Here is a 144,179-nt window from a genome sequence, read left to right on the forward strand (position 1 = left end):
ACTGTGTTTCTCCTCATGACAACCTGTCTGAATTATATAAAGTCATGAACCCACAATGAAAAATAGATTCTAGAAAGGTCTGTAAGAAATGTTAAGCTATACCTGGGAGACGACAAAAAACCTAATATAATGATTCTGTTACCCTTTTCATGAAATAAGATTGAGAAGATTGTGAAGCATGTTGAAAACTGCTTTGGTTATTGCTTAGATGCTTCTTTTACAAACTTTTTTCCCCAGCAAAGTAGGCAAAGCTCAAAACAGGAGTTCTTCAGTTGACATTATTGGCAACAAAGTAGTCTCAACACAGTTAAAAATAAGGTAGAAAAGATAGGATGAAGAAAAGAAGAAGAAGAAAGACAAACAAAACAAATTTTCGAGAAAAGCAAGGCTTGAGTAAAAAAGACAAACACAACAAATTTCCGATAAATGTGAGGCCTTTTAAAATATATTTTCCTATCCCTTGTTCAGGCTCTTTTAATTTCCTTTTTCTAGTTCTATACGAAGGAGTTTGCCAATCCAATTTTCTAACACTCCCATTGGGTTTCTCTGACATCTCTCTACTGCCCCCTGTAAATTCAGTTTTAAAAAACTTTTCACAAGTATTCCATAACAAAAATGTCTTTCTGTTTTGATTGTGTCTTTCTGATAAAGTAACAAAACAAAATTCCATGCTGTGGTGGGGTTTTTTTTCAAAGCAATTTTATGAAACACAACACAGAGCAATATTCCTACAAACATAGCAATAAGGAGAAAATACTGAAAGAATCCAACATTCTGGAAATGAACCCAGTAGATCAGACCTCTATGTTTCTTGCTTTCCACTTCCAAGCACTGATATGAAACTAATTTTACCCATGTAGAGCCTAAGAGCTTCTCCCCAGATCTCAGTCCAAATCCTTGCACTGCAAGAACAACAGCAGCAGACATATAAATTATATTTTATTTGTTTGAATAATACTCCTACCATTATATGTAATCACCTGAATAAAGATCTGTGTGCTAGGAGGTGCTTCCATCTCCTCCAATGAAGCTAACTGACTGAAGGTAATCCACTGCCTAAGAGTTAATCCCTCTGAATATGATTCCCTGAATTTCTAGTTAATCCACTATAGTCTACAAATGGCTTCTCCATTGCATGTATAACATCAAAGTATGCCAATGTAAATGTTCCCTAGTTAATAAATAACCCAAACAAACATTTAGCAGAAAAGCCATTTAACATCAGCCGTAATGAGTGACAAAGAAAATTATGATAGAGAACATCTCTTGAAGAAGATGAGAGAGGGCAGAGAAAGGGAATCCGATCTGTAATGAATGCAGTTCTACTGCTTGTTTACCATGACTGCTACACTGTAGCTAAAGGGGGTGCATGACAACCATGCAGTTGTTGCCGTGACAGCTTCCATTTCCCATTTAATAACATTGCACCCTTCCAAGTATTAGTCTAACCAATGTAGCACTTATAAAGTAGTGCATATAATTCTCAATAATATGATATTATCACCTGGGCCTTTACGGATGAACAGATTGTATGAGCAGGACACTAATTTTCCAGCTAAAAATAGAGCAGGACAAGAAATACAAAGATACATCCAACACTGTTTTTACCTACTTCTTAATGATTATAGACCTTCAGTCTGGCAAAACGTTACTTTGAAAGGAACTATTTTTGTTTTTTGCTGCCGTTATCTTAGTGTAAACACAGACACTGATATACCCATTATGCAAGCAAATGGAAACAACTGAAGCTGATAAAAACAAGTTTATAATCTAAGGGTCCATTATCATCATACAGGGCCTGCTTTTCTCCTTTGAAGTCAGTGGGACTTTGTCATTGCCACCAATGGAAATATAGTCAGATATTTAGTCCATATGGTGAATTTCCTATGCATTACTTCCTTAATCACAGAAACAGCTACTTCAGAACCCCTTGAGTTGATCAGGCATTATTTTTAAAAACACCACTGTAAATCATATGTTGTATATGTTGCCTACTTCCTATTTCAGATAAAAGCAGATTACTCTGAGAATATACAAATATTACTGAAGAAAGGAAAAAAAAATGGAAAAAAAGAGAGTGGGACAATTTGGAGGAACATGGTGACCATGCTTAGATTTTGGCAGCTATTATCAATGCAAGCAATAGAGGAATTAGGCCATGGAGAGACCTGATGAGCTTATTGTCAAATTGAAAATGGGAGTATAATGATATGTGAGATAATTTGCCTTTGACACAAATGGAAACACTGGACTTTTGATGATCAGATAATCAGCTAATGAAGCCTTGGGCAGTGTTAATTTTTTGGAGAGGAATGTGTTTAGACAGGATGATGGACATTGATAAGGCATTTATGACATGGCACAGTTGTGTTTCCAAAGAGTTTGGTAAGATATTTGTAAAGTCAATCTGACCCAAACAATGTAGTCAGTGTGGAGAGATGATGTAAAAACAAATGAATCTGATCTCTAACCAATGGAGTCTAGGATATGAGTGTATATTGCAACACGTGGCCATACATAAATTTAAATAGTATATAAATCTGATGGCACAGTTTATGAAAATAAATGTATTTGCACTAGTTCTTTGGAGAAAGGTAAGATGCACAGTAAAAGAAGAAGGATCATTTAGATGTATGTGGATCTGTGTGGAAAAGAGGTGTAACATGAGAGGACAGGGTAAAAAAGCATTGGGTGTGAGAGACTGAGTAGGAGGATAAAAGATGTAGGAGATAAAAGGGTTGAGAGAGGAGAGATATAGACAAGGTAAAATGTATGTCTGATCTTACAGATACGGGTAAATAGCTTGGTTCAGTACAGTAAGCAACAGGAAGCCAAGTAGTGATTCATATGGCCAAAACAACAGAAGATGACACAGAAGCCTAGTTTTGGAGAGATTATTGGGGAAGATAAGTTGAAAGAAAAAAAGGAAAACATTAGAGAAAAGGATATAAATGAGCACCAGACTGTATATGAAGATATTAGTAGACACTAGTCATAAAGCATATATATTTATATTCTGCACTAAATACTCATAGGAAGTCTCCACTTTCAGGCTTTTACTATTACGGATGAGTTTAATTTGTTGTGTTTCTTTTTCAAAATAATACCAAATAAAGGTGTCTCCAGCCATTGATTAATCATTTGCCAAACTTAGTTTTTAATTAAATGTGCTATGTGAGTACATAAAGGAGTAAACATCAAAGTTGCTCTGGTCTGCTATTGTTAAAATGGGAAAAATGTTTTTTCCTTTGGAATTTTAAGTTTTATATTACATGATTTAGCCCACGGCAAATATTTTTTTATGGCTGAATTATAAACTTCTTGAGAAACAGGTTTATAACAGAAGCACAGACAATCTTCAAAAAAGCATTATAAACACCAAGTCAAATTATGAAGCAAAGATGGGCCTGAACCCAAACCCCAAAGCTAGCCACTCCATTAACTTTTACATACACTAGATTCAGATTCAGTCTTTGTAACACTAACTCATCCTTGCCATAAAATCCCATTACTGATGTGAAAATGGAGAGCTGAACAAATGTGTAAGCAGTTGCAGGATCAGGACCTAAAATACCGTGACTAAAATGTGAGAAGTGGATTATAAAAAGAGGTTTCTGAATGTTTCATTTGATGCCAGTTTATATTCAAGATTATTAAAGATTAAATATTTTCAGGTAAATATATGTAAACCAAGGATTGAATGTCTTCACTCATCATTTCAGGGCAATTCATACATAGAAGAAACCTGTGCTTTTATCCATGAACTAGAGAGAAACAGATGGGTGGAAAAATTAGACTAGTGCCATTCATGTTGTGATAGGAAAGGATATTAATGTACCATACTCTGCTATATTTGCTAGGCCTTGAGATTTCAAAGGGAAAAAAATAAAAATAAATAAAGTCCCATTGTGGAATCCAAAATACCCACACAGTGCCAAGGAGGGGCAGAAATCCTCTTGCATGGGCCATGTTAACCCCAATAGAGGCCATTCCTGTTCAGCTGTCTTTGCAGCCTGTTGCACATGTCTCTCTGCAAGAAGAGGAAGCACTGATATTTGAGACATAAGCATGTTGAAATAAACCTTGGTACATGGATTAGTGATTACAGGGTAGGCTCAGGTGATAAAAGCAACCTTCATCATTATCTTACAATTTATCACATTGTACCATCTTCCCTAAAGTACTTGTTATGTCTGCATTTAAGTGTTTAAATTTTCTTTCAGAGAAAGGAATTTCTTTAAAATACACTAGCTACTAACAAAATGTATTGCCATCTGCAAAAAGCAACTTGTTAATCAGACAGGAAAAAAATGGATGAAACACAATGGCTGGGTGGTGGGTTGGTTGGTTGGTTGGTTTGTTGGTTTGGAGCATCTTTACAGTGTACAGCTGGGAATGATTATATCCCTTCTGCAGATTCCTAGAAATCACCTGACAGACAATGCTAATCCCAAAGCAAGAGAGCCATCACTGTCATGAACTAAGTATATTTTTTGATGTACGTGCTTTCTGGGTATCTGTCACTTAGGGAATTACTCTTGGTTTCTGAAACAGGTTTTAAAACTAACGTATGTGTATATTTCTGCAAACCCTTAGTAAGCAACCATCAGCAGGTAATTTCTGTCTTCAAAAATAGATTTACTTTATTTTAAAAGCTATATTGTTGCTCAAACAGACAAACTATGATCAGGTCAGAACCCATTTAACTCAAGGACTGTCCAGCAGCATGAGAGTTTTAATAATCAGAAAGCACTGTTAACTCTCCCCTTCCCCTGTGTTCTGGGAATGTCTCTAAAAGAAAAAAATAAAGGGGGCTTAATGTGCTACCCATAAAATATACATCCCAATCAATCAAGAAAATGCATAAGTATTGCAAATGATGATCCAGAGACTGCCTAAAGACAGGGAAATGAGACTGAACCCAATAACTCAATCTGACTAGTTCCAGCCTGCCTGGTTTCTAGCCTGCCTGCAGACACAGGGCAGGAGCAGGGGCACGGGCAGAAGCAGAAGCTGACAAAGGAAAGAATGAAGTGTACAGAGAGTATAACAGGATCAAACTGCAGTTTAGTGCACAATATTAGAGAACTGCAATCACAGAAGAGAAGGGGAATGTCTGGAAAAAACTCAGAAAGTAGTGGTGAGAGAGTGCAGTATGAAGCCAGCAGACAGATTTCCTTTGGACTTCATCTCCAGGCTTCAGCCAACCTTAAATTCAGGGCTTCAAAAGGGCAGCAAGGGAGAGTCCGAGTGCAAGTCTCAGACTCAGTGCTAGAGACAAAGGGATGGAGGAGACTGGATTTGTATATGGTTTCTGTAGTTTCTGTGTTTGTAGTTAATCTGTGTGGCTGTAGACTTACAACTATGTTTGAAAACTATTTCAAACATGGTTACATCTTCAGAGTAGACAGGGATTTACTGTCGTGGCTACACTTGGAGGATGACCCTATCCTCAGCAAAGCCCAGCTCTTTTCCCACTGCATCCTTCAGAAAGACTCCTTATGGAGTAGGTCTTCTATCAGGCCTTTTCCCTGATGAAGCATTAACAGAGTTTGCCTTGACTGTGCACCAGCAACAAATTATTTCCAAACTGCTCTGGGAGATGAGAGTGGCTGACATCCACCACTGGCCGCAGGTCATTTTCCTGGCACAGACCAATCTTTGGGGATTATTTAACAGTGTTTCAGCTTTCAGCCTTGGAGCTCTTCTTCTAACCCCTACCCCAGCGACTGGATTGCCTTCACATAGAGGGACTGCAAAATACTCCCCATTAAAGAAGCAGTCGGGTTCAGCTAGGTGATCACTCCCCAGGTGCAGGGACAGCCTGTAAGGCAAGGCAATAGGGCAAGGAGGAGACAGGGCCCATAGCTGGTGAGCACCAGACCGTGCAGCCAAAGCAGCAGGATTCAGAGCCCAATATGTCCCCGCTTTGTTTCAGTCCTCTGATGCCAGCAGTAGCGGTGGGGAGAATGCTCAGGAGTAGACACACACTCCCCAGTGGGAATTTCATGCCATATAGCCTCCTTCAGCAGCACAGCCGGCCCTGGGGAACCCCAGCAGCTCCTCAGCCCCTCAAGAGGCTTCATGAGAGACAGACAGACTGAGGGGGTCAAAGCTGCAACAGAAGCTGAGAGAAACGGGAATGACAGCAAGAGTGGGTGAGAAGGGAGATGGGAAGAGGGTCGGAAGGGAGGGGATGCAGGGAGGCCTCCCCCCGAGATGCAGGTATGCAAAGGGGACGAGAGGGCAGTGGCCAGATGAGCCTGACACCTGGGGATACTCTGATGGGGGGTCGTCGCAGCTCACCCCATATCAGCACAGCCAGCCTCCCCCAGGACCAGAGGGGACGGTGGTGTCCCACTGGGGAACCGCAGGGACTCCGAGGGACGCACATGGGGACTGCCGCACTCTCGCACGAAACAAAAAGAGAGTCTTGGGAGGGGGGAAAGGTGGCGGAGGAGGAAAAGGTGGCAGAGGGGGGACGGAGCAGAGTTCCCGCGGGGCACCCGAGGCGAGCGAGCCGGGAGGTGGGCAGGGATGCGTGTGTGTGTGCGTGTCTGCGTGGGGGGCCGGGGCGACGGGGGCGGCCGGGCAGGGCACGGCAGGACACGGCAGGGCAGGGCGGGCAGGGCTGCGCGGGGCCGCGCAGGAGCCCACGGGGCGGCGGGCGCAGGTGGTGCCGCCGCCTGCATCGGCTCTACCTGCAGTGGCGGGGGCCGCCGCCTCTCGCCCCCCTCTGCCCCTCGCGAGTCCCCGCCTCGGCTGACTGCCAGAACTGGGGCTTGCCGTGTTTGTTTGTTCGTTCTTCCGCGCTGACGATGTCTTGGGGGGCTGAAGAGGAGGAGGAGAAGAAGGAGGAGGGCGGGGAGGGGGAGGGGACTGGGGCTTGGGAGACGGCGGTTCCTCGGCCTCTCTTATTGCCGCTGAGTTGCGCTCCTCTTCCTCAGGCTGCGAGCAGGAGCCGCCCGGGCGCTTCCCACTTCCCCGGCCGGCCGGGAGTCCCTGCGGCGGCAGCGCGCTCGCTCGCCTCCCGCCGGGGCAGGTGAGTGCGGGGCACCGCCGGGCACCGCCGGGCACCGCCGGGCACCGCCGCCCCGGGGCTCCAGGGCTCCGGCCCCGCGGGAGCCGCGGCCGCTGGAGAGCGGGGCAGGCGGGCGGGACGCAGTTTGCTAAACTCCGGCGCCCGGCTGGTCTCCGCTCACGGCCGCTTTCCCTTCCTTATCTCCCCTCCGCAGAGCAACCCGCCCAGCAGAGCGCTCCCGAGGTGCCGGCAGCCGCCAGGATTTTTTGTCTGTCTTGTTTGTGTGTTTGTTGGGTTTTGGTTTTGTTTTTGTTTTTGTTTTTTTTTTTTCCCTCGTTTTCATTTGGCTTTCTAGTCTCGCTGGGAATGGCAGGGGCAGCGGCGCCTGGAGAAGGAACAAGTGTGGGGAAAGGGAGAGGGAGCCGGAGCTAAATGACAGGATGCGGGCGGCTTGAGGCACAGAGAGAAGCCAGCCTCCTTCTGCCCCCGGGACTGCCCCTGCGGACCGTGCTTTCTGCTCCTCGCTCCGGCTGGAGATTTAAGGAAGAGTTGTCCGTGGAGGGCATTTTTATTTTTTTCCTCCTTTCGCTGCTGTCGGAAGGGAAAATGGATTGGGGACTTCTCCTGCACTGTGCAGCCCTCACCTTCACCCTCGCCAGGGCTCTGCGGAGCGGTGAGTGACACGGGGGACGTCGGGTCTCGGCTAGGGCAGCTGCGGGGCCGGGTTCCGGGGCTGCCGGCACGGGAGGCGGGCGGTGGGGCCCGGCGGGCCGTGGGACCGGCACCGATATAAAGCCGGCTGGGGGGAACTTTCTGGCGGAGGAGGGATGCGGCGCAGTCCCCGCCTGAGGACCGCCCGCCCTGACATTGCCTTCCGACTTTATTTTCTGCTCTTTCGGGTTATTGTATAAAGCAGGCTGCTCATTCTCACTTGATCAGGACAGCCAATTATCTTAATAATGTCCCGTCCCATAGGCAATTAAATGTCCCTCCTCCGATATCTGAAAGATAATGAACACTTTAAAGGGAAGGCTCTCTTCCCCGCCCGCCCTTTCTCTTTCCCAAAGCGTAAAATTTTTGATCGTGCCTCCTACTAGCTGTGTGTGTACCTGCGAATAGTCTTCACACAGAGAACTGTCTAGAGTACCCGTTTCCCAAGTCTGCAGTTTACGTGCAACTTACACTGTGCCAAGAGGGGAGCTGAGCTTCCCTGTGAAGGCTCAAGACTCCCTTCCAAGAGGAGAAATCCCATAAGAAAGGAGTGGTGTGGCTAGTTTACTGTCAGGCAGACCTTGAAAACACAACTAATTAAAAGCAGCGTGCTCCTCCTTCCCCGAACAATGCCAGGGCACTGTGAATATTGCAGTGAGCATGATGCATTTTTAAAAGATGGTCTAATTGTGGGACTGCTTGACATTTAGCTCTTGCACATGAAACAGCTCATGTGAGTCTTCCTTTCCTGACAAATCCTGAGCAATTATTATTAACTAATTATCAAATATTTACTTTTGCCTGACTGGGTTTTCAATCAAAGTAATTAAAAGAGGAGGGCACACTCCACTTACACTGGTATATTGTTTTAATAAGGGACCGCAACTGGAGTGTCAAGCAAGAGTATTAAAATCGCGTGTTTTATGATGGAAGTTAATCTCTTTCCCAATATGTTTTGAGGAGGCTGCTTAGTTTATTCAGGATGAGCTTCCTCCTCCAATGCTGTGGCACAGGAGCAAAGGTGCTAGAGAGGTGCACCAAGCCTGGTGTGGAGATGCTCTGAGAGATGCACTTTGCTCATCCCCCTAGCCCAGCTCAGGGTGTGGGCAGCTGCCTCCCACACAGACCCACAGTGCCACTGTGTACCTCTGAGGGACAGAATGGGGCCACCCCCAAGCTCTTGTTGATCTTTTCTCCCTGTTAAAAGAAGGGGAGAAGAGCGAGTTGCTGGGCAGAAGCCTCCACCACCAATGTTTAATGTGGTGGTCCTGCTGGAGTCACCAAGGCCATTAACCTCCTCTATAACCTACCAGACCTACTAATGCCACCTTCACCTACATGCAGTATTAGTGTCCACTAAATTAATTCATTAACCTTATTTGGAACTAATGGTCCAAAGTCATTAGAAACTGCTCTTCTTAATCAAGTGTGAGAGAGATTGCACAGAGCCAAGGAGTCTAGCAGACCGCATTATCTTATTACACTGTCATTTTCCCAGAAGTCGCAGATTAAGGAGCGCTGGTGGTAGTGAGTCCACCTCAACGTCCTCTGAAGTGACTCTGTCAAGTGACTAGAAGCAGCACTGCTTTATTTCAGGCATTTAACAGATGCCAGACTCTGCCATGTTGTTTGCAGGGCTGGAGTGGGCTTAATGAGACAAGATCACTTTCTGAGTATGCTTACACAGAGAGGAAAAGGCAAGATTCCCTGAGAGCCCCAGACAGCGGATTAGCAAGATCACCACTGACAGCTTTTGAGCTTTGAGCAGCAATGCCTTTTGTTCTGGTCAGAGGAAAACAGCCTGTTTTGTAAAGGCACAGCGGAAATATAATAAGATAGCCTTTCCCAGCTATGTGCTTAGCAGTATCTGGGTTTTGACCATACATCTGAGTACCTATCAACCCCTTCCCTCCTAATTTATGGCAAATAATTTCTATAAAGAGTGTTGCTTTATGCATTTTTGATGTGCGCTTCCTCATTCATTTCCATTTGACCTGTTTTTCCTACAATAAAATCCTGTATATTTATAAATTCATGCTGTGAGCAAGGATTGCCATTTTGCTTTCACAGGGAATGTATTAGATAGAGCACTGCAGCCTGTATATACCATTATTGAGATGTAGTGATATATAGTCTTGCTTTAGAGGGGACATTCTTCCTGTCCATAGTTTACTGTCATGTTTTATTGCTCAAAATTAAACAACCAATGCGTGGAGAAAGTTTTTTCCTCCCTGAAGGCCCACAGAAGGGAATCCATAGTAGTCAAAAAAGTGATAGCACTGCACTGGACGGTGAAGTGAGTGGCCGTGTAGGTTGGACTTTTTGTCCCTTTTTACTTTTCCTATAAACCTTAAAATGCAACCCTGACAATGCTGACCAAAGGAGCAAGATGCAGCCTTTCCACATTTCACAGTCACACTTTGTGATTCTAGAAACTTTTGCAACTATTTTGCTGTTAGAATAAATCTTTGTTGTTGTTCAGGGGAGGAAGGAATGAAGGGAAGAGGAAGGGATGTTGTTCTGCTCCATTACTTTGATGCAGTCTCCAAGCATGAACAAACTTCCTTGAAAGAGTAAATAGTGGATGATTTCTGCTTCACTAGAGCTGCTTTGTTCTCTGCTGCCCTGAGTTTGAGGAGCACAGATAGTTTCAACCTGCCTAGATTTATGGACTGATAAAACAAAGGGAGGGTCTCCTGCGAATGAGCTTGGATCCACCAAGATAATCCCAGTGGCTGGTGACACAGACCAGGCTTATCCCATAGCTGGGCAGGGTGTCAAAAGGCATTCCTTAACATCTCCTCCCAGCTTTTCTTAAAACTTCATACTTATGAAGATTATAGTTTTTGGAGTTTATTGTGTCGCAGGTACCCTTCTTAGCCGACATTAACGCTGTTATGAAGGTGCAAGGTTTTAACACTGTAAGGGGCACTGTTGGAGCGGAGGGCTTTTAAAAGGGGGACGGCTTAGGAATGGGGTGCTTCTGCTACCTGCTGCCTGTCCAGCCACCGGATTTAAAGATGGGGGACGGAGAGGGAGTCCTCTTCCCTTCGGTAGGAAGTAGCAGAGATGTCTTTAAAAGCAGAAGTATGCAGCATAAGTTTGCCTGAAGAAGGCTGCGGTCTCGCAGCATTCCCACGGCAGTCGGCGGGGTCCGCTGCTGCGGGCTGCGCCCGGATGCTTGCCGGGGGCACTGAGACCTGCCCATGTGCTTGCTTCCCCCGCAGATAAGTGTGGAGACACGATCAAAATTTTAAGCCCCGGGTACCTCACCTCTCCCGGCTACCCGCAGTCCTACCACCCCAGCCAGAAGTGCGAGTGGCTGATCCAGGCGCCGGAGCCCTACCAGCGCATCATGATCAACTTCAACCCGCACTTCGACCTGGAGGACCGCGACTGCAAGTGAGTGAGTCCGGCGCTGCGGAGCGCCACGGCGACACCTGCCGGCCACCGCGGGCGCTCGGCGGGGCGCGCCCCGGGCCGGGGGCGAGCGGGGAGGGACGCGGGGGTGTGCGGGTTAAAAATATCTTTACGGCTCTCTGAGGTTTGTAAGCTGCGTCCGCCCGGTGCGCTGCGAGCGGGTGGCGGTGGTGATGCGCGGAGTGCGGGTGCGGTTGTGGTGAGGCACCGTTTGTTGGCCCGCTTGCTTTTTTAAGTCTCTTGTTTGAGTTTGAGAAAGGAGCTCCTTTTCCGTTTATACCCCCACGACTACAAACAGCCCATGGAAGAGACAGGCCATTTATAAATTGCCAAATCTTCTTAACGCAGAGTTAGTCTGGCATTTACTGTCACCCTTCAAGGGGCAGTGGAGTGGAGGACTGATAGTCATATTTCCTTCTTTCTCCCTTTGCTGCTGATTTATAGCCAGTAGCTTTTCTTTCCCCTCCTCCTGCTCTCCTGTAGTGCTGTGAGAGGAGGAAGGAGGGAGCTGAGGCTCCCTTTGTCCCCTGTCCTCGCATTCCCTTTGACCGCTCGTTCCAGAAGTGAGAAGGGGAATCAGAACCTCCCAGAAGCTGTTCTCCACTTTTCCCCAAATCTGTAAATCTCACAGCTTGCACAAGGCAACACGTGGAAGATCATTCCCCTCTTCAACATGTACTCTGAATTCAGCCTGCTTGTTTCACGAAGAAAATATTTTCGTGATTCATTATTTAAGTATTTCTGGAGTATCATAGTTATTGAAATATTTCTTGTGTATCATAATTTTTTATCCCCTTCTGATAACTGCAAGAGAGTTGCTGTTCATTAATGTTACCAGTCAAGATTTTCTCTGCATGTCAGAAAGATTAAACTCAATAGCTGGTGGTGTTTGGTATTTCATGGGAGTATACAGGATTTGGTGCCATAAAATGATGCTCAGTTTATCATAAGTCATTGTGATAGACCATGAGATTAGAGTGTTGGACTTAGGGAAAGAGAGCCTGTACTCAAGCACTTAATTTTTGCCATTCACATCTTTGTCCTATTATTTAATAAATTGATTACTTAGACCACAATTATTGTTTTCTCTTGAAATGAAGTTTTTTAATGATGCACTGTGGTGCTTAGTTGCCTTTTTGTGGTATTTTATAAGCACTTATAGATCAGCATTTCAGTGCCATAGTTGAGTGATAATGCAGAAAAACCCTGTGCTCATAAAACTAAACTGACTCTTTGCAAAAATGAGTTTTTACTGTGGTGTTGGAGCTGCAGCTCGTATTCACACCATATGTTCACACACTGACTTCCCATTCTTTAATTTTTAATGTCTTGTACTCAGGCAATGAGTCACTTCCCTGTGTCTTCTTAATACAGGTTTTGCTTTCATTCTGTGGAACGCTGCTAATGCTTTAAAATATTTGTCACTCTTTGTCTCTTAGATATAAATTAGGAAATTAAATCAAACATATTTCAGTGTCAAATCTTCTTCCTCCCTTGCTAGAATGCATGTTTTTCCAACTCTGTAAAACCAACATGGTCTTTGGCAGCAGTAAAATGGTGTACAGCATACAATTATTTGAAGAACAAGTAATCTTTGTGGCACAGTGTTGTGTTAAACAGTGCTAGACTGAGCTGAACTGGGTCCAGGGAAAGGATTGACTCCCTCCCTGTGCTGCTTCCTTCTCAGTGTTCATTGTCCACTCTCCCCACTGCATTATTTCTTCCCCTGAAACGGAGCCCAAAGCAGTAATGAGATGGTAGTGGGTGGAAGGAAGTCTCTCAACAGGGTTGTTTGCATTGTCTTTGCAGTGTGTGGTGGTGATGACTTTACCATTATTTGTCTGTGCTGAAATGCTAATTTTCTAGGCTTTGCTAAATTACTCAGCTGCTACTTCATTTATACTGAAAATTGCTCTTTTTAACTTGAGAGGGATTGTATTAGTGGAAAAAAAACCCACAAAAAACAACTAAGGACCAGAACAACAGAAAAATTATTTCAGCGACAGGAATTTGTCAACAATCTCCGTTGTCTGAAATTTCAGCATCTGCTTGCAAAATTCACATTCCTTGTACTGAATATTGAATACAACAGGCGATTAATGCAATAAACCTATCACAAGATTATTTTGTTTTCCAGCTAAGTATATTTTGTTTTTCTAATATGCTTAGTGTATTAGAAACTCAGTCTGCAATCTAGAAATGTGTAATTTAGGTTACACTCTAGTTTATTGAAAGGTTTAGCACTGGAAATTAATAACCACTTAAATATGAAATGCAGATAGAAAATGAGAGATAAGGGAATTCATGTCTGGGAACAAAAAATGTCCCATACAATTAGAGTAGACTAGAGAAGATTAGCTTGCTGGCCTAGCTCCCAAAATCCTCTTTATAATGCTGTTCATTGCATCTTGGACCTTAGTTAGCATTGAAAACAACTTTAATAACAAGGACCCCTGAGCCCAGGAAGGGAAACACTGTGGCTTTGGAAAGGTTACCTTCTTGTTTCATAGTGCCAACAAGAAAATCGAGAGGCTTTACCTAACTTTAAAAAATATTTCTCTATACAGAGGTCTAGATGTATTGAAATGTAAAACTGGTGAAAGGTTGATTCTCTGAGGAGAATCAAAAGCAGCACATTTAAGCATTAGCTGTTACTGAAGTTGTTCCCAGTTAGTCTCTTTGTATGTTAGGGTTTGGAATTAATTTAAGAATATGCCCTTGATTTACCTACTTATTATGCTGTGCTTTAATGAATAAGTATTTCTCAAATGACTGCTAATAAAATTCATATATGTATATTTTTCTGACAATCAGGACCATTTGAGTTGTTCTAAATTTCAAGTAAACATGGTGAAAATTCCTTTTTCTCTGGAGGCATTCTGAAGGACTCAGCTTTTACAGTTTTGGAGAATAAAGATACACAAATAATTAAAAATATGTTCACACAAGCTAGGTTCACCTAATAAAAAGTCTTCTAGACGGAACTACTGTACCAGCATTATGGAAATACTGGGTTTCGACAAGAAGTGTACAAACATGTCGACCACAGATTGTTATCAAGGACATATATAATGAAAAAATACATAGTCTCTTTTAACATTTAACTTTAATGAGTGTTATGCCTCCTCTTCAGGAAGCCAAGAAACAGAAATTATGGTTGTGCTTTAAGAGAAAAGTAGTTTTTGTTTGCTGTTTTGCCTTTTCTCAAGCAAGTCCCAATAATAAGCATGCATTTTTGGAGTCAGGAGCATGGTTAAAATGAATAGAAGAGACAAAACATATGGCCACATATTAGTTAAAACGCTCCAGTGTTTGTTGCATGTGGTAAATGCTTTTCAGCACTTGGTGCAAGCTGTACAAGTCTCGTGTTGCTGAAGTATCCTACTGTGTAAATGTAGCCATCTTGAATCTAGTAAAACTTTATACCTAGATAATAAACAAGAATGTCACTGATACAGTACTTTGAATTTATGGAACTTTTCCGGTTTCCCAGCAATGTACACTATCAGCATGATAATTTATAATGGTTTGTGACAAATGTTGCTGAGCAAAGAGGTGTGTGGTTACATTCAGATCAGATGTCATTATCTAGGGAGCAATAAAAATTTCACAGACACTAGGTTAAAAACATTAAGAAAATGAATGTGAAGCTTCAGAAGAAAAGGGCTTAAGAAAGGTGGAGGGTTGGCTAGAGAAAGCCCAATAGTGGTTTCCTTACTGACAAATTATTAACTTTGTTGTCAGACTTGACTGTATTGTTTTACAAGGTTTTCATAGATATGCCACACAGCACTATTGTTTTAATGGCTATCATTTATAGATGTAGAAAATAAGTATCATCCTTGCTTAACACTTGTGGATTGTGTACAACAATGCTGTCAAATCACTCAGAATGGAAAAATTGCCCATTTTGGAAACATTCAAGTTACAGGCGAGATGTCACAGATAATTACTCTTCATATTGCATTTACTAGGGATTAGTTACATGGATGAGAGTAGAGCTTTATAGAAATTGTGGTCAGCTATAGAATACAGAGCAAAACATATCTATGGTTGTTTATATAGAAGAAAATGGCTCCTCCAGGTCCTTGAGTAAGGAAGAAAGCAAAGGTATTCAGACCTACAGAGTCTTCACATAACTTCACATAGCTTCACATAACTCCCATAGACCTTAATGATGTTAGAAATTCATCCATACATTTTATTTCTAAATAATGTCAGTGGATTTATGCTACAAATCTGTAGGTATAACAAACTCAGGCTGGTAAAATAAACAGGAGCAAGTGAAGTCATGGCTCAGCCTTCCTTTCGTTTCTGCATAGTTTAAGCTTTCATTTGCTTTTGTCTAAATCCTGGTTCCTGTTCTTCCATGCAGCAAGGTCTGCTTTGTGCAGACCTTGTGCCTCATGTTTGTCCCTTTTGTGCAGGGGCCGTTCAAGCCCTTTGGGCTGAGCCGATGGGAGTAAGAGTGCCTATGTCCTTGCTGCCCACCTGCAGCACCACCCATGAAGGATCCTGCTGAGCTGCCCACTGAGCCTGTCAGAAGGGTCCTGCCATCAGCTGCACAAAACAGCTGCTCCGACTGCCCCAGCTGCACCTGAAGCCTAGACAGTTCTGAGCTGCTTCCCACAAACTGCCCCAAGGACATCTCAGGGGAAGGGGCAGTCTGGGCCCAGTGCAGCTCTACTGCCTATGGAAGCAGTGAGAACTTTGCCCTCCACTCCCACAGAGCTGTCTCCCATCATTCTTGATGACTGCGGGGAAGGGTTCAGCACAGGCCCTGTAGGATGGTTAATGACTGTATCAGTTGTTCGGATAGCAAATGTCAGTCAGAGCTTCCTAATTCCCTCTGCCCGGCCACTGTGGGGCTCAGCAGGCAGAGAGTGCCTGCAGCTGACAAGGCAGGGTGAGCAGCAGAGCAGCACAGGAACAGTCACTCAGGTTTGTGGAAGGGGAGCCAAGGCCTCTGAGCTTTCCAACAGAAATACCGCTTTATTGTCTCGGCTCCATCAGCAAAGCATCAGCACTGGCTCTTTAGTGGGTTTCAGCAGGACAAGGTATCCAGGAGAGGTGGAAATGCCCCCTCCTCACTGCTGAGGGCAGCTGGAAGGATTTCCACCCTCCCCTGCTTGCTCTGAGCTTCATTAACTAACCCATCCAGCCCATGCATGTGCAGTCACTCCACCGTGGGCTGCACTGCCTGGGCAGAGGTGGGCAATGGGCTGGACATGTCTCTGTCAAAGCCAGAGAGGGATGTGGGCACCAACGTGCAGGGAAGGCCATACCTGGGCTGAAGAGGCAGCATCGTACCCCTTTTGTCTCCCTCAAGAGCTGTTTGGGGTTACCAAGAGATTAATTGGAAGTACTAAATGGGTGAAGGGGGCTATCCTTCATTCTGTTCCTAAAACAAGAAACAAGCGGTTTTGGCTTAGTTTGAGATGAGTTGTTGCAGTGGGTTTGGGGGCCATGTGGTATCTCATGTTTCTGCATGCACTTTGAGGGAATTTCTCTGCTTTATATAAAGCACGTGAAAGGCTTTCTCAGGGAGCACTTAGCTAGACCCAGACAGCTCTTCCGATGACCACTGCTGTTTGGTACCCTCCATAAGGCTGCAGGAAAGGTTTCTGTCAAGGAAAGGAATCAGTCCAGAGCCTGTGCAGGATCATGGAAGCAGAAAACACTTGTTGTAACCCAAAAGCTCTTCCTTAACTTAAAGGTTCTGCATTATGAAAGTATATATAATGTTCTCTTTGCCACAAGATTCCACAAGTATTTGCACACACAGATGCAACTATCTAAAGATACTGTTATTTTATTGTGCTTTTGGGACTAAATGAGAGTTGAAAGAAGTTGGAAATTATATTGTTTTTCTGATTAGAGTGTAATGAAAGAATTCCTTTGGTTTTTATCCAAGAAGTTAACTCTTGTGAAAGTCTCTATTGTCAAACTCTTTAACAATTTGTTCTTTTAGAGTAGTGGTTTGAGTTTGAGTTTTCTCAGAAAAGGTATTAGGAAATCCATGACCAAACTGCCTGGTCATAGCTAGGGAGACTGTGCTAGCCCATGTTCAGGGCTGAGGGGCTGGAAGCAGAGCCCAGTGTTGCACTCTGTGTATGGGAGCATTCCCTGTCTTGACTAGGGTCTCCATACAGTAGCATTATAGAGCTATAAAACCAGTCATATATGGATGTTTCTATTAACCTGAACAGTTAACTGTGAGTAGAATTCTGTCTAGATGTGCTACAACCAGATGCCCTTCAGACAGGAAAAATTTGAGGGTCAAATATGGATTCCCTTAAGCCTAATCCTTCATCCTTTCTGTGGACAGAGATAAACAAATTCAGAACAAAGGTCTAAGTCCTTTCTAAATTGAAACCCAGAGTTGTTGGAATTAGCCACATGAAACTCTCAATATGTTTTCAGCCAATCCCATAGTGCTCTTCTCTCCACCCTCCTCTCCCGTGCTAATCTAATTGAAAAAAAACCCTATGTGTTTCTGTTAGTTTCTTAGTTTCTTAGTTATAGTTTATTGCAAGCTTTAACATTGGATCATAATTTGATAATTGATATAGAGATTTTTATGCAGCTGATGAGAAACCAAATTAAATTATTTTCTTTTGTAGTATTTCCAAAGAATGAAATTATGTTGAAAACTGGATATACATGCACTCACATGTATATGTCTAGATTTATATATCACACCAAACTGCTTGGATATAGGCACATGTTACGTGCACCTCTTTAGGACTCTGCATATCTACACGTATTTATATCTGTGTTATCGATTTCTTAGTTTATGTAGAAGTTCCTAAAATAAATCTACTAATTAAAGCGCTAATACCCATCTTAAGGTTGATAATTAGGTATAAAGAGAAAAAGAGACAGGATTAGTGTTCAGATCATGTTCCAAATGCCTCTTAATTGGGTGTTTGTAATCAATCCTGATTGCAAGAGGCAGTGGTTTGGCAGAATAAAGAATGAAAAAGGCTTAGCCCTGCTATTTTCCTGTTAGTTGACTTGGCCGTAGTATTTTAGGACAGAATCCAGTGTCAAACAAGGTAATTTTGTCAGCCTTAGCAATCCTACAAAAAATTTTAGAAATCTTTTCTTATGACATTTTTTTCAAGCTAAAAACTCTGTCAAGCTAGAGGGTTATTTTTATCCAGAATCTTAAAAATTGTTTTCAAGTGAACCACAGGAAAGACTTTGTTCTCCTGTCCTCTATCCACCACTGACTTCGGAAATCATGTCTGAGTTCACTGTGGGTTTTTCATTGCATTGACCTTGGTACTTTTCTCACCAAGCCACAGTTTTCCATCATAAAACCACACAGCTTGGTATAATGATTATTTCTTTATCCCGAGTAACCAAACAATTTTTTAAACAGGGTGACAGATTTCCCTCTTGCACTGTGGGAAGCAAGCACCTGGCCATTTTCAAATAGACTTTTAATGAACTTCCTGAAGGAGATTTGAGAGAAGTTTAATAAGTCACCTGCCAACTTTTTGGGAGCATAGGTCATTTGCTTTTCTGCAGGAATTCACAAAAATATGAGAATAACCCCCTTCCCAAGTCCTAAACTTCCATGGAGGAAATTGATTTTCATGGGCAATATCAAAGGTTTTTAAAAATGTAACCTCAGAAATCAAATTTCTGATTGTTTCTCACACATAAGGTACTGTGAAACTCTGTGATCCACAGAGCTGGTTATGATCTATGTGAACTTTATAATAATTTATTTAAACAGGAACAGATTGTGCATATTTAGACTCATCTTGCAGGTTAATATCATTACAAGTATTTTACGTAATGCTATAAAATGAAGAATTTAGATGGCTCAAAAGGACCATTGAGAAAATATCTCCATATGTGGAAGAGACACCCATTTAATGTGATGATTTCTTCCAGAAGAAACTATGTACATCCCAGAAGCACTATAACCAGCTGTTGTTCAGGAGAAACTGGGCAGTTGTCTGCTGCGTTCCACCCTGATGTGGAGTTGCAGTGGCCACATGTCCCATGCCTCCCCTAAATACAGATGGGCTGTGCCTCACGCTGAGTGAGTGCCTGGGTTAATCCCTTCCCTACCCTCCCAGCACTTGGGCCCCGTTGCACATTTGTGCTCTGGGCTGCTCTGTGCCCCCACATGAAGACACAGCCCATCAGAACTGTGGTGTGGGAATGGGATTGGAGCACCCCACTGCAGACAGGGCAGGACTGACCTCACAGCTCAGCCCTGTGCTGAGGCCATGCCATTCTTTGAAAAAAAGATACTGGTAGTCCTTTTTCTTTTTTTTTCCTTCTTACAACACTCCTTATTAATTCAAAGTTGGTAACCTAGAGAAAACTAGAGGTCTGTTCTCACCGGAGTGATTATTCTGCCTCGAGCTTTGAGAAATGCTCCCTCAAAGCCAAAGTTTTGCTCATTCACATAAACAGTCACACTGAAGTCAACTAAAACAACAGACTCACTTGAGCAGGGCTGATGAGTAGGACATATATTTCTGGCACTACACAAATTAATAATTGCTTTTTATAACAGTGGTTTTCAGATGTTTGGAGAGTAATTTACAGTACAGTACAAGATTCAGCCTCATACTTCATAGGTCACCATAAATAGGTTATCAGTTCTTCTCCAGCCCTTAGCTCTTAGTCGTGAATGTTTGGGACAAGTTGCTAAGTGCATGAGTAAGAATCAAAGTTTGCCTTCTTTTGCCAATCTGTCATTAAGCCAGACAACTTCTACTGACTTTCTTCTAATGTATTCATCTGTAACAAGGGACGCAGATCAGCAATTTAGAAAAGGTTTAGCTTGATCACCATGCAGAAATGCAGGCTATGCTGCCTATTTCCACAGATCACACCGCTTTGCCAGATGCAAAATGAGAGGCTTACATCCCTCATGCTAAAAGCCCTTCTTAGAGGAAATCCTAGGCTGTCGCTTCATTTGAGTAGCTTTAGCTAAGTCTAGAAAAATATGCGAAGGTAGCTCTTAAATAAAAACTTTTTTTCGTGTTTCAAAGTCATCTCCATAATCTGTTTTGGAGACAGAGGCATAAGATATATTAACATGGAAGGCATATGTTCTGATTGCTGAGTGGTTTTTGACATTCCCAGAAAACCCCTGGGACTTTGTGTCACAGTTCTGTAAACTTTATCTATTTGTATATTCATATCTGGGCCTAAATCCAAAACTTCTTTACATGCATTACAGCACACAGTTTAGGTTCATCTCCTCATGTTCCAGATGGCAAGCAGTTAAATCAGGTACACATTTTAACCACTCCACATAGTCGAATGCTCTAATGAATTTCGAAAGTTTTCCTATGTGTTCTAATAGCACATAAACTATATAATGTAGGTATATAAAATAGATACAGGACTACATAGAGCTGTGAAGCAAGTGAAGACAGCTCCACTGATGCCAGTACAGCTGCACCTGCTAATAGCTCAAACACAAAATACCATAAGTAGATCGTATTATGTTCCTTACTGGTTTCCATTTTCATTTATTCTCCACAGCTACACTAGATGAAGGCCTTCCAACTGTATAATAGCCATCTTTATCTCATTTCTCTGACATAATTTTCAAGCTCCTTATTACTGTTGAGCAGGGTAGCTAATAGTGCCCAAATTGCTTCTCATTCTTCTCATTCTAGTAAGTCATTATTCAAGAAACCAGTGCTGTTCATCCTTTCCCACACAAGTAGTTCTCCCCCAAACTAAACTTAAAACTTACCTCCAAGAACCAGTCTCACATTTGCCAATTAGACTCCTTCTACTGGCTATTACATTCATACTTTGCACATTTTTACACTTTTAAACTAACTGTATCCATGTACTCCTTGAAATTTTAATATTTGACTTCTAAGCCTAGTCTTTATGCACTGATTTTTGCACCAATTGAATGATTTCAGTTAAGGTTTTGTTTGTGTATAGTTGAAACAATTCAGCATGCACTGGGGGATAGATATATTCTAGTATAAGTACGTCTAATGTCAGTACTTTTGCAGAATAAACCTTGCTAATGTCAGCAGTTTGTAGCCAAGACTGTACTGTTTAGAAAGGTTTCTAAACTGGTAAAGCTAGAGTGCCTGTAAAAATAATGTATAGACTTACATCTGTGTGACATAACTAGTCACAAATGCTAGCAGGGGATTTGGGATATTGTATTAGCTGAATTTGTCAGCAAAAGTTAATTGGATTGCCTTCTGATTGCAAGTTGCGGATTGCAATATAGACGTAGGTGTGCATATTGAGGGCCTTCCTGACACAGCCATTTTCTCCCAGCCTTTATTCTTCAAACAAAAGCTTAGCCAAAGTGTCTAAGCTAAGCAGTTCCTCTGCCTGCTGCAGCTTATGCTTTCCAGGAAGGTTTTTTTTTGAACTTGTGTTACTAGGCAGCTGCATAAATTACTGTGGTGTGACCTTCAAGCACCTCACTTGCTCCATGGAAATTATCCATATGCACACTCTCACCCTGTGATCTTCTAAATGACATGTAAGTTTCTTAGTTATTCCTCCCCCATACCTGAAATTACAAAGTAAAAAAATACTCATAGGTGTAACCACAGCTCATCTGATGCTCTGAAATCAAACTCTGAGTACTCTGAAAATAAGTATCTGATCACCAGGTAACTTTTGCATGTCCCCATATGCTCAGCATAGAAAAGAAAATAAATCCTTCCTTTCAACATCCCAGCTTCACCTCTTTCTCATCTGAAAGATACCAGATAATTTTGATTTAAATATGTAAAGAAAGAAAGCTGTTTTTCATGGACCATATTCCTAATTTGGAGAAAGATTCAATTTGTTTAAAGATCATTCTACTGAACTTAGTGGAACCCCAGTGATTTATATCAGCTGAGTGAGGAGCTGACTCTACACTTGCACATCTCCCTAGAAATTCTCAGAAGAAAGGTCAGTATTGTAGCTGAACAAATGTTAACTCAGAGTGAAGTCAGTTAAAGTTTTGCCATTCATCAGGATTGCACTTTAATACTTACGCAGAATGGGTAGGAGCTTCTTAAAAGGAGATGGAATAAAGACCAAAGTAATTCTGTATGTGTACAAAACTCTCTTCCCACTAACATCTTTAAAGAAATACACAGGATTGGGTGCTGTGGTACTGTGACTCCTTATAGTGCTAACTCTCTCCTACTTGATCTTGGGACAGTCAATCGTCGTCTTTGTGCCTCTGTTTCCTTAAAGAGCATAATATTTTTCTGGTTTTCAAATATCTGAGGATGTGCTTATTAGCGTTTGCAAAACCCTCAGAGACTGCCTGGTGGAAATGTAGAGAAGTATAATAGTGATTTGCCATTGTTTTGTGTTGTTCATCTTCTAGCTGTTAATTTTTTTTTAAGAATATAATGCTATGCAAAAATGCATGTGGCAATCTTCTGACGTTCAGAGAGAAGTGTTATCCAAACAAAAATAAAGAATAGGACTCATGCTCACAAGAGACACATTATCCATGATGAGGAGAATCTATAACAGACATGGCACTAACTCAAAACTGTGCACCAAACACCATCCAAATGCAAGCAATTTCAGATGTGTGCGTATTGCCAGTACAAAACCAGGCCATTCTGCAAATGCAGAGTCCCCAAAGGAGCAGTGAACCTCGCAGCAGCAGCACTAATGGCTGTCTTCTCATGTGCAGCTGGGGAAAGCAGCACTTTAGAGCCGCCTTGGGCAGCTGTTAAGTTATTCATTCTTAACTTACTTCTATAAAGCTGTTACTGGATGGAAGCAGATGACACAAAAGATTTTGGACCTGTTCTGTCTGTTGTGGGGGGAGCATTCCCCATTCTTGCACATAGAGTGAAACTCTGGCTTCCTCCAAATCAATGACAAAATTTCTCCCCAGTCTTGCTTGAACTGAAAAAAATTATTTTAGGCCCCAGAAAACCCTTTTTTGAAGAGCACTTTAGTGATGCCAGTATCTCTTGTAGGATTTTTCTAAGTTTAGACATTATTTTCCTTCCAAAGCACACTATTCAAAGGTATTTGTGCTGCTAGAACAATAATGAAATAAAATCAAAAAACAACCAACCACAAACAAAGCCAAAAAACATCCCAAAACCATTTTCTGTTGTTAGAGTACATGTAATGAGTGGAGTACTGTGCTGGGCCATCTGCCTTGTTTCTTCACCTCCTTTCAGAACATTTTAGGCTGCTTTTTGGTTTTCTTGTTCCACCTGATGCCCTGTCCTTCCCTATCTCCTCTCTACAGGCCATGTCAAAACTCACATTCTCCTCAGTAAAACACAGCAGTTTTCTTTCTCAATTTTATCCACTCCAAATTTTGGGCATTATAAGTCAGGCCTCAAAAAATTGTGTAACTTTATAAAAGTCCTTGTATCTCAAAAATGATTGCTGATTTCTGTTTCATTTTTTATCAAGTGTATTTTGGGGGCTTTCCTCTGCTGTAAATGATAAGTTTGGTAATACCATGATATCAACAGCTGATGCTTTAAAATATGCAACCAAATTTCATGCTAGTCATGCAAATAATAATGAGGGCTGGTAATGTCAGATTCTTCCTAAAGTCACAACTTCCTGAAACTCCCACTGAAGGGAAGATCTATAGAAGAAAAATAGAATCAAAAGGAAATGGAAGTATTAATTTATATTGATTTCACTGCATGACTATGTTTCTTCACTCCTCACTGTATGATCAAAATTTTCAGAAATCAAAATTCATCCAAGAAAAAAAATACTTCTGAGTTTACCATCCTTTTCTCTGAGAAGACATAAAATAGCATTAGGAGTCGAATCATTATCGTGGCTGCATATTTGCTTGGCTTCAAAGCCAACTTACACCAATGAGAAGAAATTTGATTGAAAGCCTTTAAACATCAGGACATGACTTTTGGCAAAGGAAGAAGCTGATCTGCGAATTGCTGGCATGGTTGGGACAGAGATCACACTGGCTGATCCAGGATCCATTCCCCGTCCCACAGCTGGCCTCCGCCAGTCCTGCTGTAGATAAATGAAGTGGACTGACACAGAAGAAACTTGCTTATGCCACGTTCTTTTATGCGTTGTGCAGGCTTATGTTTGCAGGGGATTGTTGTCATTCAGATATTACACAGAAATACAGTGCACAGTAGCTAACATTGACATTAAGGGGCCCATCCTTCACTTAACTATACAATTTCTTTTTCTGCATGTTTCTAGTGAAGTAAATGAAGTTGTGGCCAACTACTTTGTGTTTCCTTAATGGTTTGGATCCTTCCCTGCTGCAGTTACAATAACTGCAGTGGGTCTAATCTGAAGTGCACAAGCTGAGAACTGGATGCATAGCTCTAAACTCAGGGGCTGTTATGAAGACAAAACTAATTTTTGAAACGTTTTTATAAACTCAAGAAAATCTTAATGTCTTTATTCTGTTATTACTTTACAATAATGATCCCAAACTGGCCTGGGAGCTATTACTCAGTGAGCACTGGCCCCTTGGAAGGTTTCAACTTGTCAAGTTTTGCCATTTTTTGAATGCACAGAGGAAGTCATTAAGGCACATCAGGCTGCTGATTGCTATTAAACTCTGCAGAGACTTCTGTTCAAAAATCAATGCCATAGCAGGGCTACAAGAATCCAAGAGGTGAGAAAAGCATTTCTTTACCCTCTGGTAACTCAAAAATGGATTAATAGGCTTTGTGAAGCCTCAAAAAAAAAAAAAAAACAAACACATATTAAGGGACCAAATGTAAACCTCAGTGACAAAATAGTACAGCTCAGAAAGCTCCAAACATGTGAAAATGGGTTTATAATGGAACTGTCACTGCTGTAACCTTAACTGCATGTTTCTGTGCTGGGGAAATCTCAGACATCTGCACATCTATGCATGCATGTGCTTATTTATTGTATCCCAAGGAACACCTTTTTTGCTGTATTGCCACTAAGGAACCTAGAGGGAAAATGCTTTTTTAGTTAAGTATGATCTTAGATAGCTTTTGGCAGGAAATTACTACAAGAGTTTTCCAGATGAGTTCCATCAGAGAAAGTGTTATTTAGATGACTGGCTGGTTTTGACTGGGGGGAAACTGCACTGAAAAATGCAACACAGTTGCAAGAATTGCTAACAGTTGAAGACTTGTAAAAATACCTTTATCATGGGATAAAAACTAGTTTAAATCATATTAGGAAGTTGTATTGTAAACATGTACTGTATAAACCTGGCAAAGTCCATTGTCTGACTCTGGAATGTCTTAAATTCCAGCTGTCCAGTTTTCTTCCCCCACAAACCAAAGTGGAGGCATTCAATTCAATTTTTGTCATGAATTTTATTCATATTTTGATGAGAAAATGGTGAAGCATCTTTTCAATTTGTTGGGGTTTTTTTTAGTCTTATATGAAAATAAAATTTTACTGAGTTGTATTAGGTTTGTTTCAGTCTGTCATAGGAACATTTGGGTTGGAAGGAGCTAGGAAACCACCTCATCCAATTTACTAATCAGAGAAATTGCATTTTATATAATGTGAAAAATAAAATGAAGCAATCCATGTAAACCAAATGTTTGTTTCCATAAAACCAAAGAAGATCTAGTTATGGTGTTTCAGAACCTTTATTTCCCTGACTATCCCAGCCTTTCTGCTTAAGTAAATACTTAGTTTGTCACTAGCTCTGCTTATTAATTTTAAAATTTTAGATCATATGTTTTTATTGAAAAGAAGGTTCCCTTCTGTTTTTCAAAATACATGAAAGTATCATGTAGGGTTGACCTTCCCTGGGAAGAGGGCTGAGGGGTAGGGCCACAAGCACATCCCTGCACGGTGGTTGCAGGGCCCTGCTGGGTCATGGTCTGTCCCCTCAGCAAGCCCAGAAAAGACTTTTTAAAAGAAAGAGTATGAAGATGAGCCACCTCAGTGTTAAGGCTTGGGGAAGGCAGGACTTAGGACCAAAATAGCCAGCTTTGGTCCAGGTGCAGGCAAGTTTTTCCCGAAGTTCATCAAGGCCGCAGCTGTCTGACAATTTCCACCCTGTCCTGAGGAATCACCACTGTGCCTCCACCCATGGCAAGAGCATGCGGTCATGGCTGCAGCCAGCATGGCAAACCCTCCCAAATTATCTGGAACCAAGACTGAGATCTGGAGAACGGGATCAAAAATGGGCTTTCTTATAAGGATTGCATCAAGTACACTCAATGGAAAAGCTTTTAGCAAATGAGTTGTTAAAACATTGTAGTGTGTATGGTCTGGACCAGCTGCAGTGAGGGGGCAGATAGACCATTTCCCCAGCATGGTGCTGAGGAAGGAGGCTCCTATATTCTCATTATAGCAGGGAAAAATCCACTTTTGTTGCATGGATAATTTAGAAGTTATGAATCAGCCTGTTGTTTTTATTTCAGCAGAGTACAGACAAGAGTTGTGCAAAATGAGGCTGCTGCCTGTCTGTCAGGCAGCTGTAGTTTTTTACCCTGCAGCCTCTTTTAATGTGCATTCTTGGCAAATTCTGAAGAGAAGCAGTCACAACTGTGCACTCAGACGTTAGAGCAGATCTCATTCCCTAGCCATTGAGCCGGGGACTTCGCTCATGCATCATCCCGTGTCTGATGCAGCCATTAAGCACCCTGACCCAGTAACCAGAAAACTGAATTGGCATCTAAGTTAAAAGGCACTCTAAAAATATGTTCTTGAATCATCTGTTTTTGAAATGAGATTAATATTTTCTTGCAATGTATCTGCTTTTCCCAGGTGTTAAATAGACCATTTGCTGTCTGCTGGTCTTTAGGATTTTTTAAAGTAAGTGTTAAAGGCTATTCCAGACTAGCTCTACAGGGTTTTAAGGTATGAGAGACAGTTACCTGCAGAAAAATGCCCATCTCTCTCAAATAATTAGCAATTATCTGTCAAAAAAGCTTCTGAGCTGACTACAGTAAGAAAAATACTTTTCATCTTTGTCTTTTTTGCCTCTCTCCTTCCCTCTCCTCTTTGCCTCCCTCCCACCTTTCCCCTAGCATTTTTTTGAGCAGCCTTTTCCAAAGGAAACACTGATGAAAGTATCTTTCAGTGCCTCAGCAGTTCCCTTGGACACCTCCTCCCTGTCCACCTCCGAGATTGCAACAGACATCTGCCTTTGTACAAACCATGTCAGCGTCCCACAGAGACATTTTATGTTCATTGTTTCTCCAAAATAAATAAGAGCAGCACAGACGATGCAAACTGGCTGTAGACATCCCATTGCCAATAACGGAGCTATGTTAGTAGTTGCTAATAATGATGCAGCGTTTCAGCATGGGAACACTCTCCTAGATGCAATGAGGGTAGGGCCTGAATAGAGCAACACAGATGGTAACATTATTGCATATTTCTTTGTAGAAGAAGTTAAAATTTTACTGTGGGAAAAAAACTCAACATTCCTACATTTTGTTCCAATTATTTCTTTAATATTAGCAGCACTGGCATGTTTGATCTGTGAACTATGTCAGTGCCACCTAAGGAAATATCAAGAGGAGTCTGCAAAGTGAGGAGAAGCAATTGTTTCCACTTAGCAAAGGAAGCACTTATATGCTATTTGACAGAATTGCATTTGCCTCCTTTGGCAAGGATGACCCATTTTGATCACACGCAACAGCCAAACAACAGCCAATTTGCAGTAAATCAGACTTTAAACATTTCTGTAGCTGCTAGGCTGATTCTGGAGTCTTGTCTCATGTACCAGAGTGCCCACATCTGTACCTCAATTGTCTGGGAGTGCTTCATTGCATTTTGCAGGCCACAAACAGCAGGAACACGTGGTTTGTGGGCCAACTCCTGGGTTTCAGCTTCCTTTAATGCCTGCAAAGAACGTGCTCCTCTGGGAATGCCTGACATCCTCCCTGCTTACGTGTGCAACCACTTCAGCACCCTGGTGAGTCCAAGCCAGTGGAAGCACACTGTGCTACTTTGGCCTGACTGCAGCACGTTTCCTTTGAAAGGTGTTTGGAGAGCTGTGGCAGCATGTCAAAGATAAGAGAGGCAGGAATTGGTTTTATTTGCCAAGCGCCTGCCTTTGTTGGCTCTGTCCACAAGAGCAGCTACCCCCACTTTTGAACTCTCTGATCTGGCTGCATGTTCATCCACAAAAATTGCTAGCTCACCCAGACCTGGAGTGTCAGGACCGGAGTTGTCCTTCCTGCAAGAGTAGGTCATCTCATTAGATCAAAGTCCTATTATGCCATTTTACACCACGTGGATGCAACACCAGCCAAGTTTCAAGTCCCAAGCACAGGTGTCTAGTAGCTGTATGATGCACACATGAAAATTAGAGCCATAAGCCAAACTTAGGAGCTACATTTCCTGACTTTCCCCAACATTACATCTTTTTCATCTACACTTATAACTGCATTTCCAATTTAGATTTCAGAAGAGTGCTGCTAATGTCTGAAACTATCCTACCTGTTGTTCCTTTGCAACTTTTGCTCTTTATCTGACAGTTTAAAACTGCTCTCAATAAGGCCCTTTTAAACAGCTGAGAAACAGTGATCTGCCAAAGAGGCTTCTTCCTGGCAAATGGAGTGCTGCCTAGTATTAATTTCCTTGTAGAGGGAACATGTAGCAGAAAACACGGTTGGCATGTAGGCAGGAAATAAACACGGCATTTTGCTGCAGAGTTGCTGTGTAGATGGGAGTGCAAGGCCATAAACAGGAGTGATAAGCAAGTGTCATTTAAAAATTATCATGAGAAAAATGGTGAAGAAGCACCAAACCCCTCATAATTTCACCTAATTCATCTTTCCAAAAAATGTGTGTGTTCTCTAATCTGGATATGTGGGTTTTTTCTGTGGCTTATGGAGCAAAAATAAATCCCACCTTAAGACTGATCACCAGGATAAATCATTCTTTCCAGGTGCCTTTATCTCTCTCCCCAGACTACCAAGGAATAACTAGCTCAGAGTATCTTCCTGGGTTTTAGACAACTATTATAAGGTGAAATAAATTCCACCCCAAATCCTCAGAAATGGCTATCCTAAGTGGACAGGAAAGCTGGCAGACTTAGATAGCTGCTGGAGCTCATTTCTCTTGCGGCAGACACAGCTGATTGCCAAGGTTGGTACAGTATTGCCCATGTCAATGAGGTAAAAAAACTTGCTACTGTTTTGAAGTTTTTTGTTGTGTCGCAGGCTTAATGCACAGCAAGCAGTGTAACTGGTTTACAAGTGAAAATTAAAACAGAAAATGAGCACAAGACCTTTATGTTCTGCTCTTATAAAAGTAAACTTTTCTTCGAGAACTGAAATGGTTGTGTTGAAATGTATCACACGTTGATGTACTCATAGTGTCAGATTGTGTTTGCTTAGGCAGTGTTACCTGCAGTGCCTGTGGCTTGGCTCAAAGCCTGTGGGAGTGTCGGTGGGACAGGCTGACAGACCTGTGCTCGCTGGTCTGTGGCGTTCGACGTCGCTGAGCACCACAGGAGCACAGGCACCACAGGAGCACAGTGGTCAGCAGTTGGAGATCTTTTGTAGCAAAGATACCTGATAGCACACAGTGTTGTGAGCAACATCCCTGAAGTGGAAGGGAATGGAAAGAAAAATATGGGAGCATAACACAGGCTGCCTAATTCAACAAACGTAATTAATTTACTTAGACTTCCTCATTCTTCTCTTAGCACACGCTCAGTCCTGTTTAACATATGCTTGAATCCTGTTTAATATAACGTAGCCAGCAGGTGCTTACAATTAAGCACATGCTTAGTTATGTGCCTGAATTAAGGCCCAAAATATTCCTGCTTTAACACATGAACAAGACTGTTCCCATTAAGATGGAGCACTGCACTCTAGGATTTGTAATCACTACAGATCACACCACATGGACAATGAAACACTATGAAATGCTTCTGTTTAGAAGACTGTTCATGTGCATCCATTTGGGTCTGAGCTCAAAACTCTTTTTTAATCAAAGCAATGACTGTCTTAGACCAATTTGTGAAGCCCAGATCCTGAAGTTCCTGTTGCTTCAAAACTTCCACAGACTTGAAACATGCGAACTGGATGCAGTTCTTGGGCTCCTGGCAGCTTGTCAGGGCAGTGTCCTTAAGTTTGTGTTTTGCTAAATTGTAGTAAGTGGTTCTGTTTAAAAGTCAGGAAAAATGGAGGACACTGTATTTTCACTTACAGTCAGATGTGTTGTCTCTACCTTATGTAACTAAAATAGGGTGGACTGGAACACCAATAGGTTAAGCAGTAATGATGCCAGCAATTTCTTTTGCTGAGGCTTTAGCCAGGCTAAGGACACAATGTTAATCTGGGGTTGTTTCTCTTTTTCCTTAAATAATATTTTTATTGAGAAGAAGCGGATGTCAGAATGGCCTTTTGATCAGCTAAAAACAACAGTGTCTCTAAGAGAATCTTTCCTGTTTATTGTATGGTGCTGCATTTGAAAAATGCTAGCCTATAGTAGAGCAGGACTCCTTAACATACAAGAAGCAGGGCAAAACAGGATGAGGCCAAAATGGGAGCTGTATATCACAGGAACTTGGAAAGACAGGAAGTTACAAAAGAAGTAGAAATTCTCGATTAAAAGTATAATTGTACCAGCTTGTGCAAGAGGATAATGACTTTCAAATGTCAGCCTTTGTGCCTGTTCATAATGATAAAGCTATTAAATCATATGTACTGTTCTTAATTCCATTTCTCATGGCAGGTCATTTAGGATCTATAACTATTCTGCCCACTAAAATCTAGAGTATTTCTTCAGCCATATATTCAAAAAGTAGATTAAAAGGAGCGCTAACTAGAGCAGAGCCAACCAGGACTGCTGCACAGTAGTTTAAACCACATTGGAGATTTTGTTATAAGACCCTATTTTCAAGGATTTAAATATCAGCCATAAAAATTCACTCCCAGGATAAAAGTCAACCAATGAGTGAATATTTAAACCCAATTTGTTAAAATAGAAAGGCATAATTTTTACACTTTAGAAGTTTCATATGTAAAAAAGAAAAAGCTCTTCAAACATTTTTTGTAGATCTGTGACTGAAAAGTAAATCTACTTCAAAAATTAACTCAATAAGAAATTAGCACTTAAAGCAGTCAGTGATTTTGTTATTTCAGAAAATCAGTCCTAGTAGAGATAGTCACAAACAAGCTGCACCATTGAGCTTGGTCCAGCTCTGGCTGGAAAATGGAAAAACCTCGTTTGTTTCAGTGAGAATTAGATCAATGTTAACTTGCTCCTCAGAAAGTTGAAGTCTGGAAGAAAAACTAAGAGCTCAGTTTGACAATCACTATGCTTGTTAAAATGTTCACCTCTAATATCAGCAAAGTTACCTCCAAAGAGAGGAAGACAAACACCGTGCTGGTGTCCCCATGGATGTCTCAGCCTTCCCCAGCCTTTCGGTCAAAGTGTCAGTCCTTCTGATCCCAGGCCACGGGATGGTGCTGCTTCCAGACCAAAGCTGGTAATAACATGTTTTATCATTATAGGCACATGAAAACAGGAAAGCTGTAGAATAAATTGCCATTACAAGATGGGTCAATGTTTTTGGTGGGGAGATACTATCTGCAAATTCGGCAGCAGCTTCTGCAAATCTTACCCAGCAGGTGATATTTATGGACTGTTTACTAGATTTTCACATATGGCATTTTAAAGAGATTCGTAACTTTTGTACTCATCCATCCAGTTTATTTATTTTGCAAAAATCCAGCTCCAAAGGTCATCTATGTTCTGTCTGTCTCAGCAACTCCAGGCCTATTGAAAAATGCTGAATGTAATCGCAGCATGAAGTAGTTATACAAATGTGCTTTTAAACATGGTAGAGATGGTTCTGTGTCTTGTTCTCATATATCTTAGACTGTGTGTCTCTTGGCTTTACACATCATTTAAATGAGAGCACTCTTTAGCACCTCTTTCACATTCAAATGATATATTTGTGCTCTTTTGTGTGGAAATGTCTGTATATTTTCAACACTTCTCAGTTCATATGAAAGCAGACAGGAACAAACCAAGGAGACAAAGATTGTGTCAAAGTGGCTGAATAATACTGAAACGATCATGATGCATCTATTCTTCTTTTCAAAGTAGAATTTCCATTTCCAGCTTTCAAGCAGTGGAAGGAAATTTATTTCCAACCGTTCCAGCCTGACACTCTGCTCTTGGTGTTGGGTTCCCACCTCTGACCCTCCTCCTCTGCTCCAGCTGCTTCATGCCTGGAGGCCAAACCCTAATACTGCCTTTCCTCATTACCTGACAGCAGAACAGAATACCTTCTCTTTTTCTTACTTCGTCTTATCAGTATAACTGAATAGATCCCACACTTAGTAATAAATTGCAGGTGAAATTATGCAAACGCAGCTACTCTCATCTGATTGAATCATTTTGTAGGTAAAAAGCATGCTTGCACAACAGGGAAGTCACAGGTCAGCTTTTTTATGTATATCCTAAAAGTCACTGTAGCTGGGGGTATTAAGTACCTCAAAGTTACATTTCCTGTATGTCTTGGTTTAACCTGGCAGGTAGCTAAACACCACACGGCTGCTCATTCAGTCCTCCCCCCACCCAGTGAGATGGGGGAAAGAATGTGGGAAAAAAAGTATAATTTATGTGTTGAGCTAAAGACAGTTTAATAGGACAGAAGTGGAAGGGAAAATAACAATAACAATAATAGTAATAGAAATAATGTACAAAACAAACAATGCACGATGCAATTGCTCACCACCCTCTGACCAAAGCCCAGCCAAGTGCATGCAGCCCCTGGCGAACTTTCCCTTTAGTTTATAAACTGAGCATGACACTGTATGGTATGGAATATCCTTTTGGTCAGCTGGGGTCAGCTGTCCCAGCTGTGTCTCTTCCCAGTTCTTGTACCCCCGCTTGTCAGGTGATGTTAGAAGCTGAAAAGTCTTTAGCTCAGTCTAAACACTGCTCAGCAACAATGGCAACATCACTGTTATCAACATAATTTTCATCTTGAATGCAAAATACAGCACTGTACAACCTACTAGGAAGAACATTAACTCTATTATAGTCAAAACCAGGACGCTGTAGAAGACCAGTTATAAAAATTTAACCAGTGTTTGAATAGTTGAATCTCTCATTCATAAAAGCAATATGATTACAGAGCAACTATTATTTATATGTTTGATTTGTGATATATGTGTATAATCAATTGCAAATTATGTGCTTTTCAAACATCTGCTGTAGTTTATTGTGAGTCTGTTAGAGGACATCTAATATCCAGTAAGAAATGATGTGTAAGAAATCCATTACCTCTTTTCTGTCAGGAGAGCCCTGTAATTCAAACAGAGGCTGTCTATCTCCTTCTTTACACCAGCCTTCTGGATTTGAGGATCTGAGGCTTTCTGCTGAACTATCCTGAAAATACGTTCATGATGTTTTCATGTCTGCCATAATAAGCCTGGGTTTTGACCAAGGGGGCAAAGCAGCTATACAGCATGTGAAAACTGGCACAGCTTTAAAACAGGCATTAGTTCAAAGTCATGAAATAACACTCTTAGAAAAATAAAATCCATGTCTTCAAATGAAAAATCACAAAATTATTATTTTCATCAGCTACCTGGTATATCACAAGCGCTACTTCTTTAAGGAATACAACCCAGGAGTATAGATTCTCTTTGCTCTTATGAGTCTGACATACCTGCTTCAGACACAAGATGTCTGGTTGCTCACAGGATACACAGGAAGGTTTGCAATTTCTGGTCTTATGTGAGTTTTTTCAAACTGCCACAGTTTATGAATTCCACATTCTTTGCTCAAGAGAGAACACTTGAATCCACAATTCAGCTGCAAGGCATAAAAGCATCTATTAAATATACCTACTGTTACATGTTTATAGGTGCACTAGGAGGACTTGCCTTGGGCTAGACCTCAGCGGGTTAAATTGCCTCCACTTAAACTAATGGAGCCACGTCGGTTTTCAACTTTGGTGGAGCTGGAGCAGCGGGACAGGACGGGATGCACGTCCTACAAGCAGGACCAGAAAAGCTCTGTGAGAAAGACTTGAACATATTTTCCAATTGCAGATTTCAAATTGCTCTTTAAGAGCTGAGTTTCTCCACTCAGCAACATCTTTCCCCTCCTGACAGCAGCACCTTTGAGCTGCCATGCCCTCTGCTACCAAAGTCTGAAGACTTTTGCTAAATGCCAGAGAGGGGAGTGCAATTGCAGAGTGCAGATTTTTTGGGTTCCCTGTTGGGTAGGGTGTCTGTCATGGTCGTCTGCCCAGGGCAGTTGCTGCATGTCTCCTTTGAGGTACTAGTCTCAGACACAAGGCAGAGTGTTGGGTGTGTTTTTCCTTTTTATTTTCTTCTCAGCCTGGAAAAAGTTCTGTTCCCTCTGTGGGAATTTATCTTACATAGAGACTGTGGGATCAGGACTGCAGCTTACTCTGTTATACCTAATTAACCCTGGGAATTCATTTCCACAACACAGAACTAGGCCAAGTATATAGGTAGCTTTACAAAAGAAAATTAAGGATTTGCAATGAAGACATGGAATATCCACAATTACATTTCACATGATACAAAATAATTAAGGGATATAAGCCATAATGGTTCATGGTACAATCCAAGTTCTAACAGATGGGGATAGGATGAAATTTACCCATGGGAAAGTGATTTTATAATTGTAGAGGTGGGTGTATTCCATTTACTTCTGTATTTACTTTAGATGAATGTTTATATTTGTATAAACATTAAGGAAAAGCATCATTCTATAACCTCTGGGTATTTTTACCATTTCTTTAAAATACAGAAGTAATTGCTGCATACTTCTTAAAGAATAAAAGGAAAAAAAATTAAAACTCTTGGTTTTTCCCACCCACACATTTCTCTTCATATATCCCAGCCCTCAGATTGCCCCTCCCTCTGGAAAAGCCTGGGAAAAGATTCACAAGCACATGTGAAAAATGATAGTTTCACATGGCTGTAGTAGGTTCACATCCTTATTATGTAAATGAGTGGTTTTGGTTTGGGCGTCTCTTTTGTGGTTTTTGTGCAGATGGTTAAATACTTAAAGACAGTGGGCCAAATTGTTCCTACTGGAATTTCACTGGCTTTGGCTAAACTACACCAGGAATCGAAGTAGGCCATGGAACCAAAATCTATTATTGCATATAATGAAATACTCAAATGGGTAATGGGATTGCTGCACAGTAGCAGAAAGGAAGAAGCAGCCATGAAGAGATTTCCCTTTGTCTATTTGGTAATTAGTGAAGTACCTGGAGAACAACAGATCTGAGAAACTTCACTTTGCTCCTGTGATCTGCACTTCCTCCAGCCAGGTAAGCACAGAGCTGTGTGTGCTGGAGACTGATTAATTAGCCCAAGCCAGTTGTAAAATCTTTAGGAAACAAGTGGTGTCTGTTTTCTTCTGCACAGGATGCCAAGAGATGTATTTAAAGTGTGAGAGTCAAAGGTCAGTTTGACATCACATTCTCTAAGAAAGAGCCGTGCTTAGATCCCTGTTTCATGTTAGAAATGCTGTCTGCGAGCCGTGAAGTTATTGTACTTGATAAGAGAAGGAGTAGGACTAATCTGCAGCAAGGAAAATTTAGGTTAAATATTATGAAAAATGTTCTAACTGTGAGATCACTTAAGCAAAGTAGCAGGCTGTCAAGGGAGACAGTCAAGGCTGGAAGTGACACTTTTCTATCAGTGCTGGTTGGGAGAATAATTAATAAGCATTTCCCTGTGAAGGGGGAGTGGCACCCAGCTCCCCCAGAGGCTTCTGCCAAACCAAAGGAGCCGACGGATCTCACAGACATGCTTGGAGCTGATGCTTATGTACAGATAAAATGAAACTTTCTGAAAAGACTTTTCCAACCTCTTCTCAGCTTGTGTTATATATTCTAAATGTAAATTGAACACAAATACTTTGACCTGTTTGCCACAAAGCAATTTACAATCTCCTACACTACCCACTGGAAATATAAGGGTCCATAGTAATGCTTCATGTAATTCTTTAGAAACTAATTGGGTTACCACTGGAAAAAGGTCCGCCCCAATCTCTAGGATTTCTCAGCCCATTTAATATTTTTTTCATAAATTTCTTGTTATAATTTAATATCTCTAAGTTTTTAAGCAATGTCTTCCTCTATCAAAGTTAATGATCGTGTTAACATTGTAGTCAGTGGGAAAATGCTTACATTAGATGCCTGGCTCAAGTTCTAAATATTCTCCTAAGTTTTATGTCTTCAAATTGTTCAGGTTTATCTGTTCTCACTGAACCAGTAATAATAAGGTATCTTTCTTTCTGTCTTTGCTCTGGAAAGATAAAATTTGTCATTTCCTAGCATTATATCCAAGTACAGCAAATTGCAAAACAAACATATTACCTCTACATGATTTTGGACACCCAATGAATGTTAAATTCATTTTCAAACTCAGATTACAGGAGGTTAAACCTCAGTCCCTAATTTGTGCCAACAAAATAGTCACATCATCTTAACAAAGGGCCAAAGAATTATTGCCCTGATAATAACAGAAAATGAGAACTTGGCAGTTTTATAGATTGGCCCATGTCTAAAAACCTTTAGTAAAGGTTGTTCTCCACCATCTCCAGTGGAGCAGTGTTTCATGAAAGCAAACATTCATTTTGTCCACTAACAGGGGTTTTGGCAAACTGAGGCGGGGCATAGGCAACATGATGTTTAGTCCATAGCTTTTTGTCTACTGCACCCTACAGAGCCACAACCCAGGGTACCAGAAGAAAGAGATCAAAAGGCTTTAAAAATGTCAGGCAACAGGATCTCATTTAAATTATTAGGTGAGATGCCCTCTTGGGTTTGACAATAGCAAAACATATCACATAGCCTGTTTTCTTCTCTCCCTTTATGCTGATTTTGACAGGCTGGTGCAATTGCATGTAGAAATTGTATTTCTGCTCTCCAGCATCACTCTGGACACCGTTTGAAAACATGTTTTTGTAAAACAGTTTAATATTCAAAGGTATTTGAATCATGCAGAAAACAGAGGATTTGTAACAGGTTCTTAACCAGTATTGACTGAAATAAAACTTATTTGACAAAAAAAACCAGAAAAAAGCCAGAAACCTGCCTTAGGTGAAGCTGATAAGCACTTGGGGAATACAGAAAGGCTTATCTGTAATTCTGGTAAGTGATTCAACTTAAGGAATTATGCATTTCTAATTCACAGACATATGCTAAAAGGTTTTTTTTTGAGTTTTCAGCAATTGAAATTGTTAAAACTGTATAAGCAGAGATTTTTTTTTTCTTGTTATTTTGATTGGTTTTATTGCAGAAAGATAGATACAGTTGCAACCTGATGTCATACTGCGGAACATTGAAACCTTTTTCCCAAGCTCTGTGTGTAACCTCTATGCTGCTAAATCCTTGTGCATGAATAGTCTCACTGACGTCAGCAAAAGCAGGGCTGCACAGTCTAATTCTTAAAATAAGTCATGTTCATATAAATTCTTGCTGCTGTCATTTTTATCTCGGATTTTGTATGTTGAAGCATATGGCCTGAATATGAGACTGGCTGAACATTAAAATTCTCTAGCTTAGTGAGTACTTCATGTTTCTAAATTGTACGAGTAGTGGATAGTACTGATTTAATAAAGCACCAATCAGTCAAGACTTATGTGCTTAAAATGAAAGAAATACAAATAGAAGGTCATTAATATACACATGATTAACGATCATACTTAAAAGCAGTTTTAACCATTCCTCCTTATCATGGATTTGCATGTCTCTGTGCCTGTCTGTATGAAGGATGGGCTGAAACAAGGGGAAAAAAGATCTCAACATTGTTCTGTGTTCCTTACTTATGTTAATGCCTTTGGGATTCTTTACAGAGTAACACAGATATTGCAGATTTAGGAAAACAGAACAGGCTATTTTTAGAATTCAATTCATATGAAACCACGTTCCCTTACAGTATAGCAACTCCCTGATTTTCTTCTTACAATTATGTTGGCTAAATGCAGATGGGCAGGAGACTGCAAAATTCAAGTGAGCAGGACTTGCATCCCTAAGGATTAAAAGCATCAGGAGACAAAATACATGTTGAAGAGGAGCAGGCTTCTGGGTGTAAGGGGCATTGGTCATATGGGTGAAAGGCATTTCATATTCAGAGTGCCTCGCCATAGCAAAGTGCTTGCTAATGTGCTCCCATCCTCTCGTGTTGCCCCAGGTATTGAAGACAATTCCTACATGGCAAACGGAGGGAAAGTCATTTATAACGTGGCAGACTCATGCTAAGGCTGGCAGGGAATATCGTTAACCTCATGAGTCTTGATGTGACTGAAGAGGCTCGAGATCTGTATGGGAGACAAGTCTGAAAATTAACAGCCTCATTAATCAAATCACAATGTTTTGACAACTTCATGGTGTGAATGCAATCTATCCTGTATACAATTTAGCTAAGGCTTTTATGCAACAAGAGGGTTTTTTGCAATAGCTTTATGTGAAAAGACTCCACCTCGCAGCAAAATTACTGGATTGTATGCTGATTATCAAAGAGTAAAAAACCATAATAAGATGAGATTCAAATAGAAAATCCTGCCAGTTTTATGGTGGAGGTAGTGTACCTCCTTTTTTCCTACTCTATTTTACTGACAGCAGTATAATCATCATCATCACTTATTAGATAGTCTGGGGGAAAGCTGACCAACCTCTTGCACCTGAGCTCAGGTACTGGAAATACTCCACTTCAAAACAGAAATCCTTTGAATCCATTTGCCCAATGTGTTTAGTCAGGAGTGAAACTAGAGTGGATAACCTGCTGGGGCACCCTACCCTGACAAGGCAGAGCATGTCCCTCAGATAGCCAGTTCTCCAAAGCAACAGGTCACTCAGGGTAATTCAGGGTAACTCTGGGTCCCTCAGATGTCAAACAATCATTTTCTGCGTAAATACAGACTGTGCCCCAAATCCTTTGCTTTTCAGGCTCCTTGTAAGTACCTACCTTAAGGAGCTTAGGGATACATGGTTGCTTCTTCTGCACCTAGGGATTTATGAAGAAGGCTTATTAATACTTCTGAGTATTAATTGTCTAAATCCCTGCACATCTAGGAAAGGCTACATCAATAATTATTTCTGAGTTATAAAGAAATGTTGTTGCTTGTTATAATGGGCTTAGAAGGAGAAGGTTTGATGTAGTGGCAAGAGTAGCAAAATGCTGTATTTCACTATGATGTTTTGAAACAGAGACTCACAAAAAAGACATTGTATTTTAGGTCTCTTTCTTTCCCATTGTTCTTCTTTCTCATTGTCCATCTTCAAGGATAAAAATTTGAAATCACAGATAAAAAGGGTTAGAATCAAGAATGAAGAGATGTCAGCTAAATATATCTATTTACAAAAGGTGTATTGAATCACAAAATTAATGACAGTGTCACTAGTACTGTGGCCATCTCAGTTCACTCAGTGTCTTCAAACTCTTTCAGGGAAATATCAGTATCTGATTTTCCAATCCAGAAAGCTGTGGCACAGGGAAGTTAGCTGACTCTGAACAGCCATGGCAGATGAAAAGAGATTGCTTTCAGCCTTCCAGTCCAGTGTCTGCCCACTTTCTCCCGTCAGCTCCTATCTCCGTAAATTACCTAAGTAAGCCCCATAGTACTGAGAGACATCTAGGCTCACATTTGCAGCTTGAAATCTCAACTCTCTCTCTAATCTCACAGCTTTATGGGCCTGCTAAGTACTTTGTGAACAGAACAGAGCTGTAACAAACCAGAAGGCATACAGCTGACTGAACAGGCAACCCCTGGGCAGCCCAATTCCTTTCCTGTGCTCCTGCCTTCCCAGACAGTGGCTCTGATGAAAGCAGAATGACTCCCAGCTTGCAACCTGCCGTAGGTTGGGTATTTGCATCTGCACTGCAGTCGAAGACGTGACTGTGGCATCCATAGCCATGCCAAATTTTTACCCAGTTAGTGGCAAAGCTGTGGTGGCACAGGATTTATTGGTCCTGGTGGGAACATTCAGTACTGAGCAGAGTCTATGACATTATTAGTACCTCAGCCAGTTAAATAAAAACAGTTCAGACATGTGTTGTAATCAAATCTCCAAATGCAAGAATTGCAATTTTTGGTAGAGTTTATCACTGCTCTGAGCACCACCATTAACAAGAAATACTGTGATTTTCCCAGAGCACAATGCTGCATAGAAACCTTATTCAGGTTCTTTCCAGCTGACATATCCTTTTGTTGCTGGCATGAGACATGTTTCCATGATCCTTATACCTGTGGGGAAAAAAAGGTAATCCTTCATCAGTTCATCTATTATCCCTCTGCTAGTTCTCATTTTTGTGAATTCTCATGTGGAATTTTTACAGGGGGAAGGGACTAAGGTTTGAAATATTTCTCAAACTTTTCTGGCTGGAGTGGTTCCTATAGTAGCCATGCAGCAATCATGTGAGGACTGAGGACACTGTGGTATCTGTTTGAGGAGAAATGTGCAGTAACTGAGGAAAAGCTGAAAAATGGGATGTTGTACGCCAAATATGTGAAAATTCAATTCGGTGGAGCTGTTTCAGGAATCTGTTCATCACAGCATGTTGGTACTGTGAGTCAGTCAGGATTGTGCCTCTCCAATGGTCTGTTAGTCTCCTAACATCCCTTTGTTCAGAGAGAAAGAGGGGCTGGCTTTACAGCGCCCGCGAGACCTAATCCGGGTTAAAGCTAATGAGGAATGAGTACATTTAATTTGTTGAAGGGGTTTTCTGCATGTTTCAGGAAGGGGGGGGGTGTATTACCATTTCCCCCTGTAATAAAAAACAGGATCCCGTATCTTGGAAATGTTTACAGTGTAACAAAATGAGGTTATGTTACACTGTAAAATTTTTAAGGGGGACTAGCAGGGACACCTAAGCTCAACAGCATGAAACCCATGAGCTGTTGGAACAGCAAGGGTTTGTATTTAAAAATTATGAAAATAATGTTTCAGTCTGAGATAAAAACAAGTGGGTTTTGACACAAAGGTTGAGACTTTTCCAGCTACAGGCCCTCCCCTGCCAGGTACCAACAGTTTTATTCAGAGTAGGGGCTGAACAGGATGCACGTACCACCTGGCTCAAAGCTCGGTGTGCTGTTGGTTATTTGGGTACTGAGAGAGCAAACCCAGAGGTTTCTCTTTCGTCACTACACTGCAAGGTGACAGTGTCTGGCAGTACTGCTGGCCAGGGAGGACAGGTGCCCAGTGTGCTCTGCAGCACTGCACCCCGGGACCTGCACCACCTCAGATGCAGCACTGGGAGTGTTTGCAACAGAAGGATGGAGGCTGTGCTGCCAAAAGGAGTCCCTGAGTCCCTCTGTGCAAGTCAGACATCTCTGTGAGCCTGCTCAGGAGGCTCAAAGTGAGGAAAGGGATGGTGTATTATCTCATTTCCTTCCCAGACTTCCTACTACTGTTTTGGGCAATTTATACCTTTAAGAATGCACAAGGCAAACAAACCTTGTTCTCCCTAGTGTGCGAAAGCCTGTCTTTTGCATTATTAAACCATGAAGGAAAGCCTGGCGTTATCTTGCACAGATTCTCTGCACGTACAAGAGGATCCGGCCCAAACACATTTCACGGCTTGTCTGTCTGAGTTAGTGCACTGCTTGCCAGGAGTGAGGGAGAGGAAAGAATCAATGCTTAATACCACAGAGTCTTACACAGGTTGCTCTTGGATGTGCTTATCACCACTAAGTAGACAACCAAAAGTAAAAGCATTTATAGATACCTACTGAAAGTGTAAACTAAACAAAAGCCATCAAATCAGGATTTTATCCATTTAATTGCAGAGTAAGTGTTTTCATCAGCTGTATAATGGTTTATTGCCTTTCAAGGCTTATTTATTGTAATTAATTAAAGAAGACTTAGAACACCACTCCCTTGTGGGTTGCAAAAAGAAAGAAGATACAACACCATTTTTGTTTGCAGTTCATTGAGTTACTTGCAGATCCCCTTGGTCTGTCAGGTAATATATTATATCTCATGTCACACTGTCCATTTCTCTAAGTAGAAAGCAAGGGCAGAAGCCTGACCCATGAAATGCAGAAGAGGTATCAACATCATTATCCATACTTTCTTGGACCTGGTAACAGCTCTTTCCTGAAGGGTGTCTTTTCCTTGATTACAGCTGTCGAAGCAGCCTGTACAAGGATGGGAGAGTGGTTCTAGGAGAACTTTACTTCTGACCTCAAAAGCAGCAATTTCTTTGTGAGTGTGCTAGTCCTGACTTAGGTTTTCCACTGCCCTGATTTCAAAGGCAGGGGTCATCTCACAGCCATGCCACTCCAAACTACATTTAGCCTCCACTGAGTACAGGTCCAAATGCTCAGCAGATTTAAGAGAGAGTATATCTCAAGAAGTTGCACTGATGAGGGAGGAAAAGGAAGTGGAAAGAAGACAAACTCGGTCCCATTTAATGAATACTTCCTTGACATTTGTGCAGCTCCCGCTGGGGATTTGAGCTGGCACGCATGTATGCAGTATGGTCCCAATTACTGAAACCCATGAGCTGTGTATGTGTTTGTGTTGGGTGTATGTCCATTACCCTGCTTGCTTTCACAAGTATTAAGTACCAGAAGAAAACTATGCAATATTTTTTAGCAGACATGTGTGAATTCTGGTAGGTTTTCCACTTAGTTTTCCATTTTAAATTAGTGTGGGGCAATGCACCTCGGATGCAATGCCACTAAACTCTGTAAATTTGTACCAGAGATGATGCTGATCTGCTGTGCACATTTTCCTTCCTGTAAGTCATTATCGCATGCCTCTCTTTCTAAGAAAGACATTTTTATGAGAGGTGGATCATTGTGGTGGGTTTTTTTGCATGACTGGTTTGCCCCACGTTCCAGCTATAACAATGCAGTTTCACTGGGCACTGGGTCATATGGCTGACCTCAGCTAACAAGCTGTTCCTGTTTTTAGGCTACTGGGAATGTTTATTGGCCACTGTTTTCCTCCTTTCTAAACACATAGTTATTTCTCAAGACCCATATAAATCATAAGGTCACAAAACACATAAAAACTGTGACATTCTCTGTGATATAGGATACAAATGAACTAAATTCAGGCTTAGCAGCTTTAAATATCTATGGTATATTTTATTTATTTAAGTTATATATACTTTTCAATTCTAGGATACACACAATAGAATGGCAATAAAGTTGCTCAATGGGACAAACTTTTACATACTGGCGTTTCAAATTGGTACAGTTTAACTGTGAGCTCTATTACAAAAACAAAGTACTGTAACTCTGAAACAGTTTAAATCATGATCTGTTTGCAATAAATATTAAGTAATCACATACTTTATAAGAAAATTATAATTCTGAGGGTAATATTGAATTACCTAATGCAGATTTCAAGAGCAGAATCTCAGGGAGAAGTCTGCACTCCTGTTGGATTGACACACTGATACGTGCAAAACTAAACTACACCTGTAAGGACATGCATAAGGTATCAACAGGAGTTTTATTTATAATGTCTCTACTGAAATTAGACAACAAATTAATAGAAAAGGGTTGGTAGCAATTACTGTAGTTTAAATTTGCATACAGGTTTCCACTCTGCTTCCCTGTTCTCATCTGCTTTAATGGTTTTGAAATGAACATCTTCCAGGCTGTTTCCCAGGCTGTTTCTCTGGCTGAGAATGAACTTTGGGAAGAAACATCTGAAATTATTCAGGTCTTTTCTTGTATAAAGAATATAAAAATACACACACACAAACACACACACATGCATGCATACATGTCCCAGTTGCAAAACAGAGGAAGACAAACTGTGGGACTTTTTCAGGCAGCCCTTCAACCACACTTACTAAGATCATCCTTGAGTAAATGTTCCTTGCGTTGCTCTTAGGAAGTATCATTCAGATTTCATGAAGCCAGGGCTCCTTTAAAGTTGCCAACCCCAAATATTAGTCATGTGCTTAAGGGTTGTTTGTTAAAGTGGCAATGTACACAACCAAATTATTTTGTGCTGAGATAACGGCCCGCCAGGAAACATGCAGACGGTGTAAGTGGGTTGATCTCTGAACTACGAATGTTTCTTATTCAGCTTTGTGTGCCTCCTGTGCCAGAGAGCACTCCTAGATGTTGTGGCCAGGCACTTTGCCTTTCCAAGTTTGTATTATAAGAAAGAAGTAAGGAGATGGTTTTCATCTAGATGTTACAACAGTCTGCCAAAGGTCTTTTCAGCATTATGAGTATTTACCTAATAATGCCACGTATCTCACACACTTAAGGACTCTGTTTTCAATACAGAAAAGACTTGAAAGTTTGGATCTCCTTTATGTAGTTCAAACTCTTTTTTTCCTTGGTGATAGCTCAAGAGAGTCTGGCCCCCCTTTCCCCAATAAAAATCCATGGGAAAAGCTCTAACACATGCACATGATGAAACACTGATAAGTCAAAAGTTTCAAAAGCAAATCTGGACATTTTCCAATAACTCCACTTGTTTGTACATATGCCTAATCGTGTGGCTATATACAGGTTTTAGATAGTCTCAGCAAAAAATCAATCCAGTAATTTACATGTGTCACACTTTCAGGCAAGGAAGGCCCATAGCAATCACTTATATCTCTACAGACTAAGTACGTGAAGACACTAATCCCACAGTGAATTTTTCACTTGGCCCAAGGGCTGCCCACAGGGCACATGATGCAGAAATCACAACAAAGGGAACAACACTGAGAAACATTGAGCTCCAAGTGCCTAACACTGCATCCTTAATATTCTCTTAATATACTTCCTAACTGGAAATAAATCATTTTACTGTATTTACAGAGCTTCAGGACATGGTTGCTATGGAAGAAAATTGCCATAACTTCTGATCTAAAGCTGATATGTATGTCTGCAATTTCCTTTCTCCTTTAGCCTCTTTTCATTTCATTAATTATAGGTATTGGTCAGAGAGGTTGTAGACAGCCCACAAGGGACAAATACCTGATTTTCCAAAGTGTGGAACTTATTTTATGTAGAGAACTTTCACAGTTTCTCTGAAAAACTAACATCTACCTAATACTTCTAAAAGTTGAGTTCCTAAGGTTGTGATTAATATACTACATAGATCCCCAAAGGAAAATTACAAATTAATCAGCAGTTCCAAACTCCCAAATGGAGTGCTATAAGGTTGCCATAACTTTAAAACATTTCTTTTCTACTTTCATGGAAAGAAAAAGAAATCACGACCGATTCTGATCTCCATTTGCTACAGCTCTTTCTCTGTTCTTTAGGCATTTGAGGAAGCAAACCCGAGGCTTCTATAACTTACCAATTAGGCAGGCTGTTTCATGAATTCAGAACAGGACTAATCAGAATGCACACAGGACTAATCCAACCACAAATCATTAAACTAGTTAGGCACATGTAAACAGTGTTTGATGGATATAGAGGTGTACAGTGAGTGTGAGTGTATATATATGCATGAGTCTCTGTATGCAAGTTATTTAGTCTAGTTCTCCTACAGAAATACATTTGTGATTCTGTGTGAGACTTTGCAGCCCCTTCTTCCAGTCATTCTATGGCTTAGGAAAACTTCCAAGTTTCAAGCCTCTGTTAAGAAGCTTTATTTGAAACCCACAGAAGCCACTAGGAATCTTTCCATTATTTCAGGAGAGGTTAGACTGGGCTCTTATGTTTAAAGCACGGTTCCAGCTATCTCAGCTTTATTCCTTGCTGCTTGCAAAATTTCTGCAAGACTGCTGGCACTCAGTCTCTCTCTCCCGTCTCCACATATGTAAAATGAGAATGACAACTTTACCTCAGAGGAATGTCGCAAAGCTTCACTTATAAACAGATTGGCATACTTGGATGAAGTTGCTCTACTAACAAGAAGTTTTCTGATTGATGGGCATCTCTTGGGAGGTCATAGAAACAAAAACAAAACCATATAATCAAGTTTTGGGATTTTTTTTTTTGACTTACAAGAGCCTATTCTTATGCATGATGGCTGCTTGTGTTGTCTTTCTTCTCTCTCTTATCACACAGGATATCTTTCCAAATCTAACCATGTCAAATTAGTGGCTAAATACTAAAACTAAGCCAAGGTATAACCCTCACCTGAAACATCCACATGAAAAGCTTGAGGTACAGTGAGTAATAAGAAAGTTAGTTTTTAAGAAATGTGACTTTTTTTGCAGTTTCTAAAACCCTTAGCTGTCTAAACATAGATAAAGTAACCATTAAACTACCAGTAAATATTAGACTGCATTTCATTTTGTGGAGAACACTGGAAAGTTGGCAAGAGGTAAGATTTTGCAGTGAAATAGGGAAGTGAACAAGTTGTAAATGACTCTAATATCTTCCAGATGGCATATTTTACTTGGGAACTGGGTTTAGAGTAATTAGAGGCATGTGAATTTCCTATAAATACTAAACTTCACCAGTTTGACACTAGAAAGCTCCTTCCTCTCTGAAGTCTTTAAACTGCTAAGTGTTTCTTTTTCCTCCACTTAAAGTGGAAGTCAAGCATTTGTAAATTTGTCTTATTTGACAGAGAGAAACCTTTTCCATGAAAAGATAGCATTTTTCTATGCCAGAAAGTTATGAACTGAAGTTCCTTACTGAAGAGGTTTAAAATTGAATGTTTCTTCCCAGAAGAGGTTTTCATTTTAATATACTGGGATCATTATATTATAATTTATTACAGTATGTGGCAAGCAGTGAAATCAGTGGAATTTACTGTAACTTCAAGATCAAATCTTTTCATTGGTGAAATGCTTTTTGCAGATAGATGTGCTGAAGACCTTAGCAGATGAATTTTACTTTTAGTTCCCTTGGACATTGCAATACTAAAATGGCAAAAACCAGTCTATAACCTCAGGTTCTTCTTCATTTTCTGCATGACAATGTTACATATATTCCAAAAGTGGATCCTGGTGTTCTCATTTCTGTTGAAGAATTTTCCAGATTTTATTTGGTATTAATAGAATAGAACTAAGTAATTACAAGGTAAAATATTCTGTCACCACTTGCACCCTCTCTATATATCAGTGTAAACTGACTTAGATCCATTGGCATAAAGGGGCTAATCTCATTTGCAGCAGCTAAAGATCTGGCTACTGTTCTCAGTGGAGCTGTATAGATAAAAGTGCAGATACAATCTTGCTTATTTAGTTCAGATCTTCAGGTCTGCCAGTCCCAGGTACTCAAAAAACATGAGCCAAACTACCAGGAGCATGTGATAAGGTGAAGGATACTCAGATTATTCTAAAATAGTAATGATTATTTTTGTTATTTCTGGGTTTTGAAATATTATTGGCTAAGGTATGTTGCATTTCAGATTCCTTTGTTCAGCAGAGAATTAAGAGCTTAATTTTAAACAAAAGGGCAAATCCCAAAGCATTCAATTATTCCAGAAACCAATGTAATAACAAGACTGCTGCTAACATTAGTTGGAATTAAACTCTTGCAGTGAGTAACTGTAGATCTTCATTTATGTCTTTGTTACATCTCTTCTCTTTTTCACGGCCGCATTGTCTTGTACTAAAATAGACCCTCAGTAGTTCATTCTTAATGGAGACCCACCGTCAGTTAATGGCATTAGTAAATTACTGAACAGTGGCCAAATCCCAATGGCCTGATTCCCAGAAATCTCTTAGGTTGACAGGACCTTTGTATGAATAACTCCAGTGAATTTTGGCCCTGGGTGAACACCATAAAAACACCAGCTCACAAAAGACCAATGGAAACAAAGGACCCCCAAACCGACAGTAAATTACAAATCATTAATCGATTGCGAATTGTGTATTTAAATATCCAGCACTCTAGAGAACTCTGGGATTTAGATGATATGTTGTCTCCCTTGGGGGGCTGCATCTGCACCAGGAATCCAGTACAAGCAAAACCAGTTTAAAAGCCTCCTGCTATGGGCACTGGCTCCCACCTTCCCTTCTCACAGAGTTTGCATGGCCTGGCTCATTCTAATTCAACTGTATGCATGTCCATCCTCAGAGAAATGATCTGTTGAACATTTTAATAGATTTGAGGAAAAAAGGGAGAAAGGGAGAATGGGGTAGAGAGAGCAGGGAAGGAGGGAAGGAGGGAAGGAGGGAGGGAGGGAGGGAGGGAAGGAGGGAAGGAAGGAAGGAAGGAGGGAGGGAGGGAAGGAGGGAGGGAAGGAGGGAAGGAGGGAGGGAAGGAGGGAAGGAGGGAAGGAAGGAATTCGGAAGGAATTCGGAAGGAATTCGGAAGGAATTCGGAAGGAATTCGGAAGGAAGGAAGGAATTCGGAAGGAATTCGGAAGGAATTCGGAAGGAATTCGGAAGGAAGGAAGGAATTCGGAAGGAAGGAAGGAATTCGGAAGGAAGGAATTCGGAAGGAAGGAATTCGGAAGGAAGGAAGGAAGGAAGGAAGGAAGGAAGGAAGGAAGGAAGGAAGGAAGGAAGGAAGGAAGGAAGGAAGGAAGGAAGGAAGGAAGGAAGGAAGGAAGGAAGGAAGGAATTCGGAAGGAAGGAAGGAAGGAAGGAAGGAAGGAAGGAAGGAAGGAAGGAAGGAAGGAAGGAAGGAAGGAAGGAAGGAAGGAAGGAAGGAAGGAAGGAAGGAAGGAAGGAAGGAAGGAAGGAAGGAAGGAAGGAAGGAAGGTAGGTTGGTTCGTTGTCAAAGACATGCCCACACCAACAGATGACTTGGAAAGATGGAGAAGGGCTTCTCCATTGAGAATGCAGTGCGTGATGGGAGCAAGCAGCCAGGTAGGAACACACCATGCAGGATCCCATGGCACTAAACACACTGGCAAAGGGCTTAAAAATGAAAAAACCCTGCAGTTCCCATGCCACCCAGTGATCAGGGAGCACTTGTGCCCTGCTGAGACTTGCTGAGAACACAGCAGTCACCCAGGATCCTCCAAGGGCTGCATGCTGCTTTCACCTCCATCAAGGTGCTTTGTGAGGCCCACATGTAAGGAATTATATCCCCTTGGTGTAGACACCAGCACTGACAGTCCCAGCTACAGGGAAGGCTGGTGTGTCTTCACAGGATGGGTCAGTCCCCCCATTCCCATTGGAGGGTTACCTTACCAAGAGGCCCTTGAGAGTGGTCAGGCTGCACAGAGGAAGCTCAGATGAAGAGAAATGCAACAGATGCTGAGGCTACTGGCAGAAAATCAGCCCATTCAGGGCTGTGCTTAATTTTTTGTTTTTTAATAGCATGTACTTCTTTTTCTTGTTGCTAATAAACTGGGATTAAGGTTGGTGTCCCTCGAGTGGTTGCAGCTTTTAAGCTTTTAGCTCTGGTGGACAGATTGCCTTGTGCCACAAGCACTGCAGTAAATCCCACACCTCTAACCCTCAGTAACTAATGGGGCACAAAGCCACAGTGCAGAACAACTTGAAGCTCTTTATTTAGATTTCTTCTTGCGATGCCCTTCTGTTCAACTGAAGTGGAGACTTGTGGGGAATTTTAAAAAAATCTTTATAAAATAAAGGCAAAAGAAAGATACATACTAAGAAGAAAATTTTCAGAACCAATGATAGTCTGACCAGGATGGATAATTCATGTCAGGGAGAAATTTAGCAGCTTTAGTGGAATCAGAGTGTTAAAAGAAAGAGAGACTTGGAAAATTTTTCATCCTAACAGGTGAACAGCCAAATTACTCATAACAACCATATAGATCACAGTAGGCTGCAGAAAAATACAGTATACTTGGATGTAAATTATAGTTGTATATACTTCACTGATGGCTTCATAAGATTAAATGGCAGATATTTCGATTTCAGCTGAGTTGGTTGTAGTTCTGCCTATTTCTTGGGAAGGAATCTTTTAAGGAAAAATACGTAAGACTCACTGCCCTGGTAATAAGCAAACATGTTAGAAGCAGAGCATAGCTTGGCAGTGGCTGGCTCCAACAGCAGGCAGGGCTTTCCAGCACTTGCACCACTTTCTGCAGTACAACATGCTGTGGTGCATTTCAGGGGTCTCCAGCATGTTCAGAACTGACCCCCAGTGTAAGCATTGTTATCACTTACTAGAAACTGGAACTAGGAAAATCATCAAAATTTGAATTCTGCAGCTCTTAATGTTTTTCACTGCCCAGGGCTCATTTTATAAGTATTGCTTGGCCTTTTCCTGAAAACCATAACTTACACTTTCCAAGAAAGAACAACTTTTTTGCAATTCCTTAAATAATTTGTAGAGGAATTCTAGATTCTCTCATCTTTCCACTGTGCATCTCTCCCAGACATGGTTTTACTAAACCACAGAATTAATAATGGCCTGTTCAGGCACCAGCTGGGAGGAGCAGGAAGTGTGTGTGCGCTCTTGCACCGCTGTTCATCAGTCTCCCACCCGAAAGAGACGCACTGGCCTTGCGCACCACACAGGGTGCAAACAGAAGTGGGATATCTGGAAAGACCCAGACAAGCAAAAAGGAAATGCTTTTTGCATCGTGGAAAAGCGTCTCCATGAACATATTCACTGACTGTCTTCTCTTCTGGGAAGGCATCTCCTGTTTTCGCATCTGAACTTGTGCTCTAGTCTTTCACCCGAAACTACACTCAGTGATTAACGCTGTGTTTATATTTACATCTCTGTGCCATAAGCCCTAAAGGACTATAAAATTACAAGAAATATTTGCCACACCATTGACAGCAGTAACTGAGTGTAGAATTGCCAAATGGGAAATCCAAATTTGCAAACTCAGTATTCTGGGCTGTGTGCCAAGTCTGTCTGGGTGCTGCGGAGGTGACACATTCAGTCTTCTCACAGGGATGCCAATGTGCCAACTGTATCCCTGGCACAACATCTTCTGACAAACTTATGGAAAAGAACTGCTACCAAGTCCAGAGGGACATGCAAGCTGCTTTCTGAGCTTCCTTGGCAGCAGCTCCATTTCCAAGTTGTGACTGTACTTTCTCCTATTTACAAGACCAGTTGTTTGTGATATGCTGTGGTCTCTGGTAGGATTTTGAAAAGTGCAAAAATGACAGCAGGATGTTCGTTTCCAAGTACAAACTAGGAAAATCCAGAGTAATTTTATTTCTCTAAGAAAAAAATAATACAGATACTCATTTGCTGGAGCCCAGATATCATATGTTGCCACCAGTGTGGGAGAATCCAAGTCCATTTGTTAGCTGCCAGATGAAAAACATGATCCTTAGAATATGGAGGTTGTAGAGCTGATCTCTAAAGCTTCCTCTTTTCAAATTGTACTTCTTACCCATTGTCTCACAGCTAAACTGCTTCTCTGTCTGTCAGTAACTTTTCAAAGCGAAAGAAAAAAATTGAAAAATCCTCCAATCTTCCATGGGGCAGCATGACCTATAACTTGCAAAAATCCATTAGAAGACATCCTTTTAGTAACCAAATTATGTCATTTACAACTGCACAGCTGCCAAGAAGAGCACCATAAATTATGATTCTGTCACTACGAGGGACACTGGAAAGTGTAGGCAGGCTATTGCTATGAAGGAGGAAAACTGGGAGAGTGATAGAATTTAATTTGAATGGGGGGTTTTGCCTATTTACTTCATATAATACCAAAATTGGTACTTACAGGTTAGTTGTTTTTTGGCTGTATATGAAAAACTTAGTAAGACTATATAAGATTATTTTTAAGGTGTAGCAGAATAAAAACACCAAATTCAAGCCTTTTGATTTTATCTCCTTTATATATGAAGGAAAAAAGAATGTAAAAGTTGCTTAGCATTTTTAGTTAATTTTTTTCATACCATCTGAAAATTTATCTACTGTTGCAGCTTGAGCAAAGAATGGTGCCTGGGAAACTGGTGAAATAGTGTCATCATGGGGTAAATGGAGCAAAGACTGTCACTCAGATGCTGTGGGTTTACGTGGTTACTCCTTCTCTTTAGCAAGCAGTTAATTATTGGAGAAAGGTCATCTTGTTAAAACTCTCAAGATACATTTTTTCCTAAAAATCAAAGAACTCGTAGCATGGATCCCTGAGTACTTTCAATAGATTTTGCAGGCAGCCTAGAGCTAGCATTTTTACGGAGGTTTCTGAGAAGAGAAAATAAAAAACAAACCAGACAAAACCCCAACAATTCTGAGGTGTCTTTACAACTCTTCTCCTAACTTTCAAATCCTGTTATACACATATCATAAAGACATTCTAGAAAGAACAGAAGTCTAGTTTTAAAAACTACGGGCTACTTAAGTATCTGTAAAATTATCTCAGAAATGCATGTTTCCGCTTCGTATTCCCATCAGTCTGCACTGGGACAGTGAAGCTAGTGAGCTGAGCAATTGCTACTAGAAAAATCAAATACATAAGAAGAAATGCGGTTAACACAATATTTCACATATGTTAATGCTTACAGTTCCATCAGTGTCAGCTTTATTTTCTATTTGATATACACCAAAGCTGGCACACAATTTTAACTGATGAGGTAATGTCATTTTTAATTTAAGGAGCCTTAAGCCATCCACTTTAACTAGTGATATCATCTTTGCAGCTGTCTCACAGGACTTCATGTAAACATAAGTAATGTGCCCTGGATGGTTTGGAGCAGAGTTGTTAAAAATGACATTGGTCATCATGAAGACATTTTTTTCCTTTGATCTCTTTAAAAATGCCAGACACACTTTATTGTCCTGTCATTTTTAGCTCTTCCTTGTATATTAATATGCTTGGAACATTTCAGTGAGCATAACAGTAGAATATAAAGGTTTAAACAAATTAATGGCAACATTTTAATGTCAGTCATAGTAAGATAATGAAAAGTAAATGAGATTGTCTGGCTAACAGCAACTTGTTAAATGAAAGGGCAGTGTGGCTGAGACACAGAGACACAGGGGCAGGGAAGAGCCTTTTGCTGCCATCAGGAAGAGTCACAGGACACAACCCAAGCTCCAAATGCCACCACCTTCTAGGATTCTACAGATTGAGTCTGATCCTCCTTCCTGTATGAGGTCAAGTGAAATCATCTGCTAATAAAACTTAAGAACAGACCTGTGTCTGCACCTGCAGCTTCTGCCTCCATGACTTTGATTCTCCTTTATCTTCCCTGGGCTGGTTCAGCACCACCAGCCTGCTGGGCTTGCTCTCCTCAGCCCTTGAACACCGAATCTGTCAGACCAGACACTACACATCAGCATCCTCGTGACAGGGTTGAGGAACCCTATCATGTTGCTCACAGGCAAACTTTTACTACCAATCATTATTTTGTTACTGTATGCTTTTCCTTACACAGTCCTTAGGTTTGGTATAAATAATCACAGAGGTTTTAGCCCAGTCTGTCTAGCAATCACATGCTGGACAAATATGAATGTTGTAAACGCACACTTCTTGATCCAAATACCTAAGCAAAGGTGATTCGTATTGAAACAATTTTTGTCTGAGAAAAACCAAGCGGTGTGACTGACTCGTGGATTTTGTAATGTGCTCCCAGCTATTTGTGAAGATAACAAGGAAAATAACAGATTTTTCTACCACTGATCTGCAACATGGTGGACTTTTGAACAGAATCTAATGTTTAGGGATTTATTTATTATTCTGTGGACATATGTTTGGAGGACAGCATATGGAAATCAAAGTATTGTTCATAAAGAGCTACAGCCAAAAAGACATTTTTGAATTCGTAACAGAACTTCACAGTTTGAAAAGAATGCTATGCATTATGTATTGATAACAACACTACACAGACAAAGGAACACAATTTAATAATACAGAATTGTGCTTGTGAGATTTCCTTTTTTTTTGTTAATTGGTTACTTTAGCTGACATTGTCTGCAAGCATAATGGACACCATTCTTCCTAATAGTTCCATGTTGCCAGATGATGTCTACAGACATAATGTAGTCCATTTTAATTATTTCATTTTGCTTACATCTTTCAGCATAATGCATTTTCCAAGCAAGCTAGCATTTTTCTTGATTATCTATGTTGTGTTATGGTTTCTAAATTAATTAGGTCTCTTCTTTCCTGGAAGTTAAAAGTTTCTTCCTTCCATTTATCTACCAGGTATGATTATGTTGAAGTGATTGATGGAGATAATGCTGAAGGACGCTTATGGGGAAAATACTGTGGAAAAATTGCTCCCCCTCCTTTAGTGTCTTCAGGACCATATCTTTTTATTAAATTTGTTTCCGACTATGAGACACATGGAGCAGGATTTTCTATCCGTTATGAAGTTTTCAAAAGAGGTGAGAAACAATTCATTGTTATATAGCTCATAACCTGTGATTTTTACTTGCATCAGAAAGTTCACCATAATTTTTTGGAATGGGGAAAATGCATGAAAATGCTTGAAAGAGAAAATCTTATTACCCTAGTCATTCCAAGGCAGGGTGTGTATTCACTGGGTGTAAATCTTTATGAATCCGAGGGGTCAGCTGTGTCTGAGGGTTGACTCCTCTGCGTGAAATATGGTAGTTTTTGTCAGCTGTTTGTTTCAACCATCTTAAAACCATTAGCTTTATGGCTTTCCTCTTTTTTTTTAATAATAATTACTGTATGATTTACAATGTTACTGCCTCAACAGAACTGCAACCTTCTGAGTCCCTGACTTATTTTGGTTAGTGTTTTGCTCTGCACTCCCAGGAGATGACTGCGGGCTCAGAAAGGACCAGAGTACACATGGGCAGCAGATGATATTGCTGCTGCTTTCACAAATCATGTTTGGGAAGTAAAGGAGAGAAACAGCTCACACTGTTCACAGGCATGACCTGCTGGATGCTCATGCCAGGAGTTAGTGCCAGTGAGCACAATTATCTTTATGGGGCACAGAGAAAGCCCAGAGAAACAGAGCGTGCAGGATTAGCCAGACATAGAGACACTCCCTCTTTTATAACACTCTTCCCAAGTCAATAGCTAGAAGGGCTATAAGGTCTTTTTTTTTGGAATGCATCTTCCCTATAGTTGGATGGAGATTAATAATTCATATATTCCATTCCTAGAGAATACAGTACCAAAACTCATAATATATAAAAAGACAATAACACTCATTTTATAGAAAAAAAATTTATTTCAACATCAATGCTTAGGATCATATTCACAAAAGCAGCTCAAAACTTCAAATTCCCAATGCACACCACTCCCAGTCAGCGCCCCATTTTCAGAACCAGTCCAAGTCCCTTTAGTGCACCTAAACCAGAGCCAGATTTTCAGCTGTGTTCAGCATGCACTCTTGGTGGCAGCTGTACTGTTAATGAGGAGAAGCACAGTAGTGAAGTCTCTTTTCTATCACTATTGCTGCTCTGCACAGTGCTAATTGGGGCCACAGACCTCTTGTTCACCATCTTCCCTGTCTGTAAATCCACTCTTGACTCCCAGAAATTCTTTTGCTGACCTTCAGGGTCACATTTTTTGAAAGAATTCAGCATTCAAATGACACCAAGCTTTCCTGAAAAAATATCTCTATTTATTTTCGTGTCCTTAGGAGGCTAAACTCTTGAAAATGTCTTCTGACATTTCTCAGTGCTTATGTATGCAGTACCATCTTTCATAAAGAACAAGGCAGAAACACAAGAAGAAGTGAAAGAATGTCCTGTGAAACAATCTATTTTAGTAACTGAACACTTTCAAGGAAAAGGTTTTATTTATTTCCAGTGTAATGACAACCCAGAACTCTGACAGGAGCATTGTGTTTATTTCCTTGTGTGGTCATTTACATGTCTCAAAGATACACATTTACCATGTTAAGATGGCATTATGAATGTGATTTTACACACATGAAAGTCAGGAAACTCAAAATTATGGCTCCCAGAGCAACTTTAACTCCAGTTCATTCCACATAAACTGTATATTAAGGCAGGACAGCTATCACTATGCACAGTGTTAGAAAATGCCATGTGTACACAAAGGATTCAAGTTATCATTGCTGTGGGAACAGAGCCCTATTTAACTTCTGAATAAATGCATATACGCTATTCCAGATTTGCATTTTAATATCTGTGCCAAATAAAGCTGTTCACCCTTTCGCACAGGTGAAGCTCAGCTGCTCACACCAGACAAGTATGTTTGGTTTAGCAGATTCACAGCTTATCTCATCATTTCCCAGGTATGGGGAGTATGATCCCAAGCCCAAGGTCCTGCAGTACTGAGCTGAAGGCTGAGCTTCATTCCAGCACACAGTATGTTTTTGCCCATTACTCTTTCCTTCTCATTCAGCTCCGTAGCCAGAGAAAGCACTGAAAAAGTTGTATTCAGGACTAAAACATGAAACCCATTTTGCCCAACACTTAGCCCACATGAAATGTTCATCATTTTGGCTTGGGCAGACATCCTATTTTAGGGTAGATGAGTGACGTATTCACTAGAAAAGGATCTGCACGGTTCACATTCAGCATTCCTAACTTAGTCAACTAAATTTATGGTGTAAACTGAAAGGAAAAAAAGTGTCAACCAAGAAGGCAAATGACTTTTTGGCTCAGTGACACCCACAGATAGAAGATTAACTTATCCCAAATTTAACCTGGTTTTCTTTGCTCTCGCTGTTGCCTCCTCTCTGTCTTTCCTTCAGCTCATATCTCTTCCTATGTTTCATACACATGTACACATGTAGTTTCTCCACCTCAGAAGTATCTATTTTTGGTGTCTCCACTGGAACGTTTTCTGCCAGTTTTCCATGCATGTTGCCCCATGGAGTTCCTCGTAGCCTCAGTATTGATATAATTCCTGCAGCTGCTTCACAGTGTCAATAAAGGGTCAAAATCTGTGGAGGGCATTTTAGTGAGACAGCTCCTCTGAAAACAGTTTCTGCTTCTTGCACCAGATTGAGTCAAACATGTTTAAAATAAAGCAAGCTGGCATCGAGATACCATGTGTGAGTGTAAGGAGCCTGATGATTGCACGCTCCCGGAGCCAGGATCTGGCTGTATTTAATAAAGCAATAATGATCCTGGCTTACATTTTATATTGCATCTTTTATTGGATTCCAAGAGGAGTACAGAGCACTTTATACTATGAATGGCATAGCAAAGCTATTTTATCCTGGAACAGCAGCTACTGGTGGGAGTGAGGAGCAACAACCAGAATATAACCCTCCCCTACATGACAAGGAGAGAAGGGAATGACAGGGAAAGAAGAGGAATATCCAACTAATGTGTAAGGGGGTGATTTAATTATAGGCAAAATGTAATTTCCCAAATTGGAATGGGTCAGGTTACATGAGCATCAATACCCACATCTTCCAAAATATGCCATGAAGTGTTCTGAATATTGATATAATAGTTCAAGAACTTTGTCTCAGTGCCTGTTGAAGGGCAAGAATACCTGAACTGACTAAATTCATTCAGACCTCTCTTTTGTGTGCTGAATTTAACTGGGAGGTGGCCAGATCTATGGGGGGTAATATGTTTGGCACATTCACAATGAAAACATTTTCTATAGTGAAATAAGAGTATTCATATATGCAATGAGCCAGACTGTTTTCCTTCAATGATCTGTGCTAGGCATTGGAAATCCTCTAAGGCTCCTGACTACGGTCTCTAAGGATGCTGGGCATCCTCATCCACATTGAGACCTCACACACATCGTCCTCCAGCACAGACCTGCGTGTTGCAATGAAACTGTGCTCTCCATGTCCTTCCTCTCCTGCATGTCTGAAGACCTTCATTTGAGTCATCCTACTCAAAACTCCCCAGGCCAGCTGCTATCCACCAATGCCCCAAGTCCTGTAAATCACTCTTCTAAGTTTGGAGTGTCAAAAGGCAGAGAGGGGTGCTGACCTTGTGGGGAAGATGTGTGGGCAGTGCCTGCAACTGACTTCTGAGCACACCTGCAGGTGTGGGATCCACAGAGAGGATTCCTGAGGGACCTAAATAAAGGAGAAATGAGATCTGCAAAAAGAGAGGGATTCCAGTTTGTCCCCTGTATTCACAAAGGCAAATCCAGTGACCTGGCCTTTTATACCCTTACATCTTTCCTGCCACTTTCCTGCTCCACCAGGAGCACTATTTGGAGCATCCCATTATGCCATGGTGGGAACATCGGGGAAAGCTGGTGTGTCAACATTGACATTAGGTGACTTCTAGCAACACTGCCTGTAATCACACAGTTTATCATGCCCACACTAACAGCAACATTTTACTGGTGCACCTGTGTCAACACCACTCAGAATGAGTCACTCACCCTCAGTACATGTACGAATTACCTTTCACATTTAGTTTGTCAAGGAGGCATAGGTCACATCTGGCAGAGTTACTGAGTCAGTGCTCCAGGAATCTGAAACCACTACTCCCTCTACTGAATTCACTCACCCGCTTTTGTAAAAAATTCTATTTCACCAATAAAAACCTGTCTGCCATAAGATTTAAAGATTTGAGCTTGAAGGGGCTATAATTATTTCTCTAGGGCTCTGTCGAGATTTCTGCAGCTTACACTTTCATTGTTCCCACATGACTTTGTATTTGTCATAATTTTTTCTAGAGCTGGTACAAGTTTTCATATTGTTCCATACAAATTGAAAATTGAAGATCAGACAGTATATGCGGATTGGGCTTTAAATGACTGACTATCAATAATAGGAACAAGCTGGCTGAATGATTAATGCAGTGATTAAAATGAGGTGTTTCATTGAAAAGCCACCTTTGCTGCTGGAGAGACAATACAACTTAATTTGTTTTCCAGCTAACTGCTCTGCTTAGTAGCACAGTGTTAACCCAGTTGATTTTTCTCCTTCTCCTACAGGACCTGAATGTTCCAGAAACTTTACTTCATCAAGTGGAGTGATAAAATCCCCTGGATTCCCTGAAAAATATCCCAATAGCCTTGAATGCACTTATATTATCTTTGCGCCAAAGATGTCAGAGATTATACTGGAATTTGAAAGCTTTGAGCTAGAACCTGATTCAAATACTCCAGGGGGAGCATTCTGTCGCTATGACCGATTGGAAATCTGGGATGGACTCCCTGATGGTAAGAGAAAAATGGACTGTAATATGCATAACCATTACTATGTAGTGGCCTGCAGAAGGCATATTCCCATTTTTTAAACTGTCATGCTAGAGAGATCCTTGCTTGATTTATGTGAAGTGAGTCGAATTAAAAAGAAATGGAGAAAATGCTCTGTAAATTCTTTCAGCATATCATAGTGTGAATGATTTTTTTTAATGAAATATGTTCAATTTTGAACAGTTGGCTTAGCAGAAACCTCTGTGTTCAGTGGTAATATGTGATGAACCTCCTACACTAAAATTACTTAAATGTGAAGCCTTATAATGAGTCCCCAAATTTTCACAGCTAACACATGAGTATAGTCCAGACATTTCCAACAAATTGCAGAAACTGGACTTCAGGTACTGACTCTCTGACTTGCAGAGGAACTGCGTTACAGACCAGCTGTCAAAGCAGAGAATTTCTTTACCAGAGAAAATGTGGTGTCCATGCAGTTGAAATCATAGTGACTAAACAATTACCCAGGTCAGTAAACAGTCACTGAGTTATTCATTCAGGTGGCTTTGGTGACGGGGCACTGCAGGGTTCCTCCATTATAGTGCTCTCTCTTCCAGCAGTTTAAGCAAATCCAAAGGTTTTATCTTAATTTGTTAATTTATAATCTCTGATTAGATGGGCACATGTGTCAGGGTGGGTGTGTTGGGTACCCTTCTGGAACGTCTCTGCCATCTCAGTAATTTTCCACTTAGTTGTTGACCACACTTGACCTTGTGCACATTCACTAAGTGCATAGCTAGATATTAGCTAACCCTATGGAGCCAGAGAGCCCTCATTTCACCCTCTGCCCAACCCCATATCCCTTTTTTATACTGAGTCTGACAAATAAAATAGTTGCATGATTTTTCTATGTTTTTCATATACAGCACTGGGTCTGCAAGATTCAAGTGTCCCCTGGGCAGGGCAGCCATGTACCAGTTCTCCAAGGACCTAGAGCCAAAGGCTGCAGCTGCAGCCTGAAAGGGATTGTTCGTGCCGAATGCCCAGCCTTTAGGGTGCCCAAATGCCTACATGAGCTGTGGAAACAGCTATGTAAAGTTGATTATTTGGAATGCCTTTTTCACTGTTTCCGTGTATGACACAAGCTGATAAAGAGAAGCATCTTGAAGCTGTCCTTTTTCTTCTTAATTTTTAATTTGTAGCAAAATTCAGTGACTGAAGATTAATGTTGTTTGTGTTGGGCACTAATTACAACTATTTCAGTTTTCGACTCATGTGATAACCCATATTAATACATTTTTTTGTTTGTTTTATGAACAGCAGTGGCAGTTTCTATAAACTGCTAATCCTACATTAGTATTTGATTTAAATGAAAATATAACTTAAGGAATATATTTTAATAGCACATTTAAACTTGCCTGCTTTTCTAGCTAAATCCCCGATATAATTTTGCTTAAAGCTTTCATTGATGCTGCAGGAAATATATGTCTTTTAACATATAGTTGTTCTTTTTTTGTTTTTATTTTATGCTTAATGGGTTTATCATAGCTCTTTTCAATCCACTTCAATAAACAGTGAAGAAAGACCCATAACAGTAGCTAAAAGACTATTTAGTATTTAATGCCTCAGTTAGGAAAGGCATAATGCCTCAGTTAGGAAAACAATATTTTAACAGTACAATAATGATGTCTGGAACATTTAATAATAGGTTTATTTGTATATAGGCCAAATCTGTCCCGTAGAGCTTGCATTTAAACTGATATTTGAAAAGATGATCCAATAAATCAATTTATGTGTAATATAACCAAAAATAAATGCATTATTGTCAGTGTAGACAGTTTCAAAGCAGTAATTTCCTGGTTCAAGAAAGTGGCTGAGCCATACTGAAGACCAATTATCAACAGGCATTATCAGCCTTTCACAAACTGTCTCACAAACTGACTACACCCAAAATAATCCTGACATCCACTAAGGGTACTTGCATTCCACTCGTAAATATTCAACAGAATCTATAGGCTGGAAAAAATGTTTCCTTAGATGCAAACTGTTGGAGGTTGCAGCAGTTGTAGGGAGATGTTTGCTGCATAATTTCACTGTAGTATGATCCTCAGCCAGCAGTCAGTCTCTCTTGTTTAACTTAACACTGCAAAGAAAGAGGGAATGTGATTGCTTCTCTATAAATGCATCACAGGACGAATCCCTGGGAGGGAGAACTATTTCAACCGAAGAGCAAAGCTGGCACAGGAAACCACTGGTACAATCTGGCCATGAACTGAAGATAGGGAGTGTCTGGATACTGGAGAATATATAGAGAGATGGTATCTGGGGGAAAAAAAATCTAGCCTGCATCCACATGAAGTAGTAAATTTCTACACAGTAAATTAGATGGTATGGTTCTCTTTAATGAAGGGAGGAGACTCACCCAGGGTGAGTTTTTGAGACATTTGTCCATTTCCCCTTAGTCTGTGAAAAACTATTCTACACTATTAACTGAAACGGGGGCATGGTTGTGTGCACTTCTAATTTGCTGGCATACTCCCTTGCACAGTTTTAGCACGCACCAATTTGCACTTTCCCAAGAATTTCCTGAGTGTGATTTGGAAGACAGTGAAAGCTAGGGGTCATTCTCAACAGGCATGTTGGACACAGCCAGCCAGTTTCAGAGGGAAGAGCCCCACAGAGATGCCATACTGTTAGTTTGTTCCCAGGCTACTGGCTGCAGGTCAGTGCCTCCAGGGTGTCTCCTGGCCTGCTCTGTTTAGTGATATATCCATAGAAAAGGAAGTTATCTTGCTTGTAATGCATTGCTGCTCACATGCCCACTTGTGTTAAAGCTACTATTGCGCTGCACTGATGGAAATATGAGAGAAGGATTTTTTAAATATGTGGGAAAAATGTCTATCCTTCAGTTCACATCCTGTGCTCCACAGCAACACAGCTGTGGTTTCCTGGGATGATGGCAGTATCTTAATAGGAGAGAGGGAACAGTTTTTGGAAAAGAGTTGTGGTCTCAACCAGAGCAGAATTAGATGGACAGCCCCCTAACATGCATCCCTAGAAAGTAGGCATCAGTGTTTGAGCCAGGCACAGTCAGTCCCTCTGTTCTCAGCAGGGAACAGCATCCCACACAGACCTGTCTCAGCATCTACTTTGGGGCACAGTTAATGGATCTCTGGAGTTTCTTGTCTCATTGTCTGTACTGGGAGCTATGAATCCCTAAGTCAGATGTAAACTTTAGATGCCTAAGTTAGAGCAAATGAAACCCAACGTAAGTGGAAAATGTTTTCACTTTAGAGTTTGATCAGCCACAGTCACTAGAGATCAGCAGGAAATAAATTTGCTGTTTTATACATTTGTGATTTTTTTTTCCTTCCTTCCCCCTAAAAAAGCAAAAAGTAAAGAAGAGAAATGTTCTTTTAAACAAATTTTCACAATGATGTTTAAAAGGATATGTCAAAGTCAGTAAGCTTCCATTTACATTTTACTTCTACGTAATTTCCATTTCACTGATGGAAAACAATTTTCTGTTAGAGAATTTGACAGCAACTGTAACAGTCATTCAAAAAGACTTTAATCCTGAAATGCTCTGTCACAATCATAGAGTCCTCAGCCTACCTGGTTGTCCTTTTAGTGGATTGAAGCTGGCAAGTGCTGAGTATTTGAGACTTGATTCTACAAAATACGTGCTTATCTTTGAAGCATGTGAACAGTTAGATTGACTTCAAAAGGAATTCACCAAGGACACTTATGGGACTGAAGTTAAACAGTGGTATAAGTGTTTGGCTGTTTCAAGAGGGGAATGGTAGGCATTCAGGAATGCCTCAAACCTGGTATTTTGTTTCATGAAAACAACCCTGTTGAAGAATATTTAAGAACTACAGGTGCATGTTGCAAATATTGTACAGAAAAGGGACCGTGGTCTTAAAGAGATAACACGTGGATTTAGAGCAGGAGAGTGAGTAGATCTCAGAATAGAAATATATGATTTTGCATGAATAAACTAGACACCAAAAATATCTTTGCCCAAGGCACAGATACATCTCAGCCAGCCTCTGCTGAGAACACTCCATTGATGACTTAGAAGAAAAATAGCTCACTCAAAATGAAGAGTAGCTTTAGTGATGAATTGCACATATTCATCATCCAGGTCTCTTTAAAGCTCTATAGGCTGTCTACTAGGGCTCAAACGTAATTTAAAGAAGTTTACATATGGTTTGAGAACCACAGCCTAAGCATTGCTGCTTCAGTCAATACCACAAGAGCTTCCACTGAATTACAGAGCAAAGCAGAATGCTTTACTGCAGTCATTAACATCAGTGCAAATGAAGGTTGCTATTAATCTAAGTGTGTTTCCCCTGTTGTGGTTGCTTTCTACACTCTTGTGAGAAGCTATTAAGATATAGGAGTGCACACAAGCTCAGTGTAGCTGACTACTGGAATGTGAGGATGGAATTAATTTTTCAGTTGTTTCCTCTTTAGCATCCTAAATTGTGTGAAAATATTTTGTCAATAAAAATCATAGTGCTGTGAAAATATTGTCCACAACATACCTGCATACTTATAAAAAAAAGCTTTAAAATTAAATACATGGCTAGTTAACATAACATTTGCTTTAATATTTTAGAAATCTGATGTACCTTTTTTTTCCTTGCTTGTGGGGGTTTTTTTAACCCTAATTCAAAAGCTAACATTTCAACTAGATGGGCAAATGTGTATTTCAGTAAGTCTCAAAATTCCTTATATTAATATTCTTTGTCCAGAAGGGCAAACAATAGTAAAGAAAAGAAGAATCAGTAAGGATAAGGTTTCTGTTTAGTCTTGAACAACCAGCCACATTCTGTATATTCTGCACTCAGATCTGGAAACCTTCAAAAATACTTAATAAGAATAATCAAGGATTTATTTAAGCTATAGAATTAGATTCTGCATTTTGGGAAATGCATGCAAAATAGGTTTCTTAGTTGTCTGTCCATCTTTTAACCAGAGAGTTAGTCAGTTTTCCAGTGTATAATACTATGCCAGTGGAAAGAGGAGCCAAGGTCTCAGAAATTGCTACAGCATGGGCAGTCAGATGAGGTAGCTGGCTCACTGAAATGCCTTGGTTCTGCAGGTAGTGTAGAAGCATCCTCGAGTGAGGACATATCCAAGTAATTCACATTTGGAATAGCCCTTCCTGGGGGATGCTGATGCAGCAATGTGATGGTCCACAGTTAGAGGCTGCAAAGAGCTTTCTAGGCCTAATGACTTTTCAGCACCTTCTGCCCTAAAAATTCCCATTTGGAACTCCACACAGTCTGTTATGAAATCCCATCTCATTTCCTAAGGAATTTTCAGGAAGATGATAGAAAAAAGCCAGTGGCTTAGTCTACCTAAAGAGACAGCAGTATCACCCCCTGAATGACTGCTCAGATGGGTTTCCTGCACAGCGTTTATTTGACGTAGTGACACACGAAATATTTGATAATTTATTGTCATTCAAAAGTTTACAAGACTTAAATGTTAAAAAATAGAAGGGGGGAACTTTTTGCTAGCTATTTATGGAAGAAGGAGAATCTCTGTTTCATCCAGTTGTGCTCAGATCAATATCATATTAGCTCAGCAGGCTACGGTTTACATGTAGCACAAAAAAATTCAATACCTCTTTGTGTCATATTCTGCACATTTTTGGCTCTTGCATCTACATAGCTAGCAAAGGCAATAGTGCTGTGATAGCAGGGCCAATCTGTTGAAGACTCAAATGCATAATCACTAAATATGTCTTAAAAATTATAAACCAGTGAGTCATGGGGAATCTTAAAGCCTGTCTGCTTTAAACAAAGTTCTCTTCTGTTTGTCATTTCAAAGAGGCTTCCCTACAGGAAATGGGAGGAGGGAAGCTCAGAGTACCGTAACATGGTAGCCTTATCCTCCTTATTTTCTCGCAATTCAGAGCACCATCAGCAGCTATAATCTTGAAAGCCGTTCTGGGAAAGAGCAGGATCAGAGCTGTTTGCACACAGAAAATGCAAAAGAAAGCAAAAACAAATACAAAACCAAGAACCTACAGCAATTGGAATGTGGGGGCATTATTTTGTATTTTTAAAAATCCGTTAGTGCTATCAGTCTAAACAAATTGCTCTCTCCAAAAAATAAAACCGTGAAGCTTTAATGCTTTCTAGGATAAGGAGGAATACAACTCATATCCTCTATAGGATGTTTCATTCTATCAATGCTGCATTGAACAACCTTAGTGCAAAAAGTCTGAATTGGCAGGTATTTTAAATGCCATGGGATTGCCAAGGCAACTGAAGACTAACTGTGGCCAGAATGGATAGAAAAGCACATGCTGGCAGCAAGAGCTATAGCATCAGATCTCCCTCTTTCTGGCAACTCTAGGGCCTTACAGAAATGTGTAGCTTACATAATAAAGTTGTTCCAAGCTGGAACTGTTTTACTTGTTGTAAAATGCCAATAAATGACTAGAAAATTATGTTAGCTGTAGATTTTCTTTGAACTGTGAATAATTAGGATATCTAAACATTTTAAATTTTAAACTGAAAGTGTAATGGACTTCCTAGAGAAATGACAAGGTGTTAATTTAAGCCTGGAAAGCCAGTGGTGTAAGCATTAGAATGATGCCTCATGATTATTTTCCTGATTGACTCCATGGGTGGGTTTTAGCATTATCTTTTCTTATTGTTTGTAAGCACAGATGTACCACCATTCCACAGCCTAGGGACATATCTGTAGGGAATGCTCAAGTGCTAGAAGGCCACATATGTTGGTTGTGAATTGAGTAGCTTAATTAAGGAAAAAGATTATCTCATTGCACAGGAAATGCTGAAAAATACCAGAATCAGGTTTATACAGTATTAACATTAATAGAGATCATGTATCTGGGTATGTGTGCATATTCTGTGACATGGAGATATACTTAAGAAATCCTTGCTCTTTTGAAAGGATTAAGATTTAAGTCTTAAATTATTTTACAATATTCTTTAATATTGACCATATGGGCAAAGGAACTATGACGGTCTGCAAGCCTAAATAAAGGGGGATGAAGAGTCATTTGGTCATAGTCTCAATATGAGTCAAAAATGTTTTTCAGAGTTTGAGATGAAATTAACAGATCACTGCAGTATAGAGCATAAAATCTGGAAGGCAACTCACAGCATCTTGTGTACTGGGCTGGCAAAATCAGACCATTCAGTTGCTCTTGTCATAAATTGGTGCTTCAATCACACTTTGGAAAATACTTGTGGTACTGTATGTGTAATTTTGTGCATCGCTGCCCTCTCTGCACACTTTGAAGGACACTCTTTGAAATCCTGGTTCTTTACATTTTCAGAGGTTCATGGAGTGCTATCTGGAGCATTTTAGAAGCACAATTGCTAGGATAGGACAAACAATTTGTTGTTTATCGCTAAGTTATTGATGGCATTGTTATTTTGAACTGTTACAGAGGTTCACCATTTCCTGCTGAGGGACTATCTTTGGGAGGATATTGTAGTGGCATCTATTGTTAGAGCACTGGTATTTTACTGTTGTATCCTGTCTCTTTGCAGTTGGCCCACACATCGGGCGTTATTGCGGGCAAAACAACCCAGGACGTGTCCGGTCTTCAACTGGGATTCTTTCAATGGTATTTTACACTGACAGTGCGATAGCAAAGGAGGGCTTCTCAGCAAACTACAGTGTGTCACAGAGCAGTGTCTCAGAAGGTCAGTATTTATCTATCCCGCAGAGCTTCTTGGAAAATACTCTCTGTTATGTCGTCTTGCACACCAGGTGTTGCTTGAAGCTTCAAAGAAACCTTAAATAAATAAGATGGTGAAGAAGGATTGGTTCTGTTTTCCTTTTTTTCTATTTTTTTTTTAAAGAACAGCTGCCCTTTGAAAAGCAGTGCAAGAAGCAGAATTCTCCTTACAGTTTTATTCCACTGTGTTGCCAGGAAGTTGGGATAATTATTGTGAAAAACTGTGCTGACCAAGGAAATACAGGAATGCAGAGCAATTGAACACTTGCATTAAAACAATGAAACATGAACAATGAATGCACTATCCAAAGGCTTCTTTTATTACATGGAATAAGCTCTGATGATTGATTTCTTGAATAAAATGAACCCACTTAATATATGTGCTCTTGTTAAACCATTTCATAAGCTATCTAAGCTTTGTTGTCTGTCTCATATTTTTTTCTCAGTTGACTCATTTTCATGCTTACCCTTTGGACAGAGAATGAAACGAAGTGAGGGAGACAGGAAAATAACAGGCTGTGTTATACCATGTCCTTGCAGATTTCATTGCTTTCCTCAGTGATAAAACATACACTTTAAATCAAACTCCCTCTCCTTTCTGTGTCTTACTGACTTTCGAGCAGATTCACACAGATTTGATGTACTTGTTTAATCAAAGAAGGGACAAAAGAAAAATGAGTGAATTGAAAATTTAACTGGAACTGCCCATCTCTCCTCCACTCCCTGGCTTTCTAACAGCTTTTCCATAGCCAGGAAAAGGGAATGGGGGACACACAGCCTCTGTGGGTGGGAGGCATTGTACCTTCAGTTAGTTTGGTTTCTCCTTATGTAGGTGCTGCTCCTATCCCTTCATAATTAGCACAGGCAACTCGTGTCCCCATGTCCACCTCCTCTACAGTCACCCTCCCTAGGCTGTAGATGCACCATCATCACATCTAAGTCAGAATTAATAATATCTGCTATGCCGAGATGCCTTCAGCTCTCAAACACAGGATAACAGAACAGAAGTTAGTGTGTATGTAGACCCTTTTGTATGATAAGAGGAAGCATTTTATATGCTGCAGACTTAGACTGAGAAGCGAATTCTCTCGTTTAATTTCAGCCACCCTTGCTCTTTGTGTTGTCTGGTCACCTCCAGAGGACAGCCCAATCTATTTATCTCAGATATGTGAGATGTCCCCAGGAGGTACTTGTCCCTCTCAGTAGACTACAGGGAAAGCCAACATGTCTAGATCAAGCCAGACACTTTTTAGGTATTTTGATATTACTCACACCTATCATGTTTTGCATTCTTTGTAGTGACTTACAGCTTTCCTTCAGATTTCAAGCAGAAGTTCCTTTCCTTTGAGTCTTACCCTAATGTAGTTCAGCTTCAGTACTTCACCATGTACCTAACACATTGAAGCAGCACAGAACTGGGGGAGAGGGTCCTATTCCACAGGAAATGCAGTTGGTATGGTTCAGTTATGGGTAGCCCCAACTACGATTCCTATAAAATACCCTGATAACATTTCTGAATGTAAATTTTTTGGATCCCTGATCAAAGATTTTTTACTTTAACTTTCATCAAAAAACCAAAACTTTTTTAAAGCTCATTTTTCCAATTCCTGGATGTTGAAACCTTCAGCTCAGCACCCACCCCTCTGTTAGGGAAACATCAGCTCCAGAGAAGGTGCAATAAAAAGGAGCATATATCCAGCATATATCCAACTCCATTTCACACAATTATTTTAGCTTAAATTCTAATGAAGGAATGAATTAAATTTCTATCATGTGAAGTCCTTGATCAGAAGCATAGGCACATGGATTTTTTTCTCCTGCCCTTTTGCTGGGGTTAGTAAACTTCTGATATGAAGCCCCAGGAGCACCTGGGTGTGAGGATGTATCTGAAGCTATTGCCTTCTCTTGCCTTAGTGAGGGTTGGAGTCTTTATTTTTGAAGACTGAGAGAAGAATTGAGTCAATCTGCCCTATCAACCTTTGAACTCACTATAGTGATTAGGAAGTCAATTCATTCTAAATTATCTAGGTAATTTTTGTGTCAACAAAAAGAGATTGAATGGAGATGATCAACTCATTTACAATACACCATGTTACAGAAGAGCTGGTAATTTCCTTAGGTCAATAATCTTCTGGCCTGAGTTCACATTTTGTTGATCTATTTCATTCCAGTGTCCAGAATCTAAAGAGAATGGCTGAAATTTTAATAATAATTTCTAAGCATTTCATATTTTTTGTACTGAGGTAAATAGTTTTAAAATCAAATTATTTCATAAAGTCTTCTAATTTGTCTTTTCTGGGTTGTGCATAATTTTGGGGTGAATATACATTGTTCCATATTATGAATCCACAGGAGTGTCTGTGCTAGCCTAGGATAGGCACTTCTATTGTCCTATACTGAAATGGCTACAATATTGCACTAAAAATATTTGTATAGCATTATTATTGCAGGAATTGCCATGGCAACTCGAATGACGGTATTAAGAATGACACCATAAGCCCAACACTACCTCACTTAAAGTTGCTAAAATATTCAAAGTCACATAAAAATAAATTCTTTAGATATTCATATTCAAAGCAGGGAAATGTTCTTACTATTCAAAGTCTAAATCAAAAAGCTGACCATAATAATGATGGTAATTTATTTTTCTTCAGATTTCCAGTGCATGGAACCACTAGGTATGGAGTCAGGAGAAATCCACTCTGATCAAATCACTGTCTCCTCCCAGTACAGCGCTATCTGGTCTTCAGAACGGTCCCGGCTAAATTACCCTGAGAATGGATGGACCCCAGGGGAAGATTCTATCAGAGAATGGATACAGGTAAAAAGATAACATTTTAAAGTTGTTATTAATAATACTCTGTGGACTTTATTGAATGTGGAGAATGCAAAAGAAAGAAAAAAAATAACACAGTAAAGTACCGCTACATAATTTAAGAATCATTGCAAGCGAATAGCTCATATTCCCTATTAGACAGACAAAAAAAGACTTACTCCCAAAGGTATAGAAAAAGAAAAGGTCAGGAAGATTAATTCTTCTCCTTCCCACATCTATTGTTTTTGCAGTCTTCTGGGCACAAGTAACAGAGATTTTGGTTTAGTGGAAAAGTCAATATTAGTTTAACATGCACTTAAAGTGGTATGTCCCAGTAAACTGAGCATGTGCTATGTCTCTAGCTGATTACAGTTAAGCATTAATACAATGTGGTGTTTTCATGCACTCAGATTTCACCTCAGAAGACCTATGTCCCTTCCAGAATGTGTTGCTCACAGAATGAGTTCAATGGTCTCTGTCTGGTGGCTATTCTTCCACATCCTTAAACATTCATTAGCAACATGGGCTGCCTTGGCTTTGCTCTGTTAATGCAGGAGAAATCCTGCAAACATTTGTTGCCATGAAGAGCTGAGTTCAGTCAGTCTCTTTGGGCTTGTTGTTTGTCATATATTATCAGGTCTATAGCTGAATGGCGCATAACTCCTGAACAAGTTAAGATTATTCATATCAATTACTGGATACAAAAAAATTATCCTAGCAGGCAAGTATTAATATCATTATATGAAAAAAACACTGATTTGCTTCAGTTGTAGGTTGACTTACACTACTTAGCTGAAACCTAGATTCTATTTCTGTTGGCAAAAGCTAGGAGAAATGCTTAAGCATATTATATCTATATTACTAATATTGAAAACTTGTTCATAGATTTGAAACATTCCTCCTACTTCTGTTATTTTCTATAGGAAATTACTAACTGACATATAAAAACAATGCCTTATTAGTCTTTCATACAAATGTTCACACTGGTGTTTCCTGTGAGGTTTGATGTCTGCAAGAAAGCTCAAAAACATGTTGGGTAGCAGTTAGTAAAGGGAAGAAAGAGGGGGAAATCTTTCATTTCTGATCCCTGGCACACAACGGGACTCTCAGGTGTCCTGCTCAGGGGCCCCTCTGCATCCTGAGTTCTTGGCAACATGGTAATTGTGTACAATGGACCTAATCAGACTTCAGAGTGGCAAAAAAAAAAAATCTGTTGATCCTTTTTCTTTACTTAGGAACATTAAAATCTCCTCAACCTTATCTAAGTGCAAGGTTTGTTATTAACCATTGCCACTTGCAATCCATGAAACACACATGGAAAAAGGGTGGAATGCACCAGAATCAAATTCCATGTGTTTCATCTGGTCAGAGGGCAGCCACTTTTGCTTTGTTTCCTTCTTTTCTGCTGTCACTTGCACATTTATGACCAGATAATCAAAACAAGAGAGTTAGTCAAATCTCATTCATGTGTTCTGTGTGCTTATTAACTTTATTAAGTTATGATAACTACGTACCCATATATTACCTATATATATATATCTTAATCCTTTCATTTAGAACTAGATTTTTCTGAGAAAAAGTTTCAAAGGACTTCTTTTTACCATAAACTTCTTTAATAACAGACACATCACAGAATTCAAGCTACTCCAGGTTTTATACTTAAAACAGCTCAGGGTACCTCAGGCCCCCTGCACATTAATTTCTCAACCTCCTTTGCCTCCTGCCACAAACCAGGGTGCTCAGGGGCTGAAACAACCACTGAGCATAATTTTTAGCAGCTTTTCTCTGCCCCCAGCTACCACATCAGCCCAGAAGCTGGTGGTTATTTGCATGCTGTGCTGAGCATGCCACAGCTCTCATCTGCTTCACCCACCTCCTGGTCTGGAATAAACGATTTCCCTGAGCAGTCTAGCCCTTGGGCACCTCCTTTGCTGCCCAGGGCCCATGGGGAGAGACCAGTATCCCCAAGGCAGACTTCATCACAGAGCAATTAGGCTGTAGCTGTGTCTTGTTGGCAGGACTAAGCCTACAAAGTCTTGCTTGAAGATTCATTACATTGAGTAGAGAGATGCTTTACACAGCTGCTAAGTAGTTTCTATCATTCAACGTATGTGGCAGAAGGAACTGAGCTAGTTCAGAGATTGAGTATATCATCCCCTTTCACAAGGTACAACATCTTAACTCATCCTTGGCTCTGACAATTTTATGCTTATTTTATTGTGGTTTAATTCTATACTGATGTTGATAATTCAGACTTCCAACTGTGTTCTAAATGCTTTCCTGTTAATCGACAATCTTGAGATGGGTGCTAAGGGCTTCAGACCATCAGAAACCCCAGTAAGAGGGTCCTTGTGCATATGAACCTCCATCTCCTACAAAGTCTTGATGCCGCTGGCAGTAAGTGCACGTTGTGAATTTGTGTCTGGATAAAATATTGAAGTTCCATGTTTCCTCTGTATAAATAACCCTGGGAACAGATGTTCATCTCCATAAGAGCTTACAGACAAACAACCAAGGACACATAACTGATAAAATACTCTGAAATTACCCATAGAAAAAAATTGTAATATTTTATAAAAAGGAGGAAGGCACTTGTATGTGAAGGACTGAGGTCACTTTGTTCTGCTTTGTTGTGCATGCTATTGTAAACTAGTCATTTATGTGAAGTATTTGCTTTTGTGCAGTGCAGCATAAATGGATTTTTGCTGCACAGTACAAGAACTCTAGAAGATATTCAACAGCAAAAAACAAAGCTGAAGGATACAGCAATGCTGAACTTAGAACTTTCAAAGTGAAAATTTCTGCCTACATGCCCTTGTGTGAGAGACAGAAGTTTTGTGTATATCAGTTAATCATTAATTTTTTCATAATTGCAGGTTTCCATACCTGCACAAACACTGCAGCTGGTTAAATAATGATGTCTGCCTTTGAGCTACTAATGCACATATGCAACTAAGGCATATATATGAGCCCTGGGCAGAACAGCTTGAAAATTCAGCTCCAAATACTAATTTCCTCAGTGTGTCAGGGGGTTTTTGTATGGGGGAAATATTACAGCTCTCCTTTCCCTTCCTTTTACCAGTCCCTTCAAGGTTAATGTTTTTGTTAAGACAAAAGAAACAGAAAACCTCATTGAGTATCAGCCAAAGGAAATAGGTATCTTTAGAGGACGTCTAGAGGGCTTGAGATATTATTGTCTCCTTTGAGCTGTTGAAGTCTCTTGGACCATTTCAACAAAATAATTAGGAAAATAGTGTTGGCTTGTTATTAGTAATGGATTTGCATGAGTTCCATCTGTAGACCTGAAACCCATTCTTTTGTGGAAAAACTAGACTGCTCCTTTGTGTCTGACAGGTATGAACTCCTGAGTCCATCTGAGTGCCACCTGCTTAGCAGGCTCTGTTAAGTGAAAGTTGCCTTTCTCTTCCTTTCCTTAGTTGTTTGAAAATAAATGTCAAAGCTTGGATTCAAAATAACCATAGTACAGTCATGCTGTAAGTCTGCACAGTACTTTCTCCATTTTATTTTTACTCTCAAACACACTTAGAAAATTGCTCAGCTAACCTGAGATTTGGAGTGATTCCTTAATCAGAAACAGAGTCACTCTAGATTGAATTTCTTCTTTAAAAACACAATAATAAGTCTGTGAATTTTCCAATACGAATGGAATAAAGATATGCATGAGGGAACAAGGGCTGCCAAAAATATGCATGAAGGTAGTTTATTGTTATATGGGATGTTATTAGCATCTCAACCTTAAGCTCAGCCTACTTGTTTATTGCACTTATGTTTCACACACTTGACTGCCCTTCAGTTTGAAAGAGCATTATTTAAAATAAAAAATAAAACCAGCCCTTTAATTTAATCAAGAGCAGGGAACTGCCATTGCAATGTAAGTCATTGTCCCTCATTAATGTATCCTTTCACAGGAAAAATAGTATAGTGTTTCCATTTCTGTAATCTGAACAACAAACATGTTAATAGGTATCAATTACCAGCCAGTTTCAGTACTTAGAACCAGTAAGAAGGCCCATGCAAGGGTTTCACATCTGGTTTTGGTGAAATTGTTCCTGTCTGTGGTATTTAAAATTTAAAGAACTTCTGTTATTGTGCAATTGGGAATCCTAGGGGAGTACAATGTTAATGAAATCCATAATGTGCAAGGATTTTATGATTGCATTTTCAAGGCATTCCTTCAAACGAGACAACTGATGCCTGCCATGGCAGCAGTAATTGTGTTTTTACAGAGTAGATTGAATGTTCACATTTAAGAAAGCAGTTACGTTTACACTCATCTGAAAAAATAGCATGCAAAATCTTTATACTTAGGGAACTTTTTGCATCTTATTTCTCAGTCCTTTGAGAAGGAGCCATGGGCCACTGTGCACGGCAAGACCTTGTGCCTCAGGGATGCCCGATGAGTTGTGTCCAGCAGCCCCAGGGCAGGGCAGGAGCAGGGGGAGCTCCAGAGGAGCGCCCACAGGGAGAGGTGTCATCAGCTAAAGACACTTGAAGGCCACGTGTGTGGTTTTGAGGGGAAACTGATTGCTTATTACCAGGGTCACTGGGACCCTCTGCTGCCATCAATCCTCATCATGGGCTGGGTTTTCAAAGCCACACGGAGCAGCACCTTCTGGGTACTTTTACTGCAGGATCTGTATGTTTTCTATCAAAATATTTCTTCTAACACAAATCTTGGGACTCCCACCAAGCTGGATGGCAGTTTCTGGGTGGGACATTTTTTCTCTCATCCTGTAACAGTGAGTGAGACCTCCATCTTGCCCAGAGACCAAAGTGTGTTTGTTAATAACACAAGATGTTCAGTTCTTTTTATATCTGGGGTAGGACAAAACCATAAATCCAGCTTTAAGAATCCTAGTATCAGATCAAAACTTTGCAGCCATAAACCATAAAGCACTACTCTGGTATAAATACACTCTGCCAGTTCAAATTTGTTCAAAAAGGTTAACAGGGGGTTAACATAAGTAGACATTATGCTCTGGATTGAGCATTATCTGTCATTCTGCAGCTGTCATAGGGCCATACACATATTCTGGCTAATATGACACAAATGGCTGATCCAGCCCCAATTTATACTGCTGGGTTTTTCAGCAGGACACAGACCTGATAGCATGTGTAACCCTCCAGGCTCAAGGGCTGGCACAGGGAACACAGGCTTGGTCTGCTCCCTCTGGCCTCTGCCTGCCGGTCTCTATCTCATTGCCCGCCCATCCCTTTGGCACCTACAGCGCCTGCAGTAATTCGAGACCTCTAGACCAGTCAGCCCTAGGAATGTCAGCTGATCTGGTGCAAAATTCTCCCTCTGCATCTTGCAGCATTCAGGAGTCTGGAGAAAGGCCAGAGAGGTAACAATAGGTCTCCTCAAAAAACAACCTGGGAGATCCCCCTCGACTTCACTGATTGAAATATCAGTTGTTTATTTAACACTAACTCTGCTGTGCAAGGAAAATATACTCCCATTGATTTAAAACATTTCTCTGTATACACTACTTCACCAGAATTGAGAGGGAACTCTGAGATGGAATTTGCCTTCCACATTTGTCTTCATTCCTTTACTTTTTAAACTACATTCTTCATTATTTGCTCCTTTGTAAGTGAAACCCAGGAGCGTACATCACTGATGTGAACTGGTATATAGATTAATACTGATTTATTCACATATCACTTCTGAAAATAATTGCAGTTCATCATTTGGTGTCTTGACCTTTCATCTGTGTCATAGATGATTTCCTTATCAGGTATTCACTTAAAAACATAGTATTTATATCTGCTGCTGCACAGAACATTTGTTTCATTAACAGGTTTGTTCTTACATCAGGCAGCTGTTTAGGCTGACTTTACCCAGCAAGCTTATCTGAATATTTCACATGAAACTCAAGGAAGTGCTAGTCGAGAACGCCTGTTATTTTTATTATTATTTCTGTTTCTTTTGGAGTTTGATACAGAAGTGAAGTACAGCATATTACTGCATAGAATAACATGAAAACTGGGAAATCTCAGCCTTCCAGTTCTCCTGGCCTTTGAAGGACTGCCTGAGAGCTGGAGTTCAAGGCTTTGTGGTGGGGCTTGCCCATCATTAGGGAGCACACTAACATGAAAGCACAAAAACTGTCAGTCCTTTGTCTTCTCTACCACTTTAGATTACAAGTCATGTATTTGGTTCATGTCATTTTACACTTCATAGCTGCACTCCAGAAATCACAAAAAGCAGAGTTAGCTTTGTGTGGAAAAGTGTTACAGTTATCTTAGCGGTCTTAACATGCTTTGCACATGGGCAAAGAATGACAAAAGAATATTCCTTTCTGGAAATCACAGCCAGCACAGACTGTGACACAGCGCAGAACCGGGGTTAATTGACCCAGCAGGATACATTCATACCTTTATTTACTGTGACATGGGAATAAATGGTAGAGTTTCACAAAGGCAAGTACTGAAATTAGACTAGAGGGAGAGGGAGAAATAAAAGGGCCCTACAAAGTATGAAGGTTTTTTGATTATTCAAAGTGCTTTAAGAGCTATTTTAGTACCAGAAAGTTCCCAGCCATAGATTTATCACTCTGGGGAGGCTGAAGAGATGCTCAGAGAACTGTGCAAAACCATTGGCAGCCTTATTGCTCCAGAAGTGCAGGTGCAAAATGCAGTTTAGAAGAAAATCCTCTCTACCTCCCTCTGACATGTTTCAGCATCAGCCCTAATACAGAGGGGAGTCCTGTGTGGTTTCAGGCAATCCTGTGTGCAGCATATGGAGGAGCAGCAGAAGCAGAGCCCCTCTGAGCCTCCACTACCAGCCTAATCATTATAATAGTTTCAGTTTTTTCAGGGGATCCATTATGCAGAGATCTGAGTAGTTTCTATGTAGCTCTGTAATTACCTATGCATCCACTTCCCAGTCCAGCCCTACGTCCCCTCAATGGCTGCAAGACAGATGGCCCTTTAGAGCTGAGATAGCGAATTAAAAATGTGTCCACCAAAAGCACTGATTCAGCAACTACTAAAATAATTTTGTAAATTTATCTCACTTTCACTAGTTGGTTCCAGGAGGAAAAGAAATTAAAATTTTTAAGTCAAAAATAAAACTAGTTTTAAACTAACCAGCACAGGCTTGTTTTGGTTTGTTTTTTTTTTTTAAATCGCATCTTGTTCTTCTTCTTTATTTCACAGAAATTAAAGCCACTTACGAAACTCGATACAAAGTGGATCTTCTCTCTCTTTTGTTTTTGTTTTTATTTTTTCCATTCACCAGGTTCACATTTTTGGCTTGACTCAGAACATTTGTTAGAGTTTGCTGGGGTTTAAGCTGCCATCATGCCAAGAAATCAGTTGTTTGTGCCATTCTCCTGAGTAGGGGAACCCTCTCCCATATGGTTTGCAGACCCTGTGGGGGCTGAGGCAGCCTTGCCCACCCTGTACCAAGCAATACATCTGCTCCACCACAGCCAGGACCTTGTGCAGATGTGAAGGAAGGTATCTCAGAGGGAGTTTTGTCTGAGTCTGGCAGAAATAAATTAATCTACGAGACTAGGCAGGTGTCAGACTGAGGGTGAGGTAAAGCTCAAGGCTAGAAGTGAAGTGTCTAGGGCAGTGCCTAGAAATGGAGCCTTGGGTAGGAACGCACAGCTGAGGTGTGTTATAATAAGCAGAGTTATTACTGAGCTAAAGGTCTCTGTTCTCACAGGGCCTAGCCTGGGCTCGAGATGAGAGGTGTGCTGCTGAGTGCTTTGCAGAGACTCTTATGCATTTTTATTCACTCTTTCCACACCTGCACAGTAGTATGAAGATGTAGAGTTCATGAGTCCTATGGGCCCTTCTCCATCCCAGCATCCATGCTCCAGATTTTCTGTTGCTGAGGCATTATTTACCTCCCCTGTCCTTGTGCCATCCTGCTTTTCTGTCCCAGTTCAATTCTGTTCTGCCCATTAGGTGACATTTTCACAGCAGTAGCAAAATAGGTAGAGTGGGAGGATAAATGAGATTTCTTCCAAGTGGTAAATACCTGCCCTTCAGAAAGCAATTTGACTTCTTCCAAAAAAAAAAAAAAAGTATTTCAAAAAGGAAACAGTTCATTTCACTTTGTCTTTACTTCTGATATTTTCATTTTAGAGTTTTTAAAAAGTCTTTAAAAAGATATCAGAATAACCTCCAAAGCTGACTGGTAAACAAAACCTGCTAGCAGAGAAAATACAATTGACCAAACATTAAGCTGAGATTCGGTTCCTGTATTTTCAGGAACAACTGGCTTCTCATCAGAGAAGTACTGTTTACACATAACTTCACTGACCAGCTGTACCTGTGTAGTCTGGTCTTTCTCTTCATTGCAGCATTCTGTGTTGAACACTTCAGGCCAAACTCATTTCTGGTGTTGATCCTCTTGAAGATGATGAAAGGATCAATCTGTCCTATTATATATAAAACCAGGGTATATTTTAACTGGTTGTATTTAGGTTATAGATTATTGTACTAAAGACTGAAGTGTCTTTCAGCTGTTAGAGACACAGGAGCAGGTTCTTCCAATGCAAGTACTATTAACTTCAGGCTATGGACTGAAGGGTTAACACAGCAAAGAATATAAATTCTGTTAACACAGAAATGTTAAAAAACATTTTTATATGTTCTCATCAGGCCTTAATAATTAGCCGTCCATAGGAGGGTACCCCCCTTTCCTGATATGCTTTACTAAGAAAATACATCCTGTGTTTATTTTAAAAAGCCACAGCACTTAAAAATCAATAGCTTTTCTCTTTACATAGCTGCAGACAGAGTAACTTTCAGATAGGCAGAGTGGGGGTACAAAAACCAGGCATCATTATCTGGCCAAAGAAACCCTGGAAATTAAATCCTCATGCCTGAAGTTTGAGCGTGCTTTGCTGAGGGAAGGGCAGAGCTGGGGGCAGCCGGTCTCCCCGGTTTGCTTTAGCACTTGGGTAAAGCTGTCTTGGTAGATGCCTGTGCCATCCCTTCTGCTGTCCCCTTTTCTCCTCCAGCACAGGATGAGAGCACCACTCTCAGCAGCAGGTCTTCCAAATCACACCCTCAGAAGTATTTCATCTACATGTGTGCATTTCCTCACAGCTGTGAGGGATATACCAGAAAAAGTGAAATAATCTCTGCATGTACAGTCAGTCTCTCATTTTTCACCATACATTTACAGGACCCTCACCACACTGTCTAACTGTAGCTACCTGACATTTTTCTAGAAGGTAGCAGAAGCTCATATTTTAAAAAAGCAGTGACTTGCTTGGTGACCCAGCAGTAAATTAAAATCATCATATACAATGTGTATGAAATAGAAAATCGAATTTTGTTGCAACAAAACTGACAGTTCCATTTAACAGAGAATAAATGAATGCAGACTCCTGTGGATGAATGATGGATTTAAAGAGACTGTGCCGATTTTCCAAAATGAGAAAGCTGATCAAAAGAAAATACATGTATTTCTATGTGACACAGGTTATACGCCTATTCCAGTGAAATTAGGCTTAAAAAGTATTGTATCACAGACACTGGCACTTTTTCCTCATTTCACTGTGATTTTTTATAGAAAACCCGAAGCCTCAACTCTCAAAAATATCTGAGTGTAGTAAATTCCAGTTATTTCAGTGGAACTGATGCTGAACACAGTGATTGCACAGTCAGATCTATCAACACCACCAAGGTGTGCTATCTGAGACAGGAGAAGCTTAATTTTGCACAGTTTATCATCCCTTGCTTAGCAGCTTCCTACCATTAGCATAGGTATGCAGTGAAACAGAAAGGAGAAGTTACTGCTGTGTGTTTAAACATGTAGTATTGTACTTATATTCAAAATACCAAAATCATAAATCAAGCCCTTCTGCCTGTACTCTATGATTTTGACAGGAGAGCAGCTGGAAAAAAATGCTTTGAAAGCATTAATTAATAGGCAAAATTCAGTTTGTTCCACCCAAAGCCTGGTTATTCGCATGTGAAGAAGTCCGAGAGAGAAGCTTTGGCTTACTTGTTTCCCATTTGTGCATTAGTTGCTCAGTACACTTAGGGGAAAGAAAGTCCTACAATTATGTCCTTCTCTCAGAAAAGAGTGGTTCTGCAAGTAATACTATAGAGTTTCCCTTTTCTATAGTTTCTAACACAAACCGGCGAAGGTCACATTCAAACTGCACTAAATAGTTGTCTTCATTCCAGATCAGAGGATTAAGCTCAGGTTTAAAATTAAATGTAAATTACAAATAAGTATTCAGAAAACGTTAATTAAAAGTATTACGTTCCTGAGTCATTTATTGCTCAGCAAGGGTTCCTAAGTATCTTAGCTGGAGAAAAGGGCCATTCACATTCCTCCTTTTTTTTGACCCAGTCATTGTACATGTCTTAGGTTATCCATTTGCAAGTTAATGTAGTGCCAAAGCAAAGGTTTTCATTTTAAAGAAGTAATATTTCACAGCAAGATATGTTCCTGCAAGATGTAAAACAATCTTTTTCTAAAGCACTGGGAGTTAATCAGCCTTTCTCTCTATTGCTACAGAGAGGATTTGAATGGCATAAGATGCTGATTGCTTAGATCCCAGAGTCTATAGAAAACCCAATACGATTACATTTTCCTCCCTTTGTTATCAGAGTTTATTGTATCTTGGTGTTCAGGTTTTAAATAGTGTTCAAAAAAATAAATTGGGGAAAAAGGTATTTTCTGAGTATTCTGAATAACAATGTCATTGCATCAAAGCCCCACATGAATGCATAAGATGGAGCTTACAAATGAATAGCAGAGGGATCGTCCCCTATCCCTGCATGTGCCCTGGATGCATTTCACCCACACAGCGAGCCCGTCTCGGGGAGCAGGGCACTGCCCTTGCCTGTGAACCAGGCTCCTGCAAAGGCTCACACTCCGAGTGTCACACAGAGCTCATGTGCTGGTGGCAGTGCTGCTCCCGGCCCCCTCGCAGCATTTCTCTTCCACATTTGATCTTTATAGTTTCCATACTGGAGTGATTTGGTTTGCTGAATTCTGGAAATGTCTCCAGTTAAAATGCTAGTGTATTAACCTGCTGTACTGAGTCTCTTTTGTTTCTCTTTACCAGAGTGCTGCTTGCCAATTTTTATGACTACAGCAGATTTTACTATTCAAACAGAACCAGATGGAACACCAGTTCAAAGAACATGTCAGAATTAAATATTTCTTTTTTAATTAGTTGCTTCTGATTTATGCAAAAAAAAATTAACATAAGAGTGGGAGAATGTGCCATGAATCCAGATGCAACACAGCCCACACAAGCATTATCTTTTCTCTGTCAGAGACACAGAAGCTTTTTCTTTTATTCTTTTCTTGTCTTTTCTTTTTTCCTTTATGTTTCTGGATTTCATTTTTCTTATGCTTTCTGCATCTTTTCCTTTTTCAACCAACCTCATAATGATGACTGGGGTTCTCTTACATTTATCAGTCATACTTTTTCACCATTATCCTAAATTTTCTCTCATAGAAACTGGCATCTCTTCTTCTGAGAAAAGTTACTGTACTCATTACTGTTACCCCAGCTTCAGTGGCTCAATAGCATCTTTTACTCTATTCTTTGTTTTCAGTTGGGGGAATCTTATGTTTTTTTCTTCTGAAGAAAGGGATTTGAGCAGAAGGTGAAGATTGTGAGGGGGAATCTTATGTTTTTTTCTTCTGAAGAATGGGATTTGAGCAGAAGGTGAAGATTGTGAGGAATATATATTTCAACTGTTAAAGAAAGGTTCATTTCCATTTTGCTGCCAAGAATTCCTATTTCTTTGGCTTGAATGTTTGCTCGTCTCTTCTTTCATACTTCCCCATTTTTGCCAAGTCACATAAGCATCAGTTCTGTAAAACATGCTGACTGGGGACAGTTGTTAGGCAGAGACTACAAGGTGAGCATGTGATGAGCTGATAAACCATTTTGGGGCTTTCAGGAGGTTGCTGTCAAGGTCGATGAGAAAGACTTCAGTGACTCAGGAGAGATCTTAATAGGAGCAGTATTTTCTCCCCACTTTCTTTATGGAGATGCCACAAGTATCACTGAGGGCTTCACACAAAGATTTGAGGTAGCTCACAGGCTTAACTATTTTTACTTAAATCCAGGATGAATATTTACAACCTGTCATTAATCAAGGAGTTGTGCTTTTGTAATGACTACTCATTTCAAGAATGAAGACTTTTGAAAGTAATTTTCCAACCAAATTAATTAGACTATTTTCAGAATTTCTACTGGAGCCTGTCCCACTTTTACTTAGCATTATAATACAAGAAATAAAGGAATTAAGTCATAGTTGTATATACCTCATGAGAAAGCATGATTGGCCAAATCAAGAGCAGCATTAAGAAAATAGATCAACTCCTGCTTAATTAAATATTTGACTGAACAGTGAAGCATCACAACAGTTAATCTGACTCAGAGCACTGTATGCTATCTAGGGAAATGACACGGTTCTCTAAAAATATTTACTTTGGTATGTTGTGTCAAGTGATGGATTGTACAGCTTTTCAAGCCACAAGAGATGCCCACAACAAAAAGCTTCCTGTTGTTAATCAAACTCCACCACTCAGTACTTTATTTTCTCAGGCTGTTGAACAGACCTACACTAGGAGTGTTAAAAGCTGGCAAAACTGCTCCCTTGCTACAGCTCCCTCAATGACTGTATTTTATTTAACGAGGCAGATTTTCATTCTGAAGATAAGATCTCCCATACTATAAACTAGTTATGTATGGCGACAGGAAGCAGCAGTATTAATTTCAAGCCATGTATGTTGTGTGTCGTTCTTTATCCAGCAGTTTGCTCAGATTTGCTACGTGATGCATTGTGCAGAGCTAAATGTTATTTTTTTCCTTCCCCTTAACTGGTCTCAAATAAAATGCGTATGCCACCACTTGCATATCTTTGTCTTAAAAATGTGTCACCCACCTGCATTTTTTGGAGACAGTAAGACAGCAATAAGAATATCTCTCCTGGATGCTAGAAGATACTGCAGAATAAATGGAGAGGAAGTAATTCATATGTAGAAACAGCTAGTGCCTTGCAATATGCTTTTGTAGGAAATAAATTGATTTTAGAAACAGGAACAACTGAGGCTTTTTTCCATTAACATTTCTCTCCTGGAAAAAAAATACACATTCGAGATGCTCCTCATTTCTGAGTTAGGGGCCCATTCCTATAGGCAGGTCTGCTCCCAGACTTGTACTTTCAAATAGAGATGGTCACATTGCAGCACAGGCAACTATCAAGGCTGTGGTTTTGGATAAGGCCCTTAGGCACCATTTTCCAAGAGATGTGCTTTATAATCTGAATGAAAGTGAAAATTTGAAAAAAAAAAAAGAACTTGAAACATGCTGCCGTTAGTCAAAACTGAAACTCTGGTCATGGAAATGAAATGTGAAGATTTCAGATTTGGAGACAGCTGCCTATCTCAGATCACAGCCATAAGGCTTGCAATAACTTACAAAATTGCTTGCATTTTCTAAAATAAATACCAGATGTTTGTTTATCATATGTGCAGAAAGTTAAATGTCAAATAATTGCAGGGAAATGCATTTGATGTTCATCTTCAAAAGTACCATATTTCAACACCACGTCTCTTCACAGTCACTCTAACATGAAACACAAGTTCTTGAAATAAAAAGGACAAGAAGGCCAAAACAAAAAGCTGTTTATTAAAGACTTATATTACAATCATAGCTGGAGTAGCCTGCATCCAAGAAAAATGGGTTACCTCTTAACACTTGGAGACTCCTTTGGAGAGGACATACTATGTTGACTGGAACTTACAGTGTCCATGGACTCTATAGACGTAAGCCTTCCAGATGCAAAAGAATTCCTATCTGTTTGGTGACATAGCTGTTCCAGAGCTATTACCCTCTGCTCTGATTCCTCTGGAAAAAACAGAGAAGAGCTATGTCTTATTACAGCTAGACTTTAGTACCTTCAGGTTTTAGTTGTTACCAGCAATTGATATGGTTGAACTTCAACTCTGAATAGTCCCTGTAGCATTTGGAATCTGTGTTTTATGAACAATTTTTTGCAATTTATAGGAAACAGGGTTTCAACAAACATTGTAACAAAAACAAAATGCATCACAAAGAGGTTAATGAGGGGGATCTTAACAGCCCATTAAAATATGTCATGCAGTTTCCAACGTAGTCTTCTACATAATTCATTTCTATCACCTTGCTTAGAGAAGATTGCTACATTTAGAGCTTAATTTGCAAACATACTTAGGTACCACAGAGGGGTGCACAGTGTTGCAATTCTGTTTGCATGCACCTGGAGAGGAACAGTGCCCCTCCAGATGCCACTGCAAAGAACTGTCAAAGGGAGGTAAATGCCCTACCTCTCTCCTGGACCTTTTCACTGACACTGAGTTAGTACTAAAAATTCCAAGAGACCCTTCAGCTGCTCTGCTGCTTAATCTCACCTTTCTTGTTTGCATTGCTTCTTTCTCACAAAACACTGATGGAGAAGTGTTATTCTTCTTTCTTCTATCAACTTGTGAGCAAACAGCCCCTGGCACGCAGCAGGTCTGGGGTCACAACTTGCTTTTGCAAGGGGTTCGAAGCTGTGCTGAACACTCGAGCTGTCAGACTCCAGGCACTCCAGGAGAGGACTACTGTTGACATAGTTCCAGTTTTCAAGAAGCACATAAAGATTTGCTGACCTAGAGAGAGCACATCTATGTGAAGAGATGTTCTCTCTAACAAAAAGAGAGCCCTCCCTCCTCCAGTAATGTCTTAGTTACTGGAGCCAGGAGCACTAATGATGTTGCCTTTCCTTCCTTACTCATAGACGATGAATTAGAAGTCCTCTCAGCATCTCCCTGTCTCCCAGTGAGAGAATTCTGACAGGTTTTAGACATGAAGGTAGATGTTTATATCCATTGTGTGTTTAGGACTTAATCCTGGGCACTGAGATAGATGCTATAGGATATTCAGTGCCTTGGAGTTAAGAAGGGGTATTGAATCCCAGAATCTGGGACCAAGCAAAATTTGGGGGCCTGAAGTTTTCTGATAGGACAAGCCTGAGACCTGAATGGTCAGTGACTGGTAGCAATTGTTAGGCCAGGCATCAAATAATCAAAACTTTCCCTAAGCCACCAATGTTAAATTTTAACTTGGCTTCAAATACCTAGAACTCTTGTAGTAGGCCATTGCTTGACTTTATTCACAATGAAGTACTTACTGTATATTAAAAAGCCTCTACTAGAATAATTTCAAATCAGTTGGAATGGTACAGGCTTGGGACCCTAATCATTTCAAAACTGAAGAGCTGTTTCAAATTGTAAGAGAAGCAGATCATTTAAATAACTTAGCTCTGCGCTCCCTCAGACTTCCAGATTTTCAAGTGCACTTCAGCCTGGAAGTGAATGTGGTATTGGACATAACTCAGTGCAGCACACTTTACAATCAGCAGAGTACAGCTTGGAGAGCATTTGAAGTTAAACTGAGATTGCTCAGAGCAATGATGCCCAGATTCCCCCATTAACTTTCAGATTGCAACAATCTAACATCTGAGACTCTCCAGTTACTTTAAATCACTTGATTGTTTTTGTGAGGTGGTGCTGGGATTTTTTTTTTTTTTTTTTTTTTTTTTTTTTTTTTTTTTGAGACTGAATTTTTTTCTATCACACAAAACCAAAATGTTGCAGTATTTCACCCCTAAAGAAAAGGGCTAAAATGTTACATATAGACTTTATGAGCCTTAAAAACTGGGGCAGGGACTTTGCCCTGAAAGCCAGTTCTATCTGTCACACACAAGGCTGCTATTCTTGTGTTGGAGGACTCCAAAATGCCTTGCATATGATATGACATGGGCATTGAGAGAGCAGACACTGTCCTCAATAGCACTTCCTTCAGCCTTTTGAGAGAGAATGCAGAGCATGTTGATTTAACTGCTCCAGTGCCTTTGGATATATGACATACATCCAGGAAAAAGGATGCCTGTGGGACACAGGACACATATATTCTGCATCCTACATATTTTGGAAATATGAAAAAGCCTGGGACATTCATGGAACCATTCAGTTTAGAAGAGTTAGTTCAACCTATTATTATCCTACTAAACTCTGGACAAATGAAGTTAAGGGAATAAATTACACTGATTAATATTTTGTGAATACTGTCATTTTATACTGAAATTGAATGACCTGCTTTAGGAAAAAAAGAGAAGGTTCTAGCTGCAGAAAAAGAGGGTGAAGAATGTGATTTTAATTGGTTTGTTGTTGTGGCTAAAAAGAGTCTGTAAGGAAATGGCAGAGGTTTCAAAGCTATGGTCACCAACCTGACTGTGAGAAAGTTTTGTGCCCAGTTTCAGCTATTTGGCAGCTGGACTTGTGTGCTGGGATAGCGTTTCTTTTGCCAGAAGAACTGAGTAGCCAGCTACTTGAGGAGTTGTATTCCTGCACCCCACGTCATTCTCCCAAATATGTTGATAGCTCTTTGATGCCACATGATGAACTAGATAAGGAAAAGACCTGGATGAAAAATGAATAATGGGGGAGAGCAAGGTTAGCCTAAATCACTTGTCCATTTGTAAAGCACAATGTACTTCCATGAGAGAAGGAGGGAGAGAAGAGTGAAGAAGAGAGATGACCTCTAACACGCATTCATGTGCATTTCTCCAGCAAGTTCAAAATGACATTGTTTTCTAATGATAGAAGTTCATGGCATTTGACAGTTGGAACAGAATTTCTGCACTTGTGCTAATGCTTCTTTCTGTTCTCTTCAAATACACCATACAGTACAAGCAACTAATTTGCCTTTTTCCCGACAAAATCACACAGTGATTTGTAATTATCTTGTGACCAACTAATATACATTTCTTCTCTTCTATTTGGAAGTGATGATCTTCTGGGTTTTAGCAGAATTCTTGTTATCATTCCCTAAGTGCACCACTTTGACATTATCCTAGTAAATTCCATCCCATTTCTACTGCTGTAGTCCTCAGGGTCACTCAGTTCTCACTGCACAAGTCTCCTCTGTATTGGCAATGCCTTGCAGCTTTGTGTCCTTAGAGAATCTCATTAGCATCTCTGCAAGGGCTTAATGAAAGTATTAACTGATGTTGTTCAGCAGACTGGTCCTTGAGGAACTTCTCTAGTAACTCCTCTGCAGTCACACTGATGGTGTCTCTGGTTCCTCCCTCACAGAGGAAAGAGAATTCTCTGGCATGTGAGGGACATTCCTGGCTAATTAGGCAAATCTTCCCATCTTCTGTGATGACACTGTTTACAAAGGAGGAGATCATGTCTATGTTGTTATTATCAACAATATTTTGCAGTCTGATTTATATAAAATCCTTATTATTTTTGTAAAACATGGTGAGGTAGAGTGCACTGCTGCAGTGTTGTTATGCTCTGAAGTGACTGTCCTCACATTCCAAATTATTCTCTACCACAGGTAGACCTGGGCCTTCTCCGCTTTGTTTCTGGAATTGGGACCCAAGGAGCCATCTCTAAAGAAACAAAGAAGGAATATTATCTGAAAACATATCGTGTAGATGTCAGCTCCAATGGAGAGGATTGGATTACATTAAAGGAGGGAAACAAGCCTGTTGTAAGTTTTTTTTTTTTCTTTTATTATCTTTCTTCAGCTGAGAAATAGTCTGTTGAACTGTTTGCTATCATCTCTTTAAAAAAGACGAATAAGTTTTAGTCAGGTTGATCAGCATTAACAATTTCCCAAATCCAAAAGACAGCTTGTGTCTCAATGGTAATGGGCCACAGAAATTGTTTATTCAAAGCCTAGAGCAGCTGGAAATGGTGGAAGGTGCTACCCTATCTATTGACCTCACCATAATTCAAGTAATACTGTGTCTTTTTCCTGGAGTGTTCTGCTGTTTCCTTTTTTCTCAGAGATTTTCTACGTAACCTTGAGAAAAAAATTATGCAGAACTTTTCCAAAAATATGTCTGTCCATTATCTGCCATGAAGCTCTGGATATGCAATGTGTCAGTGCCTCAGCTCCCTGTGCATGGCCATGCAGGGGTGCTAGCAAGTGATTAGTAGTTTGTTAGACTTCCAAGTATGTTAGTGGTGGGGGTCATGCAGACAAATGATTAGGCACATCTTTCCATCCTTATACATTTTTATCACCTTTCCATTTATCAGCAGATTTGCTCTCTGTGACTTCCCAATGAAACAGCTTTAGACACTTGTAAGAAAAATTGTCATTATCCGCTACCATGAGCATAAAGCTCATTATTGAGAAGTCAGTTCTGCTCCAGCTCTCACATGAATAGCCCCGGTGAGGCAGTGCCTCCCTTCCCGCCTCACTCAGGATGTGCCTGGGAGCAGCATCCCCAGAGGCTGCCAGGGACTGATGCAACTGGAAAGGTTTTGTGGTACCTCCCTTCAAAACAGCTTTTTTGTGACCCTTCTGTAAAGACACAGAAGAGCTGTGCAACATCAAACTGTATCAGTGTAACCCTATCTAGCTTTAAATATTTGGTTACTGGTTTGTCCCTGACTCATCTGTAAGTGCTAAGCCAAGTCCACTGCATTTATCTAATCAACATGGTAGCAGTGTTTAACAAATACATCTTGCTTTTATGAAGCACTTTGGAAAGCAATAAAAAATGAGTACTGAAAGCTTCTCTTTGACAGGTATTATCCTGGTTTTACTGGAAGTTCTAAAGGTCAAATGACACAATGTGGGCACTGTACAGTGATGCATATAAAGATACAATAACTGACTTGCCCAAAGTCACAAGAGGGGCCAGCGCAGTGGCTGGTATGAGACACGGGGTTTCCTGGCTCTGGATTCTGTAATCTGAACAAATGCTTCTTTCAAAATCAGACCATGCCTGATTTTCATTACCAGCTTCAATTTGTAAACTCTCCAAGAGTGTATTTTACATGAGTTTCTCTTGCACATGCTGTCCTTAATCAGTGAGAACATTTCCTAAACCTGTGTCACTTGTAAAAAGGGTTCATTAAAAAAATCAGGTTTCTAAAATGGCAGTATTTTGCTGTTCATCAAGACAAGAAAACAGTATGCACCATTCTCCCTCCCAGATATTTTAATTCAAATTAAAAGTTTGCAGCTGCAGATCTCAAGGCAGCCATACACTAGTGTTGCACTAACTACATATAAGGATCTGTGTGCTTTTGAGAAAAGAGTCATTTTCTCTGTCAGATGCAAACTTTGAGAAAACTACAGCAGGTCCTCACAGAAAAAAAAAAAAGTTGCTGGAAAGAAATGCAACTCCATTGAAAATCTCTTGCTAGATATGAAACTCTTATCTTAAATTACTTGAGACGTAACTGAGCCTTATGAGTTGACAGCTGTGTGCTGTTGGTCTCCTCTCCAAATTAGTGCAGTTACTGTAAGGAACAAACAGGAAAGTAGGACAGTGTGGGTAAGAAATGGGAGAATCTCCCATAAAAGGAGAGGGGTCTGTATCCATGCAAAACAACAGGAAATTGGTCGCCTCTATGTGAGGAAGAAGCAGGAAACTGAATCACCTTCTTTGGATTGGAACATTGCAAGGTTTCGGCTGTGCTAGGAAGGAGTGTGTCTGCAGGATCCTCAACATGAAAGCACAGCACAATCATGTGCTTCTGGTGGAAGTCTCATTGTTCATCTAATTTGACTGCCAGCCTCGGGGGATGGAGGGAAAATCTTAGAGCCTGCTATACAGATTTTAAATAGACTTCCATCTCAATATGCAAGGAGAAAGAAATTCTGAGAACTTGTTGAAAAGGATTTGAAAACAGGAGGTTAACAAAGCAAGGTTTGCACTATACACTTTGCAAAATCTTAAGCCCAGGGACACCAAAATAGTATATGTTTTTATCATAAATCTATATAGGATTTTTATGTGGTCTAATTGAAATCCAAACCTTTAATTTGAGCCTGAGATTCTGTAGCTTTCTGCATCATTCTGCAAGCGTACAAGAAATAAAGCTGCTCTAAGGGCATTGGGGGATTCTTCCAGGACACAGAAGTCCTTGGGCGATGAAGACCGGTGTATGTCATTCCTGCATATAGATCTGGGCATTAGGAATACCATGTTTAGTATCACTGAATACCTTACATCTTCATTTTTCCTCCCCAAAGAAAGCAAACCTGTCTGCAAAAATTGTGTTAGGAGATTAATGGAATAGTTTCCCATCCAAGTCTTTTGTGTCAGCCCCCACAGCCAACCCTAGTTAGACCTCATATCATAACTATCTGTAAAACACAGAACTATAAACACCATTTAAGAGAAAGCTTAACAAATATATACTTTTTCTTTCCCCACAAAGGTGTTTCAAGGGAATAGCAATCCCACTGATGTTGTTTACAGACCTTTTGCCAAACCAGTTTTAACACGGTTTGTGCGAATTAGACCTGTGTCTTGGGAAAATGGAGTTTCACTGAGATTTGAAGTTTATGGCTGCAAGATAACAGGTAGGTCTTGGGAAGGATTATGATATCAGGGGAATTTATTGTGCCTATGCTGTGGGATTTATTTTTATGACTAAAATTCATAATCATGACTTCCACTGTGGTCTGAATGTAGAAATGGTAAAAAAAATGAAAATAAAACACCACAACCCAAACATCCAGTGTTATCTGAATGTTTTTCTGACATTATGTTTTACTTTTAAGTACTTTTCTTGCAATTGCTGTACAGCTTCATGCAAAATTCCTGAGATACATGGATATTTTGCAAATTCCCATCTTATTTTTCCCTCCTAACCCTCCAGTCTCACTCTCTCATGTGTGCTATTCATAGGTAGTTCTCAGCAGATTTCTCAAGGAACAAACACATAACTAGGTTTAAAAGCATTGCAAGGTACAAACACTTAGATCTGAAGCCTGTGCAAGTAATGGTGTTTAAAGTCAAGTTCCCAGTCGTGATCAGTATTGTAATGTAATTCTTTTATATCATACAGTTACCTGTCAACATTTTTTAGATTTTTTTTTTTTTTTTGGTTTTTAGAGTTTTAGGTTTTCTATAATTTCTACACAATGGAAGTGCCTTTCTGTGTAATGTAAAAATACGATTTACAGTTGAAAGAAAATGTTAGTGATTTATTAGGCTTTACAAATCTAATTTTTCTAGCATAATTTTAGCACTTAATGCGGTTCAATGCCACTAGTTTTTAATAGTTCTAGGATAATTTTTTTTCTCTTAAGGTGTTTCTTTAGTCTTGAAAATGTTTCTTAGTACTGGTTTCCATAAAGCAGGAAAATAAGGTTACCGATTAGTTTGTTAGAGAATTCCAAGTTCTATTCTATGAAATCTTTTCAGATTACATGTAGGTAATCAGAACTACTGTTACACTCTATATTAGTATTCTTCATTCCTTGTTAGCAGGTACTTCTAAATGATCTTTATCTAGGATCATAAAAGAATCAACTATTCTGTGTCACCTGAAAAAGCCTGAGAGACCAAAGAAATGCATTAGGAAAATCTCAAGTGCAACAATATATTATATTTTAATGTATGAAGATTTCCATTTCTGATGTCACCAAAATTAAGTAATCTGCAACCAGGTTTTGGCTGGTTTTGGAAGTTTTCTCTGAGGAAATATTCACAAATTCAGATGGCCCTGCACTCTTTGCCTTAGCAAGAAGAATAGAAAACAAGAATAGAATAGGATTTTCTGATCCTTTTGGTTCCCACCAAGCCAAAAATACTTGTGGTATTTTGGTACTTCCTGCCAAAACTAGGATGTGCAAGTTTGAACAAATGAAAATTATATACAAATCCAATAGATTATTTTGGATATAAGAAATAAATAAGTAATTTGTTATGATAGGTGAATTGACTGATGTGTCCTGTTTCTGTTTTGGCACTTGTTCAGAATAACTATTTAATTTATTTGGGGTTTTTTTCTCTGTAGATTATCCTTGCTCTGGGATGCTGGGTATGGTGTCTGGCCTTATTCCTGACTCTCAGATCACTGCATCTACTCAAGTGGATCGAAACTGGATCCCAGAAAATGCTCGCCTCATAACGAGCCGTTCAGGTTGGGCACTGCCACCAACTACTCATCCATATACAAATGAATGGCTTCAAATAGACCTTGGTGAGGAAAAAATAGTGAGGGGCATAATTGTCCAAGGAGGCAAGCACCGAGAGAACAAAGTGTTCATGAAAAAATTCAAAATTGGCTACAGCAACAATGGATCCGATTGGAAAATGATCATGGACTCCAGCAAGAAAAAGATTAAGGTAAGGGCAAAAACTGCTCTAAAGAAAAGTTGAATTAGAAAAAAAGCTTTCATTACATTTCTACACACCTCTATCTGACCTTAGAAAAGCCACATAGCTGGGGTGAAGCCAAGTAGGAGGACTCCAAGGGCAGCAGCCCTGAAGGAATGCTGTGGGAGCTGTCCCATGCCTGAGGGCAAGAGCCGGCCTTAGGACATTTGCCTCTCTGGCAGCAAGTTTTGCTTATTCAACAGCTAGTTCAGCCTTGACTCTTGACAACATTGGTGGCTCTGTGGCCCCCAATTTACTGCAAAATCCCATGCAATGGGATTTAAAAGTCTGCTCTAAAAAACCAAACTCTAAAACTGACAGTGAACAAATTTATTTGAGACAAATTTATTTGAATTACTTTTCTTTTGCTTCTTTTCTGTCAGAGCTATAGAATGAGAATGGTGTTATTCAGCCCAATGGGGTGCCTGTTGAATTTCTGAACTGCCTGTAAATTGCTTTGAGAGTTTCTCAGACTCTCTGTAATGATCTGATCCAAGTCGCTCCAAAAGAAAGTGATGACGTTTTTGTCATGTTATCCCATCCCAAGTGAAAAGTACTATTGTACTGTCACAAGGGAAGCATCTTGGAGATTGCTTGGGAAGACTTTTATAGAGGACGACCAAATTAATTGCTGGGTTAGATTCCAAAGAAAAGAAAATGATTGTGGCCCAGAAAAGTTTCTGGGAATGTACCTATTTTGGCTTGTCTTTGGATGTATGTGCTTCAGAACCTAAATTGCTCTGAGGGTTTAGCTTATTTACACCAAATACCATCTAAGTCTTCCATCCCATTTTGCTATCACTGGTCACAAAGTGCATTTTTGCCTCAAAAGGCACGACTCTTTTTCAGTCCTCCTACCCAGTTCCTTGAGGAAATGAGTAGGCATGCAGCCCTGCTCACAAACTGGTGCTGTGGTTCTGGGATGACCAGGGAATCATATACCAAAATGTGCCCTCAAAAGGCAAATCACTGTGGTGCTTGGCAGATGGGAATTCTGAGGTTTGTTCCTTATCTCATCTGTGTTAGTTTGAAAATTAGATGTAAAAGCTGTTTTGCTGTACAGACTCATCCATTGGAGGAACCTGTGTTTCCTTAAAAGAAAAGCTGAGTGGGCCCATGGATATAGCTTTTCCAGGCACATTTGGTAAATATTGGACTTCATTCTCTCCTGTTTTAATCTCACTGAATATGTCTGCATTTTCTCACTTTTCATCATTTGTTTGGGGGATTAAAACTAAACGGATTCAGCCTTTGCAGTCATCTCCTTTCTCTTGTTACCATGAGTTTTGACTTCATCATAAAGTGTGAAGGGAGTGTAAATCAACAATGGGATCTTACCATTTTCTTTCTAAAATAGATGTTGTTTTGACATGTACTTCTACACTGTGGCTTAACGAGGGAAAAAAATAATGCCATATGTTTTCGAAGCAGCGTGCCGTCTGCTGCATGGCTTTCTGTTTTCTAATACAGGCACTTGCCATCATTGTCAGAAGTTAGCAGTTTGACAAGAAAACTAGTGTGCTAACTAATGCACTGAGCCCATCCTCAGCTTTCATCACCACCAGAAATTAACTTTCAAGATTAATGGAATAGAAAGGGCTGGAATTCAAATCTCTTGTGGCATAATTATAATCCGTCCTAAAAATTCAATATATTTAATAAACTTTCTTCCAAAGCACAAGTCTTCTTTAAAGAGAATAGGATAAATCCCATGATTTTGGAGTCTGAGGAATTTAAAATGTTAGTACTGGAATGTAGTGTTTTTAACTGTAAGTAGAGCTGGATGGGACAGGATGCTATAATGAGTCACAGCAGGAACGTCGATTAGAAACAGCCCTGTTATATGAAATGAAACACATCATTTCACTTGGTTAAAGTCGTGACTTTCAATAAACAAACAACTGCATTTTAGGAAAAGAAAGAGCAGTGACAGGCTAAACATAACAACAAAATATGTCCAAGGGGTGAAACATCACCTTGTTTCTTAGCATGATCTTGTCATTCATGCCTGCAGCTGCTTTCGCAAAGACTACCATAACTCCCTCCTCTTTGGCTGACCCAATTTCAGATATTTTTGAATGTGCAAAATATTTCCCCCTGTAACCTAACTCAAGCACTCAAAGGAGTGAAAATCACAATCATCAAACAACCATGCAGAACTCTATTTCAAGATCCAATTTTTATTTCTTGTCTATAGGCAAGCCTACTCCATAAAGTCATCTATCTCTTTCATACTTCTTTCCTCCTTCCACTTTTTATGGGGGTCGGATGAGTTGTTTGGGGATGGGGAAGGGTGGTTTGCTGTTGTTTTTGCAGTTCCTCTCATCATTTCTGGTACAAGAAATTTCAGAATATCCTGCCATTTGGAACATCCTTTTAAAATTTTTCTGCAATGTTTATTTTGGTTTTAAAATATGTTAGGCAGATTTTTTTCTGCTCACCATCTTAGCTTCTCTTTTGTTTAACTATTATTTATTAGAACTTATCTTTGTAGTGAAGTAAAGCAATTTGTGACATAGCCTTTATAAAGGACACTCACAAAGTGAAGTTTTGCTGTACACTCCTCTCATCTCCCACAAAGAGTATCAGTATGTGTTTTAAATGAACAGTCAAAATTGAATCACAGGCAGCTCTGCTCTACAAAGGACAATGATTCAATGTAATTCTAGATGCCTATTGAATCCTAATGTCTATGTGTCAGTACTTCAGTAGTGATGTCTTTTATAAATCAGTTTTTATTATTATATGTTGCTATTAAGACTACTATTAAAAAAGGGAGCAAGGATTCCTCAGATACATGTGTCTGTCTACTTTTTACACATAAAATGGCATTCATTCTTTCTCATATAGTAGGTAGCTTTTCTGATCATTTGCACTATATTGTTATTCAAATATAATAATATGTAATTCCATGTCAATTAGATCTGACAGGTCCTCTACGCATGAATTTGTGACAACTGACTGGCAATACACTGGGTCAACCAGTGCCCTTTGAAGCCACCTCGGAGGTGCAATTTCCCTAGGAAGCAGGAGAAACAGCATTGATGTTGAAATTATTTTTTAGTTTAGTTGTTCACAGTCTCTCATCACCATTGGCTTTTGTGACTGGCACTCTGCAACCAGTGGCCAGAAGGATTGTGGACCATTGGATCATAATGCAGAGGTGCACAGTAAAAACAAGGAAGGCTTTTAGAACTGCACTGAATATACAGGAAGCAATCAGGTTTACCTATGCTGGTTTTCTGCCTCAGGAATTCAGCCAGCTTTTCCCATAGCCTCTGTTTTCTCTGCCCCAGATCAATAGAAGGAGTTCATTGCAGGTTTCGTTTTGTTCTCCTCTGAAATGAAGGGCATCTGGTGCTTTCTTCCTGAAGAATGCTTCCGGTTTCACAGCTATGACTTAGAAGTATCTTATGGTAGCACTTCTAATCCCAAATTTGAACTGCAGTTCAGAGATGTTTTTTAGAGTTTTGCCATTTCACTAAATCATGGAAAAGCTGAAAATACTTTTACTTCATTGTTTTCATCTTTTGTACTTTAGACATTCCTGTACGTGATGTTCTGAAGACATTTTTTGCTATAAAATAGGGTAAAAATAACTGCTTTTGCCTATCTTAGGCTATAAAGCTTTCATGCCAAGGACTGTTTCTTTGTTCAGTTGATTTGTTCTAAGGACTGATCATCTACATGGAGACACTTGAGGTGTTCCTATAAGTACAAATTAGAATGTGTTCTATATGCAAAAGATCACTGAAAAGAGAAACCGAAGGTATCAAACAAACGCCATTGAGAGTTTTATTATGTCTAAAGAACCCAAAGTGCAACTCAGAGAAGAGATTTTTTTGTCTGAAATGTACATTTGCCAACCTGCCTTGCCTGTTGGATTATACTGCAGTTTTGTCAGGAAGCAGCTTTCTTCTCTTTCTTCTAATTCTTCTTCAATAGCAGGCTCACTGGAAGAACTCTTGCAGCTACTGCTCCTGAAGTTTAATTTATGCCTTTTGAAATAGCTACAACTTGCGAAGCTCTGTCACTGGGGGAAATCAGATTGAAATTTTCTCTTGAATAGTTGGATTATTATTGTAACCACTTAAAAGGTGACAGGATCTTCACCTCAGCCATTTTTTTTTCCCTGAGAACTGTTGGAAATGTCACCCAGTTAAACCTCAGAACAGAGCGTCATTTAAAAACATGTCTCATTAAACACTCAGCTCTTGTTATGACCCTGATGGATTGGTTGTTACTGAGTTTATGAAAAATGAAATGCATTACTTTTCCGAGAAGCTTTAACAATGTATTTTCCATTCTCATTTAGGATAGGAATGCCTGACACTTATTAAGCCGTTAGAATCTGGCCTACTGCTCACCTAATTCAAAGGCAGGAGAATGAAGAGAAAAAGATGAGTGTGGAAAATAGCTTTTTCTTTTCCTTTTTTTTTTTTTTAACAAGTAGCATTTTTCATGCTTTGCAGACATTTGAAGGCAACACCAACTATGACACACCTGAACTGCGGACTTTTGAACCTGTATTGACACGATTCATACGCGTGTACCCTGAGAGAGCCACACACGGGGGACTGGGGCTGCGAATGGAGCTGCTGGGCTGTGAACTTGAAGGTAATTGCTCTGCTAGAAGTGAATGCACTTTATTATTTTCATAAATGCATTCTCTACTTGGTCTGCTGCTGAAGACTGCTATGTCTGCACAGGCAGCACATCGGACTCTCGCTTCCATGACTGCCATTAGTGCTGTTTCTTGGCCTATTCAGTTCCTCTCTGCAACATTTGAATATGCCCAAGGCACAGTTATTATTCTTTTTCCCATTCCTTTGTTGAATCACAGTGATACTCTACACATGGTTTTCCCTTCCCTTAAGCAGCCTTATGATTATACTTTTGAGAATCATAGAGCTATTAGAAGAGAATAAAGACAGGAACTTAAATTTTATGTTACCATGATACAACCCTGGAGGAGATGTTTTCCGAGAATGCAGAGGGAGCTTTGCACTAAATATAGTAATTATGTCCCTCTATCCTTCAAAGACCTGAAAGTCACACCACAAACTGTGGTGGGCAAAGATCACTTGGCTTGACTGTGTCTGTGCTGTTACTTTTGGGGGGTAAAGGGGGCCTCTTTGTTCTTTACTAAGCTTTAATTTTGCAAGAGTATGTAGGAGATGAAAGACCAGGAAAAGCAAAGTTTAGACATTTGTCCTTGGACTGTGACGTGAAGTCAGCTTTGATTTTTGTTATATAAACATAATTATTTAACTTCATAGATAACTACAGATAACACTATGTGAATTTAACAATTTTATCTGGTGAATGATGGTACAGTGGTGCGGCTTATAAACCACACAGCTTAAAAATACACAGAATAACAAACCATAGTATTGGGGGTTTCATATGACACCTCTTACAGAAGTAGCTGAACGAGCTCCCAAGATGAATGGAAACAACTGCTCTACCTCCATTTCTTTCTCACCATTTCTCCCCCAAGAGGGAAGTGTGGGAGGCATTTGCTGTGAGAACTGATGAGTTCTGAGTTGTTTTTTTAGTGAAGGCCAGATTGAATAAGTATGATTTTACTTGGCCCGGAAAGTGGGGAGGTTGGAAATACTTCTTAGTTCCTGCAGGAAGTCCTCATTTCCTGTGGGAATACTTAGTTCCTGCAGACTATTGTGCTGCTTGCTACGAAAAAAGAAAAACCAGCACCTGCCTTATGTAAACTCGCAACCTGTGGGCAAAGTCCTTCAGCCACACGGCTCCTGTAGCCACCCAGACATCCAGGAGTGAGTCCACGGACCACCTTACAAGAATATATTGCTCAGTGAGATGAAGGAGCCTTTGCTTTTAGGCAAACTGGAACAGCAGGTACAATTTTTTTCTCCCTGGGACACATCTTTTCACATTTGTCCTTCTGCTATTGTGCGCTTTTGATGTATGCTCACCTGTAGGTCACTCATGGACAGGTGAGGTCAATTCCCATTTGCCTGTGGGAGAAGCATAATAATACTTAATGTATAAATGCATCTTAAGGAGGGAGTTGAATGAAATCACTTGAGATTTCCTGAGGAAGAAAAGAGTTGAGATGAGAAAAGAAGCATTTAGGTTGGCACAGAGAGGAGTAGAAATCAGCTCTCCAGCAGCAATGAGCAAGGGCAAGTTTTGTGTGCTTGAAGCATCCCAGGGGGGCATATATGAAATGATGGCAGAGATGTAGGCAAGCTTGAGGCTATACAGGGACACAAAGATCAAGATAAGAAACTTGACTGGATGTAGAAAGCTAGAGGGATCCCCCTGAGGGGTTTTTATAGCAATGTGGGTAACAAATGTTCTGCATAATTCATAATAGGTACAGAACTGTTTCTTTAACTAGGGATAGATTGAACCTGTAAAGCATAGGTCAAGGTCCTAAAGAGGCATGTTTCATCCCATAATATAGCTACTTCAAAAACTACCACCTCTCCTGAAATTTTCAGGCCAAGAAATCAGTGTATATGATCTTCTGGGGCCAGCAGACACTGAGGGCAGTAGAAGGGAAAAGAAGAATCTGCAAAAGACATACATTATTGCATAGCCTATAATGAGTGAAAAAGATTGCTAATGAAAATAACAGTAGGTGAGAACAGACAAAAGCCTGGATCACATTCGAAGATTATCTAAAGCCAGGGAACTATATGTGCAGCATAAAACATAAACATAGCACCGCGTCTCTGTATTCTGGTTTTCCAGATGTGGTGTGCTTTGCAGATACTGGGCTATAGATGTGTTTTCTGGCATCTTACACAAATCTGAAGCTTTTAACTCTAATAACAAAGTTCAGACTTTTACTGGTTAGGCAGCAGCTACCGGAAAGTCATCACCAGTGAGAAGCAGGCAGGTGGCCGGGAGAGATGACTGACATCACTGATGTCTTATTTATTTATAACTTCAACAAAAAACAAAAGAAACACCTTCCATGTGTCCTCATTGAGCACAAAGTGATTCCATATCACACTGCCTTCCTGCTGCTGTTACCAGAACTGTGCTCAGACATTTCCTCTCTTGCATGTGCTCTGCAGAGAGGTTTCTTCAGCAATGTGTTGGGTGCTTGAGAATGATCATCCCTCCTGCTCCTCTGCACAGGCCCACTCCCTGGGACTTTGGACAGCAATAAAACTATGGGGTTTCTACCCCATACACAATCCTCCAAGACTCTCACTCTGCCTTGCCAGGCTTTCACTCTTCCTCGGTAGGAATAACAAACAGCCAGCAGCCAGTGAATAGAGTCTGGGGCTTTGCTGCCCAGCTCTGCTCAGCCCTTGACCTCAGATATACCTCAGTGCAGGAGGCAGAACAAAGACCCCCCCATTCCAAAGAAATACTAAGCAACCTGCAAAGTAGAGTTGCTTCGGTCCTCAGACACAACACATGGTGCTCATCAGGATGTTACTTCCAACTGCATGCAGGTTTTCCAGCACATGTTTTAACTGAACAACTGGATTTTGTTTCAGCTCCGACTGCTGTGCCTACTGTTTCCGAAGGCAAGCCCGTGGATGAGTGTGATGATGACCAGGCAAACTGTCACAGTGGCACAGGTGATGACTACCAACTGACAGGTGCAGAAACCATCCTCATTCCATTGCAGCTTCATTGCAGCTCATATCCATCACCACCTTAATGTTTGCACTGATTTAACCACTCAATATTAATGGACATTAGTATGCAGTTTGTATAGTTAGTGCTGTCAAAACATGGGCATCTGCCTTTTACATATGACAATACTTCTGATTGTTTTCTCAGCTATGTAATTTTGAAGCAAATAATAGTGACTAGATGGAAGAGAGGGCAATTTTTTGAGTGGCAATTGTGTCTAATCAAATCTTCTAATCAAACTTTCTCTTACTAAGAAGAAAAGCTGGAAAATACTCTTGAGATTTATTGTCTGAGATTGAAGAACTTGAAATATTGCTTGGTTTACATATAGGCTTCCTACCTAAAACTTACTATAGGACTCAAATCTCATCCCCAAGCCTTTCCCAGGCAGAAACAAAACAGATTTGTTTCATCAAAGCATACTGACACATACTCACACTGCCAGAAATATTTCTATGAGCTTCCCCGCCAACACTGCATTACAGCCACAGAGGGGCTGATGTTCTCCAAGCTGCCATCACCAGCAGAAAAATAGGAGGGGGAGATGTAACAAAGACTGCATCTGGAACAAAGCTTGCTAGGTTTCATATCCTCACACTTTTGCACAGAATCACTAGTCCTTCTAAGAGAGCTGACACTGCACCTCTACATTTTGATCTCTTCTTGGAGGTCACTTGTTCCACAAATCTCTGTGTCTGTTTGATTAGATCTATACATCTGCAGTAATTGAGCTTGTTTTTAGATGCAGTGACACAAGTTATTTCATCACTGCTCCCTGATGAGCTCATCTAATAAATGTTTATTGCTTCTTATATCCATGACATAAAATAGCATTAAAATCTGGCAATAGCTATCCAAGAGGACATTGGGAAAGCTTAGGTAAGAGATTGGCTTTTTGGAGTGAGCCAAGTAGAACATCAGACAGCAGATACAAACAAAAGTGAAGTTTCAACATCAAACCCTTTCTGAGATTTGCCAATGTATCCTGTAATTGCATGTTGCAAATCATAAATTGAAAAAACAATTCTTGAGTGGAAAAGACAGTGCACAGTCACTGTCACTGCTTTTCAAGCCAGTGTCCCAGATGAACTTTATTCTATTTGATAACAGCCATGTAGGGAGTCTGATAAAATAGTCTGTATTGTGTTAAGGTAGTTCAGAAAGCTTTCAATGTTACTAAACATTGTAATTCATTTCTTATTCAGAAAAGAAAGAGGCAGGTCAGGAAACATTAGGGCTTCCTACAAAGCCCTACACCGTCTTTCAAAGCCCAGTAGGTAGAGACATATTTCACATAGATGGAGGCTCTGTCAGGGGAAGCAGACAGATCTATGCAAGCACCTTCCATGTTCATAGTCTCTGTGCTTCAAGGAGCTCAGGACTTCACCCCCCTGTCCCTTAGGGAAAGTTTATTGAGAGGAAGAAAAACCTGCTGGCAGTTTCTGCAGGTTTGCTAAGGGGGCAATTTATAATCTCTAAGACAAGGGAACAGCCACCAGCCTTCCTGAGCACCATCTCTTAACCATTTTCAGTATTAATATTGAAAGTTACTACATTGCCCTCCTATGAAAGTGCAGACACTTAAGTATAATTTATTATTACAACACCTAGCAACCCTAGGCAGTTCATGCCCAGTTGTTCTGGACATTGGAGAAATGCTGCATTGTCCGTACAATATTACTTACAACAGTAAAATGCACAGAACCGATTTTACCAATAAATTAATTGTAAGCATTCTTTTCTCCCTCCAAAATGCATAGAAGGCAAGTGTGTAAGTCTTGTGGCCCATTGAGGATAGCAGAGCAGTGCAGAGGGGATTTCATGAGTGCCTTGCCCTCTTTCATCCATTCCCAGTGCAAGTGTGGCGCGTGCTCTCGTGGGCGCGACTGTAGAGTCACTTCCCTGACAGCACTTGCACATATGTGAGCACCACAATGAAGCCTCCCTTGCAATTAACTGTAATTGTGCTGTAGGCCAAATTCCTTCCTGCTCTATTTGGACCCCATACAGAGCTACACTATTTGCGTGGTTTATAGCATTTCCCATCAGATCATTCTCACAAACATAAAGCCAATACAGCTTGGGCATTCATTCTCATGGGAAGTCATCATATTCATCCTTTCTATAATGCTTTAAGCACTTGCTTGCTGGAGAAAAGAAAAGAGGAGCCATTGACTGGTAATCAGCACCCCACCGTGCATTTATAATTGTACTAATTTCCTTTTTGTTTCCTTATGAATATGAGGCTTGCTTTAAAAAGTCAAGTATTTTAAAAATATCAATTAGTAAGCCTAGGAGAGGGCCATGACCCCACTCACCTCTTGTTTATCTGCTTGAAGAAAAGGACAAAGGGGAAGTCTTTAATTCTTCCTTCACTGTGAGTCAGAAGTGAAACCTACCTTAGACTAGCTCCTAAAGTCAGGCAATTCCCATGCACCTCTCCTGTGAGCTGGTCTCACAACACAGCTATGAAAACACGTACGGGGAAGCCCCAGTATTACCTCACATCCCTGATATGAGAAACAACAGATCGTGGGTAAATGAACAAAATAGTGACTCTTAGGAGGTGCCATAAAGACCATTTGCTCACTTTTCTGTGTGATTTGGAGCAAATCAGTGTCTATAAACCAAGGACAACCACAGGGATATGGTGAGCATTATTTAGTTGGTGTTTGCAAGGACTCCAAAGATACACAGCTTTATTTAATGAAGAGTTCTTGTGTTCTTTTTTGATAAAGTAAACCAGATTTTAATGTCATATTTTCATGCTTAAGCTCACATATGCAGTAACCTACATGTCTAATAGAGACAGTAATATTTCAGGTTTATATATAGGGTATTCCTAATGACTGCTGTGTCCTTTGTTGTGTCACATGTATCATGATACGCATAATTTCTTTTCCAGGTGGGACTACAGTGCTGAATACAGAAAAGCCAACGGTAATTGACAATACATTACAACCAGGTAAAAAAAAGAATCTTATTAAAACCATAATAAATTCCATACCCAAATTTCATGCCAGAGACAAAATAATGAATTGCAGCACTTCCTGACTTACCATTCCTTAAAGTCTCTGAAGTAAAGAAGCATCTGGTCTCTTAGCTCTGTACAGTAAATATTTTATTCCTTTCATCCACATGTAGATACAGCAGAGAACAAGATTTCCTTCTGCATCAGCAAATGCCAAGTGCTGACAAAATTAAACTAACTTAATCACACAGTGCACTGTTTAAATGTGGCATGTCAGTGACACAGTGTGTTTGCAAACTCTGGGAAAACAAAAACAGCCACACAGACCCACTCACTATTTATATCCACGGTTTTACAAAACTAAGACAAGTAAAGTTTGCCAGTTTTCTCCACCAGGGAGCTGGCAGTTTTACAATATTGTTTTCTAGCAAGTTTTCTTGAAATGGGGTTACATAAACTGCTACCATGAACTTGAAAAGGGAAAACCAAGTTGTCACTGGCAGCAGGTCCTTGTTACTTAATACAATAGCTAGCAGCTTTTAAATTCCTTAGTTTGCTGCTTCCTCAGCTTTCATACCATTTTTTTAATATCCTGTACAATTTACTGGGAGTGGGGGAGAGGATGGATTTGGGCAGAAAACTCGAACTCCGAAAACTATAAGCACTGGTTAAAAATCCTTTGCATCAATAATTGTGGAGCGGTAAAGAGGTCAGTTTTCAGTTACTCCCATTTCCTCCATTAAAGCACAGTCAGGCACAGTCTTGCAAGTGATTTATTAACAGGGTGGGTAAGTGTTTATCATTGTTTCCTCAACCATGTGACACAATCCACTCTTGCTTCAAGCAAAAGAAAGGGACTAATAATGCAAAAAATTTCCTAAAGGACACTGATGGTGTTGATCTGATTAAGAGATAGAGCTGACTTAGCTCAGATATTGTTCCCACTCTCAGCCTCTGCATTCAGATATTGCAGAAGCCAATGCTTTTACTCTCCTCAAAATTTGTCTCCAGGGTCACCTAGTTGGCTAAGTCAGCATACACTATTTTTACCTCTGCCCTGCTTTCTGAGCAGAGGCAGATCGTGGAGCACCAGCGCAATGAGAAACACAAAAGTGAGCCAGTCCCCCCTCTTGAGACACATCTCCACCTCCTCTTCACAGTTAGTGCTGCTGAAGGGCTGGATGGCTGCTGCTGATCTCACAGTTCTGGAAAGGGGTTGGGGAAGCAGAGGAAGAAAAGACTCTGTGCAGTGGCTTAAGAGAAAAACATTTTAATTTTTATGTCCGACATTATCTGTTAGATTTCTATTTTGATGAGATTAAGGATTTTTTACACTATCTTCTTGCATTTAAACAAATGTCAAATTAAGAAAGTGCCTCTGTGCAGTACAGTTTCACTCCCTCCATAGCAGTGCCAGCTGCTTTGCAGGTTGTGTTTAATCCCCTTGGTTTGGGCAGACTGACTGTTACTACAGAGATTAAGATATTCTCATTTTCTCTCCTTACTTCCCTGCTGCACCACCTTTTCTTACTCTGTGATGTGCCAATTTTTTTCTCTATTAAAAGAGTTTCTGAGACTCTGTTCAGAGCATGCCAATGTTACTTCCCTGCATTGTGCTGGTAGGAACCGTTTCCTTCCGGGGAATAAGGGACGAGTTCACATCCCAAACTCCAGGCTCCCACATGGCAGCACATTACAAAGATCACAGATAGAGATCAGCCAGATGCTAATAAATAAGAATAAGGTTTCCAGAATTTCCAGTTTAAGATGTAAATGTTTCCAGCTGCCTCATAATCCCTCACTGAAAACCAGCCAAAAACTCCCAAAAATGGGCAGACAGAAATTTCCCTCAACATGGGGAAACCCCTCCTGGCATGGAGGTGGCATAAACATTTCCTTCTGCTGAAGGGGCATGGCTGGACCTGAGTGACACAGTGAAGCACACAGAGCAGGGGCTGTGCAGCCGGGAGCAAGTCTGCTCCGTCAGCTACAAATAATGTAGTTTATACTGCCCGTGAAGTTCCAGGGCTGCTTGGGGGCCCCTGGCCCTCAGCTGCCTGAGGATAAGTGCACTCTTTCAGCTCTTCTCAAGCTGAACAAGGTATGAATTTAACACATCAAGGACTGAGCCTTCAGCTTTGGCCTTAATTCCCTTTAAGGCCTGGTTTACCTTAAGATGCTAACGCACCGTGAGGTGAATGATGAGCTCCAAGCCAAGGAGCTGTTCCAGATCAGCTGCAGTTTGCAGGCTCCAGTGGCTAACCCTGCATGAGCTACACAGTGCTAGTGGTGGCCACAGCAGCTTGTGCCACCATGACTGGGGACAGAGATTGACCAGCCCTCTCAGTAGCAGCACCTGCCATGGCACAGGTACTTTGCAATAGGTGCCAGCGCTGTGTACCACTGTCCTGCTGCCTGCATTCCAGCCTGCAAATATCTTAAATCTTGTTATCCCAGACTAACATGCTTGTGTGTGTCAAAGCCTGAGATTATCCTATTCCAACCAGCTTTCATACACTAGGGAAACAGTTAAGAGCAAATAGCTGGAAAGCCTCCGTGTATAAACAAGCTGTTCCATCAAGAAGTCTTTTACAGTTCATTTCAAGGGGTCTGAATTAAAAGAAAATCAAAAAGAATCATGATTTCAAACTGCTAAAAATGTTTAAAGGTTTGAATTTATATATATATATATATATATATATATATATGTTTTAAGAGACTATCTACTTTCCTCCTCAAACTTAAAAAGATGCCTTTTACAAATCCATCTGTCAAGGTAAATACCTCAGTCCTCAGCCCTAAGATTTTCTAACATCTAGTCTTTTTGAACATATCTTTTGCTGTTCTAAAGGATTATTTCAAATGCTTGTCTCTTAGCTATTTACATACAGAGCAAGCTGTTCATTTACATTATGTGCTTTCAGTGTGTTATCTGAGTCCTTTGTAAAGCAGACTGTTCTGAGAAGTACCTTGTTTTTCACACATATAATAGCTATTTCAGAAAAATATAACTAAGAAATCCTGAAGTTAAAATCTATGCTAAGAAATAATTTAAAGGTATAATAGGTCTGATTTTCATTTATGCTGGAGCAACGAAGCAACTTCGTATCAGTAAAGGGATATTAAGGCAGTTAAATTATCATTTACTATCCTTTAAGGTAATTCTGTGCTGCCAGCATAAGTGGTATAAAAAGGTGAAATGCAAATACAAATCAGACCAAATATACTGCTTTGAAGTGGTCCAAATTATGTTTGTAATTTCCTATTTTAATGTTGATTTGCCCTTTGGCAAGAACATCTTAGAGAGCACTTTCATAGCATCTTTAATGCCATCATGCTTCTTCTTGCCTCTTGTTGGAGGTGTTATAAAAATATGTCAAAGTCTGTGGGCCAAAAAAGATTAATGGACTCACAAGAAACTCAGTCAACTAGATTTTCAAATTACTTTCTTGTTCATGTGCAGTAATGGTCCCAGCTGTGAGCAAGATGCGGTCAAAAAGTACAGCTGTTGGTTATTCTTTGAGAGGATAAATCTGTTTTAATTCAGTATCACATACCCTACATTTTGAAAAAGGCATATGGGATTTCGTCACACCTCCCTCTCAGATTCTCATCTGAGCTGCTGCTATTTGGTTACATAATAGCTGGTTTTCTTTGTCCTCTCAATACACACAAACCCTGAGATCAATCACCTATTGGCAGGAGAATTGTCCTAGCATGGGAATGGGCCAGCGCTGCAGAGGGAGCCCAACAATTGCTACTCGTCCCTAGTTTCCTTCCTTCCACCAGAGCTGCCAAACTATAGTTCAAGGACAAAGAAGAGGACAGATTGCCTGGAGCTTGCTGTGAGCTACTGTATCAGCCCCCTGGGACATTTAATAGAAGGGCTGAACTAGTCTGTCTTTTCTGGGGCAGATCCATTGTCCATACTGAGCCATAATGAACCTATCCTGATGCTACAAGTGTCCATTATTAATTGGTTAGCAGGCCTATTTTTCCTTTTTTATGGGTCCTGGGAGAAGCACTGGAAGAGACATAAGAATAGGCAATAAGAGATGGCATGTTTAAGAAGCTCATAAAATAAGAACACTCTGAAATGCCTTGCCTTTGACCTTCAATCCCATTGCTGTGATTGTCTAAGGAATATAGTAACACCATAACTTTTGAGAAAGCAATAGGAACCTAGCAAGAAACCAGCTAACTGCATGCAGGTTGCTGGTCAAATTCTCCTCAGTTTCAGTGGATTCGACTTCTGCGTGGAAAACAAGTTCATTTTTATGCTACACCATGCTGTCTCTGAGTCTGAAGCCAAGGAACGCAGGCATGGCCAAAGCATATCAGACTTAGGCTGTTTGCCAATTTCCTGGACTATATATTTCAAATGAAAGTGTAAGAAAGTATTTATTAGATGGAGCTGTGAAATTTAGCTCTGTTTTGAAATTCTCCTTCTGATCCCAGTGGTCAGAACTGTCTTCAGAGCACAAAGTAAAAGGCTTTTGTCACTTCCTGCACTTTAGAATTAAAAATTAAATTCTGGATATTTTCCTTATTCATGTCAGTGTCCAGTTCTCTTTGAATTGTGTTCAATCTTAACAGCGTTCAGGGGAGCAAGTACCACTCACATGATATGAGAAATTTTTCCTTTGATCCACATTGAACACTGGGTATCTCACATTGCTTAGGCTGTGAAATGGAGAAAACAGAATATTGTTCTGTTCTGAGTCTCTGGATTCATCACTCCGTTACATACTTCTCCTGTGTATTCTGCTATTTATTCAGAGTTGAGCAATACCGGTCCTGTCAATGTCTTTGTGCTACATGCTCATTTATGCTATGTGGTATCTTCAGATAGATGTGATCTATCTACCACTTTGCCTTTCTTCTACCACTTTCTTCCGTGGTTTGAATACCACACAGGCTATCACTACTTTGTGTAATATAATCCTTCGGGATTAATAAGATTAATTTTGTTCTGCATTTTCTAAAACCTTTTCTAAAGTTCTCTCATGGCTCTGATGTCAAAGCCATGCAATATAGCTCTCCCTAGGCCTTCTTGACAATGAAAGGCTATTTTTCACAATCTTAAAACCCTTTAATTCACTGCAATGTCACTTAGTTTCTTGAAAAACCCTCCTTGATTTTCAGATGTCCCCTTTTGGGCAAGATGTCTTTGATCATGTCCTCATTGCCTAGAAAAAATACCCCATATACTGAAGAAAGAGACATAATGGATTGCCTTTCTGCACTCATGTGTGCATAGACTGAGTTCTGTTTCTTCAACATTTTGAGCCCAAAGAGATAATTCACCACAATCTGCTTTTTTCCTAGAAAGGGCTAGGGTGCTCCAGGAAACATCTTTCCTCCACACTGAATTCCTGTGCCAGACAATATCTGTTTAATTCATTTGTTCCCAACTAGGATACTGCATTCGTGACAATGTGGAGTAGACCCCTCTGGAGGCCAGCAGGAGAGAGGGGGGAGGCAGACGGGATGGGGAGGATGAAAGAAAGGAGTGAAGAATGAGGGCTCAGTGCAGAGAGACACCGCAGCACAGCCAAAGCACTGACAGGCGGAGCATAGGGGCAGGAGCTGCCATAGACTCAGACCTCTCTGCTGACAGAATGAAATTTCCTAGGTGCCAGAGGGGAGAGGGCACAGTGGCCGCAATGCAGGAATCCAGTGAGTTGAGAAAAAACTATGTCTGAGAGCAAGGGCCTGCCAAACAAGGACACAGCAGGCAAGGAGAGAATGATAGATGAACCCTTCTTATATCCATTCTGCCTCAACCTACTCACCTGAGGTTTTCTGTTGTTAAAACTATTATTCTAGTTTATCTTCCATTAAAATCTGAGTTGTGAGTTTGAAAGCCTTACCAGTCTTCCCCGGAAGCTCAGGACATGGAGGACATCTTTGCCTTTTCAGACTGGAAGTGCTCCACCTCAAAGGTCTGGCCAACTGCAGGTCTCAACACACTTCCCATATTTCTTGTTATGTTCCCACAATAAACAAGCACATTCTAAGGGTTGCATTGTCTTTCCTGGCTTTTTTATTAATAATGGGCAAGAAACACAATTCTTCCCCCAGAGCTGATATTGATGGGAGCATAGAGTACTTTGTTCTTAGTTCATACTTGCACAAAGCATCTCATTAAAGTAAACCTAAGTTATTCCTTTAATAAGGCGTGAGTCATGCCTGAGAAAAGACTCCAGGATTTGGTTCACATTGCTGTTGGGAGGGTATTGGTCTACTGGGAGTTGTCATTGCTCAAGGTGAGATAAAAGTTCGTACCAATGGGGTAGGAACCAAATGCTCAAAAGATTTCAAACTGCTTCTGAAAATAAGAAATGCAAAGGATTTATATGCTATCTTTGTATATCTTTCCATTGAAATTCCAAGTTCTATTGAAGAAAATAAGCTACTATGTATTAAACCTTTGGGCAGAATTGAAAAGAAGCTGAAAACAAGATATGATCTCATCCTGACCATAATACCAGACTTCCCTTATTTTACACAGAGCTTGTTTTGAAGCTTATTTTGAGTTCATTTGGCAATCAGCCACATTTGTCCCTTTTCCCTCTCAATTTGTCCATTTCAATGCTGCCATCTTGTGGGCCTACTTAACTGTCTGGAAGATGCTGAAAAAAGTTCCATATTGAAGCCAAGAACTATAGACTTCACAGAAATCCTTTCCTGCCAAGGACATTCCATTAATGTTTCTGGTTGTTCTTATTTTTGTCCGAATCTCATTATGAGTTGCAAAATGTGGAACCATTACAGTGCAAAGAGATATTGGCAACCAGAAAATATATCTGATAAGTAAGCCAGAGCTTTCTGTATGAGTCTTATATGTTGCAACATGGTTATCAGATAAAGCAGGCAAATCAGAGGAATTAATCTAACCACACAAAAAAAGCCAAAAAAAACCCAAAAAACCAAAATATGGGTCATAAAGAGACAAGAAGCAACCACATCATTTACAAAAAATAGTGATTTTTCATCTGTTTCCCAGGAGGGCTGCTCTTGCTATGGCTTCTCACAGTTTCAGGAAAGAATGGTTCTGTTAATGGTCAAATGAAGTTTTGAAGTACAAAATCTGAATTATGCAATTAATAATCCCATCATTCCCCCTTTTTCCCTCTTCCCTTGCAGAGATGCCACTATACAATTTCAACTGTGCCTTTGGCTGGGGATCTCAAAAGACTTTGTGCCACTGGGAGCATGACAACCAGGTGGATTTAAGGTGGGCAATCCTGACCAGCAAAACTGGGCCAATTCAAGACCACACAGGTAATCATGAGTTCATGATGTAGCCATTTTACATGGGACAAGATTGTTCTGTTTAATACCAATGTCTTCCAAAATCACAGGAGATTGAATTATACCTAAAATAAATGAAGTCACAAAGATGGTTCTCCAGTAAACCTAATCCATTATAGGTAATCACAACTGACTGTAATTGTCCTTTCTGTTGGGCAATAAAGATTGTTTCTTGTCAGGAGCTGAAGATATTCCCTTCCCCTGACTTGCCTTTGGATAATCATCACCAGGGGTAGAAAAATATCTGAATGACCAAATATTTTGCAAGTATCACTGACCAACTAATACAGTTGGTCAGTTAATGAACAAACCTCACATTATTCCTGTTTGTAGTTACAGGGACAACCCACCACAGAAAAGTATTGTATGCAAGTGAAACTTCCCAGATGTGTGTGTTACCACGCCCTTGTCCTTTCCAGAAGGAGATGGAGGTTATAGCCATCCTCTGCTCACAAACAGTTTTCAAGAAATATCACCCTGGGGAATTGATTGGTTTGTTTTGTAGTAACTAACTCATAGCTCAGCATAATTAGGCAATAAATTTGCTGCAGGCTAGTGGAGAAGGGAGGGCACTGTGTGACCTGCATAGCCTCTCACTTTAGTGTTCTCGCTTGCATATGTACAGATTAATCAAATGGGTTGAGATGAATCCCCCTTCCCACTTCTGCTACCCTTTTCTTAATGAGAATGACAAGGAAATTAGACAAAATTGGACTTTTTAAATTCTGAGACACTTTCAATTGAATCTTAAGACAAGTACAGTAGTTTCAGGGGAAAAAAAACTTGTAATACTTTGACTATAAATGGCATTGTACAAATAAATGGCATCAAATTAACTAAATGCAGTTAGCTGAAGTGAAGGCTGTAATGGTGGAAAAATTGATGTAGAGTAAAGTGAAATGGCTCAGTAGGATCTGACATTGAAAGGAGGTTAAAAGCTACGTTAGCCAGAGACTGACAAAATCTAAAAGGCATGCATAAGTAAAGCTCTAATTAAGACAATGAAGACAGAGTTCCTGACCTGGCACTGCAATAATATTCTGAAAATGAGAGCTATCTTCACTTTGCCATCAAGGATTATAGAGAGAGAACCTGTCTTCAATCAGGAGATGAAGAAATTATATTCTTCAAATGAGATTTTGTTGTTTCCACTGGGCCCTGCTAGCACAGAAAACTTATTTGTTCCATAAGCTTTAGCTTTAGTAAATCTTACAGGCAGACCCTTTTTCTCCTACTGCGCTAACTTTCAATATTTTCCAAAATTTTCTTTGAACTCTAAGAGCACCTTCACCTGCCAGGTTTGCCATTCGCCTGCCAGCAGGCACAGAGTGAGTGGGGTGGATGTGCGTGCAGACCATGAGCAGGCTGAATGACATTGATGTCCCAAACAAACCCTCGGCTGCAAAAAGAGGCCACCCTGTGTATTGGGAGAACCCCAGTGAGCAACTCCCAGGCATATCTTTCACTCAGATACATGTGTAAAGCTGAAAAAAATACACAGACAATCTTCAACAGCAATTGTTTGAGGACAGCAGGATACACTGGCTGTCACTTCAAATTATATATCTTGTGATGAAATCTGGCCAGTGTTAGGTCTTCCAACTCAGACAGCCATTCTAATGCTGTGATTATTTTCCTTTTTTCCTCCCTCTGGATTTCCCTATTACCATTCTTTGATGAGATTTGCACATGTTGTGCTGCTTTGCACAGAAGCAAAGTTGGAAAGAACATATAGACATAAGCATTCCTGCTTAAGAAGCTGGACAAGATGTTACTGCAGAAAGACAGAAAAAAAGAAAAGGAAAAAAAAGCCTAATTTTTTTTTTTACAATTTAACTTCATCTTCTCCTATAAAATTTTTTGGCATGCATATTGGGCAGGATACCTCTAACTGCTCAAGAAAGATCCAAACAAAAGAAAACACCCTTGTCTCATGTTAGAAGAAATACTTTCCTTTCTTATTTATTAGGTCTTTATTGGGTTTAACCCACTCCTCTTTGTTCCTGGTTCCCCTCTCACTACTCTGTCCTTCTTATACTTACCAGAGTAGCAATGCTCATCTTCCTGTCATCATTGGTGCAGGACTATACCACTGCAATTGAGCAAGTCTCAATTATACATTATTTCACATAAAATTCAAGAATGTCATGTATAGGCAAAGACCAATGCTGATAAAACACCACCCTTCCAAAACATCTTCTTTTGCCTCTTTTTAATTTTCTTTAAGTGTTGGTATAAACAGTGATATGTATACTTATTTCAGCAATATTAGAGAAATAGTATTTCTTGTTATTACTTTTATCCTTCCTACACTTAAATAATAACTTTGTACCAATGTCAATAAATGCTGACTCCACCCTTTTCTGTGAGTGCAATGCACATCCAATCTATTCTTACACACACCAGGATGAACTTTGTGTTTTTCCACCATGACTCTCTGAAAAGACACTGTTCAAAAGCTGACTGGAATGGATGTGTGCCTGATGTAAATCAGAAGCACTTCTCTATAGTCAGTATCTTACTTAGCAATTTTCTGTTACCAAACTAATCACACTCTCACATGCTTCTCTCTCAGCATGATTAAGAAAGTAATTTTCCAAGTTAAGGGTATTAGGTGTTCAGATTTCAATGTGTATAAATCCATTACGCCCTTGAGAAAGTACCAGCTATAATCTTACCCTTTCAGGAAAGGGCTCACAAATATATAGAGCCCAATATATTGTTACAAAAATCAAGGGCATAACTCTGACACCATCTGTGACAATGCTCAGCCTCTATTTGGGAACACTCTTTAGATCTCAGTTCCTGATCTCTGACCATGGCTGTTCAAATCCATTTCACCCTTCAGTGTTCTTCCCATTCTAATCTTGCCCCTTGAGCACAGATTACTTCAAACTGAGGTTTGTTTTTTTTTTTTTTAATAGCTCTTTGCATAATTAGCATAGAGTAGGCCCCAGGGATTTCTTTTTAGCCTGCTGAACCAGGGCTGGCTGTTTTCAGGAGGTGCATACTGACTAATGGAGCACATGCTGCCTCATCAAACATGCTTGTGCTTCCTTCCCTTAGCAAAAGCAAATGCCTTGTGTGTTTCATGCGGTGAGCATGTTGTTAGGGTTCACTCTTGGCACAAAACATCCCCGTGAACAGCAAAGGAGATGGCCAGAAGAAAGTGTAGAATAACAGAATTGCTTGGGTTAGACAGGACCTTTAAAGGTCATTTAGTCCAGCCTCCCTGCAGTGACCAGGGACACCTTCAAACCTGACCTTGAATGTTTCTGGAGATGGAGATTCTGCTTCCCCTCTGGACAACCTGTGTCAGTGTTTCACCACCCATCAAATTTCTTCCTTATATCTAGTCTGAAACTACTCTCTTTTAGTTTAAAACCATTACCCTTTAGGCTGTCACTGTAGGCCCTATTAAAAAGTTTGTCCTCATCTTTGTCATCAGTCCCCTTTACCGGCTGAAAGGCTGCATAAAATCTCCCCAGAGCCTTCTCTTCTCCAGGCTGAATAACCCCAACTCTCAGCCTGTCCTCATAGGAGAGGTGCTCCAGCCCTCTGATCAGCTTTGTGGCCCTCCTAGAGCATGTCAGCTTTCCTAGAGCTCCCAAAAAGACGCCCTCTGACTCTCTTTTTTGTGATGCTTGACCCATCGGCATCAGAAAGCAAAAGATATGGGGTGATCAGGGATTCTTATGTTAACAAAGAAAATTAAAGCTGGTGGCTATTCCTAACACAGTCCTTCTGTCACAGTAGGAGATGGCAATTTCATTTACTCACAAGCTGATGAAAGCCAGAAAGGCAAAGTGGCCCGACTGCTGAGCCCCGTGATTTACTCGCAGAACTCTGCCCACTGCATGACGTTCTGGTACCACATGTCCGGCGCGCACGTCGGCACCCTGAAGATCAAACTGCGCTACCAAAAGCCAGATGAATATGACCAGGTGCTGTGGACCCTGAGTGGGCACCAGGCAAACTACTGGAAGGAAGGACGTGTTCTTCTTCACAAGTCTGTGAAACACTACCAGGTGAGCTTGGCTGCTGCTCGCTGAACTACCACGGCCAAGGCCAGCAACACCTCGCTGGTCATGTTTTATACACTGCAGTAAAAGATGTCACTGAAGGATTTATGTAGACAATATTACACCTACAGATGAGGTACACTTGCTGTGACTAATAGTAGTGAAATATTTCATGGTTTCTCAGATCGCAGTGATACAAGCACTTTCTTATCAGATGCCAAATAAATGCTTTATAAGTCATTTATCATCAGTCACAAAACTGCCTCTTTGCCGCAGTTTTGCTGATGTAAAATTCTTTAATAAAGTCATGACAGTACATAATTTACGTTTGCCTGTATAACTTCATACAGGCAGGCAATGCAGATTTTCAGGCCACAATCAAAGCACATATAAGTGTGGCATCATGGCAAGTGAAGATGTGTGTTAACAACTAATTAAGAAATCCTGACTGCTGCAGTTGTGTGCTCATGAGAACAATGTGACCACTATCTTGTTTTTCCAGGTGGTTATTGAGGGAGAAATTGGAAAAGGAACTGGAGGAATTGCTGTGGATGATATTAAAATTGACAATCACGTAGCACAAGAGGATTGCCGAAGTAAGTGTGTAAAGCAAGAAAATTCTCATCCAAAACATTGCCTATTTTGTTTTTATAGCTGGTTTTATCTGTGTGAAAGGGATAGATTTATTAGCTAACATTATTAACTATGTTTCCACTGAAAATATCCTGATTCAGCCCATAGCTTTATTCACAGTAAGTGCCACTAGTGTCACCATGGTATGGCAGCAGTTTGGATCAGAACTGGACATGGGTCACAGCATACTCACATTCTCACATCTCTCCCTGCATTTCATATTGCTCTTTAAATTTCTCTGCTTTTCCTATTGCAGGACCCTGTTTTAACTAATGCAAAAAATCCAATTTTATTTCTTTGCCCTTTTTAGATCATTTACTATGAAGCCTTCTTAAATTCTTTTTTAAAGGACCATATCAAACCCTTACAGGATAAGCAGATAGGGTGAAAGGGCCCCTGCTCTGTCCTCTGCTGTCCTGTCATTCTGAGTTTTCTGTGGCTCATTTGCTGTAGTCGTCAGCTCCCAGACACACGGGACACAAAGTAATGTTAGGACATGGCCTTTCCCAAATCTGAGCCAGGCTATTCCTGAGATGCTCTTTGAGCCCTTTTATTCCTGGCCAGTCTTGAGTTATTCCAGTCACTGCTGATCATATGCACATTGCATACTGCACGTAATTTGGCAGCAGCAGCCCCAGATAAACACAAGCAACTGAACACAGTCCTTCATAGTAGAGATGAAGCAATTACTTTTATATAAAAGAGGGAATAGAAATGAGAACTCTTAGCATTAAGAAGACAAATTTCTTCTGTGTGAGTTGGCAATACAACTAAGAGCAATAATAGAGGGTGTTCCTCAACTTTTGTAGCTAACAACCTTTTAGGGTAACTTGACAGTCTTCAGCTACGTGGTAATTTCACTGCTGGATGAGAAAACTGTACAATCTCTTTTTATCATGTGGTCCAACCCCTAGGGTTCATCAAATGCCACCAGAGTGGCAGTTAGCAGGAAAGAGAAGCAGGACACATTGCTTAATCCTCCTGCAGTGTCCTCAGTGCCAAGAAAGGCGCTGGGACCACAGTGACTGTATTTAATTGACTCCAGCATGAGAAAGAAAAACAGCTTCTTTCCTACCTCCATGTTTTTGTTGTTCAAACCAAATGTTGAGCAAAGATTTCTGCCTGAGGGAGCTAAACCCAAAAGCTCAGCCTGAAATCCAAACACAAGTGGGCTCACTGCAGTCAGTGAAACTATTCTTGTGATTAACTGTGCCTATGCTGATGAAGTGTTATGGAATTGGGCTCCAAAATTGTAAATACAGTGAATGAGATGCTAATTCATCGCACTGATTTCTCTTTCCCAGGCATGGAAAACCCCTGCTGATAACTAAAACTGTGCCAAGACTGGGCGGAGAGGAGTTTTTTAATCTTTCTTTTTTTCTCCATTAATTTTCAGAGCCCATTATAATGAACAGCTCTGTCAAGCCGCCATAATGATGCTCTGACACAGGAAAATCTGCTGTACCATTATTGCCAGCATGATAGTCAATCAGTGTTTGTAACCCTAATAATCAATGTCAATTCTTTTGCTTCATTAGAATCAACTGATGTGGAGAATGAAATAGACGAAGAAGAAGACCCAGAAAGTAATCAAACAGGTAAAAATTGTGTTATTTTTTAAAAGGGAATGAATTTTAATGTTTATTTTAATGTGAATTTTTGCATTCTATTTATTTATTTATAAATTTGTTCTCTACATATTGTATTAAGGTGTTTTGATTTATCTGGATAAGATGACAAGAAAACTTACATTTATTTGAAGGTTTTAATAGTTTTATTCTTCCATGTCATATGGATTTATGGACTTTTTATTATTTATACCCATCTCAAACATTTCAATTTTCCATATACCTAATTTGTTACATTATATTCCTATATCTGCAAGCACATTATAGCCCCTCAATATTTTGTTATCTAAAAGGCTTGTCCACTGCTGAAGAAAGCACTATCATTATATCTTACAATTTATGGCTTGCGCTGTGCCTCAGTAATTAGGCTCAAAACTCTTCAGGTTAAATGTTTCACAGACCTGGCTGAAAATGCCATGATATGGCCAGTCTACCAAAGCATTATCATTTCCAATGATGATAGCTGAAAATGGATCATTACATGGATCATAGTTGTCATATTGTTCCAATAATAAAATACACTTGAATTTTTCAGGCAATGAGCTTAATTTTTTTCTGTTACAATCAACAGGATTGCTTAATTGATTTCAGTGAAAGAGAATTTGTCCTAAAAGACTTTTTGGCTTTTCCAGCAACAATTACAGGGTTTGCTGCTTTTGGATCATTTTCATAAACGAAAAAATTTGAGGGAAAACATTATCATACCCTGTGAATATTTTACACAAGAGGGCAGAGTGCTCTTCTGTGTCAGTTCTGCCACTATTTCCACTTCAAGATCCAATCTTAAACTCTTTGAAGTAGAAACAAAATGGCTGGATATTCCCAACCAATGTCTTAGGCTCTAACCTCTCACACTGAGCTGAGTAGGATCTGACTAACATTTTTGAGCTAAATACTGCAATATGGCCAAACATAATCAAAAGGCCTCATTTTTAACTCCAAGACTCCCACTTAATCCAAGGCAGAACCAGAGCTCTACTAACAGGCAGCAGATTCAAAGATTGGAGAACAGTCTGGAAAAAATCCACAGCTATTTGGGCCACATTACAGTTTCCGGCTATTTATGACCACCTTCAAGAAGCTAGGTTTTAAAATTATGTAAAAAACTTATGTCCAAAAAAATTATGGTCTTCTCAAAATTCCAATGGATTAAGCAAAGTTGTAACTAGGATCAGTTCTGAAAATTTTGCAATTCTTTACTCAATTTCAGGGTTTACACCTCCATACCGTACAGGTGAGGACTATGATGACAACATCTCCAGGAAGCCAGGCAATGTCCTGAAGACCCTAGATCCAATCCTTATTACCATCATAGCCATGAGTGCACTCGGGGTGCTTTTAGGAGCCATCTGTGGAGTTGTTCTGTACTGTGCCTGTTGGCACAATGGGATGTCGGAGAGGAACTTGTCTGCACTGGAGAATTATAACTTTGAACTGGTTGATGGCGTAAAACTGAAAAAAGATAAACTAAACACACAGAATTCATACTCGGAAGCATGAAGGCGTAAAGCGACTGGAGAAGTCAGAGAATCGGGACGGAAGGACATAGCTCGGTCGTGCTGGGGAACTGTTGATCTTTTACTGTACAGGCTGAAAAGTGCATTGATGACACTGAGCCAAGCTTTTCTCAGGAGCTTCAATGAGTGTGTAACCGATGAACATGGACAACAATCTATGTTAACAACCTGAATCATGTACAGTCTGCTTTTTCTGTTGGTTTTATTTGAAATAATCGAATGCTGGTGTTGAGACCAAGTATGATTGACTTATAGTTCATTTTGTCTTTCTTTCTCTCCCTCTCTTTTGTTTTCCGTTAATGGATAATTTTGTTTTTACTGTGCAAAATCCAAGATGCTGTCACAAGATGTATTCAGTGGGGTCCTTTGGATGGACATGCTGTCTGTAGCTCAGTGCCCAGAAAATATTGGAGTAACAGCAATTTAGTGGACTTCTGCACCTGTATTTGTGTATAATTGCTCGTGTTGTGCATAGGCAAAGAAGGGTTAGGATGTTTTTGAAAGTACTGCTGCATCAGTACCGATATAGCGTGTCAGCTCTGTTTACGAAGCAATACAGTCAACTTTTATTGATGTTTTTCAGTGTTGTACTAAATTTTGTGCTTGTGAACTCCATAAAAGAGTATGTGCCATCATCAGACACAACTGGTAACCAAGTGTACTGCCTAAAAACTAAACAAAAAAAGTCCTTGGCACTGGCTAGTGTATGTCCTCTCAAGTGCCTTTTTGTTTGTACTGCTTCTCATTGTGTTAACATTAACTACAGCTTCTCTGCAGTTATGCCCTTGCCTTTAATCATATTCTAATGGCTAACTGACTAAAAGAAAAGTATATTTTAGTGTAAGAAAATAGCCTCACTCAAGGCAAGGGCTAATCAGATTTGACAACCTGGCTCGATTGTTCTGCTTTCTGTATTTCAACTTCATGTCTCTTGACCCTTTTGTATAAAGCTGCAATATCCCCTTTTATTGTTCTTTCATATAGAATGTATTTTCAAATGTAAAATCTCTCTCCCTTTCTCTTCTCTTTCTCTCTCTCCGTCTCTCTGAGTAGGTTGCATAAGCATTTGCCATTGCCAAGGAAAGAAAACTTCAGCTTTAACTTGCTGGTAATGGCAAAGGATTTTATTAGAGTTTGTGTTAAAAAATAAGGGAAAATTCTTAACTTTATCCTCCAAAGTCGAACTTTGGGTTTCTTCTTAACAGCATAAAGTGACAGTATCTTTTTTCCTGATGTCATGAAACATGTCTTTTATCCTGAACAGCTTGCCTGTTAATTACACTGGGGAAAATGCTTCCCTTACTGAAAAGATTGCCTTTAAAATGAGAAACTTTCCTCCTCTTGCCCCTACCTGAACTCGGAGTTCTGTTCTCTCAGTAACCGTGTATTTTCATGCTAATCAATGCTAATTGGGCTTACTCGTGGGTACTGAGGGCAGAATGAAATCCCACAGTGTATGTAGGGTATGTTCTTACCACCATGTTATATCCAACTGGCATTTCATACCAGGAGGTTTCTGTTTGACCACAAGTGCAGACAGTGACCAATTCAGTGAACTGAGAACTCTAAGCTGTCGGAAAAATGTGTTTGACAATGATGTGGCAATTTTTTAAATACTTTAGGGTAAATACTATTGGTGAGATAATATCCAACAGCCTATGCAGCTGGTCCAACAGGGTAAAAAGAAACAAGAGCATGTTTCCCACAGGGGTCCATACAAGGCACCGAGGGAGCAGAGGGGTCACTCCCCTCCTGCAGGTGCAAGGGGAGCCCCTGGGTTTCTGCAGTGACCTGCACACAGCACAGCCATAACTGGGGGGCAGCTTCAATCTTCCCCTGGGTATCAACCAACCAGCAGATAAAACCAGTGCAAACATGGGGAAAGGAACATCCTACCAAGTGCTGAACTCATGTTTTTCCCTGAGTAGAATCAGGGAAGTGATTGGGACTTTCTGAGTTAGTCTTTTCCAAAACTGCTTTTGTAGAAGAGCAATGAAATATCCTGTTCAGGATTAGGATTAAAGAAGGGCTAATGCAGCCTTGAATTACTTGGAGCAACAGAATCCATCCCTATTTATCAACCAAATGTTTTGAAGTGTATAATTTCAACAGTATGAACTATAAAACAAAAAAATTATGTAGGAAATCCACTAATAACCCAGAAACTGAAGAAAAAGGAGGGAGACAGTCGGTAAAAATGAGCTTCAAAGTTGAAAATATTTTTAATGAAGACGCAACAGAAAAAAAATGTGGACAGTTGCTACTTCAGAGGGGTCCTAAAGGCAATGACTATCAGGAAAACCCAAACATCCACTTCAGGTCATCAAACCTTAGATTGATGGAAGAATTACCTCCCCAGCCTCTCAACCTTGGGTCCTCCAAAAGGTGAGGCAGTGCACCTAAGGCCTGAAAGTTTTTCCTAAAAGTTAGTCTATGAGATGTCCCAAGTGACAGACTCACTTTGTCAGAGGTAGAATTTTCATTGGTTTCTAACACTGTAATTTGACCATAATGGTATTGCAGCAGCTAGTTAATTAACCCAAAGAAGAAAAGGATTTTTTCAAAACTATTTTCAGCACACCATCACTGTGTGAGTCAGCAATTAAGGGTCTGTTCTCCTTAGCTGAAAAAACTTCTAGTCCACTAACTTGACTAAGAGTTACATGCTTATATTGCCTTGAAGAGAAAATCCCACTGGGGAGCCCAAGCCCAAAACCTTTTGAAATATTCCCACTGATTTCAATAGATTCTGGACCAGCTCTAGGTCTTGATCTATTTGAAAAGAAAAGCTGGTAGTTGGTGGGTTTTTCCTTCTTTTAATATACTGAGAATAGTGAACGTAGAAAGGAATTTATCTCCTTTGTGGTCTTCAGACATTACTATGATAATGAGGATCTAGCACTGAAGATTTGATTTCTCTGAAGGTAATAGAATTAAAGTTGCCCTTCAATTAAGGAAAAATGATACTGCAACTTTACATTGAAAAGTATCTTGCACTGATAAATATATTTAAAAAAATTATATGTTTATAAAGTTATTAATTTGTAAAGGCAGTGTTACAAAATGTTCAGTTTATATTGTTTTAGATTGTTTCATAATTTTTAAAGTGTAAAATAACATATTTTTTTCTTTATTGAAAAACTATAAAAATCTTCTGTAGTAAAATGATTTCATTTTACTGGTATATTATTGCTTCATGTTTTGTACCATCATAAAACTTTGTGCAAATTTTTTTTACAGAAATTTTTATTTTCTATGACAATATGACACTTGTAAATTGTTGTTTCAAAATGAACAGCGAAGCCTTAACTTTAAATGACATTTGTATTCTCAGACACTGAGTAGCATAAAAAAACCACATAGAACGGAACTGTAACTTAAATTTCCAAACTATGACTACTACATTCCAAAGAAACAGTTGAATTAAACATTTTCATAAAATATCCCATAGCTGATGTATTTTATTATACTAAAATGGATTGGTATTATTTAATGGCTGATTTTATTTAGCAACAAGCACAGTGTTTTAATCACAATTATATTTGTTGATAGGCAGCTCCAACAAACAGACACCTTGGTGGGTTTGTTCATTGTTTAGGATAGAGGGATTCACCTTTACCTGACTCATTCTCTTTCCTTGCTGGAATATGCTCCCACACCTGCTTTTTATCCAAACAGGTGGGATTTAAGAAGACAAATCTGCCACCACTGCCCCTTGCCATGGGCCACCCAATGTAACGCCCTGTGCAGGTGTCACACCCCCCTTGGGGCTTGCTCCTGGGCAGGGGTGACATTTACTGCCAAGTAATGCCCATTTTTGATGTGTTACTCCACTAAATCTCTGCTCCTGTGGTAAGGTTTGCACTCACAAGGTCCCTGCAAATTTCCATCATCAGGGAGTCATCAGGACTCACCCAACCATGGCCAAATTTCCCAAGGGGGAGCACAAGTTGATGATTGGAGCAAATGCAGCCAGGGCAGCCCATTGGGCCTAGTTTGGCATCAGCTGGGTGCCAAACTCACCTGTGGAACACATGGTCATGTGTAGGGAGACCTTCAAGGAGCTAGCATCCAGATCAGAAGCTTTAGATTGCACATTTCCTGCTTTATGCAATACTTACCTATCTTGTTTCCTTTTAACACTCAGCACTCTGTACATTAAAGTTTGACAAATCTTTTCTTTACATTGCATGCATGAACAAAGCCCAGACTGTCAGCATGTCATTAGGTGGAGTATAAACATTTTGCTTCAGCTACTTTACCACTCATGGGAAAAATACTGTACTTATTACCATATACTTGATCACTGTTAACACTTGAAAAGAACATATTGAATCTTTTCTCCTCAAGAGAATAGTGCTGTCTGTACCTGTTTAAAATATGAGATGGAGCTACCACAAGCACCTGACAAAATCCCTACTCAGAGTAGGGATTTCCCCCAAAAGGTGGTTGTGAAAGTTGCTGTCCATAGAACCACAATACCCAAATTCCTTAGAGGTGTACTTCATTGCACTCTCTTTGCTTCTGTGATAACCAGCCACAGGGCTCTTCGAGGGAAAATAAATGGCAATGGAATTGATTAGTGAAAAGAAGAAATCTGTAAAGTGAATCTGTGGGGGATGATGCTTAGGAAAGAGAGACAAGTATTTTAAGTAAAGAAAATTCTCTTTCATTCAGGGAAAATTAATTTGCCTAGAAGCTAACAAGTGCTTGGTGCTAAACCTTCAGTTTTCCACACCAAATAGGCTGCATAAAGCAAGGACAAAAATGGTGCAATGGGATCTGAATTACGTTTCAGAACATAACTTGTAAACTTGAAGAAAAAAAAGAGCAGATGGAAATAGCAGATGGGTCAGCTACAGACAAACAGTGCCAGAAGTGCACAGCTATGAAGGTCATGGTCTTTAAAACCGGTCTTTGGCAGGTAGTGAAAGCAAACCCCTTTATTATTTCACCGATCAAATGTGCCATCCCAAATCCAGCAGCCACGTAGCCAGCAGCCCCATTTCCTTTCCTTTCCTTTAGGCAGGATGTAAAATACAAGTGCACAGCAAAGGGCAGATGCAGAGGAGAGGGTGGGGGCAGCACTGCTGGCATAGGGTTGGGTGAGGCCCATCAGCACCACAGAAATGACAGCAGTGCCCACCAGTGCAAACCTGCCCTCTGGAGTGGAGCTGCCTGTCCCAGTGGAGATGAAGCTCCTCCATCATCAGAACCTACCTTTTATGAGGCAGATGAAGACCTGACAGGTGCAAGCTAACACAGCCATAATTTTGACCCACACAAATCTTTTCTTATGTACAATTAGTCTGTTCCCAAGTCAGTTCTTCTAAGCTGCTTTGCCAAAGTCAAATGTCAAAGTTGGGCTGGATCTTCAGATTGTGGCATCTGGACATTACATCCCAGAATTCCCTTCCCATTTCTTAATTGTCCTGTCCTTTGCAATATGCCTAACAGCATATTGGTTCAAGCAACATTAATTTATTAGCGCTTTAATTTCTTATTTTATATCATTTTATGCCTCAAGTCACCCATAACCACAATTTTATTTACAAGTGTCTGTTAAATTATAACAGAGTGTGTCTGATTTTTTTTTTTTTTTTTTTAAATGGAGTATGTTGTATAGATGTTTTATTTGCTGATTAGTCCCCTTGTAGTCCCTAATTGCTTTTCCACAGTAGGTCAGTTCTCTATATACATTTCCATTCTCATAGCTACACACAATCAAGCCCTAATCTTATCACCTCAGGACTGATGGTGTCTCAACGTTTATAACTGAAAATCTCATTAAAAAATCTTCTGGCATTTTTCACAGATGAATGCAGTCTTATCATGTGTTCAAACCTAATTCCATCTTCAATAATCATATTCTCCTATTTAAATTTACATTGTTTTTACTCGTCTCTCAGACATTTGATTCATGTTCCTGTCATTGTACTGCATCACTGTGCACCATGCACTGTATTTTATTACAGACAGTTGTGTTTTCATAATGGGTGAGGTGGGTCTGAATAGAAAAAGGAATTTCAGTCTTACTGGAGCACCACTGGTACCAGAGAGAGAGGTCAGGTTTTTCTCTCAATGGTAGAAGGTAAGGAGAAGGTTTGGCAGGGTTTGGCAGGTGCTGGCACGGCAAACACTCAGGGATTTGATGTTGAGAGTCTGGAGGATAAAGGGCTTCCCTGAGGAAACAAGTACTTCGGGTGACAGGAGCTGCTAAGAGAATTACCAGGAAACTCCATTCATCTCAATTCTTTCATTTTTCCCTGACAAAAAAACCCCCTCACAATTCTGAAAAAAAGTCTGCAATATAAAGATGTCTCTGGCATCTGCCATGCACTTTTAAATCCACAGGCATGGAAGTAGGGAGTGGGGGTACCAACCCATCTGTTAGCTGAACCTAAATGGTGGATTACTAAATTCAGAGGGGCAGTGGGTGGGGATGTGGCTTTGAAGATCCAGGCAGCATCTTAGGGCTGTAAGACTGGCATTCTTCATACATCATTTTCATTTTGAAATATTATCACCTTTATTCCTTTTCATCTGCAACATGTTGGTTTATGCCACTTGTTTCAAAGTAAATTGCCTGGGCTGAATTACTGGTTTGTATGGTTTTCTACTATTAATATATTTTTCTGTAGTGCAATTTATGCTTCCTTCACTGCTCAAATACTTTTGTAATATTTCCCTGTGCATTTCTAAGGCATGAATAGCATGAAATTACCCCACTCAATGCCACACATACCACATGTCAGAAGAGAGAAGAGCCCACTTTGCCCCCCCCCTCCTCTTCCACATCCCTGCTGGGGATGTGTACTCCATATCAGAGACCCAGACACTATATCTTTAATAAACAATCCACCTTTCAGGGAGCCTCAATGTTTTCTACATCATGCCTGATATCTTTGCATTAATTAAATATTAATATCAATATTCTTACTAAATATTTACTTCCCAGCTTCATAACTGTGAGCATACCAGAGTGGGTGAGTGGGTCAGTGGGTCAGTCTCATTTTGCCTTTTGAGACTATTAAATAGACCACTGTGTCTCATCTCTACTTTTAACCTGGTAATGTTTCTCATAGCTCTATCATCAAGAAAAAAAAACCAAACAAAAAAAACAAACAACACAAAAGATAGCTCTATCCAATTTCTATTTACACAACTGAAAAAAAATCCATTGAATATGTAAAGAAATACAAATTTATTTTTATTTTGAAATATGTTTTTGTGGAGTGAAGCAGAAAGTCACCAGACTGGTTGAAGGCAGTATTTGAGATGTCTGTGAAGTAGTAAAAAGACAGCCACTAAAACCTTCTGAAAATTAACCAGTAACATCTGGAAAGGATTAACAAGTCTGCAAAGTGATGAGATCACAGGAATATCAAAGTAGGCAGGTACTGGTTTTACCCCAAGCATGGCTGAAAAAATGGAAGAAAAGCAGGAAAATACTTAGTGTTAAGAGTAGATCAGAAAGGACCTTCTTATTCTTGGTTCTACTGGTTTGTCTTTTAATTAGTCCTCAGAAGATGGAAGGCAAAACAAGGAATGAACTGAACTCCAACTCAGTCACACCTACAGCTCCTGTGGAATAAACCATGCTCTATAGTTACCATGCATCTCTGGGACTGAGGCAAGAAGTTGGTACCCCAACCCCTCATGTGAAAGATCACTGGCCCTCAACACCAACCCCTTTTCATATTCTCCAGTTACATGCAGGAAGCAATACCACTTTGTACCCATAACCTGCATTTCAAATGCTTTTTTCATGCCCTACACCATAGTATCTTCCTTTTGTATTTCTTCGGCCTTTCTTCTTCTTAAGATGAGGGCTGCCAATTAAGCCACATTTCCCCAGGCTCTGTCTTATATGGTGCAGGGCACCCCAGCTCCCATTTAGCAACTTGGGAAGCCCAGTGTGGGACCAGATCTCCCATTCTCTCAGCTGATGCTTCTCCGCTGTCCAAGCGTCTCCTGGCTTGATGGCTGCTTTGCATCACTATCTTGTTTGCAAGAGGAGGTCATTGAAAGTTCACCTGAAATCTAGACTCTTATTTCACTGCCATAATCTCTAGGTGACTAAGGATCATCTTTGCTACTTTTAACAAGTCTTCTCACAATCTATACCCTTTTCTTCATGCGTACCGAGGTCTTAAAGTGGTCAACTTAAAGCCATATATCTTGATAAAGTGGCTGAATTACTGCTGCTGAATGGGAGGCCATTATCTACAATTAGTTTATGGCTCTTAATAGCCATTATTGCAAAAGATGGATTTCTCGATAGGGTAAGTGTCTTACCAAAGATCCTGTTAGTAGTCCTGCTTATGAAAACTTAAATGGTAGCTGCTTTCTGGAAAAGATCAGGTTGCTCTCCAACTGAAATAAATAATTACCAGCTTATTACTATGGGTAATAAGTAGGTTATATGCATTATAATAATTATTGTAACTTAATATGAGGACTATTTGGTTCTTCTGCGCTGTGTACTGTATGCAAATGTGGGCAGCACTAGATAGACGGACTGAAAAAATGCTGTGAGGATGGCACCATATGGCTTAAGAGAAAAATACCAAACATCTCACAGCTAGAGGATGTAGTAACTTGCCTCAGAGTAGCAGCTTTTTTCTCTGCTTACAGAAGTGTGGTGGTTAGAAGAGTTAGAATGTGTGTCTGCCAATTCATTGGAGAAAACTATGGATTTATGAATCTCCTTGAGGAAGTGCCTCCTGATGAAGGACACGAAGGAGCAGAGAGTAGAGGCAGAGTAGATGGGGTCATGAACTTCATTTTACTTCTCATCATGAGTAATAGTGCTAAACTGATAGTCAGTCAGTTCTCTCATTTTCTTTAATTTAACGCTATACTTCTTGCTCCTTGCATTACTGACCCCACATTATAACTGAACCATGCATTTTATTACAATGCTAAGCACTGCTTTTAATGCACAAGAAGATTTCATTGCTTTTCATACGGAATAGTTATGTGTGGTGAGTTTTGTTCTTTTCACACAAAGAACTGATTCAGAGCTAACAACTTGTATAATTTTAATCAAGTCTCATTTCACACAAGCTGTGAACTTTAATACAGATTTCTGTTTCTTCTGGGCTTCAAATACAGTGTACAGCTCAACACAAGTCTGACCTCTGTGGTTTCATATGGGCACATACTTGCTGACGGCACTTCATTAGACATCAGTGGCGATAGAGGTTCAACCTTGTTGCCAACTTTCTTCAGAGCTGCTTCTGATTAACAATATATACATTTTAACCAATGTCACATTGTCCATGTATTAAATATAGCAAGCACACATATGTACATATCTTTGAGATGCAGCTGTGGTTCTGCATCAGAAAACAAAGGAGCACTAGAAGCACTAGAATGGAGTGTTTGCCTAAAAGAAAAGGTGTGTGCAATTATTAAATATGTGGAGGTTTTAGTCAGGTTTGTGGATTCCTTGTGATGGTGTAATGCATTTAGAAATGCTTCTCTACAGGCAGAAGTATTTTCAGGCTGTTCTCTCTGCTCTTTTAGCTCACTTCCTAACTCAGATTTGAGAAAGGCTTTAATATTTAGCAAATATTTTGTTCTACTATTTTATGCATATAATATTCTTTGAGATAAATGAATTTGTATTTAATGTTTATATTGTGATAGTCCCTACAGGATTACAATTCATGGTCCTGTAAAGTTAAGCAACATTAAAAGATACAGAAAATGTACATTCCTACCTCAAAGACAGGAGCTGTAATGTGGCTGCTGTGACCACAGGTGGTTCTGAACCTAGTGTCTTTGTCAAGTACCTTTATTGCCAGCTCTGTCTCTTGTATTTTCCAAAGCAGTTCCTGGATTTTAGAATCAATACATCTAAAGCATGGGATGCTAAGAAAAATGTGGTCAATGAGTCTTCAAGAGTAGCATCCAGCTTGTCTATCACTGGCAAAGCTGGGCATCATCTCCAAAGTGTGAGTTCCATTCACTGTTTCAAACACTTACCCAATGGGGTGAATTCTCCTTTTAGAGTATCAGTTTCTCTTGTCTGTACAGTAGCTTAAATTAATATTTTGGATTTGAGGGCCTATATTTTAGATTGATAAAATGAAATGAAAAAAAAATTCCTAATTATTTCTAATTATGTGCAAACTAGTGGTTTTGTTTGGTTTTACCAAAGACAAGGATCTGAACTGCTTTGACTGAGTTTTACCTTAGTTCGTTTTGACCTCTGGAAGCATTGGTCCACCTGCTAGTCAGTGAGCAGAAGATAAACTTCACCACTTAGGTTATACCAGGACTCTCGAAAGCCACTGGCTCAAGTTCAGTAGAGGAGGCAAATATGTAGTTTGAAGGTAGGTAGACACTGGATCCTTCATCCCTGTGTCAGCCACTGCTACCTCCAGATTGATGATATGCCTTGAAGAAGCTTTATCCTTCCCTCATACTTAGGTAGACTTGGGTCTACTCATGTCTTTATTCAGAGCCTAGAACTAAGAATTCGACCTGGTTTTTTATAGGCTTGCTAAATTTGCTTCTTAAATTGGTTTTGCTCTGGCTCTACAAGGTAATTATAGTGTTTCCTACAGTGCTGCAGTTCAGACCTACAGTCACCTACCTCACAATCATCTATTCATTTTCTCACTTCTTTTCGTATTTTGGTTTTGTTCTGATCTATCTGTGTAACTTCACATAAAGCTGAGGATTTTCTTCTTAGAGATTTGCTCTACCTACAATTTTATTCTTTTGTGACTCTGTGAATAAAAAGCATCTATTTCAGAAGTGCAGCTCCTAATTCTCCCCAGGAAGTCTCAAACTTCTGAAACTTACAGCTTTATTTTATAACTTCACACGCATTTCTAACCATTACTTTAGATGGTTTATTAAGTATTTTTCTCAGCAACAAGCACACTTATGTCCATGACAGGCAGCATGAAGGATGACCCAAAATCATAGTCTGCTTTTAATACAGAAGAAGGCTTAGTGAGTATATTAATGAAACCTGACAGAACCCTGAAATGAGCTGGAAGAAACTATCATCAGAAGTGTTAGTAAGAACTATTACGGTTATTATTATTGACACCACTGTGCTTGCAGCAAACCTCGAGTTCTTTTCTGATAGCTTCTTATTAGGAAAAACCACATTTCTTGTCTGAATATACATTTTAACAAAAGGGCCATGCCATGTCTCCCTTCTTCTTGCATTTATGTGGGCAAACAGGACAGGTCCCAGTAGATGCCATATAAATCACCACGTTGAAGAAGCTTGTTCTGATTTTTGGTGCTTGCTACACTAAAGAAACAGAGGCATTCATACTATCTTCATGTTTCTCTTCAATATACTTGCGAATCCTGTGGTTCAGATTATAATCACTTCCAAGCACAGTTTCAGTTTCTTCATCCTCACTGTGTAGAAGGAAGATAAAGATTCTCTGAGTCTCTCTTCAAACATTCTAAAAAACCCACCTTTTTTCTTTTATGATTATCGTCTCAGGTCACTGCATGTTCTAAAACAAATATGAGTGCGTACAGGAGACATCTGTGATCCCTTAGGTGCATGTGTTATAGAATGTCTGGAGGATATTGTGCAAACAAAATGCACAGATGATAGAGAAACAGAAAATGGCTCATCATTTCCAAGCCCTTTAAATCGGAGTAATCAGACATCCCCAAATCTGCTGAGCTATGTTGAAACTGGAGAAAGTACAGAGCAATCAAAATGTCACTGCTCTTCCTGCTAATGGTGCTGCCAGACCCAGTTTGACAGGCCTTACTCAAGTAAAATAGCACAGAAAATCAGATGGAGCTATTTTGGAGAAATGTTCAGGGCTACTCTTCACTCTTGATGGCTGAAAAACAATGCCAGTGTCTTAGAGGACTACTAGCAGACAAGAAGTAAGTGCCATAGTAAAAGAAGACTGTAGAAGAGATTGAAAATGCAAAGTTAATGTTAACCTACTGCAGAAGCAGAGAAGACTGGTCATTAGCAATTCACACAGGCTTTCAAATATGAAATAATAATTATAACTGTTTGTACAGATCACAATTTTAGCTTTTATCATAACAGCTTAGCTATAGCTCCCAGCACTGAAACTATTTTTATATTCAATGCAAAATATTTGTTGACCTTACTGTATGAAAACCAGGATCTGTAAGTTCAGAATATAAGAAGCTCCCAGATGGCAAGTCTCAAACGACTCCTGATGCTAACAAATACACAAAGCCACTTATTACATCATTTTCTAAGGTTAGTAGCTCCTCATTTCTCAAGCAGTTGAAATAACTTCTGTTCCCTTGACATGCTGCTTGGTGCATGACTGCAGCAGATATGGGTTCACTTCAGGCACATAACTTACAGAACTCATTAAATATCCAATTTAGCTGTTCTGAATTACAGTTTGTGAGAGCTTATTTCTCTCAATACACAGGAAACTTCAGAAGACAAGTCTCGTCTTCTCCTCTCCCCCAAATCAGTTCCAGTGCTCAACTCCTGCTGTAAATTACTATTCAGTGCAAGCCAAAGTCTCAAGAACTTGCTGGCCTGTTTGCTATTGGCAAGCACATCACAATCATTCAGCAGTTTTTAGGTTTTTCTAAACTCCTCTGCTCTTTATTTCACTGGAAAGGATGAAAGCAGAGGAGGTTGATTAACATGGACGTAGGATCTATCCAAGATTTTTGACCCAAGAATCTGGTAGCCATCATGTGCATCAACAAAAATACTTTACATCTGTAAGATTTGGCATCATCTCAATATTCCACACACAGCAAAACTGTATGACTGTAAAATCTATTTGATGGCCATTGGTAGTGACAGGACTTGTCTTTTTGAATTCCATCTCATCTCTAGAGTAACTGAACTCTATTTGCACCATAGTTCAGCTCTTAGAAGCTTGAGTTCCACCTTCCAATAAATCATTATCATTTGACTGCAAAGACTTCACTCTTTTCCAAACACTTAAGAGCAATGCAGACCCAAATCTGAGAATTAATATTCCAAAGATCATGTATATTTTTAGACCTTTAAAACAAACTACCCCCGTGGAGTGAATAAAAACATATCTCGTCAGCCAATCAAGATGAAATGATCCCCTGAAGCAGGGATTTGGCACTGTGAGAATATTTTTAAAGCTTGCTTTGCAACCTGCTCGAACACAAGCTCAACTATATAGAAAGATTTACTGAGGAGTAGTTAAAATACTGTATATTTTATGTGTGACCTTAGATTCTACATGGACAGAATAATCAAATATAAGTGAAGAGAAATAGTTCATTAAGCAATGAGTGTAACGGCAGTTTCCTAACATATGTCTTCATCTCCGTACAGACAATGGTTTCTATAGTTTTCTTTAGCTTGTGAAATACAACCAACACTGTTGCCTTTTCAGAAAACAGAGCATTTGGCTGTGACAAATTGTCCAGTTTTTCTAACTATTCAACATACAGATTCATCTATCTCTTTTCCGAAGATTTTGCACTAAGGGCTAACAAGAAGATACACAGCTTAGTCATATTACTGCCTTCAGCACTTAATTAAAGAGGGTGCTACTAGGAAAGTGGATTTAATCCCAGTGTTTTAATTGAGTTCTAGCTTGGCACAAGTCCACTTGTCTGGATTCAATTGGATATAGTTCTTTCCTTCTTGGTCCAGACATTACTGTTGCCTGCTCCCATTGAACTGCTGCAGTGATTCTCCCCTTGGATCTGAGCACATATAAAGGCAGTCCTAAAACACAGAAAGTCTCCTGCATAAAAGGGATTTGACATCAAAGCTACTATTTAAAATTAAAGCATTACACCATTTATATGTTCAATTGTCTGAGGGAGGCAGCTGAGTTCACACTCTGACCCCATACTGAGTGTGATGGTATAGCCACAACATGGAGCTCAGCACAGACAACTAAAATTAATTCAGAAAGGCATCATCTGTCCTGCTAGCAAAACCCAAGTTATCACTTCAAAACCGTACTGGACAAGTCTATACAAAGTGCAGTGACTTCATACTGAATTACAAAGGGGACAGAGGTTTCCCTCTCACAGTCGCAGAGCGGGTGAAGCCAAAGTCCTGAGTGCATTGAAGGTGAGCATTACTGTGCAGTTTCCTTTTACTCATCTTTGAAAATCTTGATTAGTTAAACACAAAGGCTTTCAGAGGAGCAAATTTATTGGAGGCAGAATTATAACAAGGAAGTTGCAAAACTTCTGCTATTAAAACTCTTATATTTATACATTATGTTAGTGGTCCATAGATGGTAAACTTCCTAGAAGTGGAGAGGAACCCAGTACAACCCAAGGTCACAGTTCAGTTGATCTTAGGGCAGAAAGGCTCTGAATCCTGTAGATAATTACAGTCACCAGGCTATCAGTTCTTCACTAAAAAGAAAACAAAGCAACAAAATATTAAGGTCTCCTTTTTTTCCACTTCACACAACAAATTTTAAAACCTGACATTGCAACCTTTCAATTCAGGATATTCTGTGATTCTATTCCATGGTTCTATTTGCTGTCTCTAGCCAAAGAGTTGCTCAGGCGTATCATGAGGAAGAGGAAAGGACAAGGGTGGAAAGAAGCAAAGAAAGGGACATGAAAGCAGGAAACTTGAAAGGAGTGAGTTAACATCCTCCTGCAAAACACCAAAGAAAGAGATCAAGTGCTGTCACAGCAGTGGGATTCATCTTCATCCTCTCTAGTCATTCAAAGTGAGGTCCAAACCATCCATCTAATTTCCTTCTGTGGGTAGAGATGGGCACCTCCAGATGGCAATTCAGCTCACAATTCTCAGGTGTCTGTCCGGGTAAAAGACTAATCCCTCAAGTTCCAGAAGCCATGTAGCTACATCCACCTCTGAATCAAGGTTTCTTGGTTCATTAAGGGTTGAAATGTCAACATATGCATTGCTTACCACTCCCAGAGCCTTGATCCTCTCTCACATCTAACTTCTACAGCTCATCCTTTTAGTCCCTCCTTCAGACACAGGAAGAAACTCTTGAAAGACACTTGAACTTTTGGAGTCAATACAGCACTGGGCATGAGATTCGTTATATTTTAGAACTACTGAAAAACAGACTATTCTCAGCACAGATACCGGTACACCAGGTCTGTACCAGGACGATGGCTCTGTTTTCCCTGAGGTGAGATGTGTGAAATATTGAGACTACACCCCCGCCCCACATGAAAGCAAATACTAAGAATTGCACATGTTTACCAGCCTGAAAGCCCTGCCACATAATACAATTACGTCCTGCCAAGCACTTGGCAGTTGCACTCTCTGAAAAGAGCGTTTTGCCACTCTCAGTTTCCCCATCCATTCTGCAGCTAAAAAGACACTAAATAACATTAGTGACAAAGAAGGAGATATTAAGAGGGGAAAAAAAAAGAGAGCTACATTTCTTACTGAAAATAACTGTGTAGTTAAATATCACAATGTGCATTGTTAGGCCTGTTGAACTTACTTGACTGCACTATATTATGAAATTAAATTCATTCACTTACCTGCCAGGAGGCAAATGTCTAACTCAAAGTTACATATCCCCAGATTCATCTTTAAGGAAAATTATAAGATAACCAGAGGCATGTTTAGTTCTGTTGTTTTAATTTAGGATAGACCCACAAGGCTTCATACTGCACAAATTCTGGAGATTAAAAAGTGCCTTCTAAACTCATGTAAACCTCAAGTGCCCAACATTCCCATGATTTTAAGAATCACCCCAGCCTCAGCACTCAAACAGGTGGTCCAGACAGCAGCTCACTCTCACTCTCTCCTCTCCTCTGCACAGAGTCACTTCTTCCCAAAGGTGAAACCATGATTCATATCTGCATTTTTGCCATACTTCTCTTTTTCATGACTTCTGCTTTTAAGAAAGACCAACGCCACTGGCAGGGAATTTTCCTTCATGAGGCTGTTCTCTCCTTTCTGTCTAATGTTGCAGATATCTTGTTATTTTGTGAGTTAGTTTATTGTTGTGATTAGTCTTCAGCTTCTTCAAAGGCTGGAATAGGGGGTGACTGCCCTTAGAAATAAGTGATACAGAAGTACTTTTATCCTCTAAACTCCCCTACGTTAGTCAGACTAACTTGGGCTGGTTTTTGTTTTACACTGATAAAGGGAGGTGGTACAAAAGAGGAAGTGACAATCCTAATCAAATGAGAACCTAAGTCTCAGTGTTCTTTTACCAGTTGTGACAAGTTACAGGCACTAAATCAAACTTTCATCAGTCATCTTCCCCTTCCCCTTGGAATAACTGCTCTGTTTTTCCTCTCCCCCACCTAACAATCCCACCAGTCTGCATGAGATTCAGGTTTGGTCTCACACCTTCTGTGGCAGTACTAAGGCTGCAAGAGGATCTGGGAATAAGAGAAGATGCAGGCAGCTAAATTCCTTGTCTGTGCCTAACACCGGGATCATGTCAGCTGGGCAAGAAACTGAAAGCATTTCTCAAAGCACAAATAGCTCCTCACTTTCAGAGGTAACTTCCCACAGTGGCACCTTTACTTTATAGGTGACCACAACGCAGGGTGGCCAAATCCTTTGTGATCCACACACAGTTTGCCATTACTCCCAGCCTGCTCTCATTTTCTTAACACCAGAGGTGCCAGACCTGGGGAGAAGAGCAGGTCAAACCAGAGGATGGGATATGAGTGTGGCTGGCAAGGAGGCCACTTTGCTCCTGGAGGCCTGTTGGAGGCAGGAGGGATGATTCATTGTCTCTCTCCAATGCTCCATGATGTGCAAGGAGCCAGCAGATTGCAGAACACGCCTGTGCCATGCGGCGCTCAGAGGGAGCAGCTTGCGGCATTGCAGGTGCTGGAGGTGCTGCTGCTGCCTGCGCCTGCTGCTGCTGCCTGCTCCTGCCTGCTGTCTGATAGTGCTGCTGCTGGACCAAGCAGGGACCAGCAGGGACACACAGCAGAGATGGTGGGCTAGCAGCAGCAAGGTGGGATGGCCCAGGCCGTTTGGAGATGTGGGAGATTGGAGGATTCACGTTGTTGGGAGGGTTTGAGGGAAGTAGAGGGGGACTGTGTCAGTGTCTGGGGGGACATCTCAGTTGGGGCAGTGGGACTCGCAGAATGGCTGAGAGAGTCACTGGAGAGGGAAAGGCTCTCAGCCGGATGAACATGCTGGATTGTTGCTTGTAGGACCGGGCAATCTGGGCACCCCTGTCACAAGCATTTAGAGGCACTTTGGGTTCTGTCTTTCCCAAATGAGTACTTGTAAGTCGCCTTGATGTTAATGAGAATTACATGCACGCATCAGGGAAAGAATAGTCCCTCTACAATGGGCATGTGACAGCTAAAGTGCATCAGTCAGGAGGGAAACAAAAGAGGTCATAATTTATGTAAAAGGTTCATTTTTAATGTAAATTCTGCCCCCAAATGTTCTGCTTACCAGCCTGAATATGTGGTATTTGGCAGCGGAAAATGAAAGGGGTGAAAAACTCACTGCTGGCAGGTAACTGCATAATGTGATAGATTGATTTAAAATCCTTGTCATCTTTCTTTTTCACCTGCATACATAACGATCCTCTGTTAGTCATTAGGGCTCCTTGTACCTTCAGCACTCTAAAAAAATATTGGCTTTGAAATGATACTTCATTGTTAAGGAATTTTTGTCAGCTAGCTCCATTTATCGATGTATCAAAGCCATTTTACAAGAGATAGGCTCCACTTTGGCACGGATAGCGCATACATTACACGCCTTGCGAGGACTCATCTCATTCCAGCACTGAGTGGAAGTGCCAATTGCCACTGCGGTACATAATGAGCCATGTCACCCGGCGCTGGGACAGCAAGGAGACGTGCATGAATCAGCCCCCAGTGTTTCCTCCCGGCCAGAGATGAGAGGAGCAGGGACATGAGGGTCACAGCAGACACATGCTTGGGGTACCCCTCTGCCCAGAGGAGCAGGGGACTCTGCTGTCAGGGATCCCAGGTGAGGGGGAACATATGTCACCAAGCTGCATTTTTCTGTTGTTCTATTTACACCTCCTCCCCCGACAGCAAGAGACAAGCCAGGAAACACTCTTTTCTGTAGCCATATGTGTGTGTGCAATAAGGATTCTTTTTCAGCGTTATCGGTGATAACTGAGGGTGTCACACTGCTTTGCGAGTAAAATTTTGAAGCATAAGCCAAACAAGAGCAAGACTAACGCCAGCAACTACCTCCAAAGCTGCTCAGGCTGTCTTGGGAATTAAATCATTTTTCTTTGTCCTTTTGTTTAGATTTTTACCTTTTGTTGCCAAGCAACTGCACAGGGAAACTTAATGGCAACAGTCTCCTTTTGGACCAGGCAGGTAGGAGCTCTTTGAACTGAGTCAACTTGGTGTGGAAAAGACAAGGGTTAAGAATGGAGAAAAGCCTCATGGTCATTTGGATCTTCTTGTATTTTCCATGCATCCTGGAAACAGAGGATGCTGCAGCAGAGATAGTCAGACAGGGCTTTTCTGTGCATGGGTTTCAAGGAAACTGAACTCAAGTGCAGGCTATGTCAAAAAGAAAATATCATCGCACCAGTGAATTCCACTCTGAATTATCCTACCAACAGGCTTTCTCCCTCAAAAGGAAAATCTCAATTCACTGCCACTCAAGCACTCATATTCTGAGCCTCTGCAGCCCAAGAAGGAATCTCTGTCTTCATTAAATCACAGTGGCTATAAACGATGCCACAGCTTCCTGCCACCAATACCTATTTCACCTTCCAGGTGAAAAACCCAAAGCCCACAGATTCCCTGTGAACTGGAACATGTATTTTTTTTAGGCTGAATGTTCATCGCTTAAATAGTAAAAGAAGGGCCCAAGACTCTGTCTCAGACTGTCTCCCACACTCAATTTGCACAACTCACTGAGCACAGTCACAGGAGTTGAGGAGTCCTGACCATCAGGCACTGCCACCCCCTACCATCAAAGACCCCTGAGCCTGGTCTTTTCCATTCACTGCCTTGCTTTTTCTTTTAGGAATATTATTAATGATCCCAATCCTGTTTTCTAGTTATACCACATAACACCCATGTGTCTCAAGGCCAGGATTTCAAAGGACTCCCATTATTCCTAATTACATCCTTCATTTCATAAACTCCTGGGTTTGGAAGGTATTAATGAGATTGGCCTAGTTAGTACTATTTTCAATTCATGATTTTTACTGCACCTCATATATCTGGCATTACTCCCAGGAGCTCTGCTGCTGGCCTCAGGACACTGCACAGGGACACTTCCAGCTCTCTTTGCAGAGAAGAAACCCAATGAAAGTCAAAGCTTTTGCACCCAAAGGTTCAGAAGAGCACCAATAAAAGTGTTAGTTAAAAACAAGCCTCTTGAGTTTTTAAACCAATCAAGCCAGTACAATGACATTAGAGGTTCTGATTTTAATACCGGTGCTACTAAGTTGAGCCAGTGAGAGCTCAGCTATTTAAACTCTGGTCCAGACATAGCCGGAATAAAGGAATTAATCTTCAAAAGCTATATGTGCTATTTGTGCTCATTTTATCTCCAAAGGCCAATAAATACATCAGTAGGATCATGAACAAGCTGTGCATGGCAGCCAGAGACTCAGTAAAAAGATGGTTTAGTTTCTTCTGGTTTTCTATGGGAACCAGAGGAAGCATGAAAAAAAGACATAAGAAAGGCAGAGAACTGCTGAGGGCTCATGGCATTACTTCAGTTGAGCCAAATAGTGCACATCCTCTCTCTCTCTCTCTCTCTCTGTCTCTCTCACTGAACAAACCTATTCAGAAGTGAACATTATTCTATGTTCATCATTCACACTGGAAAAAAAGTTACTATTGCAGATGAAAAACTATGCCATGATAAAAAGAAACTGCAATCAAGCCTAATTTTTGTCACACAGTATCATAGGTGCAGTCATGAGAGTTGTGCTGAGGCTTGACTAAAAATAGTCCTATGGTATTCCACAAAGTTTGTAGGCTGAACTGATCCAGCAGTTTCTGTGTTTCTATCTAGTCTATCATCCTGTCTCAGAGAAACACTTATACCAGCAGCTTCAAACAAGAAATGAAACCTCTCACAGCAAATGACTGATTACTGAAGACAAACTAGCTCAGCTTTGTAACAAATGCCCCATATGCAATTACAGCATAGTATTTACAGCTCATATATGTTAAAAACCAAGAAGTCTTTGCTTTATCACTAACAGCTACATGGACCTCCAGCAGCCATAGAACTGTATCCAGAGACAACCATCTTATCCACAAGATGTCAGCTCTTTCTCACTACTTTTTCTGAACTCAGTAGAGGATAGGTTATTAACCTAGCAAGGTAAATTCAGTTGTGAGCTATATGAAAGAGTAAATACTCCTGTATGGTTAAAATTGAAGAGATACAAGTTTAAGATCTCAGCTAAAACTATAGAAAACCATTGATGTGCCAACATCATAATATAATTGTATGCAGCCCAATTCACAGTACTAATATGGTTTAATACTTCCTGAAAATTTTGTCTGAAATTATCAAACATTTTATTCTAGTTTGATCATGTTTTATTTCTTTTAATTCAAAGTCTCTTAATCTGTGTTCATATATATGACTGATAACCTCTTAGTTCTCTTACTTCTAAACAGGAAATTACACTTTAGAGTTCTCTTCTAATACATCTGACAAGGTTCACACCTATGTGTACATATGCATACCTGATCAGGACTGAGATAGAGTTAATTTTCTTCTTAGTAGTGGGTACAGTGCTGTGTTTTGAATTTAGTAGGAGAATAATGTCAATAACACACTGACAGTTGTTGTTTGTAGCACTCACTCTAAATCCAGGACTTTTCAGTTTTTCATGCTCTGCCAGCAAGAAAGTGTGCAAGAAGCCTGGAAGGAGCACAGCCAGGACACCTGATCCAAACTGGCCACAGGGATGTTTCATGCCATAGAACACTGTGCTCAGTATATAAACTTTAGGGAGTTGTCCAGGAACCACGGGTTGCTGCTCAGGGACAGGCTGGGCATTTGTCAGTGAGTGGTGAGGAATTGTACTGTGCATCACATGTCTATCTTAAGTTTTATTCCTCTCTCTCCCTCTTTTCCATTACAATTATTGTTGTTGTTGTTTTCATTAGTGTTATTAGTAGCATCATGGTTTACTTTGTTTCAATTATTAAACTGATCTTATCTCAAACTATGAGTTCTAATTTTTTTTCCAACTCTCCTCCCTAGCCAGGGGCAGAGGTGTGTGAGTGAGTGGTTGCATGGTGCTTAGCTGCTGGCTGGGGTTAAATCACAACATAATATTTGTTGTTAACTTGTATTTCTGTGTGACAATATGTGTTCACACCTGAAAAATCACTTTATCCTGAAAGACAATAATAAATTTCTCTTTGCAAGCATTCTGTGTCTCCAGAATTCCCTAAGTACCATTAAAGCCTTCCTGGTTCTTTGCAACCCATGTTAATTAATATCAATTATATATTAATAAGACTACTCTGTGGCAGACAGCAATTCTAGACAGACCATAGACAGATCAAATTGTACCTTTAATTGTGTTTTAAAGCATGCAAAGTATAAATTCTATATAATGGTATTGAAGCTAAGAAGGCTGGGAGGATGTTGCGGTGGTGTCTGTCTTCCTTAAGAGATATGAGAGAACTCACTGACAGGAAACCATCAGGTAAGCACATACTCACAGCTCAAGGAAAGTGTCTTATGAGTTCCATGTTAATTACCCTCCCTCCTCACACACCCGCTGGTTCCTAATGGACAAAGAGACCAGTGTGGCTGAGCACATTTCAGGTACACACAGGTTCTTTGCCTAGAAGCACCAAAGTCTGGAGACATCAGACACAGCCTGGGAGAGGCATCTGCATCCAGGGCAGCTGTCACCAGAGTGAGAGAAGGCCACCTTCAAAGAGACTTGAGGAGTAAAACAGCAAGAAATCCTTGTACAGGCTGGCAGGCAGAACTGGCAGCCTGTGTTACTGGAAGTCTGAGCTGCAGAGCCTTCTGGTGCCCAGGAGATAAGGAGAGGTACTGAGCCTGCCAGAAAAGCCTGGATGCAGGATCTAAGGGTTTATACTGAGCAATCACATGCACACATCAACAACTGAATTATGCTACCTGTGGCCTAGCAATTGCCAGACACTGCCTGAAACTCACGGTCTCCTCTGATGAACAGGACACCTTCTTCAGATGGTATACAGAGACAAGGCTTCAGGGTGTGAGGAGTTGTTGGGAACACAAGGATGAGCTCTGGAAGGATGCCTGTAGCTACTGGGGCACATTTGTTCATCTGTAAAGAAGGATTTTATCCCCCTTCAAGAAATGCCATGCAAACAGTAGAGCACTTGGTCCTCACTAACATTTTTCCCACTGGCTTCTCATGCTAAGAATTTTTAATTTAGCACAGTACACTAATTTTGCTATTTTAACTTTCCAGTTATCTTTGTGTCTTTTTTTTTTTTCCCAAGAAAGATATTAGGTTAATACAAAATGTTGTAGCCAGAAAATCAAGAGCTTTTTTTTCTGTCCCCTCTTCTGGCACTGTCTCCCTGCATGTCATCAGCATTGTCTCAGGGCTCTCATCCTCCCAATGCCCATGAAAGATTGCAATGCTTCCACAATTGGAGGAACTTGCTGGTTACATTTGACCAGCCCTGTATAAATAGCAGAAATTTTAAGAGCAAGAAACTCTCTATAAGCCATATGGCATTGATAATAATATGTCAATAAATTCCTCCCTACGTGCAACAGATGCTCAAGTCAGTAGTTTCACCATACAATACAGTGCACTATTATGTCCTTTTCTATGAGCAAGAATAAGCCAGATGCTTTTCCACAACATACTGGCAGAAGTATGGTGCTATACTGCCAGAAAAAGCAAACTTTACTTCAGCTACAGATGAACATCTACAGAACAGCTTTTTTAATCTTGCTTCCTTAAAACTGATTAATTTAGACAGAGTATTCACCTACTGATATCTATCCAGATGATCAAATACTGTTGGAACTGAGACAGGTTCATCATCAAGGAATATGAAATTCCCCTGATGTCACAATTATATTTTTCTTATTTCTTTCTATAATATCATTAGACAAAGGAAAAAATTAGTGATTTTCATTTTTCCTCCATTAACTACTTTTTTTCTTATTTATCTTCTTCATTCACTCTCATTTATCTTCCTTCTCATTTCCTCAGAGAGCAAACAGTGCTAACCTGCTTTCCTACTTCTCTCATTAAATATAATTTTAATTATTTTTACTTCACCTGTACCTATTAGTTCTCTAAAGTTCTCCTCCAGCTGCATATATTAGCACCTCACTATTCTAATCATTCTCTTTTGCAAATATCATCACCTAATTTTGGCATTTGGATCTTTGCTCTTTGATTCTTTAATTGGCATCTACTGCTGAATTCCTGTGAGGCTACAGTAATTCACATTACCAACTCCTAAGCCTCCCTACCTGACTATGGATCACAAATTGTAAAAGCCACTGGAAGACTGCATAACCAAGTGTTATCCTACCATTCCAGGATCCCTGGGTGCATGTTCCCATCCCGTTTCTGGCACGGGCATTGCCACTTGTGCAACCAAAAAGTCAACCAGATCACAGCTGCTCTTTCAGGTCTTTGTGCCTTTTTTGGGAGGTAAATTGTTTGCCAGATCCTGCCCAAGGGGGCCAGCAAGGAGATGAACAGAGAGGGAGAAAGGCAGGGCTGCCTTTTTTGCCCACAGGGCACACAGGAGGATTCACAGCAAGTATGAAACTGCCATCTGCTAAGTGCAAAAACCACACAGTGACAGGAAGAAATATGCATTTAGATTCTTTCCAGCTACCACTTTTCTGTTTTAATCACAATCACAGTTTCATGTGGGCAGTGCATTGCCCTTGTGGGGAGGGGGTTGCTAGTTTCTTCACTGAACTGTTGAACTTCACCAGGCCTTCAGATCAGCCAAGAGCAGAGCACACGACAAGAAACGGATGGGTTTTGCAATCCTTAGTCATCAGCTTCAACAGGAGTTTGTCTGGAGGGGAGGAGGGAAAACCGCTAACGAATAGGCCTAAAAATAAATGCAAGGGTTTCCTGACATTGTTTTCTGGTCCTCTGTATTCCCCCAATGAAGGCAAAAGAACAGTGGGATTCAAGCTGCATTTTAGTTTGTTGTTAAAATTCAGATCCCAAGAAAATATATAACAGGACTCAGAAACAAAAGCAGGTCTCGGTAGTAGCCATGATGACCTTCACTTCTGTTGTTCCTGGGGTTTGTGAAAGAGAAAGGAAATCACCTATCATTACCAACACTCCTTCAAATTACTAGTTACAAGCTTAGGTATCCAAAGACTTTACACTTAGAGGACCTTCTTTCCTCTAAAATCTAGACCACTTTTATAAAAGAAACCAGTATATTACATTTATAAGTAACATCTTAAATTTTTCCATGTCAGAGAATACAATGAAAGCTCTAATTGTTTCTTTCAGTATCTTTAGGGAACCTGTCAGAAATTCTCCCACATCTGCAGCAGCCAAATATACAACTTTTCTAGCTATGTATCTATCTATGTCACAGGAGAAGCTTAAAAAAGAAGCAGCAGCATTGATCTTTCAGAAATCTATACAAAAACTATTTAGGTTCATCTGTCTTGAATACCATAATGATAGAGCACAGCTCTGGCTGGCCATTAGGGTCCTCAAAACAAGATGAAAAGTAGTAGTTTGAATATTTATTTTCTCTTTTGGAGCACCTCATTGCAAACTGCCCTAAAGAAAAAAAATCCACAAGTTTTCCTAATGGTTTACAAAAGCAAAAAAGCCCATGTTTAGTGGGAGAGGGCTATACAAGGTTCGTATTACAAGCAAACTCCACTGGGGTTTAGATGTATCTGGGGTCTGTCGTGCTGAAGTAGCAGTGTATGAGTTTTCTCACTGTTGCCCTTCTGATGCCCTCACCCAGCTGCTGTGGGGGAGTGAGCCTGGGCCTGTGTGGGGCTGAGCTGCCTACCAAGGTTAACTTAAAACAACTTATTCCACATTTTTTGCTGTCCTAGACAGTCTTCATGTTACAGAGCTTAAGAACCCAAATTATTATTGGTTGACCTCATAAGACCTTCAGTACACAGATAAAGAAGTATAGCTCACAAAGTTAGGTGAAAGATATTTGCTTGACTAAAGGTTTCCAGTGTGAGGAAGAAGAGCCAGTTTAAGTAGTGTAATTTGCTGCAGGGATGGCTCCTCACCTGGCTTGATGTTTTCCAGATGCTCGTCCTGGTCCTCTGCTCCTGCAACACCAAGAGCACCAAACTGCTTCAGCTGTTTCCCCCACTGCTCTCAGGCATTTTGCTACCCCTTGCACATCTGCTGAGATCCTGAATCCTTTTGACCTGAGTAAGCAAGTATCCATCACCACCCTGACTTCAGATAGACAAGAATTACAGATGCCCAAAGCCACCTGCTACTCTTCCATCCTTTATTTCCTACTCAAGAGTCACACTGCTGTTGCTTGTTAGGGGCCAGAGCACTTTGAATGCAAGACAAAGATGTTATCAGCATTATTTCTGTGTACATATCCTGTTTCAGTCCTTTTCTCTTTTAGGTCCTGCCCTCCTTGTGACTTCTCCATGACCTTACCACTTGCTCTGTGAGAGTGCCTCTGGTTATTGTGCTTCTAAGCTTAGATACTTTCCTGTTATTGCTTTACCTTGATCTGCTGCATGCGCTCCCAGCAGACAAACAAGTGGAAAAATGCTGAAGCTGTGGTCAAAATGCATTAATTTGGAAGTACAGTATATCTATCTGAGGGACAGAGGAATGAAAAAGACCTCAAAACCAAAAAAAGTGTATTAGATATAAGAAAGTATGTCCACAGATTACCATTTTTCTTCTAATGCAGTTTAACGTGACAGATCAGCTCACAGAGATGATCTGGGTGCTGTCCTTCACCACTTTGACCAGTGAGCTCAGGAAAGTAGCTAAATATTACACAAATTATTATCAGAGACAGTTTTGTAAAATGTACACCTACAGATGCAGGGCTACCAATGTTCGTTTGAATTTTCATTCTACATCTCACAGCTCAAAGCCTGTGTTCTGCTGAGGGCAGGGTGTTCCTGGCTGGCTGGTGAAGCTGGAGCATCATCAGTGGAGGCAGAACACAGTGAGGAGCCAGCCAGGCTGGGAGGCAGCTGGCATCATCCGCATTGATGTAGAGACCAGCCACCAGCTCAAATCCCTTCTCCAGCTCCTGCTCTTCTCCTGATAATATAATTACTTGATCATGCCCCAACCTTATCAAAGACAAACTTGAACTCTGAATCATGACATGATCTTGGGACAATTACATTTTTACAGTCAGGATGAAATGCACAACAGGAGCTTTTACAGTCAGGATGGAACTGGGAACAGAACATTTTTGGATGCTGAGAATTGACATTCTTCTTCCTGAAAAAAGACAAGCCTCAAGTCTGATTCATAGAATAAAAATAAACATTATACATGAATATAAAATTGGGGACCATTTTCTATAAAGCTATGAATATAATTTAAACCTGGAATGCATCCCCATATTCATTTGTTTTGATCTTCTACAAGGTATTAACTATATGAATTCACTGAATTCTTGATTTAAAAAATAGTTTGACAATATTTATTACAAGCCTGTGGCTAATTATCTTCCTTACTAATAAATTGTACTTTTATCAGTGAAAATTGAAATAAAATATTGTCATTCTACAGTGAATGTAGTGTGGTGATACATTAGTTCCTTTTCTTATAAAATGTTGGATTTACAGGTTAAAATTCATATCAAATTGCAAATATGTAAATAGAGATTTTCACTGTTTTGATAGCCTTTAGAAATAATCAAATACATATAATGTTGGCATCACTGAAAACCTGTATAGAAACCTGGTTTGTATCCAAAGTCAGTTAATCTCTTTCCAAA

At 40.2% G+C, this 144,179-nt stretch overlaps 1 protein-coding gene across 4 annotated transcripts; it reads left to right on the top strand.

Annotated features, from left to right (window-relative positions):
* Nucleotides 1-6,925: 6,925 nt before the first annotated feature.
* Nucleotides 6,926-120,676, top strand: NRP1 (neuropilin 1). Of its 4 annotated transcripts, none has more exons than XM_082297408.1 (18): nucleotides 6,926-7,042; nucleotides 7,236-7,694; nucleotides 10,960-11,134; nucleotides 53,973-54,154; nucleotides 58,641-58,868; nucleotides 66,389-66,544; nucleotides 69,234-69,400; nucleotides 86,788-86,943; nucleotides 89,637-89,781; nucleotides 91,224-91,555; nucleotides 96,058-96,202; nucleotides 99,082-99,186; nucleotides 102,129-102,188; nucleotides 109,344-109,481; nucleotides 113,265-113,539; nucleotides 114,036-114,129; nucleotides 115,705-115,764; nucleotides 117,005-120,676. In XM_082297408.1, exons 2-18 carry the CDS (start codon nucleotides 7,454-7,456, stop codon nucleotides 117,292-117,294), a joined length of 2,949 nt encoding a protein of 982 aa, XP_082153534.1. In that variant the 5' UTR covers nucleotides 6,926-7,042; nucleotides 7,236-7,453; the 3' UTR covers nucleotides 117,295-120,676. The 4 variants fall into 4 exon arrangements, with proteins under 4 accessions (XP_082153534.1, XP_082153535.1, XP_082153536.1 ...); XM_082297409.1 differs by having other exon boundaries at nucleotides 113,268-113,539; XM_082297410.1 differs by having other exon boundaries at nucleotides 99,082-99,165.
* Nucleotides 120,677-144,179: the final 23,503 nt, after the last annotated feature.

The sequence above is a fragment of the Coloeus monedula genome, assembly GCF_965178545.1.
Source record: "Coloeus monedula genome assembly, chromosome: 1".
NCBI lineage: Eukaryota > Metazoa > Chordata > Aves > Passeriformes > Corvidae > Coloeus > Coloeus monedula.

What these genes read in the sequence shown, in the direction of transcription:
- NRP1 (XM_082297408.1), top strand. Translation starts at nt 7,454, where the DNA reads ATGACAGGATGCGGGCGGCTTGAGGCACAGAGAGAAGCCAGCCTCCTT. An exon ending in CTGGGATGGACTCCCTGATG is followed by an intron (nt 58,869 to 66,388) that starts GTAAGAGAAAAA and finishes GTCTCTTTGCAG; the next exon opens with TTGGCCCACACATCGGGCGT. An exon ending in ACAGAGCAGTGTCTCAGAAG is followed by an intron (nt 66,545 to 69,233) that starts GTCAGTATTTAT and finishes ATTTTTCTTCAG; the next exon opens with ATTTCCAGTGCATGGAACCA.